This window comes from Leiobunum rupestre, chromosome 1 (genome assembly GCF_980474605.1).
Source record: "Leiobunum rupestre chromosome 1, qqLeiRupe1.1.hap1, whole genome shotgun sequence".
Taxonomy (NCBI): domain Eukaryota; kingdom Metazoa; phylum Arthropoda; class Arachnida; order Opiliones; family Sclerosomatidae; genus Leiobunum; species Leiobunum rupestre.
The window spans coordinates 81,621,578-81,765,756 of NC_143384.1; the positions used below are offsets into that span (position 1 = coordinate 81,621,578).

The following is a 144,179-nucleotide window of genomic DNA, read 5'->3' on the forward strand; positions in this document are numbered from 1 at the left end:
CTTGTTCCATTTTCGGAAAGTGATCTCTGAACCGAATCGTGTGGGTCATTTCCCCCAATCTTTTCTTTTTTAAACTACTCGTTATTTAACTTGATACGCACTGTAATGCCTTCAGGTATGATAATTAAAAGACATTAGGTTAATAATACAAACATCATTTATTATTCCCGAGGATAAAACACTCGCTACATAGGTACCGTCTCGAGCCTCTAGCACCTGTACTGTGTTCACTTATCACATGCTAGATGGCGGTAGTAGACTAGGCGCGGTTTTCAAATATGACACTATTACAATCCTCCCCTTCTTACAAAACTGGAATTTAGACAATTCAGAATTTAATGATTATCACAGATAGACTTTTATCTTAGTGTTTGTTGAGAAGGTTGTATAGGTTTTGGAGTTAAATGGTTTAGTTAGTATTCTGTAAAGTGACTACATAATCTACATTTCCTCAATTAAAAATCGTGGAAGACGACGATTTTCACGAAGCGGGTATCGGCGTTCAACTGCAATGTCCGGCTGGGGTGTGGGAGCTGCGTCGTTTGGCGGATCTCTAGCTACGTCCTCCTCCCCGTGTAACTGAACCGGACGAACAGGAGGATGGATTTGAACAGGATCCTCGTCAGCGAAATTGTCGTGCTGTCGGTTTGGATGGGTAGCGTCGCCCTGAAAGTGTCTGAAAAAACTTTGGTTACGAGTAATAGTTCGTTGCATATTGCTGGCAGTAACCATCGATCCCTTGGCTTTGGTCACAACCAGAACATCTGGTGCGATTGTTGGTGAAAGTTTGTTTTGCTTCTGAGTTTTGACTAGGACACGATCCCCGGTAGTAAAAGGTTTAGCCGGGTGATGTATTTGACGATCGGCATGATGTTTCATACGATCTTTAGCTTGGGTGTCATTTTGACGTAACGAGTAGATGAGTGTGGTGTAGACCGATAATTCAATAGGAATTGATGAATCGAGTCGCGCCAGTTGGTTTGTTCGATGGAAGCTGTTTGCAAAGACTTCTTTAAAGTGCTTTTGAGGCGTTCCACGAGGCCATTAGCCTGAGGCCACAGCGGTGTTACGCGGCGGTGGTGAAATCCAAGTTATTTCGAAAAGTTCGCAAATTCGAAGCCATTAAAAGGTGGTCCATTATCACTTCGAATAGTGGTCGGGATGCCAAATGTGCAAAACAACCGTTTTAGTATGGGTATAACTCTATCACCGGAAGTTGATCGTATGATTTCGACGATAGGAAATCTGGAGAAGTCGTCGACCAGAACAAGCAGATATTCTCCGCTTGGAACGGGACCGACGAAATCGATAGATACACATTGCCATGGTCCGTTGGGCTATGGAGATGGAGTAATTGGGTCTCGTTCATTTGGTTGACTGGTGGCTTGGCAAGCGAGACAGTTGTTCACTTTTGACTCTACTAAACTATCCATTCTCGGAAACCAAACTTTGCTTCGGAAAAGTTGTTTAGTTTTTGTTGCACCTTGGTGTCCTTCGTGGGCCAGATCTACAGTGGTTTGGCGAAGTGATGATGGTAGGACGACTCTTGAACCACGCACGAGTACGCCGTTTACTACTGAAAGTTCCTGTTTGATATTTTCCATAATGTCGACATCTGTGCGACAGAGAGTTTGAGGGGAAAATAAGTCAATGGGTAAACGCCATTCAGTTAATTGCAAAAATCGTATAACTTGCTCTAAGGTGTGATCTTCACTGGTGGTCTTAGCGACTTGGGCGAGAGTCATGGCTATTGGAATGAATCGTTGTAAAACGTGGGGAGCGTAGACGTCTGCAAGATTTGATTCTCGACATGGTACTGAACTAGTTTGTGGTGAACGAGATAGGAAATCGGCTGGGTTATTAATCCCCTTTTCATATCGCGTGACGTAGTCATATCTTTGCATTCTCAAACGCCAGCGTTCGATCCGAGCTGGTGAGTGAGGATTAGTGGTATTAAATACGAACTCTAGAGGTTTGTGGTCGGTGATTATGGTAAATTGCTTTCCATATAAATATATATGGAACTTTTCACAAGACCACACAACTCCTAAAGCCTCCTTTTCGGTTTTTGAGTATTTCATCTAGGTTTGAGTTAGGGCGTGACTTGCGTAGGCGACAGTTCTACGTTGTCCGTGGTGGTCCACTTGTACCAAAATTGCCCCCAACCAAAACGGCTCGGCGTCGGTATATACTTCCGTTGCTTTGTTTGGATCGAAAGAAACTAGGGATCTGTCGGAAGTTAATTCTGCTTTGATTTTCTCAAAAGCGTTAATTTGGTCCTTTCCCAATTCAAAGATGGCGTCTGTTTTGGTAAGCCGGCGAAGTGGTTCGGCGATTGTAGAGTAATGCGGAAGGGAACGAGAGCAGAATTTTACCATACCCAAAAAAACTTCTTATTTCTTTAGCTGATTTGGGGGGTGCGGCGTTCTTCAGTGCCGATACTTTAGCCGGGTCCAAGGTCAATCCTTGATCACTGATGATCATTCCAAAGCAGGATAAGGAACTTTTGTTGAAATCGCATTTATCCTTGTGTAGGGTAAGCCCATTTCGCGATAGAGCTTGAAGAACTTTTTCTAGAGTTGAATCATGATCAGTTTGGTCAACGCCCCCAAGGATGATGTCATCCGTCATATTCAAAGTTTGTGGTATACCACTGATTACTTCGCGGATTCTGCAAGAGTTTTAGCATCCTAGGGCTGCCAATGGTATTAGAAAAGCTCTCAGAAATTATTTTCTGCTAAGATGTAATAGAATTCTGCCAAAAAAAAAGAAATTTTATAAGATATCTTCAATGGGCCTTATTCGTATTGATATCAAACGTCGGGTTTTTTAAAGCTATATGAAGGGACAATGGTGAAGCAGAGTTAACAGACGCTATTTTAGCCGGGTTGCCATGATATTTTCAGTCTAATTTATTTCTTATTTGATGTCAAAATTATTATCGCACCCAGGTTTTCACTTCACATTTTAAGTGATTTTCTAATTAAATTAACTTGATAAATTTTCTTGATGTTAACTATTTATGAATTCTGAGATCACTGCTAATTATAAAATAGGTAAATTATTTTAGCCACGTTTACTATTCCTCCGTTTGAACCCATAGAAATCGGATAACAAACTAGAACGATTTTTAAAATTTTGTCGCGTGGTCCGTGTCCAATTAGAACTTTTAAAGAACCGTGCCTTTGGCCCATGCTTTTCGTTTGGCTGGCAACGAAAGTTACGCCATCAGCGCCACACTAGTGAACTAGTGAACATCGCCTAAGATGGCCGACTTTAGCTCGCCGCTAACGCGGTTTTTTTGAAATCTTTATAGCGACTTATGTTTAATTAAAGTTGAAGAATGGCTCAAAATTGCGTAATTAAATCGTGTAAGTTAGAGTAAATACACAAAAGAAAACATATTTTCACAGGTTAGTGTTAGAAATAGTTTTCTTTTTACCATAATTTCCAATACATACTTTGCACCGAATTGAGGGGCCTATGGTCTCCAAGGAAACTGGGAGGGCGATCAAAAATTCAAACCATTTCGCGCGTAGCTACTAAATAGGTAGCCATTTTATTGGTAATCTTGTCAAAAGCTACAAAACGTATTAGATTTATGCTTTAAAATTTTAAATGGGCCCTAAACAAAGCTTGATAAGATTCTAAGGCCGGGTTATTTAAATAAAATATCAAATTACGACAGAAATATCTACGAAAAGAAGTTGACAAAGCTTATCAAAGTTAGGCCTTTGCGGTCATCCTTTTTACAATTACCTTCGCTATCGAATAAAATAAACAATTTTCACTCTCCCTTGGTAATTGAACTACTCGAACAATTTTTAACCAGGCAGATAACCATTTTTAACGTGAAACTAATTTCTTAATCATTTGAAAATAATTGAAATCCGCAAACAGACGATTGAAACTGTTAACCCTCCCGTTTTACTAAGAAATCTACACCGGCAAAATGGCGGCCTAGAACCGTTCATTCTTGCTCAAATTAAATATATATTCTTGGTTCTTATATCTATACTTGGAACTGCGTCATTGATGACGTAGGGATGCAAACTATGTATCGCTAAGAACGCGCTAGAAAACGCGTTTCTTTCAAATCATGGAAAGCTAGTTTTTTTAATACAAAATTAAATATGGTTCAAAATTGCGTAACTAAACAAAAACATATCTTTTCACAGGTTACTGTTAGAAATAGTTGTTTTACGCGCAATAATAATGAGGGAAACCGGTGCACAGTAATTGTTTATCGCGAATATCTACGTTAGTATTGTATGTACGGCTATAAATCCAATTACGAACATTAGGGCTCGGTTATTTCCTACAAAACATGTTCTATGAATATTTTACATACGAGCAATCGTTGTATCGTATTCGCGGTTTTAACGTTGTACCCGAAATGCTTCTTACAATTTTGCGCTTTGAAAGGAAAACACGACACCGATGAGACTTTTCGACGCGAGTTAATCAAACGTATAAAAATTATATTAATATTTTAAATTAATATAAACCATGTCCCCTCGGAGAGGTATTACAATCACCGTGTCTGTGGGTGTGTGTGGGTGTGTCTGTCTGGGCTGCGAACGCGTTCGCATTTTCGGAGCAAAGTGTAATCGCTGGGTACGCAGTTTCTTAGAATCGGGGAAAAGGTTTTTCCAAAAGCGCCCTCTTTTGGTCATTGTCCTGTAGACCTCCAAGATGGATGACATTTTCTGTGTTGGCCAACCAGACTTTATATTTTCTTGGACACTCTTAGAATGGGATCTGACTTCGTGAATTGTTCCAATTTCTCGACTGTGATTGAGCCTTCGTCCATCCCCCCGCATGATAAATACGACTCCACTGGTACTGGGGTATTTTCAACCTCTGTTGGGAGCGGTAACTTGCTGAGTGCATCGGCATTGGAGTTCGAGCTACCCTTCCGGAATCGTATTTCATAGTTGTATATAGCTAACACGAAAAGACCAGCGCTGAATTCTTGCTGCTGTATTTGGAGGAATTTGCTTGCTACTTGCCAATAATGTTATCAGGGGCTGATGGTCAGTGTGTAAATAGAATTTTTTTCCGTACAGGTAATCTTTAAACTTGATTACTCCGAACACGATGGCAAGCGCTTCTTTCTCAAGTTGAGAATAATTCCTTTCTGCTTACGTGAGGCGTCTTGAGGCAAAGGATATTGCCTTTTCAACTCCATCTTTTACGTGTGAAATCACTGCTCTCACACCAATTGGTGATGCGTCACAAGCAAGATGACCATCTTTGGTTATGTCATAATGAACTAAAACCTTTGATTGAAGAATTGACCCTTTGACTTCACGGAAGGCGTTTTTGTTGTGCTTCCCATTTCCATGGTGTAGATTGATGAAGTACATTGTAGTTCATATTAAGGAGCTAACTTTGTGGCATTATCTGGTAGGAATTTTTGGTAATAATTTAACAAACCAATAAAAGAGCGTAGTTTTCCAACATTTTCCGGATCCGGCGCATCTCTGATCGCAACCATATTGTCTTCTAATCGATGTAAACCTTCAGCATCCAATTTGAAGCCCAGGATTGTAACTTCTTTCTGTAGAAATTTACATTTAACTTTTCCCAATTTAATTCCATTCTTACATAATGTGCTGAGGACAGCGTCTAATGTTTGTAAACTCTCTTCTTCGTCTTTCCCTCCCAGCAAAATGTCGTCCTGGAATGGTGATACTTTTTGTGCCCACTCAACCAGACCTGGGCAAAACTCCGAGTGATATTTCGCGAGTGCTGCCGCCCTCCAATTTTTTTCACTCCACTCATTGAAAATTCACTTCACTCCTAAGAGTGGAGTTTCCGCTTTATCGTCACTCCCCGAATTAGAGTTGGCGTAAGAGAGCGAGAGTGAAATAAATAAAATATTTTCACTCTCACTCTGGAATGAAATAAAATCTTTGCATTCTAACTCTAGAGTGTGAGTGAAAGAAATAAAATATTTTCACTCTTCACTCCAGAGTTAGAATGAAAAACTCTCTTCCTATAGAGTGAACTTCTTCAAGGTCACTCTTTCCACTACAAAATTCAGTGGGAAATTTGAATTTGATATTTTTATTTCAAATTATTTGTAAACATTTATTAGTTTTCTAATGCTCCCAAAGGCTCAGTTGACCCACTGCCGTTTACAATATTAAAACACCGGTTTTTTTTGCCTTAAAATTTTAATATTATATTGTTAATATAGGGAATTGGTTTTATATATTGATTTTTAAATTTCTGTGGCCTTTTAGTCTTTTTGAGACTAATTAACTGAGCTTTATAAATAAATAGAAAAATGTAAAAGTTCTTAAAAATAATTTAACTTGGGTTTATAAATCTTCAGAACACTGTAAAACTTCATAAAATAATAATTGAATAGTATTATATTCAAACATCCCGCCGTCATTTAGGGTGAAGAAATTGACCTTGAAGAATTCCACTCTTTTGCCGCCAGTAAACTCGGCGAGTGGGGAAAAGGCACTCTTGAGAGTGGAGTGCGTTCGGCAAAAGTGAAATCGTGGAAGAATAAAATTAACAATTTTTTCCAATCTCATTCTCTAGTGGAGTAAAGATGTTTAATTTTATTCACTCTCATTCTAGAGTGAGAGTGAAATTTTTTAATATTTTTCACTCTCATTCTATTGTGAGAATGAAGATATTTAATTTTTTTTCACTCTCATTCTATTGTGAGAATGAAGATATTTAAATTTTTTCACTCTCATTCTAGAGTGAGAGTGGATGGTTGAATTTCACTCGCAATTTTGCCCAGGTCTGCACTCAACAACATCTCAATGTGTCTCTGGAAGAGTGCAGATGATGATGAGATTCCAGTTGGCATTCGCAAATATTCAAAGAGTCCCTTGGTAGTGTTGATGACTGTAATGTGCTTCGATTTATCATCCAAAACCAACTGGTTATAGGCTTCTCGCATATCCAGGCAAGTGAATACAGTGCAAACAGACAACTTGGTAAAGATATCTTCAGATCTTGGAAACGGGATTGTCTGTGGTTTTGAAATCCCCACATATTCGAACTTCTCCATTGCTTTTCAGGACCGGTACTATGGGTGAAGCGAACTGAGAGAAAGGCACACTCTTGATTATTCCTTCCTTTACCATGCGCCCCAACTCGGCTTCTACCTTGTCCTTCATATGAAAAGGTAAAGTTCTTGCCTTGCAAAACTTCGGAATGGCATCTCTTTTGACATGAAGGTGAACCTTGACGCCTTCTAGTTTTCCCAGACCTGGTGAAAATAACTTTTCATTCTTTTCCAGAACTTGATTGAGAGTAATAGGTTGCTTTGGGTCTAGGTGATTGAGAAATTTGACAGATGGTAGTATCTTCAATGAGGAGTACAACCACTTCCGACCACAAAGGTTTGGACCACTTTCTTTGACTAAGAGTATTGGTAATTGTGCAGATCTTCCCTTGTACGTTTGAATATATTGACTGGATGTTCCGAATAGGATCGGAGTTTCTTCGCAATAGGTTGAACCTCCGGTTTATCTGGAAGTGACTGAAATTCATCTTCCGTCATCATGGCATGACCTGAACCATTGTCCAACTCGAATTGAATACTTTTGCCTTTGACCTCTAAGTGAACAATCTCCGGTGGAGGTGCTTCTTCACCTGGGTCCTCAAATATTATGTTGTATACTAGTACATAATATTCTTTTAATGCTGAACTTTATTCCCCAAGCTGATTGACTTGATTGACTTTTTCGAATTTGATCTTATCTGCCCTTTTATACTCCTTCTTTGTTGGCCTTGGATTGGGATTCAAGCATGCTTTTGCTATGTGCCCCACTCGTTTTGAAGATGACCAAAGGCTCTATTTTTAATCTGATTTTTTTTAAAATAATTATTGAAGCGTGATAAAACTACACTTTCACATATTTTTCAAGATTTGGCAGTGCCTGTAATTAATTAATTAATTTTTGCTTGATATTAAATATTATTTTTGTAAATATTATTGATTCGATACCTTTTCTATACTAAAAATAAATCAAAGGAATATAATAAAAGATATTGAACATATTATAGTTGTTTCTTTAAATTAAAATGAATTAAAAATATAAATATAAAATGTTGCTCTTAAGTCATGAGATTGAGTAATATCGGAAACTATATAGGTATACACTTGGAATGTCCAAGGAAGATTTTTACGGCCGCGGTGAAGCTCGTAGAGACGGGCGTGTCTTAAAGCGGGAAAACTCACGAGAAAAGCTCTCGCGCGTCGCTACCCTAATTCGATGAATGGATGAAAAATCGTCATTAAGCCTAGTTATGGTTATTATATTATTAGCTTACCTGATTATATCTTTTATAACCATACAAATACCAGAAATTAGGTATCACTACACTACTTTCGTGAATAACATAATAATTACTTCAAAATATTAAGTACGATAACAAATTGACGGATTTTGAAATGACGTTTTAGCGCGCGACACTAAAGGTACGTGTCTTGCGCACACAGCCTTCTTTGCGTCCTTTTTTGACCATAACATGTAGAGGTATTTTCACGCGCAAAATGAATTTTAAAAGCCGTCAATTGAGGTTTTTAAATCCATTGTTTTATAAGCCTTTTTTGCGCGGGAAGATCGCCTATTTGTTACCATGACGACGCATTATTTTCGCGTCAAACCTCGAGCCAATGAATTTGAAATGTCGTGTTACGTCTTACACTTGACGTAGTTAAGGCGGCTCTTTCTCGACACGCTTTCGTATCACCGTCCCAATGGAACCTTAAACATTCCAAGTGTATAGTTTCCTGGTATCATTAATACCAAGAATGTATTGAAGTTACTAAGAATATTTCAGCATAGCATTAACCCCTGGTACCTCACAGCTTTTGTGGAGAAAGTTCGTCTGCATTTAAGGCGCATTGAAGGTCATACCATATAGCAAACGTGAATGGGAAAGCAGACGAATTTAAGCTACAAAGGCTGCGAGGATGGGAATCAGAATCCTGTAGTCCAATATTCTTAGTCACTTCAATACATTCTTGTTAATACAGTATTGGCAAGCGAGATAATCTAATAGTGAAAATTGATAAAAAAGTTAAAATATATATTGAAAATTATGTACTTAGCCACTTTAATTTTAAAAACACTTAAGGATTCTTATTTTGAATTTGTTTCAAAAGTCACGTATCTCAAGTCTTGCTCTCAGGTAGCGATATTGTTTACCTAAGAGTTTATACTATCACATATTTTATACCTAAAGATTATCTGCTTTTTAAAGGGGCTGGAAAGTGGGGTTTTGAAATCGTCTAGTGACGTGGTATCTCCAAAAAAATTTGGACCCTGCTTTATTTTCTTTTTTTCACCGCTTGAGGAATTTGGCTCTGACGGAGATGTTTTGAAAATAGTGATTAGCGACCCGAGAGAGACTAGTGAGAGGTATTCATACGCGAGCTAAGATATTCGGGCCTTTGTGGACGTGGTTTTGGTTCTAGTACTTTAATATTTATTTATTTATAATGAACGAGTTTAATTCAAATAAAAAACGGAAACGTGATGATACGAAAATATCTCTTGTTGGTGAATTAGATAAGTGGGAAAAGGCAAAAGAACTGTGGTTGAGTACCAACGTTTGTCAAAATGCTCCAATGAAACCCAGGCCCTTAGAAATTGGCTTCGATTCATCTAGCGTTTTTTTACCAAATTCGATGAAATTCGCAAATAATAATTTAAAAAATTACGAACACACTACTATCAAAAGACCTTATCGCTCAAATGAAGTTTTCGTTAAACATTTGTTGTTTACTAAACTAAATCTCAATAAGGATTAATGAAATTTGAAAACTTCCTACGAGCTCAGCTAACACTAACCAAGACCACGCTGGATTTAGTCATACAAAAATCCCAACACAGCGGTGCCTGTTTACGTCTTCGTGAACTTGAGAAAAAGTAGTTCTACGCGCCAAATTTCGTTAATGACGTCACGGATGACGTTATTCAAAACCCCACTTACCAGCCCCTTTAATAACACAACAAAACACAGCCATCATCTGTGTGCAACAGTATCAAGAAAAATCAATGTGGACTAACTTCACAACAAAGTACGAGAATAGAGGGTAAGAATACTCTGCCAAAACATATTCTTAATGTACCTAACTTTCCTGAACTCTCTTTTTGGTCTACTACACTGCCGTGATTTGCACAAAGGCATTAACGACCATTTTTGCCATTTTGATGTTTTAGTTTTATCTGGGTAAGTTGGTGGTGCTGATTCTGAATCTGAAATTAGTTTGTTTCTAGCCCTCTTAGGTTTTAAGATATACGCTTGTCACAAAAGCATTATTTCGGTACTTTCACGGAACTACTTCGCAAATAGGCATTAAGCGCCATCCTTTACTTAGCACAAAAGCATTTTATGGGTTTATCCAATCAGCATTAAATGCTTTTGTGCGAATAATTTAAGTAATATGAGATTACCTTTAAATAATTTGCGCAAAAGCATGATTGCCTTTGTGAACATTTAAAACTCAAAAAATACCATGCACATCGGAATTTAACTTAAAAAAGCGGGATAAAGGAACCGCTAGTTTCAATCAGGAACTATAAATTTAAAAAGAGCAGAAAAAATACTACTAGATAGGATATTTTCCAGAAAATTCTGAAGGAAAGTTTTTCATTGATAAAAAAAAGCAACAAAACTGAGTTTTTCTTAAAATGACGTTTTGGTCGTTAATGCCTTTGTGCAAATCACGCCAGTATATCAGTTCAATTACCATCCTATGCGACCCATACTATTCATCTGTACAGGAAAAAAAACATCCTAGTCAGCGGTGCATTCAGTAGGTTTGTTTTTCAGGGGTGTACAAACTACATAAAAAATCACAAGGGTAGTATAAGAAACACATTAAAACAAATTGCAAAATTGGTGGGGAACAATGTACCCCCTATTCCAGCGCCCATGGGTGCATTAACCATAACGCTCAGTAGACTTAAGCCTAACGGTTTGGAAACTTGAGAGTTTGAAATAAGCGGTGTTAATGATCTGGGCAAAATTTCAACACTAAATGTAGACCTCAGAGCCATCAAGAATATACTTGGTTAATACATGTATAATCCTTTAGCAAAGACAGTTTCTCTAAACAAAAACAGAAGCAAACTGAAAACCTACTATAAACTAACAATTTTAAGTATTATAAATAGTTAAGCAGATGCGACCAATGTCAATTTCGCAAACAAACGCCGCGCGTACGAAGCTTATTTTATCTAGTGATCAGGTCTACTTTGTGAATAACGTAGGCACTGATGCAAATAACCATTTACAGGTGTTGTTGATTCATTAGTGGTCTTTTCCACTTCCTTTAACGGTTTTAGCTGTAAGTACAAAGCGAGAGAAGGCTGCAACCAGAGAGTGTAAAGATTATGAGAGGCGTCTCTTCCTATTCCTGTAACGTTAAAATTTCGTACAAGATTTTGAGAGCGCGCGCCCATAGGAGAGGTTACGATACTATCCGACACACGATGTCGCTACTGGATTTTTTTTTAATTTTGTAAACATCCGGAAAGTATTTTTCATGACTGTTAAACATAGTTGAATTATGCTAATTTTAATTTAAAATTAATAAAATTCAATTCCATGAAAAATAAAGAAACGTAAGTACAAAAAAGCGGACTATTTATAATATTTTGATACTAAAAGAATTAATTTGTTTGATTAACCAAGGAAATTCATTGGAAATTTTATGAAATGGCCGAGGCTTAACGAGAACAGAGCGGTATAAAAAATAATACGAGGAAACATTGAAGTTGGTAAAATGAGATTCTGATTAATGTTGTATTTTTAACAGTTTCCTATCTATCTTTTCTGGGTTTTCATGTATTCATGGTTGATATCTTGTTTTTTAAGGGAACTATGTATGCAGAATTCTATGAAAAAAGATATCATGTTTTGGTATGCAGTTGCACATGGAGAATCTTCATTAGCTTTAAAATATTTCTTGTCAATTCTTTGAATGATGAATCTCTCCAAACGTCCTTTAATATTTGTCATGTGCGATAAAAGATTAAAACTGGTGTCAAATACTTCATTTGTCTCCATTACAAATTTGAAGAAACTATCAGTTGGTACGATGAGGCTGCCGAAAGAAGAATTCTTTGCTGTTTTGAAAGCTTTAAAGTAAAAGAGCAGATTTGTTGGGTCAACAATTGGATTGTCTTTTTTGAGTTGACTTATGCAAGAAGAGCATTGAAGGTTTGAGTAGCAGCGGTGAATTAGATATCCTGAAATGTAACTAAGAACATTTTGTTTTAGCAGGTTTGGACTTTCAATAGAATTACAAAATTCTAAGTCTTCATCGGAACATTGCCCCTGGCTTTGCGAGACTACAAGATTTTCAAAATTGGAGAAATCTTCATCCGGTTCTGGAGCTGCAGTTTTAAAAGTGTCAATGTTTAAAATCATCAATGCAATTAGAATCCGGTGGTTTCAAGAGATTATTCACAGAGGTAGCCCGGTATGCAGCTCGAAATTGTTGTGGATTGGGATGATCACGGTTGCCTCCTTTCTGTCTTATAGATCCAAGAAAATTAATTATCTACAAAAGATTGGCTAATCCTGTCCGATAATAAAAACTTAAAACCAAAATTATCCTTTAGATCTTCCCAGAGGAGTAGCAAAGCTTGAATTGAAATTACCATTTTCTGAAATTTCCAATGTTGTAGAGTCTTTAAAACTGAAAATTGTTGGCACAGCGGATGGTGTGAGTCTATTTTTAGTTCTAATATTCATGAAACTGGCATCAATGAAATGATTCGCGCAAATTCTATGGTTAACGTGTAAATATTCCGTAGTTTTATTTGTAAGCCCATCATTATTTACATTTTTCAGCCACAAAATAGAACTAAAATTTATATTAAGTTAATATGCCAATAAGCCTATCTAATGAAAATGCGAATTTACCAGTCTTTTTCCTTTGGAAACTTAAAAAAATATAAACAAGGATTTCTTGTTTTCGATATTTTACAATTTAAAACGGAACAATATACCCCAGACATACTAAATTATTTAAAAACCTTGTAAAACTAGCATTAAAAATCTGGAAAGTTCTTGCGTCTCTTTTAAACCTAACATCGAAACGCACGCGCTTACGGTAGTAGTGGACATTATTGAGGAAAAAAAAGTTAGTACGCTTTTTTGAAAGAGAGACGCCTCTCATAATCTTTACACTCTCTGCTGCAACTATCCAGAATGCGGTTTTCGGATTCATATTTTTCGAAAGGTAAATACAGCATTTCTTTGTTATTTTACGAGATGATATATTATCTTGTAAATAATTGTTGTAACTTATCTTTATTATTAAAAATAGTTTACTGTATTTAGGGCTAGTTAGGAAGGCTTAGGCTTAGCCTTTGCTATCTGATTCTGACACTCTTGTAAGCTACTTATTCGCTAATTTTATCATCCTTTACAATGCAGTCCATAGGTGATTCCTTTTAACTTAAGCTAATGTTATGCAATTATATATTACCTAGCTAGCTCATATCCAAAAGTTAAATTTTTCTTCACTATTTGTTTGGGAATTTTACATTGGTTGCTTAGGCCTAACTATTTATACTTAGTTTTGGTTAATAGTAGGTTTTCAGTTTGCTTCTGTTAAAATTAGATGTACTTTTGTTTAGAGAAACTGTCTTTGCTAAAGGATTATATAAGGTATTAACCAAGTATATTCTTGCTGGCTCTGAGGTCTACATTTAGCGTTGAAATAATACACAATGTATATACTAATTTAAAGTATTAAATACAATTTATTATACGTTTGAATCGCTCGCGTTCTACATGTCGAACAGTCTCATCGGTATCGTGTTTTCTTTTGAAAGCATTGATACTGGTCTTACCGTGTTGTTGATTTAATCCTTACGGCAGTCAATATGAACTTAAATTGAAGTGACCCATTATTCCGACTTTCTCGTCATTTTCTCTCATAAAACCTTCACAATAGCTTCATTTTCAAGCGATTTATTGCAGAAATAACAAGAGTTAGCTGGGTGGTAAATTTCAAACGCGGTTACATATTATTAATCCAAGGTGGCACCGATTATTTTCTGAATTCTGATGCTAAAAAATTTAAATAAAATGTGAAATGGTTGTTTCATGTGAATTTATGACGCAAGTAAGTACAACTAATTATTTTTAAATATTATATTTGAATATTGAAGTGTCAATTCTTTTTAACAGCCTAAAATAATGGGAAACATAAATAGCCAAGGCCTAACAACAATAACAATAGAAATTAATATATTGGAAATGAAATAAGATCAAATAACTTGATGAAAATAAATAAGAAATAAATATATAAGATAAAGCTTCGAAGTAGTTAAAAAAAGACGAATATGAGGTATCTTCATCAATTTCCTGCCCAGTCTTTTCTGTGTCTTTTTGTAATCATGATTGAGATCTTGTTTTTTCAGGGCATTGTGTATGTAAAACTCAACGAAGAAACTTATCATGTTTTGAAATACAGTCGGACATGTTGAATCTATTGAAGCTTGAAACCAAGTCTTGTCAATTCGACGTGTAATAAATTTTTCCATACGCTCTTTGACATTTGTCATGTGAGATAGTAGTTTAAAGCTAGTATCAAATACCTCATTTGTTTCTGTAATAATCTTTAAAAAATTGTCAGTAGGTACTATAAGGCTACCAAAAGAAGTCTTTGTTGTTTTGAAAAACTTGAAGAAGAAGAGCACATTTATAGGATCAATAATTGGATCGCTCTTTTTGAGTTGGCTGAGGCAAGAGGAGCATTGGTGGTTTGAAAAACCGATGGATTAAATATCCTGATATATAGCTAAGGACATTTTGTTTAAGTAGATTTGGACTCTCAATTTAATTGCATATGCTCTGTTCGAATGTGTTTAGAAGATGATGACAATTGCGTGTTTAAATTTAAAGTTCTTTTACCATTGTGATTAACAACTAAAGTAATGTAATTTATTAAAATTATTTATTATTGAGATAGACAGTTTCAAATTTCAATTACCATTTTCTGAATTTTCGCATGAAATACTGTTGGACAAAGTGTAATTATGTTCATCTAGAACATTAAGTGTGTTTTCCTCTGAAATTGGTTGTGATGCGTTTGTGACCAACGCGCTTTCTTCCAACACATGTTCATATGTGGCGTATGGATATGCTATACATTTTAGTATATTAATTGTCATTAAATTTTTTAAACGACATTAAGAGCCCTTAGATGTTTTTCTTTACCTTCACTAACTGTACTGGAAAATGAGTAGTGTTCATAAAATATTGTTGGCACAGCTGATGGTATTAGACTATTTTTAATTTTAATATTCATAAAACTATCGTCAGTGAAATGATTAGAGCAAAACCTATGGCTAAAGTGTAGGTATTCCGTTGTTTTATTTGTCAGTTTCTCGTTTTTTACATTATTCAACTATGATAGGGAACTGAAATTTCAATAAGAAAGTTAAAGTAAAAATAAACCTATGTAAAAAACACGTATTCACCGTTCTTTTTCCCTTGGAAACTTGAAAAATGATAATCGAGAATTCTTATTTTTCGTATTAGAACAATTTACGGCGGAACACGATGGTCCAGGCATATTTAAAACATTTAAAAACTACTTAAAATGTAAATTAAAAACTAATCAATTTTTGCGTCGTCCTAAACTGAATACTAGGTGGTTTTTTTTCGCTTGTCCGGGGACAAAAAGTGTAAGGTTTTTACCCTAAAACGTTTTATTCGCCTGTTCTCGGGGTAAGATTTACCCTGTCCCGAATTTTGTTCGCTTGTTCCGGAGTATTAGGGTTACACTTTTTACTCCTCCTCGAAAGGAGGTGTAGAGGGAGTAATCTAGTTTTGTCGTCTGCTTAAATTTCGTTTCACGAAAATATGATGGGAAACTTTTTATAAAAAACCTTTAACCTTTAACTACTCCCCTTTCTACTCCAACTCGTTTTTTTCGTCAAGACAGAATTGTAGTAAAATGACGTCATATGGCTACACTTTTTAACCTGCTCAAAAAACCCAGAACAGGCGAAAAAAAACCCCCTATTGAATCGCGCGCTAGGATACTCTTGCAGCGCCATCAAACGTTCGGATTCTATGGGCATTTTCGCGGCAAAAAATAAATACGGATTTTTGAACGAGAGACTCCTCTCAGTAGCGAAGCGACTTTACCCTCTCTGATCTTAGGCGATGTTCACTAGTTCATTAGTGTGGTGCCGATGGCGTAACTTTCGTTGCCAGCCAAACGAAAAGCATGGGCCAAAGGCACGGTTCTTTAAAAGTTCTAATCGGACACGGACCACGCGACAAAATTTCAAAAATCGTTCTAGTTTGTTATCCGATTTCTATGGGTTCAAACCCTTGAGTTGGGAATATTAATCTAGAGATCCAATCAAATCTGCTCCCCGCGAAACAAGGTTTTTGAAAAATACGAATGTGCCGTCTGCTCTAAAATGACGAGCAAACGTTATCATATGACCCGTGGCGTCATCCATTATTTTGAAGAAAAAAATCTTTTTGCTTGAAAACGCGTCTTATTTGAACGAACCATTGAGAGATAAACGGCGCCACGGGTAGAATGATAACGTTTTCTCGTCATTTGGGACGCCGATGGGAGCAGACGACAGTATTCTTATTTTTAAAAACTTGTTTCGCGAAATACTGAAATCCGACGTTTTGATTGGACCTCTAGATTAATATTCCCAACTCAATGGTTCAAACCATTGAGTTGGGAATATTAATCTAGAGATACAATCAAATCTGCTCCCCGCGAAACAAGTTTTTGAAAAATACGAATGTGCCGTCTGCTCTAAAATGACGAGAAAACGTTATCATATGACCCGTGGCGCCATCTATTATTTTGAAGAAAAAAAATCTTTTTGCTTGAAAACGCGTCTTATTTGAACGAACCATTGAGAGATAGACGGCGCCACGGGTAGAATGATAACTTTTTCTCGTCATTTGGGCAAAGAGTATAAAAACTATGTAACCTAGAGATATAATGACGGTCGAAAGCAGTAAAGGAAGTTGTAGCAACCGGGGGGGAAGGCACTCAGTGAATTTGCACTTCAAATTTCGGTACCGCAGCGCCACTACGGCAGTTTTTAGTACAATAAATAATAATACCGGAGAAAAATGGCAGTTACGGTGTTGCGGAGGTGCTAAATTTGGCATTTTGGATATTTAATTGTCTAATATCTGTCAATTCAAAAAAGTGACAGTAATTGGTTACTGTGTCGTGATTTTTTTAGTTAGAATTTGTGGATTCGTTGTTTCGGTGTTTATTTTCAAAAAGCGAAGAATAAGGCGTTTGTTCTCTACCGTTGCCAAGTCCTAAAGGTAGCCAAGTCCTTAAGGAATTTTCAAGAATGTTGAACTAAATCAAAATGATTGCCACTTAAAACTGCCGTAGTGGCGCTGCGGTACCGAAATTTGAAGTGCAAATTCACTGAGTGCCTTCCCCCCCGGTTGCTACAACTTCCTTTACTGCTTTCGACCGTCATTATATCTCTAGGTTACGTAGTTTTTATACTCTTTGATTTGGGACGCCGATGGGAGCAGACGACAGTATTCTTATTTTTAAAAAATTGTTTCGCGAAATACTGAAATCCGACGTTTTGATTGGACCTCTAGATTAATATTCCCAACTCAATGGTTCAAACGGAGGAATAGTAAACGTGGCTAAAATAATTTACCTATTTTTATAATTAGCAGTGATCTCAGAATTCATAAATAGTTTACATCAAGAAAATTTATCAAGAAAATTTAATTAGAAAATCACTTAAAATGTGAAGTGAAAACCTGGGTGCGATATATTTTTGACATGAAATAAGAAATAAATTAGACTGAAAATATCATGGCAACCCGGCTAAAATAGCGTCTGCTAACTCTGCTTCACCATTGTCCCTTCATTTAGCTTTAAAAAACCCTACGTTTGATATCAATACGAATAAGGCCCATTGAAGATATCTTATAAAATTTCTCTTTTTTTTGGCAGAATTCTATTACATCTTAGCATAAAATAATTTCTGAAAGCTTTTCAAATACAATTGGCAGCCCTAGAATGCTAAAACTCTTGCAGAACCAGGTAAGTAAATAATAGTTGTAGACTTTAGATTTTGTATATAAAATCCACCACTTTATTTTGGGAATGACACATGGTGTTGGTGATGCTCGCCATGACTAATCACCTAATTAATTTGCTTGGGAAATTTGAGAAATCATTAGATTACCATGGGAAATTGTTACCTTTGTTTAATTAAATCGTTCGACTTGAATTAACAAACGAGACAATTTTAGTAATTTTCACTGCATATCACCAGAAGTTACATAATTACCAAAAGTGTGACAATCCGTGTACTTTTGTATGCTAAAGGTTTAATGAATGCTTGACTTGAGATGGACCACATAAAAGACTATTTATTGTCGACGAAAAATCAAAAATACACTAACTTTGACCAGTGCTACTTAGTTCCTCCATTCCTCACTACGAGGTGTTATTTGTTGGTTTTAACTTCGTTCTCTCCCCAAGGCATACTTTCCCTTCTCCCCTCTAAACTTGTATTTCGCTCATAACATTCATTAAGGAATAGGTCTGATTGACACACTTTTGGTAATTGTCACTTTTGATATCATCAACACCTTTATGGATATTTTTCTCATGCTCAATATTGGCTTCTTTAAAGTGTAGGGAATGGGGGTTCAGATTTCATATTACATGGGGAAAAATGTTAAATGGAGGAGGAAATTTGAGTTTTTGATACTATATTATTTGCACAATTATAACTTTCATTGTTCTAAATTTAGGAAAAAAGGAAAAGAATTTTAACTGTGATGTATTTGGAATGCCATTCAACTCAAAATTCTACTTAGAACACTTTGCAAGCAGAATTCATAAATGCAGTCAATGCAAAGCCTCCTTTAATCGTAAAGGAAACTTACAAAGGCACGAGCTTTGCCATACGGAATTGAAACCATTTACTTGTAATGAGTGCCCTGCCAATTTCAGACAGAAATCGCATTTGGATAAGCATGCAAAAACTCATACAACCAAATGCAGTATGGAAGTTTATACTGATAACATAAGCTCTTCATCATCTTACAAATATAATGAAAATGATGTAACATTTGTCAAGAATGATGTACCATTGTTCAATGATTTCATGCAAGGTCATAATTTAGTAATTAAGCTCCGAGAGAAAAGCAAAAAGAGATCTGCCAAGGAAAAGGAAATGCCTTTAAATAAACCTATGAATAAAACTTTTACATGTGATCAGTGTTTAGCACGTTTTAAACATAAATTCAGTTTGCAAAGGCATAAATTAAGCCACACAAATCAAAGACCATTCAAATGCAATCAGTGTTCTTCCGCTTTCCGACAAAAAACCCATTTGGAGAAGCATAAGCTAACTCACAGTAAAGCCACCTCAAAGTTTCTCAAGGAAAATTCCTTATGTAACAACAGGTATTTAGCACGAATAAAAAGTGAATTGTGTTTTATTAACCAGTATTCTTGTATTTTGAATTTAATACTGATTAAAAATTAGGTTTGGTAGAAACAGTCACTTAAATTGAAACCACAAAGAAGTAATTGCTCGGATCTCATTAGTTCAACACAAGCTGGAAACAGAGGAAGCTACGTACTTCGTTGAAGACACTAAACTTGTACTGTTAACTGTCACCTAAACAATAGAAATTATTTATAATGCAGTAGATGATACTTTGCTTATTGATACTCATACATGTGATGTCATAAGAAATATTGATAATGTTTGAAAAAATATGGCAATAGAAGTTACCTATGTTTAGATAATAGTAACTTGGTTGTGCCAAGACAAATCCAAATATCTAACAAGATGTTTCCAAGTACAAAATATATTCCTCTTCCACAATTAAACCCATTATTCACAAGCCAGGTTTAGAAAAGAGTTCAACAGAAAGGTGGTTTTTTCTTGGCACAGCGGTTTTAATTAACTTACAACAGTGGCATAGACAAAGGGGGTTGGTTTCGTGTGAACTTTCCTTCGGGCATAGCGTTGCCTGTACTACATATTCACAAATTCTGCCCCCTTTTGGAAAATTTGTGGCTACTGACTAACAAATATTTCTGTAATTTTGACATTTTATACCAAAGTGAATCGTCAGTCAAAAATTATGTAATCTAGTCTTGAATAATTTACTCTGGGGTGATGAAAAGTGCCCATGTCATTATGTGATTGGGGATATGAAATAGAATGTTAATGTAAGTCTACAATTTACTATATGTCCATGTGCCAATAAATATCATTGAATTCAAAATTTTGGTTTTCTATGTTAAAAAATTTCTAAATTCCACAATGTTAGTTCAATGTAAAAATAAGTAATTGAGCGGAGCGAACGAGCAAAGCGAGTGAGTGGAGCTCTCACTGTGGTGACTTCAATGGGAAAGTTGGCTGTGTGTGTGTGTGTCGCACTTGGGGAGAAGAGAAAGGGACTCTGAACGAGACGGAGAAGAGAGAGGGAAATTCGCGGTAATGTCCAGAAGAGAGGGAGACCTTCGCCGCGAGAGAGGGGGGGGGACAAGAAAAGAGAGGAGGGGAGCGAAAAATAAAGAGTGGACTTCTGCTTGTTTTTAAGTTGGTTCAAAAAAATACACTTCTTATTGCTTTTATGCTAATTACGTTTTATTATCATTACTAAAGTTATACAACTCTTCGACAACTCCGTAATTCACGATTATCGTAGCGCCCACGCTCCGCTCAAGTCTTTGTCGAGAATGCCGGCTCAGAGTTTTGAGACGTCATAGTTTATTGATTTTCAAATTTCTTAATTAGAGGCAATCCAAACTAAAGATAGGTTGTCTAAGGCAATGGTAAGTGGTAAACGTGGCAAGATTTAGGTGGAGTATTTCCTTTGGGGCTACAAAAATAATTGTTAAAATAATGAAAACTAGGTTAAAATATTATTTTCTTTTATGATACTTATAAGTTAATTTCTTTCTTTGAGATAAATGTTCATGAGGGTAGTCACTGATAAATATTTTGTGTACCTAACTAGTGATTTAATTCTTGTAATTAAGTGCAATTTGTACACCTAATTGCTTAAGTACTTAAGTGACTATCCACTCTCATCATAGACTTGAGTTATGATTTTTTCTGTAAAAATCTTAAGAAAACAATTATTCAAGCTTGAAATTTAAAAAAAACTACGGGTTTCTCAAGTCATCGTCGAGGCCGTGGGTCTGTTCGATCCTTGGTAAAAACTGAAGCCAACTCTTCGGCAGGATGTAGGTTCAAGCTTGCATTGATAAATAATGAAATTCAAAGTCATGTTTGCGAGATGCAAGTCTCATTGGAAACCTCATTTAAGAATTGGGCCAGAAAACAAACAAATTTTTCTTAGTAGACTAGTTTTCATTGAACTATTTAATTTCTCATAATTTTATTACAATATAAAAATAGGACGAAAATTTTTAATACTAATTAACTCGCATCCTTTAATCAAACCCAATTTTTAATATGCCTAATATGTTAATTGGAACAATAGCCCCGCCACTCCCTTTGTACCCCTTTCTCGACCCAAGTTAAAAAACTTAAGGAGATTTCAATGGTGAAAAAATTGTTCCCCGCAAGCATTATTTAAAAAGTTAATTAAAAATTGCCCAAAGACTTTACATTGGTGCCTGATGGTGCCGCACACTTGCTTCGCTCAAGCACTGGGGGCCCCGTTCTTTATAATCATGGGTGCATATATAAACCCCAATTAACTATATCTCCTTAAGTATTAATGCCCAAAAATAATGTTTCGCATTAACAAAAAAACTAGCGAAATTTGTTGATTAGTAAGTAAAACCTCCTGCACAGCTACTTCTCGGCAATAATTATTAAACTGAGACAGATTTTTCTTAAACAGTTTGTTGCAACAATTTGGCGCTGCAGACCGAAGTTGCAAACGTAAAAGTACCCCATTAAAAGAATTTCCCGCAAATCAAGGTGGTGGCTTGAAAAAAATTAATTTTTCCGAATTAAAACTTAGGTTTGACAGCTGATGGACTCCTTTTGTTTCGGCACTTTGTCTTTTATTGCAACGCTAAACGTACTTGTCGGTGGTTCTTGTCGCACTTGGGACACATTACATCTTTCGCAATTAGGTTGACATTTTGCAGCCCCTCGATTAATTTTAACGGATCCTTGGTCAGATCGTTGATTTCACACTGATTAAAGACTATTATTATACGTATATTGCGTTAAATAACGCTTATCACTCTCCTTGTTGTCAGAATTAACAGAATTAGAATCTTTAGAACTTACGGAACTATGCGAAGACCGGTATCGGACGTGGTTAGCGGGAAATGAATACGGTTTGAGAAATGTTTCTTTCCTATCTGTCATTATAATACTTTATCAAACGCTTTGTTTTGGGCTCCCTCATTTTAATCCTTAGACCCCACGTCTACTACAGCAGCATATTTCATGAATAATGGGGTCCATTAACACTCCCAACAAATAAAGTCTGATTTTCAAAATGGCAAAAACCGGCGAGTGAATTCTACACCCTGAACCATTCGGTTCGTACATCTTTAAAATTAATTATTTGCAGCTAATAATTTTTGCACCATTAAGTTCCCCTTAATAAGTACGTTGGTAAGGTGGAACTAAAAAGTGGTGGGGCTATTGTTCAAGATAGCCAAAACAGCAATTTAATACACTCCAAGTGATTTTTTAAATTTTTTATGTTCAGCTTTTATTAACAATAGGTATTTTTAGGCCTAGGAACACACTCATCATAACTCCATTTAGGAAATACTCTCTTGTATAAATTCATAAAAACCGTATCTTGAGATTTTAGCTGAGCTTCAAATTTGCATTTCATATGCCCATGTGTACCTACAAAAATGAAATACTTGTTAAATGATCATTATTCACAACTAGAGCAACAAAAACTTATTGTAATTATAAAAAAATTTGAGCTAAATATAGGGATAGTATGAGGCGAGATTTTAGTTATGAAGAGAAAAAACCCAGGTCAGAGGTTTACTAAAATTTATTTTTTTTTTTAAAAAAATCAAATAATTTAAATCTTTATAACTTAATTATAAATTTTCTATTTTCTTAAATTTTTTTGAAAGAATATGAGATGATAGGAAACTTGACTTTTTGGAAAACCCAGCTCTAGAAAAGGTAAAAAAAACCTGAGGATCCCAGACTTTCTGGGGTGGGATCACCGTAAGATCCATAGTGAAATAAAACGTTTTCAAATGCTGACAATATTTTATGTCCCCTGTTTAAATGATGGCATCATATGTAGAAGGAATTTTGGAGAATAGAATTGAGAAAACTGAAATTTGTTTTGAGTTAAGTGCTAGACCAACTATTATGCGTGTGTTATGGCTGCAAATGAATGGAGGATGCCATTTTGTAATGTATTTTTACTATTCTGTAATATAATACATCATGTTTCAATCAAAATGGCGCCAGTTCAGGTGATAAGCAAAAAAACTGGTGTGTGTACTTCTGAAAAACTTTGTATTCCTAAATAGAAATCACTATAATTAAAGTTTGATTAAAACTATTTTAAATATTTTTTTGAATAATTAAGCTTTAAATGCTCTTGGAAAAAAATAATGGAATAAAAAAATATGTAATAGACTTTGGTTTTAAAACAGGTAACAAAAGTAAATTCTACTAAATTATCAAAATATTTGTGCTTAGTTAAAATCTTGAAGCAATAACAGTGACAGCCACTATTGGTCAACAAAGCAAGAACTCCCAACTATGCATTAATGTAAAAAACCAACATTGGGGAATATCTTTTTTCAACAAATTCTTCCCATCCCAGTTTCTACAGCCATGTAAGATTTTCCTTTTTACAACAAGGCTATCAATATGAGACTTCTTGGCAAAAGTTTTTCTAACCAAAATCTGCAGTGCACTCTTAACAGGTTTTCTGTTTCCCGTAACAAAGTCTTTACAGTTCAGCCAAAAAATCTGCTACTGTGAGATCAACCGCAAAACTTATTATCCCCAACTGCATTTGATTGAGAGATTGGGAGCATTTCCAACATCTACACTAATAAATTTTTCAAACACAGTGCTAGATTTTACTACAATTGTACGGTAATAACTTTTCCTCTCCAAGTTTATTCGCGACCGAAAACTATTGCTACGCCCTTTTAATTAGCTATTGAAACCTACATAGGTAGTGGCTAACGCAGACGCTATTAGTTTGTCCTCATCGTTATTGTTAGATCTAATGTGAATTGGCAAGACTTAGTATCATTTCTTATGACCCAAAGAAACACGCACACATGAACATCTTAAAAACGAAAGTAAAACAACTATTTTTAGCAGACAACGGATGAAGGGGAATTTTTTCACTGGACTAGACATAAGTATATTTCCTATGCAAAGTATAAAACTATTTCTAAGTTATTATTAAATTTGACTTTGTAAATACTTTGCTTTTAATATCATTTTTTGCATTGTTTGCCTATATTTTGATAAGTTTATTTAAGAAAAAACTTTTTTATGACTTTTTAATTTGTCTGTAGCAGACAAGATCATAGGCGCTGTTTCGGATAAGCTATTGCTGTTACACCACCTAGACTCGTTTCGGTTGCGAATAGCTCCTTACCAAGCCAAAATGCTAAATTGACCAAAAATACTACTCATAGAACTAGCTTGGTTCGTATGGTCATGTCTACTGGCCTATTAAAGCAAAGGTCTGAAGTGGGGTCTCAAAATCATTTTCTTGATCTCTTGTATGTCCTACGAAGCAAAGTTTGCAATATGCTCTCCATTAGAGAGTGAGATGGATTCAAAGAACATCAACAACATCAGAAAGACCTCAGCAAATGCCACTTACTAATAACTTTCAATCAATGATGTTTCTATCGTAATTATGCCAACCATAGTCTAAATAGTATAAATGAACAAAAGACAGTTTTTGAATAGTGGTATACATTATTTTTCGCCGTGGTTGTCATGCTTTGAATGTGCAGTTTTTGGTGTTACATGCTTTTATTTTTTTTTTAATTGTTTTGTCAGGTAGTCTTAGTAAGACTTGGGTGATGCATTGTGTATATTCCCTTAATAAAAGCCTAGTTTTCATCAAAAGTTGTTAAACTTTTATAATATTATAACCAGAGTTTAATTTTTGTTTATGACGTCAGTCTGACCGAATATAAAGGTTCGTTCCCCATGTGCGAAAGAGAGACGAGAAAGCACGGAGTCAGGACTTGGATAGGAGTGCGGCGGAAAAAATATTAATTTATAATAATTCAACTTAGAAAACAATGTATAGTCAAAGTCTGTATGCCAAGTTGGAAATTGATGGACTTGATTATATTGTGAGTGTAATTAATTTTTGTTAAGAATTATCCTAAATAAAAGATTTATTTATTGTAACCCGTTCGCCTTAGTCAATTACGATAAGCCTAGACAATTATTCGAGAGCCGTAAAACTATATGTAAACGAGCGCTATCGGTTGTTTCGATTATTTTTCTAGAAAATAGAAAAAGGTAGCCGGTTACAATATAAACAGCGTAGACTTTTACTTATGTCACTCACTTTATAAGTAGGAAATTGTCTGCTGTTATTGTTGTAATTTAGAAACTAAAAGTAAGCCAAATAACTTAGTTTTTGTTAATGACGCGCCAGCCAAAGAGAATTTGAACTCCCCAATTCGTTTAAATGTGAAACAAAAACTAAACTAAATAAAAGCTATTATTTTAGAAAAATATTGTAAAATTTTAATTTTTTAAAAAAGCCAAGAAAATATGGATTTTATCGTAGCTATAACCGGTTTTAGCAAGGTGGTTATAGCTGGTATGGCTGGTTCCATGTCAACCCTGATTATAACTAATATCTTGCCTAGTAAAATTCATAATTAAAATACTTTTTAGCAAGAGGAATAAAATTATGTACCAAGAGGTTCTTGAATATGTCCTCTTCTTCCATACTTCGTAGTTAATTCAACAGGCTTAAACCACGTAATATCATCTAAATAATAATTTTCAAGGAAATGTTAGTATACGATTCAATTTGGTATAAAATGAAGATGCACAAATAAAAGGTTCAATTTGAAAGCAGTGGCGTAGCTGAGAACTCAGAGCCCCCCCCCCCGCAAAAATATCTATGAGGCCCTCCTATTTAATTTTATTATGGTTAGTGGGGCCCCCCCTAAGCTCGAGGCCCCACCGCACTGCTACGCCACTGTTTGAAAGACTTTGTAAATGGAATAATAAGTGCAATTGGAATTTGGTTTCTTTCTATTACAGCAAAAGAGTCAATCAGTTGAATTTTCAATAAAGCAACTACATGTTTTACTTGTCTGTCGAGTATGTTGGAGCAACTCAAGGCTAATTGCAACAATTTAGTAGTTATAGATAGACAAAATTCCATTTGCATTTATAACTTATTTCTGAAGGTGGTTAAATGTTTTTACAGCCTAAAGCTTAAACAAGGGCGAATAAAACTGGATATAACTCTTGTAGTATATGGTGTACAAAGTTTCCTTCATGTGATTTGTTACAAACTGACGTAGTTCTTGTTTTCCCTTATCGCCGCTAATATTTCAGTTTCTCTTAATCTTTATGACTTTGATTAATTACCAACTGTTAAAGACTCCTTAATAACCTAAGTTCAGCTAGTTTCCCTTACAAAAAAATAAGTTGTATTTTAGTTGGTATACAAATTTTAGTTGACGTTAAGTTGGTTTTAAGTAGGCTCAAGTGGTCAGATTATTTCAATAAACTAGTTAAAGGGGTAATAAGTTGTTATTAAGTTGATGGGAAAATACTTTTTTCTTTAAGTTGGTAATTAGTTGGTTTTTAGGGGTCAGAAAATTACATATTATTTGTAAGTTGGTTTTAAGTAGGTTTTAAGTTGGTATTTAGTTGGTTTTAAGTTGGTATTTGTTCCTAGACCACTTAGTTTTTGGTAAGGGTTTTGGCACCATGTTATTCTTCGAGAAGAGGGTAAATTAAACTAAATCTAACAATAACAGCAATGTTTATTAAAAAAAAGTATTATACATTAGTACCATCCAAGGAAAGGATCGAGAACAAGAGGACCTCAACCTGCTGAACAATTGTACCCACCTTATTTTTACACAAACCAAAAATACATAAAATGGAGGATATTACTCTATGTGGGTCCCAAGACCAATGAGAATCGCTTGCCAAAATATTTTCTGGGTTTGAACAAAATAAGTGATAATGTGTGCAGAACATGAAATTAAACAAAGTGAAATCTAAATAAAAAATAAGAAGCTAGAATGGAGTTATTTCATGTGTTGCACCACTTACGATTTAGAGCTCTTTCATAATTCCCTCTCTAACAAACATTCAAATAAGAATGAAATTAAAAACCACAACCAATACAGTTGTGGTTTTAAATTTAATTCTTCTAATATAATACACTAGTAGATTAATAACTTTTAGCTTAAAAACATTCAAATATTTCACAATCCTCCATGATGAAATCTTACCTCTATTGAAGAACATATATCTGACCACTACAGATCTCTTGTTAATTTTATAAGGATGACCACTTAGAACCACTTTCTTCACTACAGTTCTGTCTGGATTAATACTTAATACTGATCCAGTAGCTACAAGTTGTTGCGAACCTGTTTAGAATTTATTTTTAATCTTTTTTAGTATCTTTACTTATCCTACCTATTAATAAACATACCATCAATATTAGCCTTGAACACAACTACTGGAGCAGGTGGGAACATTATTGGAGCAAAGAATGTGGCTACAACAGGTACATCTGTCCGCATAAAACGTTCATACTAGAAAATACGCAGTAAAAGTAACATTTTATACTACTTCAAGATAAAGGTAATATCAGGAAATTATATATGTATACACTTGGAATGTCTAAGGAAGACCTTTACCAAAAAATAAGTTGAATTTTAGTTGGTATACACATTTTAGTTGACGTTAAGTTGATTTTAAGTAGGCTCAAGTGGTCAGAATATTTCAATAAACTAGTTAAAGGGGTAATAAGTTGTTATTAAGTTGATGGGAAGATACTTTTTTCTTTAAGTTGGTAATTAGTTGGTTTTTAGTTGTCAGAAAATTACATATTATTTGTAAATTGGTTTTAAGTAGGTTTTAAGTTAGTATTTAGTTCGTTTTAAGTTGGTGTTTGGAACAAATACCAACTTAAAGTATTTCCTAGACCACTTATTTTTGGGTAAGGGTACGTGGACCTTGATGATTCACATAAGAAACTACAGAATTTTCTTAAAATTAATTTTCATTCCTTCATTTTCTTTTTGCTCCACGTCTTCTAAAATCGATAGATATATTCTAAGTATACATATATAGTTTCCTGGTAATATATAATTAAGCACTAAATAAAATTTTAGAAACATAATAAACTTATATTTATAAAAAAATTAACTGGTTGAGAATAATAGATTTTTTACAGCCTAGTGTTTTTCTAGTTTTAACCAAAGAATTTAGACCCCAAGAATGCAGCTCCATCTAGTATAATTTGCTTGTCTCTAGCCTCCAAAGGCAAACCTAGGTTGACGGGCTTATTTCCGGTTCTATTGATTCTCCTAGCTGGAAGCAATCCCGTCAACTCTAAGCCGAGACATTAACGGTTTTTCTTTCGATTCCTGGGGTCTATATTCTTTGTTTTAACAATGTTTACTGCTCTTTTCCTTTGTTTAAATGCTAATTTTAGTTTATAATTGCCACATTAAATCATAGCAACATAGGTCAGTTCATGACAAATGGTCAAACCTTTGATTTTACTAAGGATGCACCGATATGGGTAAAGCCGATAATATATATATATATTAATTTATTTTATAATTACCTTATGCTTATTCCCATTCGTGTGAGAAGAAAATATTGGATTAACAGCAAATCTTCGAAAACCCACATGGAAAATCAGTTTGTCCTTAGATTTTATAGGCTCTAAACATGTTGGGTGCCTCTTTAATATAACGTTCATCACAGACATTTTTTGCTCATGAGGTAACAGCCCATAAATGACTAAAGGATTAATCCGGTCAGTACTAGTTAGATCATCTGAAAATGGAGACCATACTCTTGGCTATTAATAACAATTTTAGTCTTGGAAAATAAGGCCACACCCAAACCAAAAAATAACTGTTTTGTATTTAGTTTGCATACACATCATTAGTTAATATTAACTTGGTGTTAAGTTGGCTCAAGTTGTCAGCATATTTCAAGTTACTAGTTAAAGGGGTAATAAGTTGTTTTTCAGTTGGTAAGAAAATAATTCTATTTTTAAATTTAAAAATAGTTGGTTTTTAGTAGTCAGAAAATTACACATTTTTAAATTGGTTTTAAGTAGTTAAATGTAAGGGATTGATTTTGGTTAAGTTAGAAATAAGTTGGTTATTAAAGATGATTTAAGTTATTTTTAAGTATGCATTTGTCCCAAATACAAACTTAAAATCAAGTTTAAATAATACGTTGCCGTTAAAACAAAACCACGTATCTTTTCTTTGGCGTTTTTGAGAAAAATGGATTTTTAATTTTGCAGGGACTTCTGAAATCACGTCTTAGGTTTTTACACGCGAGTTAATTTTATAGTTAAATAATTTAGTTTCAATATTGAATTTATGAGGATTTTAATTTAAAAATATTTTGCTAAAGGGGAATTTTTAGAGATACGTGGTCTCGCGTCATGTAGTGAGATAGGAGCTGACAATAAGCAAGATACATGCTTTTGCATGAAATGCGTTGTGGATATCAAAGATACGTTTAAATGTTTTCTCGATTTAAAAAAGAAATTCAATTGCAACCTATTATTTTTAATTTCTTTTTTTAAATCGAGAAAACATTTAAACGTATCTTTGATATCCACAACGCATTTCATGCAAAAGCACGTATCTTGCTTATTGTCAGCTCCTATCTCACTACATGACGCGAGACCACGTATCTCTAAAAATTCCCCTTTAGCAAAATATTTTTAAATTAAAATCCTCATAAATTCAATATTGAAACGAAATTATTTAACTATAAAATTAACTCGCGTGTAAAAACCTAAGACGTGATTTCAGAAGTCCCTGCAAAATTAAAAATCCATTTTTCTCAAAAACGCCAAAGAAAAGATACGTGGTTTTGTTTTAACGGCGACGAATAGTTTTTTTAAGTGGTTTTTAGCCAACTTATTTTTTGGTCAGGGCAACCTAGAGCATGAATATTAATATATATATATACATACTACATATATATATATATTTTATTTATTTACGATAAAGTACATATATTCTGTTTTTCTGAGATTAGCAAAAGCACAAATTCATTTTAACATTAGAATTAGATGGTTACAAATCTTTATAAAGATGAATTAATCTTACCATTTACTTGTTTTGGAACATTCATCAAGTGCAATGTAACATACCAGCCAGGCTGTAATAAAATAATAAAAATGACTAAATAACATAAGTTTCGATAATGCCAGAAGCAAAATCGTTCCAAAATTCAAAATTATACCTCAGAAAATAGAGAACATTCAGTAGGACAGTAACAAATAGGCTGAGTATAAGCCTAATTACCAAAAATAAGTTGGTTTTTAGTGTATATTAAGTTGGTTTACACATTTTAGTTGATATTGAGTTGGTTTCAAGTAGGCTCAAGTTGCCAGCATATTTCAAGAAACTAGTTAAAGGGGTTGGCTGGAAAATAATTATTTTTTTGTAGTCAGAAAATTACATATTTTTAAGTTGGTTTCAAGTTAGCTTTAAGTAGTCTTTATTAAGCAAGTTTCAAGTTGCCTCTAAGTTGCCTCCATTAAGCAAAATCAGAGTTGGTTTTAAGTTGGCTTCCCTTACCAAAAAATAAGTTGGTTTTTAGTTGGTGTTGATATTAAGTTGGTTTTAAGTGGTCAGCATATTTCAGTAAACTAGTTAAGTTGGTGGGAAAATGCCTTTTTCTTTAAGTTGGTATTTAGTTGCTTTTAGTGGTCAGAAAATTACATATTTTTTAAGTTGGTGGGAAAATGCCTTTTTCTTTAAGTTGGCTTTAAGTGGTCTTTATTAAGTAACATTTTAAGTAAGTTTTTAGTTGGTATTTGTCTCAAATACAAACTTAAAACCAAGTTCCTAAACAACTTGTATTTTTGGTAAGGGAATACTTCTCCAAGAATAATAGTCAAAAGCCTTAAATAGCCCATATCAAGAACTTTCATACCTCATTTGCTCTTTTTTAACCCACTAAAAACAAGAATTACTTAAGAAACTAAACAAATTATGGAGAACATTTTAACTTATCTAAGGACATCAGTAAGAAGTTGGCCTGTCATTCTTTTTTTATAGACTTGTCTGTCAGCAACTAAACAAGTTTCAATTTCATTTAGATATTTATTCCTCAATAAAGTTTGTTTAATTTTATCTTTATTAAATATATCGTTATTTAATACGGAAACTCAAAGTAGCTTCAATGCTAAAATAGTGTTCCATAAACTAACAATGTGAGTGATATTAGAAGAAAGCTAAATTAAGGAAAATAATGGTAATGATAAAATAAAACCAAATTAAAAAGTACAAACCAAAACTCCATCTTTTGCTTCGTTCAAAACCCTTTTTCTGGTTCGATTGAAATTATCAAATTGAAATATCCTTGCATAATCCAGTGGCAAATTTTCTTTTGGATCCCATGGCGAAGAATTAAAACTTTTCAAGCCTCTGTATCTAAAGATAAAGATTGAAATGTTTAAAAAAATATTGGTCACAGCCTAGTATCATTTAATAATTATTTGTCTTTAAACAAAATGTTTAAACCAAATGATTAAAACATGTTCTAAACAACCACTTAAAAAAACAAATTTGTTCATAACGTTTTAAACTGTTTTATTCAAGGTAGATTTTATATACTTTTCAAAGGAATTTTATAGATTATGAAATAGTAAAAATAATTTGTCCAGAGATGCAATGAAAAATTAACTTCAAGATAGTCTGTTTTTTTCACTGGAAGTGGGCTGGTTAAATTGCATATGTGCCAAGTAACCAGCCAACTTCCAGCAATAAGACATAGTAAACCGAAAACTATGTAGCCTGCTTTTTATTTTATAAATAAAAACTAGATGAATCGATTTTCTGGATTTAAATCGGATTTTTTTTGATTTTATTGATTTATATACAATTAATAACTCTTTTCCTGGATAATTAATGGATAATTTACTTTTATCAGTTAGCTTATCTTGTCTCCACCTTTTTATTGAGGAAGCTGCCCTTTTAGGTGCCTATAGGCTTAACCAAAATGCCTGGTGGAAGGCTAATAATTGGGAGCATAGCCACACCAAGCTCTTCCGAGATATTTCCAATCAGATGCCGATTTTAACAATGGGTTCTGATCTGATGGTTACTAAACTCCACTTTAGTAAACCTTTTGAGGTCAACTTCCCTAGCCGTGCGGAGTGGAGTCACTCCACCCTCGGTACCAGAGGAGAGATCGTCTGGTTCACTGATGGGTCTAAGACCCACTATGGCACTGGTGCGGGGATGTATTGCCTTACTAATAATTTTGGCTTTTATGAAAGCCTAGGGATACACACTAGTGTATTCCAGGCTGAAATTTTTGCCATTTGCTCCTGTGTTGCTTACTGTTTACATCAGGGGTATCATGGGAAGGTTATCCAGATTTATTCAGATAGCCAGGCTGCTCTTAGAGCTCTCAGCCAGTATAGTATTCTTTCTAAACTGGTTTTTAGCTGCTTAGATCTCCTCTGCACTCTTGGGTTGCACAATAAAGTTCAACTTTGTTGGGCACCTGGGCATAAGGGGCATCTTGGGAACGAAAGGGCCGACGCCTTGGAGAAGGAAGGTGCGAGGGCTGGGTTCATTGGTCCAGAACCTGCTCTCCCCATCTCCCGAGGACTTGTACGCGGCTTGATCTCCAAGTTTATGTCAGATCGTCAACTCAGACAATGGTCTGAAATTGAGGGTCAAAGGCAGGCCAAAGAGTTCACTCTTGGCCCTTCTAGGGAGAGAGCCAGAGAATTACTCTCGCTCCCTAGGTCCAGTATTAGGATTGTGACTGGCCTACTTTCAGGCCACTGCCATCTAAACAGACATTTAACGCTTATTGGGGTCAGTGATGACCCGATTTGCAGAGCTTGTCTAGCTGAGGAGGAAACTGCCTCACATGTACTCTGTAGCTGCGATTACTATGCAGCCCAGAGGTTTGAGCATTTGGGTATGCCTCGGTTGGAGACGTATGACGTCTCTAATATCACGGCCGGGCAGATTTTAAGCTTTATGTCGGCAATAGGACTTATTTAAGTCACCCAGTTTGGGGATGCACAATGGACCTTAGGTCGAAGTGTTTGGCTTGCCACCCCACTCAATAATAATAATAATAGCTTATCTTGAAATAAATGAAATCTTAATTAAATTTAATTACTATTTAATACATTAGTTTGATCAGATTTTCTATTTTAATTTTATGAGAACCTGTTTTAGCCAATATTTTTCTTCCATTGCAATACATTGTGTGATTTAAATCAGCCAACCCTGCCTTTAACATAGGCGGAATAGTTAGATACTTCCTCTAATGGGGTTTATAGCAATCTTCTGGATATAATTATTGGACTTTGATGATTAGAATGATTTTTTATTAGTTATAACAACATAATTTAGGCAAAGCTTTAAACTTTGTCTAATTCATTTCATAGCCTGTTTACTGATAAAACAAAGAACTAATAGACTATTAGTAATGATAAATTTTAAAAATGCTAATTCAAACAATTGATTAGATTGACAGATATGCTGTTGACTGTTTTGTCCTATCATTTGCACATAGCACGATTGAGTCTTCGAGGGGAAAGATAAAGTAACAGACAGCGATTGGGCCATAGAAGAAACTAAAAAATATAATGATTAACTCTCTCCTATAAAGTTACTATTTCTAAATTAGTTTCCTAATGAGTTTAATGGAGAATCGCTTAAAAACTGTTTTAAAGGTAGTTAACCATAACAGGGAAGGTCTAACTTTTCTCGCTTTACAACTGGTCAGATACCATGACAATCTTTCCTTTATATTTGTTATTTTAAGAAAGTCTTATAAAGAAGGCATACTTAGCGAATCTTGCTTTAGCTGGTTTATCTATAGGAGTATCAACCTCATCAGGAAAGAGCTCATTCATTCTTTCTTCTTTATATTTTTCATACCTGAAATAAAGAAAATATATTATACAAAGCATTTTGTAACAGAACAAATTTAATAGATCACATTTGTTTATCTTCATCAACATCAATTTGATCATATTTTCCCGAATCACCTTCACCGTCAGATTCGTCTTGCTATGAGAAGAAAGAACTGAATTATTGAATGAGCAACATTGGGAAAAATTTGCAGTATCGAAAATATGAGGCTCTAAAATCCCATTTTGCCCCCCTTACCAAAAATAATTTGGATTTTAGTTGGTATTTAGTTGGCACACACATTTTAGTTGATATTAAGTTGGTTTAAGTAGGCTCAAGTGGTCAGCATATTTCAGTAAACTAGTTACGTTGGTAATAAGTTGGTTTTAAGTTGGTGGGAAAATGCCTTTTTCTTTAAGTTGGTATTTAGTTGGTTTTTAGTGGTCAGAAAATTACATATTATTTTTTAAGTTGGCTTTAAGTGGTCTTTATTAAGTAACTTATTAAGTAACATTTTAAGTAAGTTTTAAGTTGGCTTTAAGTGGTCTTTATTAAGTAACATTTTAAGTAAGTTTTAAGTTGGCTTTAAGTGGTCTTTATTAGGTAATATTTTAAGTGAGTTTTAAGTTGGCTTTAAGTGGTCTTTATTAAGTAACATTTTAAGTAATTTTTGAAGTTGGTGTTAAGTTGTTTTTAAGTAGGTTTTTAGTTGGCATTTGTCTCAAATACAAACTTAAAACCAACTTAAATAGTCCGTAGACGATATTGCCCATTTCATAATTCCTTTCAATCACAGTTTGCATAACATAACTTTTTTCTTACTAGATAATAAAAGTAGTAAATGAAGGAAAGTTGTTGAGATTTGCGGCAAAGCTGTAACAAACTTTATTTATGGGAAGCTAGTTAAAAGAAGCTAACATTGGGGGGGGGGGGGAATTGCTCTAGGAAATTTCAGATATATTCAAATTGCATTTATTAGTAAAAGAAGCTGCTGGGTGACAAAAGTAAAGCATGAAAAATCTTACTAACACAAATTAAAAGGGCGTAACGTTTTGAATAGACCCCACAAATATAACTCTCTCTAGTCTTACCCTTACCAAAATATAAGTTGGCTAAAAACCACTTACAACAGCTTGTATTTCAACTTGGTTTTCAGTTTGTATTTGGGGCAAATGCCTACTAAAAATAACTTAAATCGTCTTTATTAATCAACTTATTTCCAACTAAACCAGAATCAACATTTACATTTAACAACTTAAAAATTATATGTAACTTCCTGACTAATTAAAACCAACTTAAAAATAATATGAAACTTCCTGACTACTAAAAACCAACTAATTACGAACTTAGAAAAAGAAGTATTTTCCTACCAACTGAATTACAACTTATTAACTCTTCAACTAGTAACTTGAAATATGCTGACAACTTGAGCCTACTTAATACCAAGTTAATATCAACTAATAATGTGTATACAAACTAAATATAAACTTTTTTGGTAAGGGTTAACTTTATAAATGTCCCCTGTTGTGTTGGCTCTCTCTTCCGCTGGGTTTTACCCTAGTACGCTCTCTGGTACAACCGCGGAACTCCCTGGCTCTTTGGTATTGCCCAATGTTTGAAAATGAACTTTCCATTCCATAGTGCGAGAACCGATGAAACCCCGTAGACCCTTTGACCTGGGTCAGTTGATAAAAAGGGGTGACACGTGTTTCTCAGGACAGACCTTTTTAAAACGAGAGACGTCTTTGGACAGTGGGGCCGGTTCCTTTGGGCTAATCCAGCCAACAACAAGTTTTTTGCTTTCCCATTCGCGTTCGCTCGCTACGGAGTCTTCAAGAAGACCAGGACTACGGTAAAATGTTTCGCGTCGTGCCTTGCGGACCCTCCAGTACATCGGACATCACCGACATCCTCAACGGCATCGCCATTCACCAATTTCGTGAGAAATGCATTAACTTATAAACGTTTACCAGAGAGCCAAAACACCCCCCTTTTTAGTTAACTTTAAGAGAGAGTTAAGTCTTAAATTGTTTGACCAGTATGCTTTTCATTGCCATTAAATTCATTTATATATATATAATCAAAGTGCTTTAATTTAATTTATTAGTAATGTGACAATTTAAACCTAAATATAAATTAATCCCCTAGACATCGAACCAAGAATTAAATTAATTTTCCCTTATCATAAAAATTGTCACATTTTGGGGGCCCGATTCCGGTTATGAATTCGGTTTTTACTTGTTTTAACCCCAATTAACTTTAATGCCGTTAATTTTCTTGACACGCGATTTATTTAACTGTTTAGCTTTGTTTACCGTAATTTTTAGAATTTTTTGTTTGCGTTTATTTTTGTTTTTTACTGTAATTTGAATTTTAATGGTTAGGAGGGTTTTAGAATTTTTTGTTTGGTTGATTGGTCACCTCGGTTCCCCTTAATTATTTTCGATTTAGTTTCTTTGTTTTGGGCATGGTCTCCGTGTTTTTGGGTTTTTGTATCTTTTTGGTTGCCATAGTTCATGAGTTATTTTAGGCTTATTCACACACGTGGTTGTTCCCCCCACCTAGGTATTTTTTATAGTTGCCAACCCTTACCAAAAAATAAGTTGGTTTTTAGTTGGTATTTAGTTGGTTTTCGCATTTAAGTTGGTTTTTAGTGGGTATTTAGTAGGTTCTCACATTTAAGTTGGTTTTAAGTAGGTTCAAGTTGCCAGTATATTTTAATAAACTATTTAAAGAGGTAATAAGTTGTTTTTAAGTTGGCTGGAAAATACTCATTTTTTGAAGTTGGTTTTAAGTTGGTTTTTAGTGGTCAGATAATTACTTATAATTTTTAAGTAGGTTATAAGTTGGCTTTAAGTGGTCTTTATTAAGAGGTCTTTTTAAGTAAGTTTTAAGTTGGTTTTAAGTGGTCTTTATTAAGAAAGCTTTTAGTTGGTTTTAAGTTGGTGTAAAGTGGTTTTTAAGTAGGTTTTTAGTTGGTATTTAGTTGGCATTTGTTCCAAATACCAACTTAAAACCAACTTAAAAAGTTACAAGACAACTTATTTTTTGGTAAGGGAAGAGTGTTTCGAAATTTATTCGGTCACTCAGTTTAGTGATAGACAGTCGCCATCTTTAGTTCGCCGGACTCCCTCCCCTTTGTTAGCCAACATGCCTAATTCAAATCTCGCTCCTGCCGACCCTAACGCCGCCATTGTTGCCCTTCAGGCACAGGTGGCTCAGCTTACTGCCCTCCTCGCGAATCAAACTAACGCTGCCGCAGCGCCTATGCCTGCCGCGTGGGCTTCCCCCGTAACTCTACCGAGTTTTTCGGGTAGTTTCTCTGATAGTAACACAAATTGTCACAAGGGGAATTGAAACTACATACCATTTCAGACTCATCAGCACTATTATTTTCACTAGCTTCGCTGACAATGCTACAGGCATCCATTTTAAGCATATTGGCATCAGGTTCTTCATCTGATTCTGAATCACTTTTCAAAGATTCATTTTCATCATCATCAACAATCCAGGCGGCCTGATATTCTGAAGTGCCTTTTGGCACCTTTTTAAGAGTTCGTTTTAGCTGATCAGCTAAAACAAAATGAAACTTGTTATAAAGTAGAAAAATACAAATGGGCACCAAGAGGAAATCCTGTGCACTCTTACAACTGAGAAAAAGTTGTTCTGCGCTTTCCAAATTTCAAACCTCTTAAAGGGAATATAACCTCAGGTATTTGGTGTGGAACACCATTGTTTTCAGCTCTGGCCTTTGGCTTTAGAAATGTTTGGCGCCACTGTACAGGGAAATTTGAAAAATTGAAGGGGTCTTCCTTAAAGATTACTTTGCAGGTTATATTCCCTTTAAATTCTTCAATGGCTGTGTGAGGGAACTTACAATACTTACAAAATAGATTTACAGGAATGTTTTCTAGTAAATGTTTATAAATTCTGGATATCCACTTTCCTGGTTTTGAAATAATCCCACCTCAAAATGCTAAAAAATTTCCTTTTCAGACTCTAAAACTACTTGTAGACAGTGTTTAAAGGGAATATAAACTGCAAAACAATCTTTATGGAAGACCCCTTCAATTTTTCAAATTTCCCTGTACAGTGGCGCCAACCCTTTTTAAAGCCAAAGGCAAGAGCGGCCAGAGCTGCAAACGTTGGTGTTCCACACCAAATACCTGAGGTTATCTTCCCTTTAAAATGACTTATGATTGGAAATGTTATTTCATGTGCTAATGTCACTAAGGGCTATTCAATTAACCCAAAAAAATCCTTTGTTGCTTAAGAGGAGATAACTTTACTGCTAGTATGTATAAATATTATTTGAATCTGATAAATATCCTTCTAATTTATTTAAAAGCCTATCAAAATTGTTTGTACTCAGATGATAATGCTATCAAGCTTAAATTTAAAAACACAGATAGTGGCAGTGCCAAAACGTTTTTGGATCATTCAAAGACAATAGTTTGTCTGCGATAAAATGGAACATTGCATTGACAAGTACTTGGTTTCAACAATAAATGAAACAAGTCAACTAAAGTGGTGCCAAGAACTCTGCCATAAGTAGACACTAAGAAATGGTATCCGTTAATCGAAAGTCTTGTTCAAAATCTAATATTTTTGGAGTTTGGTTTGCTTATAGGTCATTAATTTTGAATTTGGAGGCCTTTTCAGAACTTTTGGTGACCCTTTGATTTAAATTAAGTAGGCCCCCTTCTGTAACTCAAGGAGGCAACAACCTAACAATGCCTATAGCATGCTGGCTCTGCCGTTGCAACATACCCTTACCAAAAATAAGTTGTGTAGGAACTACTTAAAGTTGGTTTTAAGTTTGTATTTGAGACAAATGCCAACTAAATATTAACTAAAAACCTACTAAAAACCAAATAATTACCAACTTAAAGAAAAGTATTTTCCCGCCAACTTAAACAACTTATTACCCCTTTAACTTGTTTATTGAAATATGCTGACAACTTGAGCCTATTTAAAACCAACTTAATATCAACTAATATGTGTATACCAACTAAAATCCAACCTATTTTGTGGTAAGGGGCATAAAAATGTTAAGCTTTGTTTGCACTATAAATTGCCACGTCATTCTTATTTTATCTGCTATTACCTCGCACTCTTAACGGGGAGGGGAGTCTAGGCTTGGGTCTTTGTTTAAAGGAGATGGAGCATAGGCATTAAATGGAGAAAATGGAAAACAGTTTCAGATCAGTCCAGTCCTCATAAAATTATTTAATTACACTATTTGCTATTAAAAAAAATAGATGACGTATTCTTGGAAATGAATTCAGCTCTTATTAATTTAATCAACGAAGAGCTTTAAGATTTTAGATGTTTTTCACAAATTTAGTCACATGATTATTATTTAATGGTTAAGAAAGACCAACTGAAGAACACAGCCCTTACCAAAAAATAAGTTGGATTTTAGTTGGTATTTAGTTAGTATAAACATTTTAGTTGACGTTAAGTTGGTTTTAAGTAGGATCAAGTGGTCAGAATATTTCAATAAACTAGTTAATAAGTTGTTATTAAATTGTTATTAAGTTGATGGGAAAATACTTTTTCTTTAAGTTGGTAATTAGTTGGTTTTTAGTGGTCAGAAAATTACATATTATTTGTAATTTGGTTTTGAGTAGGTTTTAAGTTGGTATTTAGTTGGTTTTAAGTTGGTATTTAGTTGGTTTTAAGTTGGTATTTGTTTTTAGTGGTCAGAAAATTACATATTATTTGTAATTTGGTTTTGAGTAGGTTTTAAGTTGGTATTTAGTTGGTTTTAAGTTGGTATTTGGAACAAATACCAACTTAAAGTATTTCCTAGACCACCTATTTTTTGGTAAGGGAGGCCATTGAACTTCTGTCAACAAAGATCCACAACAATGGAATTGAAAGTGTAGAAGATGATCATTCCCAGTAATATTATGGAGAATTGCTAACAGAAATACCTAATAACTGCCAAAAAAATACCTTCAGCTTGTTCAAGCTCCTCTTGTGTTGGCCATGTCTGTTCGCCTTCCATTGGGTCTGGAATATTCTCAGATTCTAAACTTTGTTGTTCATGAGGGTCACATTTTTCCAGAACTTTTATCTCATCAACATCCACCATATCGACCTAAAAAAATTAATACATAAAAGTGAAAAATTATCCCACTATCATTTTGAATAATAAGAGCCCAAGTACTCAAGCAATGGCGCACCCCAAATTTTTTTCTGGGGGGGGGGGATGATGAGTCCCAAAATATCTTTAGGTAAGAGTTTGTAATGATAAGCAAAAAACTTTTGATTAAGGCTGTTATTCTTAATCTTTGTTAATTTTCATATACATGTGTATACCTTCTTTCTTTACTAATACTTCCATTTATTCTACACTTTATATGACATACGGAATGCTACCAAAATCTATAAGCGTGTGCGTTTTATTTATTCACACTAAGAAACAAACGTAAGTATAAAAAACATAGCAGACGACCCTTGATCTTCGAAGGGCCGGAAATAAACAAAATATAACAGGGCTGTAATATGTGAAGCAATATATCCCCTCGCTTCTCATATTTCAGTAATTTACTTTATACATTATCCAGTTCATTAACATAATTAGTTAACTCTTTTAACCTTTCTTTGGGTAAGGCTTTAGTGAAAATATCTGCACGATTGAATGTCGAGTTTACATATACAATCTTAAAAAGTCCTTCGTTTACTTTTTCTCGTTAATATTGTCAACTTCATGCATTGAATAGCAGCTTGATTGTCTATTTTCATTTGTATCTCTCCAGTTAATGAGGACGGAATCAACGCACTACATTCGTTGAGAATACTCTTAATATAGATTAGCTCCTTCGTGGTTTCGACTGCCACCCCTTAAGAAACCTTTACCAAAAAATAAGTTGGTTTTTAGTTGGTATTCACATTTAAGTTGATATTAAGTTGGTTTTAAGTGGTCAGCATATTTCAGTAAACTAGTTAAGTTGGTGGGAAAATGCTTTTTCTTTAAGTTGACTACTAAAAACCAACTAATTACCAACTTAAAAACTAAGTATTTTCCAGCCAACTTAAAACCACCTTTAAACCAACTTATTACCCCTTCAACTAGTAACTTGAAATATGCTGACAACTTGAGCCTACTTAATACCAAGTTAATATCAACTAATAATGTGTATACAAATTAAATACAAACTGAAATAAAACTTATTTTTGGTTGCTGATTTCTGGTCAAAATCAGTATGTCATCCACATATATCAAGATGATGCAATCCCATCTGTAGCGATACGAACATTGACATGATTTCAAATCTTGAAAGCCAATACTTTTCCGTTCTTCATCAAGTTTTTTAGACCAACAACGCCCAGATTGAGAAAGTCCGTAGAGGCTTTTTGTATTTTCCATACCGTGTTGTCAGTGGTGCCATAACCTTTTGGTCTTTCCATGTAGAGCTCCTGGTCTAAGTCTCCATATAAATAGTCACTCTTAATATCAATGTCGTTGCTTAACCACCTCCGGAGAACCACAAATAAAAACAGAAATAAGCGGACCAATAAGGAATCGACCACGGGTGAATAAATCTCTTCATAGTCTGTCTCGTACTGTGGGGTGTACCCTCGTGCGACCAATCTTGCTCTATTTCCGAGTAATTTTTACTTTATCTGGTCTTTGAACTGTCTTAAATACTTCTCTTTCTTGTAGTGTTTTCACTTCGTCATCCATAGCTCTTTTCCATTCGGAGGCATCTTTAGCCTTATGGCTTCTTCGTATGTTGAAGGATCATAAATATTGGTAAAACACGACTCCATATCTTTCAACACATCCCGATCTTAATTCTTATCCATGATGGTATCATCTAATCGTAGTTGTGGTTGTAAATCCATATCCCTGAATATGAGTTATTCGTTAAGTAATCGATTCAATCTGGATCTATAGTAGATGTCATATCGTCCTACATAGTCTCCGGTTGTTCTCTGGTTAGCCATGCGTCGCCATTCCTTTTCTTATGGCTTGGCTGTTCTCTCAGTTGTGAAGTGATCAATAATTTAATCTTCACTACTTTCTTCTTGACTGGGAATTAAATAGGCGATGCTTGCATTGATATTGCAGGTTATTTTGCTTGTGTTTGCGCCGTGACTCGTTTCCTAGATCTGGTCCATGACCCCTTGTGATTCTTCATCATCATCTGAGAATCGTACATTGTTTTCCCGATGGTTGGTCTCTATAGTCTTGGTTTGTCCAGGTATCTTTCAAAGTTACAAGTTTCGTTGAATGTGACATTATCACTTTCAACTATTTTATCTGTGTTCGGATCCCGAATTCTATACCCACGTGTTGAGGTAGCTTCCCTTACCAAAAAATAAGTGGTCTAGGAAATACTTTTGATTCAAATACCAACTTAAAACCAACTAAATACCAACTTAAAACCTACTTAAAACCGACTTACAAATAATATGTAATTTTCTGACCACTAAAAACCAACTAATAACCAACTTAACGAAAAAAGTATTTTCCCATCAACTTAATAACAACTTATTACCCCTTTAACTAGTTTATTGAAATATTCTGATCACTTGCGCCTACTTAAAACCAACTTAACGTCAACTAAAATGTGTAACATTGGTTTTGTTCTTATAATTGGATTTGGTTTTCTAGTTAACTTTGTCATTTTCGTTTCTTTGCAAATGTCACACTGCAAATTGTGATACTTTAACTCTGGTAAGTCTCGAACACATTTACTCTTTGACATCTGTACGATTGTACGTCCGCTGTGATGACAAAGCCTTTGGTACCAAAGTGATAAATCCAAGTCTGATAACTCTGCAGCATTCGCCTCCATTGCCGATATTTCTCCTGGATATGGCTTGCCTTGCATACGATATAGACCGATTGAACACAAGTATTGTTTCTCCTTTACAGTTGACGACCATGACCCTCATATTGCCACCTTCCCAATGATGTCCGGCTTTGTCTGTTTGGAATCCGCTAATAAGATTTCTACGTCCATTTGGAGACGGGTTTTTCCATGAACTAGATGCTCAATTACTGCTTCTATCATTCTGGTTACTGTAAATGATCCATCATATGATTTCATCTCTATTGGTCATGCTCATTTTATTTTTCTTCCTGGAAGGCCCTGGGTGCGCCATTGTCCTTCAGAATACGTTATTTTAATCAAGTCTACGAATTTCGAATGTGGTTTTCCAAAATAGGGGGTTTCCTATCAGTTCATATTCTTTCAAAAAAACGTCAAGGCACTTAGACCAATCAGTTCTAACTCCATTTCTCCTAAAAATCCTGGAGAAATCAGTTGATAGACATTAGAGTGGAGGTTCTTAGTGTTAACTGACCACTTGAGCCTACTTAAAACCAACTTAATGTCAACTAAAATGTACTAAACACCAATTAAAATCAGTATGCCTATTTAAAGGGAAAATCTACTGAGACTACCCTTCATGGCATAATTAATTGCCTTGAATGTGCAATTGAGTTAGCTGTTTTTCTGGACATCGAGGGGGCTTTTTATAAATTCTTTAAGGCTGTCATTCTTAATTATGCTAACAAGGAGACTACCCGAGGTGCAACTCACCGATTTTGTTCAAACTCGGGGGTTAAGTAGGCCTTAATGAATCATGAAAATTCCCAAAGTGAAAAGTTTCGACGGGCATTAGTTTTGCCATGGCAACCAAAAATGTTTTCGACAACACAATTTGGAAATTTCCTTACCAAAAATAACATGGGATTTTGAGAAATTCTAAAAAATCTTGAAAAAATTAAACATTTTGAAAATGCCAAAAAATTGATCAAAATTGACGAAAAAAATTAAAATTGGTCAAGTTTTGATCAATTTTGATCAAAATGGGTAAAAGTGGAAAGATGTCATGTAAAACTAATGGAAATCACTTGTATGGATGAAAAACTCAAATTTGATGGCAAATCAATTGGTCTATTTATCAAATTACTAGAACAAGATAAATTTGACAAAATTTGATTCTAATGTTAAATATTGCTTAATTTTGATCAAATTTAATAAAAATTAATAAAATATGAAATATTTATCAAAATAATTAATAAATTTAATGAAATAGATAAATTTTAACAATGTCTGATCAAACAAGATAAATTTGACCAAATTTGACCAACATCATATATATTAATTAATTTTCATAAAATTTAATAAAAATTTTAAAAAATTTGAAATAATTAACAAAATTAAGGTATAGGTTTGATGAAATCGATATATTTGAATATTTTTTTAACAATATTGGTCAATTTGATCAACATAGGTAAAGATTTTATTTATTGATATAAGGTAATTTTATTTCGATCGAAGCCGATTCGGTTTTCCCTTGACTGAACATCGGTTACAATGTCATGGAAATCTAATGAAAATCGCTTTTACGGATAAAAACTCAAATTTTATAGCAATCATTTGGTGTAATTATAAAAGTAATAGATCAACATAAATTTGACCAAATTTGATCAACATTTGAAATATTGCTTAATTTTGATCAAATTCAATTAAAATTAATAAAATAAAACATTTTAAAAAATAAGGCATACATTTGATGAAATTGATATATTTCAACAATTTCCGGTGAAACAAGATCAAATTGACCTAAGTTATAAATATTAATTAAGAACAAATTTTATAATTAAAAATTTACGAAATAATTAACAAAATAAGGCATAGGTTTGATGAAATCGATATACTTGAACAACGTCTGAACAATATTGGTCAATTTGATCAAAATGGGTAAAAATAAAAATAATAAAAATTACTTTTTGGGTTTAAAGAATAAATCAAAATTGATAGTACTGGTATATTTTTGAAATTGACACAACAAGATGAATTTCACCAAATTATTCAAAATTAGAAATATATCGTGGTGTCTACTTTACCAAATTGGGTGAAGTGTAGTACAGCGGCCTCATCGAATTTGATATTAATTTTGGTTGCGCCTGATAGACCTTGTCACGTAGATGTCGAGGGTATTTTTTATTTTGGCCGCAAATGATTATTTAATTGTTTAGCTTAATTTTTTAATTTTAAAAATTTCTCATTTTCATTGAATTTAATATTAATTTTGGTTGCGCCTGATAGACCTTGTCACGTAGATGCCGAGGGTATTTTTAATTTTGGCCGCAAATGAGTATTTAATTGTTTAATTTAATTTTTTTAATTTAAAAAATTTCTCATTTTCATTGAATTTTATATTAATTTTGGTTGCGCGTGATAGACCTTGTCACGTAGATGTCGAGGGTAATTTTTATTTTGGCCTCAAATGATTATTTAATTTTTTAATGTAATTTTAAATTTCTAATTTTTGGGCATTTGCACGTGTTTTGTTGTACTTATTTCCGTCGTGTGTTCGCCGTTAACACAGTTTCGGTGTCCTAATGAATTCCACGTGATATTCCCTTTTTGTATAAAATCAGTTACAGTTTTTGTTCATTTTCTCGGTGTTTTGTATTTTTGGGCCACAAAGTGATATTCCCGTACTTTATCAAATCTTTTACAGTTTTTGTTCATTTTCTCGGTGTTTACTATTATTGGGCCACTTTGTTTCTGGTTGAGATTAAAAGTATATATTTGATGCGTAAGGCTTGGTACTGTCCTCTAGGTCGCGTTATAGATGGCCCATCGCTTTTTTTAGTATGGGGTTGGGGAGGCGCTGCGCGCCCCCAGCGCTTGAGCGAAGCGAGTGCGCGGCGCCGTCAGGCCCCAATACGGGGAGTTTAGTAATGTCTTTTACGTGTTTTGGAAGTATTTATCTTCGTCGGGTTGTCGCCTACACCACGGCTTGTTACTGTTTGTTTAGGTTTCCACTCTACTAACTTTTTAACATTAAGTTAATTAATTTAATTATCATTTTCGACCCAAAAACAAAAGTTTGGTAATCAACGCGTCAAGTGCTACATTCTCCGCCACTCAAAAATACCAAAACACGGTAATTTCCTACAATTAGTACATTTTTAACATTAAGTTAATTACTTTAATTATCATTTGCGGCCCAAAAAAATTGTTTCGTAATCTACGCGTCAAGTGCTACATTCTCCGCCACCCATAAATACAAAACCACGGTAATTCCCTAAAATTAGTACATTTTTAACATTAAGTTAATTAATTTAATTATCATTTGCGGCCCAAAAAAAATTAGTTTCGTAATCTACGCGTCAAGTGCTACATTCTCCGCCACCCAAAAATACAAAAACACGGTAATTCCCTACAATTAGTACATTTTTAACATTAAGTTAATTAATTTAATTATCATTTGCGGCCCAAAAAAATTGTTTCGTAATCTACGCGTCAAGTGCTACATTCTCCGCCACCCAAAAATACAAAAACACGGTAATTTCCTACAATTAGTACATTTTTAACATTAAGTTAATTAATTTAATTATCATTTGCGGCCCCAAAAAAAATTAGTTTCGTAATCCACGCATCAAGTGCTACATTCTCCACCAAAAAATAACACGAAATTACATGAGGCCGCTGTAGTGCAATTTTGCCACCAAATTAAATTAAAATTTTTTCGACATCGCTTGCTATATTTTACCAAATGTTTAGATTTTATGAGATTTTATGAGACGCTGATGTAAATTTTGTACAAATAAAAATATTTTAAACCTATATATATATATATATATATGCAAATGTAATTAAGTTTTTATTTATTACTAACTTATACTATACTAACAATTGCATATAGTAACAACTGTACCACATCATCTAAGCCATTATAAAAATCTTTACCCATTAAAAACAAATTCCTTTTTTGAAATCCATTTTTACCAATATTTGTTCAAATATATCGATTTCATCAAACCTATGCCTTATTTTGTTAATTATTTCGTAAATTTCTAATTTTTATAAAATTTGATCTAAATTAATATTTATAACTTAGGTCAACTTGATCTTGTTTCATCGGAAATTGGTGAAATATATCAATTTCATCAAATGTATGCCTTATTTTTTAAAATATGTTTTATTTTATTAATTTTAATTGAATTTGATCAAAATTAAGCAATATTTCAAATGTTGATCAAATTTATGTTTATTTATTACTTTTATAATTACACCAAATGATTGCTATAAAATTTGAGTTTTTATCCGTAAAAGCGATTTTCACTAATTTCCATGACATCTTTGTTTTTTTTACCTATGTTGATCAAATTGACCAATATTGTTAAAAAAATATTCAAATATATCGATTTCATCAAACCTATACCTTAATTTTGTTAATTATTTCCAAATTTTTTAAAATTTTATTAAATTTTATGAAAATTAATTAATATTTATGATATTGGTCAAATTTATCTTGTTTGATCAGACATTGTTAAAATTTATCTATTTCATTAAATTTATTAATTATTTTGATAAATATTTCATATTTTATTAAATTTGATCAAAATTAAGCAATATTTCACATTAGAATCAAATTTGGTCAAATTTATCTTGTTCTAGTAATTTGATAAATAGACCAATTGATTTGCCATCAAATTTGAGTTTTTCATCCATACAAGTGATTTCCATTAGTTTTACATGACATCTTTCCACTTTTACCCATTTTGATCAAAATTGATCAAAACTTGACCAATTTTAATTTTTTTCGTCAATTTTGATCAATTTTTTGGCATTTTCAAAATGTTTAATTTTTTCAAGATTTTTTAGAATTTCTCAAAATCCCATGTTATTTTTGGTAAGGAAATTTCCAAATTGTGTTGTCGAAAACATTTTTGGTTGCCATGGCAAAACTAATGCCCGTCGAAACTTTTCCCTTTGGGAATTTTCATGATTCATTAAGGCCTACTTAACCCCCGAGTTTGAACAAAATCGGTGAGTTGCACCTTGGGTAGTCTCCTTGTAAGTGTTCGGGATCAATGATACATTGTGTCTATGAATTGATTCTATGTTGACTGATCAGGTCGCAGCAGCCTCCTTGCTTGGTGAATCACTGAGGATCACCACTAGTCCGGGTTGTCCCCAACGGGATTTTCTTTCACCCCTGCTGTGGTGCCTGGTTGTGGACGAACTCTTGGTGAGGATAATTAGGGATGACTGTCGCAGCTTTGGTTACCCCGACAATGTTATTAAGAAGCTTATCTTGATTTATCAACGGATGTAAAATAATTATAAGCCGTAGAAATATAAATTAACATTACCAGAGAGGAGAGAGCCCCCATGTTGTGGTTTGCTAAAGAATATCAGGCCTGTCTAAAAAAAATGACCCACCACTGCCAAAACTAAAGTAAGGTAACAGTGCTGCCAGGAAGAGTCCGGCCAGCTACTTTAGTCTAACCACCAGCTAAAAGTGGAAAATCAAGAAGCCCTCTCCCCAGCTCTGACTTGAGCTTAAATAAACTAGCCCCCCTGACCTTTGGGGTTTCTCTCCTCTCTGGCACCATCTCGATGGAGTGGCGATAACTAAAGCAAATAACAAGGGTAAGTAGGCGAAGGAGTGTACAGGCGTGTCCTAGTGGCAGAAGCTACTAGGCCGAGTTTAAGTTGGATTTACATTTGTGACACTTGAACATCCGCTGCATGAGGAAAGCTTTCATTTCTGTGGAATGCTGGTGTAGGGAGGTTGGCCTCACAGTCAATCCTGATAAGATGAGCATAGTTCCCTTCACTCGAAGGAAGGTACAGCACTTGTTCAATGATATTTTAATCTTTTTGACCATTTTGGTCAAGTCAACTGAGGTAAAATACCTCAGTGTCCCTCTCGAAAGTAAGCTAACATGAAAGCCTTATCTTGATCAAAGTATCAGGAAGGCTAAAATGTTATTCTGGATAGTAAGGGGTACCATAAGCAAGTCTTGGGGTCTTAGCCCAAAGGTTGTTTATTAGATCGATACCATGATAATCAGGCCAATGCTGACGTACGCAGCAGTCATTTCGTGGCCGAGGGTAGTTCTGGAAACATAGCTGCAAAATTACACTTTGAAGCTGTTTAGTGTTTACTTTCCATGTCGCTTAGATTGGACTGGAAACATAGTTTTGGGAGCCAAGGGCGAAATTGTTTGGTTCACGGATGGTTCCAAGACTCACTCAGAGGTGGGAGTTTACTGTCAGACTAAGAAGTTTGGCTTTTTAGAGAGCTTCGGCGTTTTTGCAGAGATTTCTACAATTTGCTAATGTCTTAGGAAGAAGTATCGGGGCAAGACTGTTCACATTTTCTCGGACAGCCAGGCTGCCCTTAGGTCTCCTAATCAGTTTAGTATCACTTCTAAGCTCATTCTTAGCTGTTTGGATCTCCTTTCAAAACTGGGCACCCATAATAGGTTTCAACTCTATTGGGTGCCTGCTATTCCAATACCCAATGGCCTGGTTTGCATGGCACTATGGCGGTGAGACAGGTCAAGCTTTGGCTTGAGACGGATGGTCAGAGGCCGGCTAAGAAGTTAATCCCTGGGTCTTAAAAATTAAAGATCAACTGAGTGGCTCTCGCTCTCTAAGAGTAGTATCAGGGTGATTATGGGCCTACTTTTAGGTCACTTCCAGCTAAATAGACATCTGCATCTGACTGGCATCAGTGAGAGTCCTATGTGCAGGGCATGAGAGGTAACTTCCTCTCATGTCCTTTGTGTCTGTAATTTTTATGCGGCTCAAGAGTTTGAGAATCTTGGTATGCACAGGCAGGAAACGAGCGAGCTTTCCAATATCTCGGCGAAGCAAATCTTGCGCTTTGATTCAGAGACTGATATTTGACCCAACCCCAACTAATAATAATAATAATATGTTGGCCTTCTTTTTACACACTAGCGGGCTCAAAAGAACATTGTGTGGACTACCAAGACAGTGGTGTCAGTGAACACACAACAAAAAACTTAAAAAATTGCCAAACTTTTAAATTAAATTAAAAATAAAATTAGGCCTTACAACATATACTCATGCTATCTATGTGAAAAGGCGCAAAAAAACCCAATAGGGCTGCAGTACTTTATTTCACACGGGGTGACTAATTGCAACTGTTCGTCTGCGCATCCCGGCGGCATATTCAATAAAACGTTTTAAAGTTAAAAATATTTATATTACCTAATTTCCTTAAAATATAATTTATTTACCTTTTAAAAAAGTAATTTTTATTTAACCCAGACCCGACTCGGGGTTTTTATTTATTATCTCCCAGACCTGTATCCCAGCCCCAACTAAATCTCACCCGTACGATCCCTAGAAGTGATTTGATAGAGATTTAAAACAAAAAAAAAACAAAAAAAAACAACAACTAAAGATAACAACCAAACAGCTACTATCTATAATGACAAATATAAAAGTAACTATCTATAATGACAAATATAAAAGTAACTATCTATAATGAAAAATATAAAAGTAATGTTTTACATTCTCAGATTTCTTGAGCCTTAGAGGATTAGGGTCAGTTGGAGCATCAATCTGAGATATTTGGTACGTTCCATAGCCAGGAATGTGAACTAGATTATTTACACTCAATGGCTCTCCTCTTATGAAACCAGACACTTTTAATGTACCAGTTTCTGATAACTAGAAATAAAATAAAATAAGACCTGTTTTAATTAATCAAATTAATTTTGGTTAAATTTTTCTAATAAAAAAGGGTCAGTTGCAACTCCTTTCAATTAAAATGATGAGATTACTCAATTGAATATTAAGTTGTATAAATTAAAAAAAAAGCTCTTAATAAAAATGACATGTGCCTTAATTTCAAAATTAGTAGAAAATCTAATTTTTTTGATTCCAAGAACTTTTGGAAAATGAAAACCGTTCCTTTAAAGTCTCAATGTAATTTAGCAATTCAGTAATAATAATGTTTACCTCATTGTTGGAAAAGAATGTGTAGTCTTCAACTAGCATGTGGCTTCGTCTATCTCGATATGTTATGGGTCTTTTCTTCTGAGAAATTATCTGATTTACTAATAACAAAGTATCTTGTTGTTTTTCCAAACAGTTCAGTTTCGCATCAGGGAACCTGTGAAAGTAATACCAAAAGTTAACCACAGACTATCTACATTCATAAATGGAGTTTTCTAATATTTGATGCATTCATAAATAAGGCCAATTTTAATTGTAAGCTAAGGAAATAAAGCCATTTTCAAGTTCTATTAGCTAATGATAGAGGGGGTTCACTTGGTGAGCAAGCAAGGTTACTATTTAGCTGTTAGTCTTATATGACTAACAATAAAACTTTGGTTACTTATTCTCTGTCTAAAATACAGGGTGTCCACTAAAAATGAACCAGGACATTTTCACAGTAGGTATTCCCCCTACACGCTCTATGCGAACTGAAAATTTTAAATTCATACCGAAAACAATTTTTCAGATATTCGTCTTAGTAAATTTTTTAGTGGACACCCTGTATATATGGATGTCCATTGGAGTAGTTCTATACTACTTTAATACTAAAAAAAACATTAAATTTTGGTGTAGTTTTGAGGTATAACAAAAAAGCCTCAGGCAAACAAAAAATGGAATAAAATAAAATGCATCCTTATGCATCAATTTATTTCAGTTTCAAAAGTTAATCATTTATAATAAATTAATATTTTAAATTACTGTGAAATACGGTATTCTATATACTATTTTGTTATTTAACAACAACAAAATTGCAATACTTCAGCTCGCTATGCCTTATAGTTGCATTTTAACTAGTCAACATAAACTTATCAATAACAAGCAAATACTCACTTTAATTGGAGAGATTTTTGATAATGTTTCTTGATTTCATGTTTCTTTTGTGAGGCTACACTATCCAGCCCCTAAAATAAACATATAAATAATTTTAGTAAAATACGTCATCTACATTTGAAAAAAAACTTGTACTAAAAAAATCAGATCATCACATGAAACATTGAAAGTGAATGCTTCCACAATTTGGTGGAAAACTCACACCTTATAGATTCAGCCTCAGATTTCATTTTCATAGGATAAAAGGCCGATTGTTTCTCATGAGATATATTTTAAACATAAATTTACATCTTTCAATCATTGAATTATCTTAATTTAACTTATCAAATTATTTTGAATCTAAACGCAGTATTTAAAATCAAATATTAAATACTCTTTTAGAAAATTATTTAAAACCAAATACTAAATTTTCAGCATTTCAAAAACCAAATACTTCTATTAAATGGAACACTACCGGTCGGGCACATTTTTTGGAAGGGGAGTAAATTTCTTAAGAGAAGAGGGCAATGCAATAACAAATTTACTATATTTAGTATCAGTTATGGAAAAGATGTCAAAATCTAACTAATTTGTGCAGAGGAGAAAGAGGAAATGAATGGAATAAAAATTCTGGATGCTTTGATGTGCAGCATTTTCCACCCATCCTGAGGGGCTAGCCACTTCCTTAAATTCTGTACACTGATTACAGCGAGTAAAGCCTTTGGTAGTGCTCAATCTGTAATCGATTACGTCATCACTTTAGTACAGTCAAAGCTACGGGCTCGTACACCGATTACGTATAGTGGTCAGCTCCTCGAGCCAACCTGTGCATTGTATTTAATTTACAAGAAAATTATCAAAAGAATTGCATTTGAGCACTCGTTAAAATAAGGAAAATAGATAGCTGATTCAGCCTAGCCTATGCATTCTGCGGAGCTACATAAAATCATATGATAAAATTGAATGAAACTTTGGAGCGCTTTTGACGTACTTTTTGGGTCCCTGAATTAGGGCTGGCCAAATAGCACTTTATTGGGTATTTGTCAAATATCAAATTTTATGTGATGGAGATTCTATCAACCAAGAAAACATGTTTTCAACTTTATATATAGACCAGTTGCACAATGGACCTAGGTTCGAGGAAATGAATGGAATAAAAATTCTGGATGCTTTGATGTGCAGCATTTTCCACCCATCCTGAGGGGCTAGCCACTTCCTTAAATTCTGTACACTGATTACAGCGAGTAAAGCCTTTGGTAGTGCTCAATCTGTAATCGATTACGTCATCACTTTAGTACAGTCAAAGCTACGGGCTCGTACACCGATTACGTATAGTGGTCAGCTCCTCGAGCCAACCTGTGCATTGTATTTAATTTACAAGAAAATTATCAAAAGAATTGCATTTGAGCACTCGTTAAAATAAGGAAAATAGATAGCTGATTCAGCCTAGCCTATGCATTCTGCGGAGCTACATAAAATCATATGATAAAATTGAATGAAACTTTGGAGCGCTTTTGACGTACTTTTTGGGTCCCTGAATTAGGGCTGGCCAAATAGCACTTTATTGGGTATTTGTCAAATATCAAATTTTATGTGATGGAGATTCTATCAACCAAGAAAACATGTTTTCAACTTTATATATAGACCAGTTGCACAATGGACCTAGGTTCGAAGTGCGCAGCTTGCCACCCCTTTCAATGATAATAATATATAGACCTAAACCAAGAATTTTTACTCAGGGAGGATGAATATGTCGAGACTATCGACGGACATGTTGAGGCCCTAGCCCCGTCACGCTAAGGGGGGGGGGAGGAAAAAAGTCTTATTTTTTGCGTCCTCGCAGCAGCGTTAATCGCGTCGAAAAACGTAATTTTTAAGAACCAATGAGATTGCAATATTATTTGATTTTATTAAAGCGGAGGAGCCTACCGGGGCCCCCAACGGGTGGAATTGAAGAAACGCTAAAAATAATCGACATATTCATTCTCCCTGAGTATAAATAAATACATTCTTGCCTAAACTGAGGCTAAAAATTAATAAATATATCAGATAATCCAAAAACATATTTGAAAACTTTAGTTTGACGAATAAAAAAAGTTATTCATTATTCACTCCTCACCTTATATCACAAATTAATTTCTATGACTTATGACTAGTTTTTAGATAAATAAAAAACTAACTATGAAAATTTATGGCACAAAATGGCTCTCTTAAAGTTAGCTTTATTCTTAGTTAGAAACGTCTTGGAAATATCAGGCCAACTTCTAATTGCTGACTTAATGACACCCCACGAGATAATGGTACACGAAACAATTAAGTACCCTCTCCCATTTAAGTTTTCCCCATATATCGTTTTGGTTCATAAAGATTATTTTTTATTGCACAGCTCCCATTCAGAATAGGGAGTTTACAGTATGACGTGCCACTACGTCACCCGTGCTTTTTCCTATTGATAAAAAATTTCCCCCCACAATGGCGGCCATGCTCAAAGCTACGGAGTGATATTTCCCTATAATCGGAAGCTTTGAAAGTAAACACGTTTTCGGTTCGTGAATAAGTCCATTTCGAGCAGTGGTCATAATCAAGATATAAAGGTTGGCGACTTATAAATCAAGTAAACTAACGCTTTACCTAACATTTCCTTGTATTTAATACATAAATCATTATAGACAAAGCAATCAAACTAAATAACAGTACCTGAAGAACATTAATAAAAGATGGCATTCCATGCGATAACAGTACGGACTGTGTTAATTCTTTTACTGAATCTGTGCTTTTTATGCTACCTTCATCTTCAAATTCATGTTGCATATCCAAAACTGAATTAAGAAGAATGATAGTGTCTGCAACCTGATTTAATAAAAAAAAATTGAGTAATTAATGTAAATTTTTCCGTACGCAAAATTGAAAATATAAATAATTTAAATCAATTTCACCTTTGCTGCATCCATTACAGACGTAAGATCACCAGCTGGAGGAATAAAAAATGTCAACCTCTGTTTATATCGTGGAAAGCTAGAGTAAAAGATATAAAAAGCAAAATTTGAAATTTGTATACATTCAACGATATTTTAAGCAAAAGTAAAGTGCCATAATTGATGAATTAGTATAAGATCTCCAGTGGCAGATTTTTGGAGCGTCAAAAAGAGAGGAATTATGTTAAACACATAACAATAAAAACGCCCAAGGTGCTGTTAAATTGTCAAGGTTTATTAATTTAATAAAATAAGCTATTATTTACAGTATATACATGTTACTATAATTAGTTAATAAATCACTGGGGAGCATATTCCTATATATCTACCAGCTACCCTCAGTACCAAGAGACTAATCTGATGAGTTACAAAAGAGCTGTTTTCCATTTGCCACCAGATGGCACTGCCTATCACCTTTAGCATTCTGATTCATGCACCCTAGTTGTCCTAACATGCTCCCCCTTGCTATGATAATCAGAATGTATTATTGAAATGAACATTGTTACATTAATTTTATATTAGTTTCATTTTCCTACAAAGATTATTAAATTGTTTACTGGGTAACAACTTCGTAAATATATCAGCTATGTTGTTCTTAGTGTTCACATACTGCAAGTCAAAAAGTCCTTTTGCATAGCTCTCTCTAACATAATGGAACCTTAACTGGATGTGTTTCGATCTTCCATTTTCAATGTTATTCTTTACGAATGTTATCGCTGACTGGTTGTCACAATGGATTACTGTTGGAACTACCGTAACCAACTCAAGAAATAGCTTCAACTCTGCAACTATTCTTAACGCTTATCGGGGTCAGTGATGACCCGATTTGCAGATCTTGTCTAGCTGAGGAGGAAACTGCCTCACATGTACTCTGTAGCTGCGATTACTATGCAGCCCAGAGGTTTGAGCATTTGGGTATGCATCGGTTGGAGACGTATGACGTCTCTAATATCACGGCCGGGCAGATTTTAAGCTTTATGTCGGCAATAGGACTTATTTAAGTCAACCAGTTTGGGGATGCACAATGGACCTTAGGTCGAAGTGTTTGGCTTGCCACCCCACTCAATAATAATAATAATAATAATAATTCTTGACATCCATACTGTCTCCTTGGCAGCCTCCGATAACGCGATATATTCTGACTCCATCGATGACAATGCGATGCAGTCTTGCTTTACTGACCTCCAAACAATTGGGTTATCACCTATTCTAATAATGTATCCACTAACTGACGTTCTTTCGTCCAAATCTGAGCCCCATGATGCATCAGCGTAGACATCAATCCCAATCACGTTGGGTTTGTGATATAGTAATCCGAAATGTTCTGTGTCATATACATACTGGAGTACTCTTGTCAAATACTCTTCATGTTTTGCCCCTGGGTTGGCACAAAACCTTGATAATCTTGCTATAATATATGAAATGTCCGGACGTGATCTGTGGGCTAAATAAGACAGCATCCCAATTATTTTCCGATAGTCACTTGTCTTTGGGTCTTGTTCAGTTGTACAATCTTTCACGGTTAATATGGTACCGACGGGCAATGGTACATCCTTCTTTCTATGATGCGTTGCACCGTTACCCAATGTTCCTTTCAGCATAGTCTTCATCCTTTGTATGTAGGTTCTCTGGTGTATCAACAGGCTACCCTCGGTAAACTCAAATTCCACTCCAAGGAAATTTTTAACGCCTCTGTTTGAGGCCATATAATGCTTTCTTTAGGTGTAGGACATGTTTTTCTTTTCCTTTTTTGATAAACCCTTTTGGCTGTTCCATGTATATTTCTTCCTACAATGTCCCATAAAGATAAGCATTTTTAACATCCATCTGCTTATGGCACCAACCCATACAGACAACACATATCAATAGTAACATCCGGACCAATGAAAATGTAATCATTGGGGCATATGTATCATCATAATCTATCTTATACTTCTGTTTAAAACCTTGCGCTACCAGTCTGGCCTTATATCGGACAATTTCCCCGGATGCCTTCTTCTTGAGTGCGTAAACCCATTTGGAGTCAATTATCTTCCGTCCTTCAGGTCTTGGAACCACGTCCCAAACCCCTCTTTCATTTATTGTCTCGATCTCCGTATTCATCGCGCTTTGCCATTTATCAGCTTCTGTACTCTCTATAGCTTCTTGATATGTCTCTGGAACCTCTATACAGTTTAGTTCTATGTTCTGTCCTCTAAGACTTTGTACAGCTGCAGCTTGTTCAGTTTGCTTTCGTGCTTCTAGGACTCTATTTACCTCCACAAGGGACCTATATTGCACGTTATCCTCATCATAATAATAGTGATCTACCCTATTTCCGGTTCGTCTCGCTCTTTCCTCGTGTCGCCACCCGGGGGGTAATTCTATCTCCTTCCGGATTGTTGCATCTTTCGCGGGAGTCTTTGATTGTTGATCGACAATGGGTTCATTCTGCATTTCTTCTACAGTTTCTTCCGTGACTACCTTTTCCACATTCTCCTCTTTTCCATTGTCCTCTGCTTCCTCATAAATCTCTACATTTTCAGTCCTGTCTTCCCACGAAGGCCACCATTCATTATATACTCTGCATGTCTCCTCCTCTTCAAACCCATTTACATTCTTTGGGCCAATCTTGGTTTCGTCAAATCTAACATGCTTCGATTCTATTATCTTATGTTCGTGTGGTAACCATATACGGTACCCTTTTGTCCTAAACGCATAACCAACCATTATACCTGGTTTGGCCCTTCATGATAATTTGTTGCGGTACTGACTGGGAATATGGACGAATGAGAGACTACCATACTGCCTGAGATGACGAACAGAGGGTTTATAGCCAGTCCATCTTTCTTCTGGTACTTGATCCTTGACTTTTATATGTGGTAGTCTGTTACACAGATAGGTATATGCATATAATGCCTCAGCCCAGAATGCTTGAGGTAATGTTGAATCTTCCAATAGGGTTCGTACTCCATTCATTACTGTTCTATTGTACCGTTCAGCTACTCCATTCATAGCTGGTGTATACACGTTGGTTCTCTCAATGTGTACCCCATCTTTTATACAACATTCCTCAAACTTACTCGCGCAGTATTCGAGACCATTGTCAGTTCGTAGCTTCATTAGCTTCATTCCTGTTTGTCGTTCAGCTCATGCCTTATATGTCAAATATTTATCATACGCTTCACCTTTCGATACCATCGTATAGACCGTAGCTTTGCGGGAGAAATCATCTATAAACGTGATATAGTATCTGGCACCTCCCAATGAGGTGACTGGAGATGGTCCCCAGACGTCGGTATGGACTAACTGAAGTAGCTGTTTTGTTCTGATCTCATCAATGCCTTTGCATGGTGCTCTTGTCGATTTAGCCAATTGACAAGGTGTGCATAACTCGCCTCCAGAAATAGTAATGGCTGGTATTCCCTTTACCAAGTTATTCTTTGTCACGTCCATTAACCTCCGCTGACTAGGATGTCCAAGCCTTTTGTGCCAAAGTGACTCTGATGATAAACTGCTTCGCTCCTCAAAAGTTGGTATTTCCACTAAATCCACTCTGACATACCCATCTATAATATACAGGTTGCTCTTTGTCAGATGCGCTACCATAACTTCACTTCCTTTCCTATTTGATATTCGTACAGTTCCCTTCTGAATTATGGTTTTATATCCCAGCTGATCAATACGCCGGGCAGCAAACAAGTTTCTCCTATAATTGGGTACATAAATAACTTCTCGTAAGAACACCAATTCCTCTCTGCCATTATTCCTAGAGACCAAAGCAACATCTCCTACACCTACTGCTTGCGCAACCCCTTGAGCAATATCTATAGGTACGCTTATTTCTCGATAGTTGTACAACCATTCCTTATGAAAAGTGAAATGGTGAGTTGCCCCACTATCAAATGTCCAAGATAACTCTTCTGCAGATGCTGTCAATGAGAATGCTGAAGAAAACATTGAATGGAAAACTCTCCCCTTCTGGACACCAGAGTAGTTCTGTTGTTGTTGTCTATTATTTCTTCCTTTATTCATTTTCTTCTTGAATCTACAATCTCGGGAGAAATGCCCATCTTTTCCACAGGTATAACAAGCATTATTCGAGGGTTGGTTATCGCTTGATTTATACACTGGCTTACAATATGTTTTCTTCAAGTCCTCCCTTGTCTGCTTCTCATGTCTGGAAGAATAAGCTTTTACAACCATATGTTTATCTCCCTTTCCTTCATCTATTTCTCCTCTTCTTATACGTTCGTACTCAGCAACCAATAAGCGCTTAACATTGGAAGGAATAAATTCGGTGTCTGATAGCGCATAAGCCCGACTAACCACGTTATCATACTCAGGAGGTAATTTATAAATCATTTGATATGCGATTTCATCATCGCCCAGTGTCTTTCCCGCTTGTGATAACTGGCCAGCCGTATTATTCACCCTCGCAATGTAACAAGCCATCGCCTCTGGTGGTGTGTATCTTAAATTGATAAATTCAGCTCTCAGGGAAGCAATTCTAACCCTTGACTTAGGTTGATAAAGATCTCTTAATGTCTCCCAAATATCTCCTGCACTTGTACAATTCTCAATAACTCTTTGATGTGGCTCATCTACTGATAATGCTATCCTGGCAAAGGCCCTTTCTTCCCTATCATTATGCTTATCCATGTCAGCCTTAGTTGCCGTTTTGGGATCTGGCGATTTTTCATTTCCATTTACTAGACCAAATAACCCTGCAGTAGATAAAGCCATTCTCATATTAAATTTCCAGGTATTATAGTTATCTTCATTTAATCTCTCAAAATCCATAGCCTTCCTTAATTCTGAGCTACCCTCCATCTTGGTTTATTCAAAACTCGGCCTATTAGGCTTAGGTCTACAACTTGCCGTTCTGAAGCCTTGGCGTAAATCGGCAATGTGCCGTGGTGTGCTTTAAACTGTTACGTCACCTTGGGAACCACGCTTTCTGCTACCAATTGTTAAACACATAACAATAAAAACGCCCAAGGTGCTGTTAAATTGTCAAGGTTTATTAATTTAATAAAATAAGCAGTATATACATGTTACTATAATTAGTTAATAAATCACTGGGGAGCATATTCCTATATATCTACCAGCTACCCTCAGTACCAAGAGACTAATCTGATGAGTTACAAAAAGAGCTGTTTTCCATTTGCCACCAGATGGCACTGCCTATCACCTTTAGCATTCTGATTCATGCACCCTAGATGTCCTAACAAATTAGCTATCCCCGAAAAAAATAAGCCGTGGTCGGGATTGGGGGAAAATGTTGGAGGTTTTCGGGTTTGGGGTCGGGGTTAAGCTATTCCCGAAAACAAATAGTTTGGATCTGGCTTATTTATAACTAAAAGAACCATATAATTATGTGGAAGGTTTAAAAAAAAAAAGACCAAATAAATAAACTCCTTTCCAATTCCAAAGTTCAAACTTCAAACATACATTCCCAAAAATTAACACCAACACCAAAACATAACACCCAGATTTTTTTTCTTCGGGTACCGGTCAGGTCGGAAAATTTCGAGTTTTCGGGGTTGGGGTTGGGGTCCCTGTATGAACACTAACGATGTAAGAGGAATTGGTTTCATATAACGTAACTGCATTTTCATAGAACACTAAAAATGAACTTAAGATAATTAAATACGGTTAATAACTTGAAATTAATAGAACAAAGCTTGGAAAATAATATATCATTTTGGGCTAGTGAACTACTAATTTTTTGTGAATATCACAACAACTCCAGCATCTTTAACAATAATTTTATTGGTCTATGTTTTATAAAAAATGTCTGAGCCCGAAAGAACTTTGCCATATTTTTCCTGTGAAAATTGGTAGTTTACGTAGGCAAAACTAAAAATACCTTATTTCAAAAACATTAAGTAGTCGTAGGGCTTTCATTTGAATATATTTACTTAACTTCAGTTAATTTTTCACTAAAAGGGGCGTAATGTTATGGAAAACCGGAAACACTGTAGCTAAATTACTATTCCCTTAAAATTTCAAATCCCATCACTAGAAGTCTCAATAAGGATAATAATTTTTAATAAGCTAGCATAATACCCACACTCTAGGCCCAAGTCAGCTGTTGAGCCAACGGCTCCTACACTCACTATTAGCAGTGACCTATATACATTTTTATGGAAAGGACAAAACGAAGAACTTGGGGGAAAACCACTTTTAACCGGTGAGGAGAGAACTTGAACTCTATTCAGAAGGAACTTTTCCGAGTTTTTACCTAGTGCCACAAACTGGGATCAAACCTGGCTCCTCTTGCTATTAGGTGGAAGTGCTAACCACTCTATCACCCAACATTGCTTGTAATTTGCTGAATGATACTATTAAGAGAATATGGTAAACTAGGGGTTGGACTGTAAAACTACTCTTTGGTCAGAAATGTTCAGTAACATCTAAAGTACCTATCCAAAAAAATATTTTGCCAGATTTTGCTCAAAAAAGCAGAACAAAAATCATTTAGTATAATCATATGCAACATAATCACTCATAAGCAGTGGCGGCGATATAGAGTACGCAGGGTACGCAACTGCCTGGGGGCGCAAGAGGTTTGGGGGCGCATTTTTTCGAGGACTATAAAGTGAGTAAGTTTTATAGTTGGCACCAAAAGTAGGTAAAGACCGGTTTAAATTTGATGTAGTTCAGTCTTTAAACACGAGTAGTTTATTTAAATGCGTTACGAGTTTTACGCTACTTCATTTTAACTTACTCTTCGAAGCATTTGTTCATAACGCAGGGTACACGCCGGAGACTTCTTAGATTATCTAGTCACATTACGAGATTTACTCTACTTTACTTTAAGTTTTACTGCTTAGAATTAGCTCATAAAGCAGGATACACGATGGACATGTTTTTACTCTATGTTACATTTCTATTTTGGAGAGCTTAATAAGGAGACGGGTTGTTGAAATTTATAAGTAACATATAATCTAGGAGGATGGAAATACTGGAGGTGAAATATGGGATTCATAGGCCTGGCTATGTGGGGAATTCGGACATAAGATACTAGAGACACCTAGCGGACACCGTAGTCAAAATTTCGTCCGCGTGCCGGTTTTAAAATCGTGTTAAAGATTTATTTATTTTTTCTTCAAATTAAATAAACATCTCCGAAATTAGTTGCTTAGAATCCAGGTAGAATATTCGTGTTTCAACTTGTACAAAATATCCTTGTGAATAGAATGAAAAAAGTAGGCAAAATTTATAGAGACAAAAATTCCGCCTATTTTTACGATGGCGCTACACTCGTACGTCTGAAATTGTATAGCTCTCGCGTTGCGGAAGCTAAAACACAGAGTCCATGATGGGGGATTACAAATTTCTGTTCCAGGTACGCAGTATTATATTCCTAGATATAATGTGATATATCATATTCGATGTAGTTTTGTCTAAGTACCGTTACGTAAATATCTATATATATATATCTCTATATCTATCTATATCTATATATATAAATATACAGGATGTCCACTAAAAATGAACAAGGGCGAATATCTCAAAATCTGTTTTAGGTAAGATTTTGAAATTTTCAAACCGTATACAAGATGTAGGGGGAAACCTATTACAAAAATGTCGATGACCTTGAACCATATCTTCAAGGTCATCCAAGAACTAACGCGAGAGCAGTAAGTGTTAGAAAGTTGGTTCCAATTAGAAAAGTGTTCCACGTGACTTTTTAAGTATAAATAGGTGTGACTTGATCGGATTTGACCAATAGGAAGCCGAGAAATGCTAGATGAAAAACAAGAAGGTCGTTAAGTTAATAACGTGTCGAAAGCGAGGTTCGGGAGCTGATAACTCTAAAGATACTGGTGTTAGCGTACTGGTGTTAGCGTACTGAAATTTGCTACACAGCCTCATCAGGATTGAGGGTCTTTAGTTGAAAAATTTCAATGACCTTGAGCCATGTCTCCAAGGTCATCCAAAAACTAACGCGAGAACCCTAAGTGTTAGAAAGTTAGTTCCAATTAGAAAAGGGTTCCACGTCACATAGTAGGTCTAATTAGCTTTGACTCGATCGAATTTGAATAATAGGAAGTCGAGGAACTGTTTTTCAAAATCATAAAGGTCGTTAAAATGAAAATTGAAAGAAAACACACATAACTCGAAACCAATTCGTGTAACATCGAAATTTGCTAGACAAACTCATTATGGTGCGAGTATTTCAAGTTTGTAAAATTGGATTACCTTGAAGACGTGGTTTAAGCTGATTCAGTTTCAAGTTATTTCTCAAGGTCATTTTTGAATGTCTTTGAAGCCATGATTCAAAACTACTTTGATTAGCAAATTTCCTATTGAAACCTAGTTTCTAAGCCCAATGGATCGCGAGATAATGTTTCCATACCTTAAACCACGTTTTCAAGGTCATCCAATTTTAATCATTTTCCAAAAATACCAGTAAATTTCTTTGTTTAAATTTTTTTCGAAATAAATCAATTTATACATGGATAATGATTAACTGTCTCCGACCTCTACAACTTTCTAACACTTACGGTTCTCCTGTTAATTTTTGGATGACCTTGAAGACATGGCTCAAGGTCATTGAAATTTTTAAACTCAAGACCCTCAATCCTGATGAGGATGTGTGGCAAATGTCAGTACTCTAACACGAGTATCTTTAGAGTTATCAGCTCCCGAACCTCGCTTTCAACACGTTATCAACTTAACGAACTTCTTGTTTTTCATCTAGCATTTATCGGCTTCCTATTGACCTTGAAGACATGATTCAAGGTCATCGAAAATTTCAAAATCGTACCTAAAACAGATTTTGAGATATTCGCCCTGGTTCATTTTTTAGTGGACACCCTGTATATAGATATATAAATATATAGAAAGGGGCGCAAGATCTTACGCGGCGTGGGGGCGCTACTAACCCAAGCTCCGCCACTGCTCATAAGTATGCCATAAAAACATTTTCTATAATGAAACCTTGTTCTTGGGATATGACGTAAATTACGTCACTTACAACTCCGTGACGAAATACACGTCATCAAGTTTACTGATGGGAAACGGAAATTAGTGAAAATTCCTTGCGCGTTTCTGGCTTTGCCCTTGTCAAGTTTAGCTCTCCGATCACATGATTTCATTTCCATGGTAACCTTTTCAATAGCACAAGGATTATAAGAGTTTTTGCATTTTTGGGTCCGCCTAATGTATGTTCCGTGTGAAACAAAGTCTCATTGAAAGTTTTTCAATGGAAATGTTATACAGAGGCATACTTATGAGTAATTATGTTACATATGGTATAATTGGCGGAAGAAATATTTGAAAATAATATTGTAAATACTATAAATATTGTTATAACTAAAAGGTATTTAAGCCTAAGTTAAAAACTCCAATGATAAAAGGCATAGGATATAAAAGGTACCACAAGATTGATGTCAAAAAATTAAAGGTGGTGTCAAGGGCCCATGGGAGTCAAAAAGCAGTTAGAAATATCGAAAAGCGACATCATTTAGAAGATATTTCATATCGGATTGATAAAATTACACAGTAACTTACCTAATATGATATTGACCCAAATTATTTGGTCCCGAAATTATATTTTGCTCATCACAGTTCATAACCATTTCCATAAAATAGTGAGGATCACTGAATTGGCTAAGACATATACATGCCTGAAATGAAAAATAAAGTGTATTTAGTTTCTAAAATACATTCATTATTACGATATACTTAAATCAGAAAGACAGTGTATAATACCTAGTCAGTGCATAAACCCTCATAAATGTTTTCTTCACATTAACAAACTAAACATTCCTGAAACTACCTACTCACATTAGTCCATTTTCAAAAAGTAGCAACAAGAATGAATTTAGGCAGCTCCCTGTTCACCTCGATATTCCAGGAAGAAAATCTACACCCCCTAAGGTCTTTCCATATGTAATCTTTACCCTTTTCTCCCAGGAGACTCTCTAACACAATTCTCATTATTTTTATAATCTTAAAGGTTTTCCACAATGAATTTGAAATGATTTTAACTAATAAATATTAAATTACCATTTTTAAACAAGCTATTATACTAACCAAATAAACACTGATACTGAGATAAATTAAATTTACATACTACAAGATGTGGTGGTTTCCCAAGAACACCAAGAGATCTCTTCATAGAAAGAACTTCATTTCTTTTTAGAGTTCTTTTTTGTAAAAGCTGGTTTCTTCTTTCAGATTTCTGCAAGTCAGTCTTGGATCTTCTTGTTAATGACTTTACATTTTGACGGCCTAATAATTTAAGATATACATAAAATAAATTTATAAAAAATATTTTCTTCATTTAGAACCATCAGAAGTATATTATTTACTACTAATCTTATTTGCTTGAAACATGTACCTTCACAGACTTATGCTGATTTTTCAAAATATGTTTAGGGATAAAAATAGTGTGGGACAAACTACATTTTGTATATTTAAATTGCTAGGTGGAACAGATGGATATTTCTCTTCTAAGAAATATATTATAAACTTTCGGTTCTATAAATGTATCCTGATAGATGAAAGTAAAAGGTTAGTTTCAGTATAGTCAATTTCAAGGGATACACTTTCATGAGTATGTATTTGAAAATTAATTAGGATATAAATTTAATTTAGAAAATTATAATTGGATATTGTACCTTTTCATTTAGACTCATTGAGTAGCATAATTCTCTGATAATTGTCAACAGAAACTATTGGAACCCTAATAAGACCTAGGCTCTAAACTGTATTGTATTTAAAATATCAATATCATAAAAATTTCCTCTATAGCACTCAGAATATATTTTGATATTGCTAGATTAGCAATCGACAAACCTTTATTTACGTTTTCCAGACTTCGATTACTTCTGTGTCTCCCATGTTTATGAGTTTTATTTTGTTGTTTTAATGGCCCAGCTCTATGGCTACCAGAACTCCTAGGTTGCATTATTAAAAGTATTTAAATGTAAATTACATTAATATTATTATAAAACAAATAACGCCACGCGCAAAGGGCCCCACGTGTGAAAAATACTTCGAGCAGACGAAAACCCAGACGCTCTGATGCTTTAGTCATCAGGCAAGTTGGCATCGTTGCCAGAGAAAGTTTTCTACTTTTCTGGTATTAAGAACAAACGTAATATTTTTTGTTTTGTTTTAAAACGAAGGATTATAACAAACGGTAATATCAGGAAACTATAGGGTATACACTTGGAATGTCTAAGGTTCCATTGAGAAGGTGATACGAAAGCGCGTCGAGAAAAAGGCGGGGCTCAACTACGTCAAGTGTAAGACGTAACCATAGAGATAGAAAAGAAATAGAGGCACTATTGTGTCTGGCGAAGTTGACCGCGAGTGCCGACCCCTTTTCGCCAATGTAGGAAGCCATGAGATGGGCAGATTACATGGCGCCATCGGCGCGCGGTGAAATGAATTACGTTATTCTTTTTTTTAAATCAACTGTCATTTGATGTAAACAAAGGAAGAATAGATGGCGTTGCAAATTCTGCCCATCTCCGCTTTCATACATGCGTGGGGGGGGGATGAATTTTCACGATCAAAAACAGGCCGGGGTGCCTTAACGCGGTAATCTTCCCTCTATTTCTTTTCTATCTTTATGGACGTAACACGACATTTCAATTTCATTGGCTCGAGGTTTGACGCGAAAAGAATGCGTCGTAATGGTAACTAATAGGGATCGAGCGATTGACGTGCAGCGCCTCTCGTGGCGAGCTCGCGCGTAACTTGGTTAAAAGTTTTTCCCCGCCCCCATTGAAATTAATGTAAATTTGGCGATAATTAAACGTTAATTAACCTACCAAATGATATCAGAAATATTCCACTGACAATTTTTCCCGTTAATATGAACCTAAATGTAATATAAAATCGTCTTGTAAAATCGTTTATCGCTTTATAACATTCAAAAATAATATTATTTTTCCCGCGTCATGTAGATAATCGAACATCTGCTCGTCTAGGTAAAGTTTGCGTGGTCAACCCGCGTATTAGAAAGCAAATGAAAGGCAGTTAATCTTGCCCAGTACTAAGCCTCGGTTTAATCTGCCGCGTATTTTCAAACGGAAAAATCCAAACGCTCCTTGTAATAAGAAACAAATAACGAATTACGTTCTAAGTCCATTAAACGCCCAAAATCCCGCGTTTTTCGTTAATTGTTTCGTTTTACAATTAGCGTTCGCCATCATTTAAAGATAGTACTCGGGTTTTTGAGTTTCAACTTGGATTAATAATAGGACTATTATTACCTCTCCGAGGGGACTTTGTACCCTAGGAGGGGCTATACAACCACCGTGTCTGTCTGTGGGTCTGTCTGTCAGGCCTGCGAACGCGTTCGCATTTTCGGGGCAAAGGGTAATCGCTGCGTACGCAGTTTCTTAGAATTAGGGAAAAGGTTTTTCCAAAAGGGCCCGTTTTTTGTGGTCATTGGGTGTATTATAAATATTTTTCAAGTTGCGTTAGTACCGGGCGGCATTCGAACCCGAGCCCCCCTGCACCTCAGGTGAGCATTCTACCACAGAACCACGGATACTTTGTACACCTCACTGAAAATTAGAAACTCTTCCGAGGAGAGGTATATTTTGGCTTGCCAAATTGTTAATCCAAGGTTTCAAAATACACGGTAGATTAAACCATAGCCGCCTAGATTAATCTAGGCGGCTATGCTCCAACCAACACAATAAACATAAGCTTAGTTTCTAGGAATTCTACAAAAGGGGGCATAAAGTGAGAAACTGGATTTCTTTAATACGACTTAAACCGTTGCAACGCTTAAGTCGCCTCGCCAAACCTAAGTCAAAGAATTCAGCTAAATGATCCCAATCATCGTCTGGAGCATTTAAAACAAAGAATCTGGTAGAACTTCTTAGTCTGGAGTTCAGACTCCCAAGTTCGACCAGAATCACAATATCGATGACTCATTGTAAATTTAAAAATTATTGCTACTATTCTCTCGTAACGAACCGTTTAAAGATGAGGGGTTGAAAGTGATGAACTTTCAAGTTTTAGAAAGACATTGCCTTCCCTTCCGGTCCTCATTTCTTTGAAAAATATACCAGCGAGATTTCTATGACTCCAGCAGAATAAAAGGTTTAGTTTAGTCTATCGTTATAAATCAATTTTCTCTGTTTCAAATTGCATTATATTATTCCGTTCAATAATAGTGTAATAGTTCTTTTTATAAACTAACGTGGCCTTCTTGTTGAAATGTTGCTCTTACGTCACAGTCTCTTACTTTGACAAGCCTACTAGCGCGCGCTACAGTCGCGAGGAATATAGCTTTTTCTAGAGCGCGTGCAAATCGCTCGTGCGAAGAATACACAAATAAAGCTTGGTCTTGTGACGTAAGAGCAACATTTTAACAAGTTGGGCAAGACCACTTTTTATTTTATAAAATCAACTATTAAAAGATAAAATTTCAATTTTAGGTTTTATATACAAAAACTACCCAGGCCAGAAACAAAATTATGCAAAAGAATTTACCTTACCTTACAAACTTGAAATTTAAAACTACTAACAACAAAGACAACTTAGTTATTAGTTTTTACCGCGTTAGTCGAATAACGATCTGCTCAGTGCTTCCACTCTGGGAAATTTGAAATTCCCTTTTTCTATATTAGGTAACCAATAAAATTCTTTTTTTTTCCTTTTTGATGTTAGAAATTCCCTCAAAATTTCCCTGTTGATTTCTAACATAATTTGAGATATATATAATATTTTCACCTAATAATTACGTCAAGGAATATTTTCTAATAATTTATTTTATTATTAAAGACCACGTGGCTTGAAAAGGGGCTACAGCTTGCCAAAATAATTTTAAATTCATTTAAAAAAAGGGAAAAAAATTTAGTTGTGAAGTATCGTATCTCTTTGAGTTATTTTTAATGTTATACAAAACCATTACTTTTAAAACTATAAATGTTAAAGATAACACTTTGTAAGTTTATACACGAATTCCGAAAAACGAAGATGAAACCGAAAAGAACACGATATAGAATTACCAGAGAGTGTAAAGATTATGAGAGGCGTCTCTTCCTATTCCCGTAACGTTAAAATTTCGTACAAGATTTTGAGAGCGCGCGCCCATAGGAGAGGTTACGATACTATCCGACACACGATGTCGCTACTGGATTTTTTTTTAATTTTGTAAACATCCGGAAAGTATTTTTCATGACTGTTAAACATAGTTGAATTATGCTAATTTTAATTTAAAATTAATAAAATTCAATTCCATGAAAAATAAAGAAACGTAAGTACAAGAAAGCGGACTATTTATAATATTTTGATACTAAAAGAATTAATTTGTTTGATTAACCAAGGAAATTCATTGGAAATTTTATGAAATGGCCGAGGCTTAACGAGAACAGAGCGGTATAAAAAATAATACGAGGAAACATTGAAGTTGGTAAAATGAGATTCTGATTAATGTTGTATTTTTAACAGTTTCCTATCTATCTTTTCTGGGTTTTCATGTATTCATGGTTGATATCTTGTTTTTTAAGGGAACTATGTATGCAGAATTCTATGAAAAAAGATATCATGTTTTGGTATGCAGTTGCACATGGAGAATCTTCATTAGCTTTAAAATATTTCTTGTCAATTCTTTGAATGATGAATCTCTCCAAACGTCCTTTAATATTTGTCATGTGCGATAAAAGATTAAAACTGGTGTCAAATACTTCATTTGTCTCCATTACAAATTTGAAGAAACTATCAGTTGGTACGATGAGGCTGCCGAAAGAAGAATTCTTTGCTGTTTTGAAAGCTTTAAAGTAAAAGAGCAGATTTGTTGGGTCAACAATTGGATTGTCTTTTTTGAGTTGACTTATGCAAGAAGAGCATTGAAGGTTTGAGTAGCAGCGGTGAATTAGATATCCTGAAATGTAACTAAGAACATTTTGTTTTAGCAGGTTTGGACTTTCAATAGAATTACAAAATTCTAAGTCTTCATCGGAACATTGCCCCTGGCTTTGCGAGACTACAAGATTTTCAAAATTGGAGAAATCTTCATCCGGTTCTGGAGCTGCAGTTTTAAAAGTGTCAATGTTTAAAATCATCAATGCAATTAGAATCCGGTGGTTTCAAGAGATTATTCACAGAGGTAGCCCGGTATGCAGCTCGAAATTGTTGTGGATTGGGATGATCACGGTTGCCTCCTTTCTGTCTTATAGATCCAAGAAAATTAATTATCTACAAAAGATTGGCTAATCCTGTCCGATAATAAAAACTTAAAACCAAAATTATCCTTTAGATCTTCCCAGAGGAGTAGCAAAGCTTGAATTGAAATTACCATTTTCTGAAATTTCCAATGTTGTAGAGTCTTTAAAACTGAAAATTGTTGGCACAGCGGATGGTGTGAGTCTATTTTTAGTTCTAATATTCATGAAACTGGCATCAATTAAATGATTCGCGCAAATTCTATGGTTAACGTGTAAATATTCCGTAGTTTTATTTGTAAGCCCATCATTATTTACATTTTTCAGCCACAAAATAGAACTAAAATTTATATTAAGTTAATATGCCAATAAGCCTATCTAATGAAAATGCGAATTTACCAGTCTTTTTCCTTTGGAAACTTAAAAAAATATAAACAAGGATTTCTTGTTTTCGATATTTTACAATTTAAAACGGAACAATATACCCCAGACATACTAAATTATTTAAAAACCTTGTAAAACTAGCATTAAAAATCTGGAAAGTTCTTGCGTCTCTTTTAAACCTAACATCGAAACGCACGCGCTGTGAGAACGGCGCCACTGGTGGCGCCATCGCTCTTACGGTAGTAGTGGACATTATTGAGGAAAAAAAAGTTAGTACGCTTTTTTGAAAGAGAGACGCCTCTCATAATCTTTACACTCTCTGGTATAATAAGGTTAGCTCTTTCGACGGGGTCTGTAGAGAAGCGCTTCAGCGGGTACGTTGGGGGGCTTGGCAACTACCGGCCCACCTTCAGTGACGTCGCTGGTTGACAGGAAACCAGAAACAAGCCGCGGGGAGGGTAGTAGAGCGCGAAGAGAGGAGAGACTAGAGAAATCAGTCGAATTCCTATTAAAAGAAATTATGCGGTATAGAAAATAAATACGTGCGGTCGTTTTCCCTTCAATTTTACACTTGTTTTTGGCACTATAAATTTCTGTAAGTATTATATTCTCTAAATTATTAAAACTTCCAGTATTAGCTGACATTAAACCCAGAACTTTTATAAGCATAGGGCCTAGGCCTAATATTATTATAAATTAATAGTGAAATTGTAAATGTGATAGTTTTATGGTAAAGTTGGAAAGGAAATTAAGATTTAAATTTTTATCAATAACCTAACTAATGAACGTATGCCATTATTTTCAAAATATCCAAGAGAGATGGTTTTTTTTATTTAAAAATGAGAACTAGAATTAAATATTTAAATTCAAATAGTATTACTGAGGCCCAAGACAGGAAAAAAGATAAAACTAAAAAAATAGTAGTTAAGTTTAAAAAATAAGCTGCCTTTTTGTTCAGTTGACAGATTTAAAAAACGGTTATTTCTACCAAGTTTATGTGTATTTTGTAAATGTTCGACCGTTGGTGGCTTCTCATGTTAGATTTAAACGGAACAATATAATCCTTTTTTAATGAATTTCAAAATGTGTCTTTTCAATATTAAAATTTTCCTATTTTTTATTTTAATGAAAGTTTTATTAAAAAATATAGTTCTTTCTTCTGACCACGTCCGACCACATTAATTGAAAAACCCAAAAATAATTCCAACGTATTTATATTCTTTCACAGAAAAACTACATAGTACTTATAAGACACCCTACTCTCCGTGTCTACGAGAAAACCGTCAACCAGCTACGTCACTCGCGCGGTAGAAAGAGAGCTAACGAGTTTTCTCAAAAGGAACGCCGGGCAAAAACGCGAATGCGCTCCCCTTGAATGTGACGGAGATGAGATTCAGGTGTAGGTTAATTAATCACAACGTGTCTAGTAACTATAGGAACTGTGCAGCTGATTCCCTTACTAGTCAAAAAAACATTCAAGCTGGAGAAAACACTCATAATAGTGGTAACTTACATTGTTTTCCAGAAAAATGGGAAATTCCCTTTTTTCCCTTTTTCCAAATAAAAATCCCTTTTTTAATTTTTAAAGTTGAAAATTCCCTACAAAGGGAGAAATTCCCTACAAGTGGAAGCACTGGATCTGCTATAAAACACATGTCTCGATACTTTTCAAAAGTGAGTAAAGTAGGACTCCCTACTCTGTTACTTTAACTATGCACGTTGTTAGGATATTTATGCGATGGTTTCACGGTTATTGTTGCTATATTTATAAAATTTTGGGCTCGTCATCGGTATTATCGGCTAAGAAAACTTAAAGGAATATTTGTAGCAATCTTATAATTAAATTGAGCTAACATAAGAAAACACTAGTTGAGCCTTCGCGCGGTTGCACTGTACTCAGCCCCATAGGCAATTTGGTTAGTGAGATTCAAAGCTGATTTTCGAATGTTACCGGTACATGATGAGATGAAGAGATTATTCTCAACAAATTGACTTAATCTTATTAATTAACTACTGATATAACCTAAAAATAAATATTATAACTACTCAATGGGGGGGGGGCCTCTGCCCCCCCCCCCCTTGGATCAGCGCCTGTAACACATACGATAGGTTTCATTTCGACCTTGATTCCTTAAAAAGTCAAATTAAAATTGCGAGAAATCTAATTATCCCCAAAAAAATTTACAGCGTAAGCTACTGCTTCCACTATTTAATGCCCATGGAAGATGGCTTCCCTGACCTTGTTAAGTACAAGGTTGTTCAATGCATTCCTGTCGCAAACACCATCTCAGAAAGAAGTTTCAGTTCCCTGAAAAGAATAGAAACACGTCTTTGAACAACTATTGGAGAATTTAGACTTTCAAATCTGTCTACGTTGTCCATTAATCGGGATTTGTCGAATTGTTTAAAAGAAAACCCTAATTTAGTGGTTGACGAATTTGGTAAAAGCTCTAATCGAAGAGTATCATTCTTTAATTAAATTGCGAGGGCAGAAAATTTTATCTTTCCTAAGAAAACGTTTAAATTAACATATTAGTGTCATAATTTAAAAATTTTAACTATAGTCAAGAAAATTCTTTAAAATCGGACATTTCAAAATTAAAATATATAGATAGGGGGGTCTTTAAATCAGACCGGGCCTGTGTGTTAAAAATTCCTGGCGGGGTACTGGCCAGGCGCGAGAGTTTTACTCGTGAGTTTTCCCGCTTTAAGACACGACCGTTTCTACGAGCTTCATCACGGCCATAAAAATCTTCCTTAGACATTCCAAGTGTATACCTATATAGTTAAATGAAGAATATACTCCAAGAATGGGCGAGCTCTGGCAAATTAATCCCTGTGCTTTTCCAGCCATGTTTCAGAAGCTCAGTCGGGAATTTATCAAAATTGAAATGTCGCTGTAGGACCTTTTAAAAGGCGTTTCTGCTGCGCCACACTGGTGAACTAACACTCTATTTCGCCTAAGATTAAATGGCCAACTTTAGCTCGACGCTAACGCGGTTTTTTTCAAAGAAATCTCATAGGTAACGGTAACGAGAATGCTGCCGCCTACGGCCGAGCTTGTCGCCAGTTCCTTTTGAACCTTCAGCCAATGAGAGGCCGTAGAGTGGTTCCGCCAAGGAGGATAATAATAATGAAGAATGGTTAATTAAATATTTTAGGAGTAATTACTCAAACAAAACATATCTTTTCACAGGTTACTGTTAGAAATAGTTGTTTCACCCGCAATGGTTATGAGGAAAACCGGTGCACAGTAATTGTTTATCGCATATATCTACGTTAGTATTGTATGTACGGCTATAAACCCAATTACGAACATTAGGGCCCAGCTATTTCCTACAAAAAATGTTCTATGAACATTTTACATATGAGCAATCGTTGTCGTATTCGCGGTTTCAACGTTGTACCCGAAACGCGTCTTACAATTTGGCGCCGCTCTTCATGTAACCGCGTTTAAAATTTACCACCCAGCTAACTCTTGGTTTTTATGCAATAAATCGCTTTAAAATGAAGGTATTGTGAAGGTTGTGTGAGATAAAATGATGGGAAAGTTGGAATAATGGGTCACTTCAATTTAAGTTCATATTGACTGCCGTAAGGATCAAATTCACAAGATCAGTATCAATGCTTTGAAAAGAAAACACGACACCGATGAGACTGTTCGACAAGGCTTAGAAGGGTCAGAGATATCTCAATAGAAAAGATATATCATGCCCCCCTGGTAGTCCGTTATCAATTTTGGAGATCGTTCGTGGGACCATTTTAATAATTTTGGGCGATTTTCGGGTTGGAATCTACATACCTTTCTTACATTGATTTCCCCGAAAATTATATTTCTAGTTACTACTGGCCATTTCTATATTAATGGTTGAATTAAGAAATTTTAATTATAAATGATATTTGTGGCCAAGACGTGCTTAAATAAAATATCTTCAAGGATATTGCCAAGTGTTACGATAATAGTCTTATAATATTTATAATAAATTACTCTGCTAAATATGAAGCTCTTTATTTAGATCTTTGTGTTATATATTCTGACCCCATTGGTCCATGGATACACGTGATTATATACATGTAGATATATCACGTGACACCAAGAAGTAATATTTCTGAGATTCAGGACCTGCCAGTTATTGTTTATATAGTGCTTGTTGTAATAATCGAAGCTATTCACTTGTAAACAGAACCATGGATGTATTCATTTCAACCATGAATACCGAACTATATCATTACCATCTAGAGCTATGTTCTTTAGTTCTTTAGTTCTTTTATTGCTCAACAAGAGGTCTAAGACCCATCACGTTAAGACAGTGGACAATACAAATTATACATATACAGAGAAAAAATATATACAGTTTGTATGTACAGGAAAACAGTACAATGTGAGGGAGAAACAAGGGAAATAAAACAAAATAAAGGAGTTATATTACATTATTACATGTAAACGAGTTAAATATGAAGTTCTAGGAACTCAGTTAGCTCCTTGCGGAACTGTTTGGGAATGGACGGTCCGAGAGGGAATCCCATTTAAAGTTTTTCAAGACTCGCGTCATGCTTGTACTCCAAGAGAAACCGATGTTGGCAACAAAACGGAGGGCTTTACGTTGGATGGTTTCAATGGTATGCATACCGCTGGCGGTGTTGGGGGACCAGACTGGGGAACAATACTCCAGAATGGGGAGGACATATGTTTTTATAGCGAGGGTTTTTGTCTGGAAGGAGCAATGTGAGACGTGTCGGCGCACAAAACCTAGGGCACGGGCGGCTTTGGAAGTGACGGTCAAGATATGGGGATTCCAATCAAGGGTACAGGATAGCGTTACCCCGAGGTATTTTTGGGAGGTGACGGACTTAAGTTCGACATCCCCCAAAGTGTAGTGGGGAGAGTGAGCTGGTTGCCCCGAGCGGTGAAGGGAGAGGACTGAGCATTTGGAGGCATTAAGAGGTAGCCTGTTCGAGTCACTCCAAGACAGAATACGATTGAGATCCTCTTGTAGGGTAATAACATCGGAGGGGGCGAAAATGGTTCTTGAGAGCGCAACATCGTCGGCGAAGATATACAGTCGGGAGATAACATGGTCCCCTATGTCGTTTATGAAAATGACGAATAAAAGGGGGCCAAGAACTGAGCCCTGTGGAACACCAGAGGCCGCAGGAAGCCAGTCGGACGCAGCCCCTGGAATAACAACACGGAAACGCCGGTTTTGAAGGTAGGCAGCCAGCCAAAGCAAGGTCTGGCCCCTAATGCCATAGGAGTGGAGCTTGGCTTTTAAGAGTTCGTGAGACACAGAGTCAAATGCTTTACGGAAATCGAGGAAGATAATGTCAACACGTCCAGTGCGTTCCAGCCCGTCGAACCAATCTTCAACGCAGCAAAGTAGTTGGGTTTCCGTACTAAAGCCGCTGCGAAAACCATGTTGGTAAGGCTGCAGAACATCATGGGCTTGAAGGTGGGAGGTTATGTCCGAAGCCACGATATGTTCATCAGCCTTGAGCACCAGGGAAAGTAGTGCAATCGGGCGGTATTCAGACGGATTTGATTTGTCACCGCCCTTTGGAACGGGAGTCACATTAGCTGTACTCCAATCAGCCGGAATACTCCCAGAATCGTACGAGAGTTGGAAAAGCCGCGTTAGGGGAGCAGCCAGGGCCACGGCACAGTTCTTCAAGACAGCAGCTGGAATTCCGTCAGGGCCCGCAGCCTTAAAAGACCTGCCTCTCTGCAGCAGACGTTGTACGCCTAGCTCCGTGAAGATGATCGGAGGCATTACAGGACATCGCGGCGGCAGAAGGGAGACAGTTTCAAATGTGTGAACAGGAAAAGTGCGTTGAAATGTTTCGGCCAGTAGTTTGGCTTTAGACTCTGCGCAGGTGATAGCACCCTCCGGGCCATTAAGATCAGGGATACCAGAGTGCTTGGCTTTTTGGGAAACAAGCTGGTAAAACTGTCGCCTGTTGTTAGTGAGATCTGATGCCACTCGGTCCATGTGATGGGTACGTGCAGCACGAAGAGCGAATTTGACAATGGAGCGGTGATGGGAGAATTTCTGCTGGTTACAAGCGGAAGGGTATTTTCGAGCCCTATTATAGCGACGCTTCGTGATGCGAATGAGTCGGCGGAGAGACTGACCTACCCAAGGCAGGTTATGCCGTGAGGATAGTTTCTTCAAAGGGACGTGAGAGAGTACAGCAGAGTGAAGGGCCGCCTTGATAATGGCCCAAGCGTCATGAACCGAGGTGGCTTGAGTTACAGTCACTTGTGATAAGGTCGCCGAGATGGCAGGGTAGTCGGCCTTGTTGAAGTTGGGAACGCTACGTGGTGGCTTGCGGGGAGGTGGGCTCACTTTCCTGACATTAAACAAAAGGAAGTCGTGATCCGCGATACCGGGGAGATGGTCGACCCGGTCTATGAGATCGGGATCCGATACCAGTACCAGGTCTAAAAGGTTACCTCCAGAATCATTGTCTCTGGTGGGCTCCATAACACTCTGTGAGAGATTAGCTGCGAGGGTGGTGTGAATGAAGCTAGTAGCTTCAGAGGAAGAGCTCCAGAGGGTACTCCAGTTGATTGATGGGAAGTTAAAATCGCCGATAACAAGGAGGTCTGAGGAGATGGTAGCCAAGCGAGTTATCAGGTCGTTCAGGCGCTTTGTGTATGTAGGTTTAGCAGATGGTGGGCGATAAACGCAGCAAATGCAGAGACACGACGGGCCAATGTTAATTCTCGCGGCCACAGCTTCCACTGTAGTCTTGAGATCAAGGGGATAGGATTTGTAGGCTGTGTCGATGGCTAAGCAGACACCTCCACCATGTCTGTTCCTGTCCTTCCGGTAAACCGTAAAGGAAGGACCAAACATTTCAAGGGATGAGACGGAGTCATCCGCCTTGGTCTCAGTAGCTGCAACGACGAAGGGTTGGTGGGCGTCAATATATGCTCTTAGACCGTAGAATTTGTTACATATGGAATTCAAGTTAGTGTTGGAGCCTTTCTGCGTTTTACGTAATCACTTAAATGTCATAATAACTAACCCCCTCCCATCCTAGCGATTGAGGTTAGACTACCTAATGTATGGTTGAAATGAATACATTCATGACAGAACGTCGTGTTTTTGCTTAGCCATAATATGCCAAAAAAAGCTACCTGGTTAAAACTAAACACTTGTTGGGAAATGTGTCCATTATTTCAAAAAGCACTATATAAACAGTTACTTTTCTGAACTGCACATCTTTTCAACCTTTTCACGTAATTTGGCAGCATTTTAGTCCATAGGTGGCTTTTATTAACTATACAAACAGCAAGGGCGTATTTAAGGGGGGGTTTGGGGGTTCAAACATTCATGACAGAACGTCGTGTTTTTGCTTAGCCATAATATGCCAAAAAAAGCTACCTGGTTAAAACTAAACACTTGTTGGGAAATGTGTCCATTATTTCAAAAAGCACTATATAAACAGTTACTTTTCTGAACTGCACATCTTTTCAACCTTTTCAACCCCCCCCCCCCCGAAATGCTGATGTCCGGGGGTGGGGTGCCTAATAAATATCAGTGAAACTTCCGTCAGCACCCCCCCCCTTGAAATTTTCCCTCAAAACCCCCCCTGAAGTAAAATCCTGGATACGCCCTTGACAAACAGTAACTTACAGGTCCCGGCTCTCGGACATAATACATCTTTGCGATCTCCTTGATTATTTTATTTCACGCGCTTATTCACGGGACCCGACGACCCACGGGTCATATGTAGCACTATTGTGATGTTTGAATTTCGTACCATTACAAGATTCACGATTCAGAATACCAGTGCCATCTGCCTCTAAATATTTGATCTTCGACCTTTTAAACCTCTACGAACTGTGTCCATTAATTGTCTTCTACAGGGCGTTTGATTCTTTCGGGGTGCTTTTAGGGCAATCACACGATTGTTATAAGGGTGCTGGCTATCCTAGTACGTTATGATGTCTTGGGTATTGTTATTCAAGGTAGGGTGTCGGCTAGGCTATGTTCGGTACTTTCGGAGTTTATTATTAATGGTGCTAATTTTCTTATACATGTAGGCTTCGTGCGTAGTTAAAACTTTGGCCAGAAGTATTACCGCCTACCGACTGAGTTTTAAATCTTATGTGTGAAAGCTGTCTGCTCATTCAAAATTATCTCGATATAAAAGCTGAAAGTTTAAGTTAAAGAACATTCATATTAAAAAGTCGTCTGCTATTTCTTCACACATTTAGTGGACACAAAAGTGACAAAAGTTAAATAATTATCAAAAGTGTGACAATCCCTGTACTTTCGTATGCTAAAGGTTTAATCAAAAGTGACAATCCGCCGACCCTAGGGTAGAGCAAGCGGAGCGGTCGCTCTAGGCGCCAGGTGGAAAGGGGCGCCAAAATTCCTTTTGAGAGGCGCGGGGCGGCGTGGCAGACGCCACAATCTTGCTCTACCCTGACCAAGGGCTAGGGCCGGAGCTGAGTGACATAATTACCAAAAGTGTGTCAATCGGACCTATTTCTTAATAAATGTTACGAGCGAAATACAAGTTAGGAGGGGAGAAGGGAAAGTATTTGGTGGACAGGTATTAAAGTAAATGGCGCCAACTTTTCTAAGCTCGAAGCCTATACCGGGTGTTTGTTATTATAATTCCTTTGAGGTTGAAAAAATTTGCTGATGTTCATGTTGTCTCGTTTGACTGGTTTAAGGTCTTTGATTCGGTTTGCCACAGGAGAATGGTTTTTAAACTTGAGAGGGCTAATTTTGTGCTGTATCCTGACTTTTTGAACAATCGTTTCCAGCGTGTCATCTATCGTGGAGAATTATGCTCTTATCTGCCCGTACGTTCTGATGTTCGCCAATTAAGGCTCGATTTTGGGACCGCTGCTTTTCAACCTTTTCGTGTCTGACCTACCAACAGAGTTAACATCTAACTGTTCATTATACCATTATGCGGATGATAGTTACATTTCTATCGCAATTCGCTCTGTTGGTGATCGGTTGTCTCTACAAGATAACATTTATCGAGTTTTGCGATGGGGATTTACCAATCGAATTTCTCTTAACATCAAAAAATGTAATTTCATGGTACTAACGTGTTGTATGTGCATTAGTATAGATGGCGTCCTAAGCTTATCACCTGAAAAGGGGGGGGGGGGTCGAAAGACGACTAGATAGGCACTCTTGATTCAGTCCTGTGAGGCAGACCTTCGTAATTTTTCATCGTAAAACTCTTAAGTATGAATAAAATAGTAGATTAACTAACCAAGCGTTATTAAAATACATGAGATAAATGGCGACGGGGATGGAATACCTCAGAAACTTTTAAAAATAAATAGAACTGGATGTGAAGAAAACAAAAGGGGTCCGGCATCTTAAAAAAAAACCAGGAGCAGCAAGACGCTGGAACGCCGCGCCGTTAGGAATTTACAAATCCATTTCCATCTTGCGCACTATTATAGTAAGTGACAATGACGCTTTTAAATATCATTAAAACCGTTTCAACCTGTAAAAAATTTACGATATTTCCATCCACGAGGGCGAAATTGCGAGATTGCCACATCACCTTGAAAACAATAGACGATATTTCCATTCACGAGGGCGCTATTGCTACACATGAGCCACATTCCACACATAAGGCCGAAGATCATCGCCACAACGGGAACTTATTTCGGCATAATACCGTTGTTTGGATTCATGGACTAAATATGCTCCAAGGCTGGAGGCTTATTTTCTAGCAATAAAGCAGGTATTCTACGGACTGCTCTTTCTGCCAGAACACATGATTTACTGGTCGAATTGTTTCATCCCGATGATATCTTCACAAAATCTTACAATGAAGTTAAGGCCCAAATAGCCCAACATTATGATCCAAAACCTTCCCGTATTATAGAGAGATACCATTTCAACAGCCGTGTACGTAGACAAGGTGAATCAGTGCAGGACTATATCACTGAACTTCGAAAGTTAACAAAATACTGCGAGTTCAAGGGTGAAATGTTGGATTGACTGGTATGCGGAATAGTGATGGTACGGGGACCCCGACCCCGACCCGGTAAGTCGGGGATCCCCGGGTTTTCAACCTCGACCAGACTCGGATCGGATTGTTAAATTTTTGGGTCGCGAGAAGGACGGGGCACACCAGCAGCCTATTATCTCAGCGACTGCTCTCGTTCGAAGGTACAAAGGTCGCTTCACACTCGCCAGGCTCGCCTCTCGTTCGCCGTGCTTTTGATTTAGTTTTTGGTCTTAGCAAGTTAGCATAAGTCTATAATATCGTTCAATAACTTTGTCACTTTGGGAAATATTGTACTGAGAGCTAGTAACGAAGTGACGTCATCACAAGAAGAAAATCTCCCCCTAGCGAGGCGCTGTCAAAGGCTACGTGTGACGAGGGAGCAAGCGGACGAAAAACGGTGACGAAGGCCGTAATGCAGTCTGTCTTGTGAGTAGCTCTCAGTAATTTTTTTCAATGTGAAGAAAAGGAAGTGTCACACTTAGGAAACAATATTATACACTTATGATTTTACTTTTGCTTTTAAATTGTTGGCCGTTGAAGCGACTACTCTCGTCACTTTTGTAATTAGAAAACGCTTAAAAATAAAAATTCCAAAAAACCCCGACCCGACGCGGTTTTTCCTTCCCCGACCACGACCCCGACCCCGACCCCGACTCCGACTCCGACTCAAATGTCACCCCGTACGCAAGGTTCCTAGAAAAATCTCTTATGTAGGTTGGCGTAGACAGCGTCTTTTCATACAAAAACAAGTTGGCAAGCCAAAATATACCTCTCCTCGGAAGAATGGTCCCTAGTGGTAATAATATCTCGACACGACCCCCAAAGATGTCTCCGCAATTTAGAGTTATTTACGAAAAACGTATTCTCGGTTCAATCCCTGCCCGGTATAAAGTTTTAATTTTAATTTTAATTATTGAGACGAAACAACCGAGTTTAATTTATTCAGAATATTATAAATTAAGTAGTTACAACAGCGAGTTAGACTTACTAAAACAATGCACAATTGAATTTAACTCTTTTTACAGTACATGTTTATCAGTTGAATATAATACGAAGCAAATTTTAATGAAAGAAATATCTACAGATGGTATTTGTATTTTTCTCGCTTACAAAATACTTGCCGCATCTTTAACGCTCATTTTATTTCAACACTCGAGAAATACAAGATGATACAACGTTGGCTGGTAGTCGATATCTATCCATTCTGCTCGTAAGGCCGACGAGATCTTCAAGCCATGGAGATCGTCCAGTCTAAGATACCTATCGAGCACACACAAACAACTTTTCTGGTCGTTACCACGCTCAACGACGCCAAAGCTCAGTTCCTCCATCATCGCCGCAGCGTGACTCTTCACCGCAATCAAGCAGCACATTAATTCAAATACTTGAAAATCAAGCCAACTTCAATAAAAACATCTTACCATTAATAATTCGCTTCGCCGCTAAAATAAAATTATATCACAAATTTTAAGTCGATTAGATAACCGGAAAAATAACGAAGTAGCCAAATAGAATGTTTCTGCAAAAATCAGTTATTTCGCGGAAAAATTAAATACGTTTAAAAAATAATAAATAATAAATTCGCTTTACAATTTAATAGAATAGCTGAAAAAAAACAATCATATCAAAAAATGGAAAATAAAACAAATCGTTATCTGGATCATTAAACAAAGGTCAACAGAGGTAAAAATAAGTCCTTTCCCAGGCCTAACATTTTATTAGATCCACATCCAAATATAAAAAGCAAATTTAGATTTGAACTTTTACCGGCCTTTTTACCTCTCCGAGGGGACAAAGTCCCCTAGGAGGGGTTATACAACCACCGTGTCTGTCTGTGGGTCTGTGGGTCTGTCAGGCCTGCGAACGCGTTCGCATTTTCGGTGCAAAGTGTAATCACTGCGTACGCAGTTTCTCAAAGGGTTGGCAAAACCACCTTGTGACGGTGAGCGTTAACGGATGCATTTGCGGTTTGGTTTGGATGGTGTTTTTTCGCTCACCGTCGTGACGGTTTGGTGTATTACGTTTTTGTAATGTTTATGCGTAGGTTGTGAGTGTTGAATTTGTTGTGTTTGTGTTCTGATGGTTGTGCATGTTGAGTCTGTTGTGTTTATATGGGCATTTTCTCTCCAACTTCTTCTTAATGACTTTGGGACGGACCGAGTGCTGAGTGTGATGCTACCTCTCAACGTCCAATGGCAGGGTTTCCACCAGTTGTACACGGTATTCGTCTTAGTATCAATTTGCGATCGCATCGGGCGGGATTTGAACCCGAGACCTCCTGATTGACAGGCGGACGTTCTACCACAGAACCACCGACACTTGTTACGCCTTATTGAAAATTAGACATTCAGCTTTATCGGAAGCGTATTTAATAGAGTACGAAATTTTGGTTTAATTGAAATAGAATTGAAATTGAAATTATTGCATCGAAGAAATTCTAATTTAGCGTTTCTCTATTGATTAAAAACAACTGCGCCACCCAGGTTTCGAACCCAGACCATTCGGCTTGGCAATCGAGCGCTCTACCACAGAACCACCGATAGCTGCTTAGATTCACTGAAATTAAGACAGGCATCGTAAGCATAATAGGTAATAAAGTCTTTTTTTATTAATGAATTTATGAAGGCCTAATCTGGTTTTTTTTAAAGGTTAAATCTTGTTTTAGCGCAATCAGCCGAGATTAGAGGGTTAAAGGGTAGACCCTGTGGGTGGTCCACTTTGTTAGTTTTTACCTCTCCGAGGGGACAAAGTCCCCTAGGAGGGGTTATACAACGACCGTGTCTGTCTGTGGGTCTGTGGGTGGGTCTGTGGGTGTGTCTGTCTGTCAGGACTGCGAACGCGTTCGCATTTTCGGTGCAAAGTGTAATCACTGCGTACGCAGTTTCTCAAAGGGTTGGCAAAACCACCGTGCGACGGTGAGCGTTAACGGATGCATTTGCGGTTTGGTTTGGATGGTGTTTTTTCACTCACCGTCGTGACGGTTTGGTGTATTACGTTTTTGTAATGTTTATGCGTAGGTTGTGAGTGTTGAATTTGTTGTGTTTGTGTTCTGATGGATGTGCATGTTGAGTCTGTTGTGTTTATATGGGCGTTTTCTCTCCAACTTCTTCTTAATGACTTTGGGACGGACCGAGTGCTGAGTGTAATGCTACCTCTCAACGTCCAATGGCAGGGTTTCCACCAGTTGTACACGGTATTCGTCTTAGTATCAATTTGCGATCGCATCGGGCGGGATTTGAACCCGAGACCTCCTGATTGACAGGCGGACGTTCTACCACAGAACCACCGACACTTGTTACGCCTTATTGAAAATTAGACCTTCAGCTTTATCGGAAGCGTATTTAATAGAGTACGAAATTTTGGTTTAATTGAAATAGAATTGAAATTGAAATTATTGCATCGAAGAAATTCTAATTTAGCGTTTCTCTATTGATTAAAAACAAATGCGCCACCCAGGTTTCGAACCCAGACCATTCGGCTTGGCAGTCGAGCGCTCTACCACAGAACCACCGATAGCTGCTTAGATTCACTGAAATTAAGACAGGCATCGTAAGCATAATAGGTAATAAAGTCTTTTTTTATTAATGAATTTATGAAGGCCTAATCTGGTATTTTTTAAAGGTTAAATCTTGTTTTAGCGCAGTCAGCCGAGATTAGAGGGTTAAAGGGTAGACCCTGTGGGTAGTCCACTTTCTTAACGACCTATATATAGTTCTGTTAATTCAAAGGAGATAATTTAACGTTAATTGCTTTAAAAGCTGGCGGTTAGTCAAGTGGCTCTCTGTGCTTTGTTGATGGTAAGGTTTTTGCTTCTTGTAAATACATTTGGTGTGGATATTTGGATATCTACGATTTCTTGGGTGTGCGAGTCATTATATGATATTGGAAATTGGACGGCATTGGTCTTTTTCATGTGGTATGCGTCACAACGTCAACAGGAAGTGAACGAGTTGTCCACTACCAGATATCTACGGTATCTTCATCAAGGGCGAGTGTTGAAATAAAATGAGCGTTAAAGATGCGGCAAGTATTTCGTAAGCGAGTAATTCCAAAAAGCCTCTGTAGATATTTCTTTCATTAAAATTTGCGTCGTATTATATTTAACTGATAAACTTGTTCTGTAAAAGGGTTTAATTCAATTGTGCATTGTTATAGTACGTCTAACGTACTGTTGTAACTACTTAACTTATGATATTCTGAATAAATTAAAATTGGTCGTTTCGTCTCAATTATTTTAATTATAATTAAAATTTTATACCGGGCGGGATAGAAATGGGTTAATATTTTTAACAAATAACTCTAAATTGCGGAGATATATCTTTAAGGGTTATCACGAGAAATTAATACCACTAGGGACAATTCTACCGAGGAGAGGTATATTTTGGCTTGCCAACTTGTTTTTGTTATTTATTTACGGGTATTCTTAACGACCTATATATAGTTGTGTTAATTCAAAGGAGATAATTTAACGTTAATTGCTTTAAGAGCTGGCGGTTAGTCAAGTGGCTCTCTGTGCTTTGTTGATGGTAAGGTTTTTGCTTCTTGTAAATATATTTGGTGTGGATATTTGGATATCTACGATTTCTAACGCAGTCAATGATTTCTTGGGTGTGCGAGTCATTATATGATATTGGAAATTGGACGGCATTGGTCTTTTTCATGCGGTATGTGTCACAACGTCAACTGGAAGTTGAAATAAAATGAGCGTTAAAGATGCGGCAAGTATTTCGTAAGCGAGAAAAATACAAATACCATCTGTAGATGTTTCTTTCATTAAAATTTGCTTAGTATTATATTCAACTGATAAACATGTACTGTAAAAAGGGTTAAATTCAATAGGTGATTATGAAAAATATCGGTGGTCACGTGATTTGGTTAAGTACTACCAAGTTGAAATTATCAAAATTGGCCCTTTTTATAAATTCGTCTGGCTAGTTGGGCAAGGGTTAGCGAGATTTCTATAACTTCATTGTTCAATCGAAAGCATTTTTCGTTTTTCGTTTGAGATAAGTTTGCAAAGTCGTTAAATTAAGGTAATTGATATTAAAATGGTTTTAAGCTTTAGCTTGCGCAAATATACTATTTAAAAAATTTAGATACAACGATATTTCAAGTGCACAAGGAATTTCTTTTAAATAAAATTCCTTGTGCACTTGAAATATCGTTGTATATAAATTTTTTAAATAGTATTAAGGTAATCGATTTATTAAATGAAATATTTTTTAATTCTATCCACTACAACATTAGGTGAATATTTACTAGGGCTAAGCATCCTATTATACAAGATGTTCATAATTAGAAACAGAAATAATGGCAACATGTATGAAAATATAACATTGTGTCTTCTATTAAAATTAGGCTGTTTCTTTATAAATACTTGGTCTAGAACTATACGAAATAAAAAAAATATATAATAAATTTGTTAACTTTATGTATTTTTAATAATTTTAGAAAAATACAAACTTTTCAAACAATCAATCCATGGTTGGTGCTTTTTACTAAACGCGGACGACCGCGGGCCTCGGTAGGTGCAGACGAATTTAAGCAGCCGACGATTTGTCAAAAAAATAACCAACTCCCGTGAGCCTCTGCGTGCAATTCTTTTTCATAATCACCTATTGTGCATTGTTTTAGTGAATCTAACTCGCTGTTGTAACTACTTAATTTATAATATTCTGAATAAATTAAACTCGATTGTTTCGTCTCAATTATTTAAATTAAAATTAAAATTTTATACCGGGCAGGGTTTGAACCGAGAATACGTTTTTCGTAAATAACTCTGAATTGCGGAGATATCTTTGGGGGTCGTATCGATAAATTAATACCACTAGGGACCATACTTCCGAGGAGAGGTATATTTTGGCTTGCCAACTTGTTTTAATCGCTATTTTTCCTTCAAAAGTTTGCCTATGACATGTTGTATTTTCATTATAGTAACTTGAGAGTCAATCAGCCGTATTCTGCATGACCCCCTAGGCAAGAGAGGAACCGCCCTCTTGCTTAAGAAGCTCCGGTTGGCTGAAATACACAGGAAACAGTTCACCCTCCCCCCCATTCAAGCCTTCTTGCTTTGGCCCTTTTATTGGCTTATCACACGTCATTACTATGACGCAAAGATTATATAGATAGTTCAGTTCAGCTTACGGTAGTTCACTCATAGACTATTTAATATGGCCTGGACTAAGCAATAACTTAATAGTCTGGTTATTTTTAGTTCCCAGCTTAGTGGCCTGCCATCTATTTGTGACCCTCATAATTTATCTACATTCAGTTCGCCATCTATTTGTAACCCTTAGAAATAAATATCATTTTATTCGCCATCTATTTGTGACCCTCACAAATTATCTACATTTAGTTACGCTTGGATTACTCTTGTTTGGTATATAGTACGGCGGCGAAAACTCACTTAGATAAACTAGACAGAGTGCAAAATGCAGCGCTTAGGGCGATTCTTGGAGTTCCCAAATCTACTCGCATTGCTTTGATGGAGGCAGAAGCAGCCATCATGCCACTTTCTCACAGACGAGAATTGTTGGGAGTTCAATATCTAGCAATAGCGGCGGCATCAGATACTCCAGAATATTACAGGAGGCACGTTCAGTCGAGTATTGCCGAATTGCGACCCTACGAAAATAAATGGCAATCACATAAAACTCCTCCCATGCTTAAGTATTGGAAGAAGCTGGAGTCACTTAACCTTGCTTGGTACCACGATCAGGAACAAAGGAACGAGACCATTCCTCCCCCACCCCCTTGGGGGGCTGTTAATGCGGTGGTGAATTGTGACTGGCTACGGCTTTCTAAGGGTAATACGTCTGATGTAGAACTATATCAGCTATTTTTCTCAGAACTGGACCGCATGCACCATAATCAGACCATTATTTATACTGATGGATCTGTAAGGGATGATATTGGCTGTGCAGGTGCCAGTTTTTGCATTCCGGACATGAGGGTAGACAACCAAACTTTGGTGGACCCGGGCCATTCCATTAGTACCGTGGAACTGTTTGCGATCAACCAAGCATTGCGGTATGCTCAGAGGAATTCCATTGGAGATATAATCATATGTTCCGATTCTAAATCAGCTCTCATCATGCTCTCTGGTTTTAATTCAGATCCCCAAGTTTTAACTTTTCGGGCCTTGAGTGCTACATACAAGGGCAAAATCTCATTGTTATGGTGTCCTTCACATATAGGAGTGCCGGGTAATGTTGCTGCGGACCGCTGTGCCGACATTTCTAACATCTCTTGTCCCCCTCTAATTTCAGTGTTTCTCCCAAATTCTAAATCTTGTCTGAAATTGCGTTGTACTAAATTGTTTAATGACATATGGACTTCTGAATGGAAAAAATTTGTGCAAAGTCGTGCTCAGGGTTTTTATAAATCTGATCCCACCAGTGACGTCATTTCTGCTTTGAGACTTCCACGTTGGAAGGACTCCCTCATTGCCAGGTTCATATGCGATCGTTTACCTACAAATTAAAGACTATATAATATAAATTTGCGATCTTCCAACATATGCTCAAGCTGTTCTTATGATAAGGTGCAGTCTGTGGATCATCTTCTTTTCACTTGTGAGAGTGGTCAAAAAATTCGACCTAGGCTCCTGGGTTCTCTAGTCACCGGCAAATATGATACAAATAGAAATGGTGTAAAAAAATCAGTTCAGCATGGAGACCTGGCGATTATTAACGATCTTTGTGACATTTTTAAAGTGGCGAAAATCAATTAATGTTAAGTTCCTACCTTTGTTTTGCCTAGTTTTTTAATTGGCTGTCATTAGATTTCGTCTGTTGTCAGTTTTTTCTATTTTCGTTTTTGTTTTTTAATTTTTCCTCTTCTTTGTTCTGGTGCTAAGTCCTTTTATGTAATTTTGGAGTGTGTGGTGCGAAGACCCCGCTGTCATAGGCACCAAATAAATATCTTTTTTATTTTGAAAAAAAAAAATCATTTTATTCGCCATCTATTTGTTATTGTTAAAAATAATTAAAAAGTTAAATAATTATAAATAACAATTTTTTGTTAGAATTAATTATAACATAAATTAAAAATTTAAGTCTTTTTTATTACATACAAATTATTTAAACAAATATTGTTCGTAAAACATAACCTCTTAAGGTTTAAGAATTACTTAACTCCTTTTAATAATGTAGAATTAACATGCAATAATGGTGCTATTTTCGATTTGCTATTTATTTAATCCAATTAAATCGTGGTAATACAATAATTAACAAACAAAAAAACATTACAATACACATAATCAATTTGTAGTATGTTGTAACAATTAATGGCATAATTTTGTCTATATGTTAAAATAAAAACATTCTCTTTTGTTGGTTTTGATTATTTGTATAACAAGCTAAAAATTAAGGTAATGGGACCTAAGAAGGTTAAGGCAGAGCCTTTTCATGTGAAAAGATGGAGGAACGCAACTTTTCAGAATTTCAACAACATGTAGGATTATAGGTGTATTACATATCTTAATTAAGAAACCTCTGGTTAATAAAAGCATGCTGGGAGGAATTTAGAAACTTCTCTCGTTACCTCTGTAAAAATTATGTTATATATTTTATCAAGGTGCTCTGAACACCCAGCACAAATTATGGATCGAAATAACCGATGCATTGGCTCTCAAGTTAGGAATCCCTCTGACATCCGCAAGAAGTTTAATACTTTAAAATCTAGTGTCCGCATCAATCAATGCAAAAATCAAACAAACTGGCGGAGGATCGGCATTTGATTTGCCAGAACTTACCCCATTGGAAGAGAGGTAAAACTAATTGCAGAGGTGTCATTTGCCGGAATACCAGCAGCTTCTGGAAGTACAGAGTAAACATTCATATTTGTAACGTACTTTCTAAAAAAAACCGCGTATTACATTCCAAATATTAAAGCCACTATATATCAATTTAAATACAATGGTAAAAGCTGAATAAAATGGTTAACTGAATAATTGAAAATGAGGAAAAGATAAAAAACCATTGCACGACATACAAATTAAATACAGCCCAAACATTAACATGCAAAAATAAGCAAAGTCAAAATATTTAAATACAGGCACAACATGCGAATATGTGTAACAGTGTAAAGCACTAATAATTACAAATTTAAATGTTTTTTAAGGAACGCTCCAGAGACCTTCTAGTTTGTGGATGAAATAGCCCTGTAATTGATAAATAATTACCAATAAATTGAATTATTCGTATAAACCTTAGCTATTATACATTTTTAGAGATGGCCAATCAACTAAAGAAAATGGCGGCGATAGCAATCCTTTTCAGATGCTATTTAATGCTGTGGCACGACATCACAAGTAGAATTTCCAATTGCTATCAATTTGGACTTGTTGTTCATAGTAATAAGAATGTTGTTATGGGTTTCGATGATGGTCAAAGCGTTCAAAGCTCTACACATAGCTTCCAAGAGCACGACGAAGCCAGTACCACCCCAATTGTAGCTGTTCAGAGTGCTCGGCCAGAAGTGGTATCAAAAAACATCTACAGGTAAAATTTATAACATGAGTATGAATAATATTTGCAAAAAAAAGGGCAATACCCGGTGGGGAGATGGTTTTATAATATCCACTACGAGACTGATTTGAGAATGCGTTCCTCAAATCAGTTTCTGGCTGCTTGGCCGTCATCAGTCGTAGGCAGGGAAACTTCTACTTGAAGCTCAACCCTATTCTTCTTATAGTTCCGTCTTCAAGGAAACGTTCTCTCCCGTTTAAGGAGAGAATTGGTGATGCCCTGGACGGTTTCGCATCTGAGGAAAAAAACTTGCGGTTGAAATTGCAGAGTTGAAGGAAACTCAGCAAGAAATAAGGGACACTTTGATTTGAGTAGCTGATACCTCGGAAAGGAATGCTTCAGCTCTTGAAGTAGTGGCCGACGGTTGCAAAAGCTTCCCGCTGATGCCCAAGGCTGGTGGCTTGTGAAGAGCGAAAGACGGAAGCAATAAGCCAGCTATTGCTAGCTGTCACTGCTGGTAAATTGCAGCCACCTGTTATGGTAGATTAGTCGTTAAATTAATTTCTACGGTTATGATGCCCGAGGATTTAGACCCGAACCCAATTTCAGTAAAAAAACGCACCTCCAGGGCTGTGTGGAAATGAAATAACTCACATGCGTTTTTATTCATAAAAATTTTAAATAAAATTGGACGATACCTTTAGTGTGCGATACAGAGGTCTACAAGCTGTTGTATCTTCTATAAATTTCATTTTATTCTAAGCCTAACGCTGTAACGCAGCTAGAGCGGTGACAGCAGCAACAGCTCCGGGAAGCGCCATAGTGAAAAATGATAACAAACTGGCGGAAGAAGCGCCGGAAGTCAAAATGTTACGTAACACTCATGACGTAACCACAGCCAATAGAAAAGCAAAGGCAAGAGAATTCCCGCCAAACATTTCAGCCAACCGGAGCTTCTTAAGCAAGAGGGCGGTTCCTCTCTTGCCTAGGGGGTCATGCAGAATGGTTCAACGGTAGGATGTCCGTTTCCTACCCGAAGTAGTGGTGGGAACCCGTAGTCCGAATACTGGATACCCCCAAATAAACCCACCCGTTCGCGGGTGGGTGTGAGTGGGTAGGAAAAATTTAGGGTAGGTATTACGGGTTTTTTTAGACCAATTTGTAGGGTGGGTGGGTATCGCGGGTACCCGTCAAAATCCGATATTTGATCTATAATTTTTTTCCTAAATTAAAACGTATTGAATTTTTGCAGTCATGTTTTAATATTTTTATGATTGCTTTTTTAATGTTGAGTCACGTACGAGAGAGAAACTTAATATTATTTCCAGCAGTTGATCGCTGTGCGAGGACACTTGATTCTATATGTACGGTACAAGACTGATTATATAATATATTTATTATCGCTTGTTATTATTTATGGCTACAGATAGTGCTTTGGACGTTTTCAATTGGGACAAGAAGGAACTTAGGGAATTAATCAGGCTTAACTCCGTAACTAATCGCGTTTCGTTTCATTCTAACGTAAGTGGAAAATCTCTAGTTTGGCGAAGCTTCCTAATTATTTCCGTCGATGGAAAAGAAACAAGCTACGTTTGAATATTTTATCGTGGGAGAAAAAGAATGGTACGCATTCCTTGTTGAACCATTTAGAATCATGCGGAAAAAATCGCGCTACAGTTATAGCCGAGTCCAATTCAACCAGTGCAATCGGAATTGATATACCGCAGAAATCCGTATCGGAAAGTGCCGTTGATGAGTTGAATAAGACCATTCTGATCGGGTTGGCGGATGACTTATGACCATTATACAGTGTTCATGCAAAAGGATTTCGACGTATTGCGCAGGCTTTTACGAATTTTGGGGCTCACCATGGAACCATAGACATAAGACGTTTTGCAACATCGTAAGACTTTAAAGGATAAACATCTTTGTGATGTGGTTAAGGGTATTAAGAGTCAACTCGTGGAATCGTTAGAGGGGCTGCTATCTTACCCGAGATTTGCGTTTACAACGGACATGTGGACTGAAAAATATAAACAACGCCATTTTTTATCATTAAATATTCACTTTATTGGTAACGATTTTTCGGTTAATAACAATCTTCTAGCAGTGGAAGAGTTTCCTGATGAGAAAAAAACAATGGTAAATATTAGAGCGCAATGTACGAAGATTTTGCAAAGTTATTTTCCGTCGGATGACGTGTCTGAAGTAATGAGTCAATCCGTAGCAGTCACCGACGGAGGTTCAAATATGATCAGTGTTTTCCCACGACGTTTACCCTGTCAATGCCACAAAATTAATTTGGTCCTGGAACATTCATTTAAGGATAAGTTACTCGCTGAAAAGTTTCCAACTATTAAAAGTACTATCGACAGTCTAAAGTCACTAGTTACCTATTTTAAAAAAACTGGTTTAAATTCCAAGCTTCCTTATACCTTGAAACAAGACGTCACTACCCGCTGGAACAGCGAGTTAAATTCGCAACCGGTAAAGGAAACTATTGAAAATGAACCAACTCCAAAGAGTTACCGATATCAATGATAATCTGGTTGATGAATTAATTAAACTGTTCGGAGAAATTGAGCGCCGAGAAAAGTCCGCCAATTAATATTGAAGCGATTTGGTACGAGGTGTTACGAGAAGAATTGGTTCCCAAAGACACAGATTCAACCTTGATGACAAATTTTAAGAGAGAAGTTCAGGTTTGGTTCGAAAAGTACCGCGAATTAGATGACATCTACTATGCTGCGTGTATGTTGCACCATGGGCCAAATAATGATAAATCCAGGACATGACTCTATGCGAAAAACCCGTCCAATAGCGCTAACACCCGACCACTATTGCCCCCTATTGGGAAAAATGCGCGATCGCGGACCTACGTCATTTTGGGGGCAAATTTTTTAGGGGCAGTTTTCAAAAATAATACACGCGGTCATCGTAGTAAATATCCTGGAATATTTATTCACAGTTATCATATCTAGTGTGGTTATTAATGTAAGTACTTTTTTCTTACGTACTAGGTTCATAATTAGTATAATATATATAATTATATAATATTAAACATATACTTTCCTAGAATCGTTAACATTAATCTAAAAATGAGGGGCCAATATGGCAGGATTTTCGAATTACAACCGCCACTTATTTCCGAATTTCGACTTAGTCAACACAAGATGGCGTTCGGGAAACCGGAAATTTCTGCTTGAGTTTGCTCCCAATTTTTTTTATTTGCACCTTTTCCCCGCCTACTAAAATGGCCGCCCGTTACTTTTGGTGGACGACCGATTTAGTACGTATGAAGGTACCAGAGGCATGTCCTGGATTTATCATTATTTGGCCCATGGTTGCACCCAAGGTCATCTTTCAAAAATATATTTTGACGTTATGATGTTTAAAGTTAAAATCCAATGTCTTAGGTCCTAATAATACATTTGTTGGTAAGAAAATTATTTCTTTGTTAGATATAAAAAACTACAATTTACCAGCGACGACAGACGGGAGCGAGCCAAAAAGTATCTAAGTCATTTAATGGAAACAACTACTAAAGACGTTGGTGAGGTAATGCTTTCGAAAGAAGACCCCAAAAATTGTCACGATCTGTACTGGAAAAATTCGAAGATCCCGAAGAAGAAGTTGACAAGCTTACTTTGTCCATTGGACATTCATTACCACGATCCGGTTTGAGAATAACAATGATTTACCGTGTATATGCGGTAAATCTAAAATTTCATTTTTTTGTAGATGGTACAGACTTTGATCTCCTGGAAATTTGGAAGAAATCGAAACAATTCCCGAAACTAAGAAAGGTGGCTTCGTGGGTTTTAGCCATTCCAGCTCCTGAGGCCACTGATGAGAGAACGTTTTCGTGTACTGGAAACACTTTGAACCCTAGACGAACCGAGCTCAACGGCTCGACATTGTCCGATTTAACATTTGTACATAAAAACATCGCTAATTACCCAAAGGTTTAAAAATAAATTCATTTAATAAAATTGTTTACATTTCTTATTTCGTTTGTTTCCAATATACAACGATCATAAGTAACATAATAAATAAGTATGGCAGTATGGGACTTCCTATTCTCCAAACGCTATTGTGTTTTGATAATCTGTATCGCCAACGACTATATATTGATATGTGGCTAACTCTGCGCTGGTTCAATCGATACCTGTTTTAGAATTTGAGACATAGACATCTTTAGTCTTGTATATAATTCCACAAAGAGAAAAACGGTGGCGACTTTCTGGTTCCGAATCCTCCAATTATCTCCGACGGACTTTCACTTATTGATAAAGTTCTTTGTCATACTTATGACTATTTTGTTACTTATGCAACGACCTATTATTAAATAACTTTTGTTCATAGTCACCAATTTGTACAAATTACTTTAATTCCGTGGGGGTGTAGAACTACTCTATACAATAACATGGAAAAAATTACTCGTGGGTACCCAAGGGTAACCCGCTGCTGGGTGTTGTTTTAGCGGGTATACCCAGTCGGGTTTGGGTTGGCTATTTTTATTGACGGGTCGGGTGGGTATTTTTAACGGGTTTTTTGATATTGCGGGTGGGTAATGGTACCTTTTTGGTATGCGAGTTCCCACCTCTAACCCGAAGGACCCGGGTTCGATTCCTTGACGCGTTCATAATTTAGATTAAAATTAAGATAAAATAATTAAGTAATTGTAAGTTTAATATATTTTAACAATGTATAAAATGTTGTAAAATAAATTGACGCTAATAACTTTATAACAGCATAAAAACATTCGCCAAAACTGTTTTTGAAAAACACCGAAGCTCAACAAGCGTCGGTGGCTGAGGTGTTAGAGTATATCTCTTCGCGCAGCAGACCCGGGTTCGATCCCGGCCGGCGACAATAAATCGCAAATTGATAATAGGACGTATACCGTGAACATTTGGTGGAAACCCTGCCTTATGGACGTTGAGACGTTTATCGTAACCCTCAGCATTCGGTCCGTTCGAAAAGTCAAAACGTAGACGTTGGAAAGTAGAATACATACGAAACACAACACGTCACAAATGCACAATATACATCAACATCACTACACGACATTTCACAAATGCACTATATACATGAACATTACAATCGCAACACAAACATCACAAAAGCTCTATATACATGAACATTATAATCGCAACACAAACATCACAAAAACACAACACGTCACAAATGCACAATATACATTAACATTACAATAGCAACATAACGAAAATGACTACTAAGACGAACAAAAAACCCAAAACGCAACTAACATCCGTTAACCCTCACCGTCACGGCAGTTTTGCCACACTTTAGAATCAAAGAAACTGCGTACGCAGTGATTACGCTTTGCACCAAAATTGCGAACGCGTACACATTACACACACACAGACAGACACAGACACGATGATTGTATAACCCCTCCTAGGGGACATAGTCCCCTCGGAGAGGTAAAAAACCAAACACTCCCGTTAAAAAAAACCGGGGAAAGATATCCGGTTTCCCCCCTAAAAACACGTCACTGGATGTCAGGCAAGAAGTCGTCGCTCTCCCTTTTGTCGTGAGAATCGAGTATAAAAATTTATATCACTGCGCAAACGCGAGTGACGTCGCTGGAGTTTTATTTTGTTTCACTTGTTTATTCAGTATGAAATGAAGGCACACCGCGCTTAAAGGGAGTTTAACCCCTGTTGTTTGGTAGGGTGCGCTTAGGCTATACCGATTCGCTTCCAAGGAAGTAATAGGAAGGCTTGTAGAAGCTAGGCGGTATAGTCTAAGCGCACCCTACCAAACAAATAAGAGGGGTTATAATCCCTTTAATATCTATTATCAGGTGGGATACTCTTGTGTTGGGTTTTAGGAAACCTCTAGCTCAAGTCACCTGACAGTAAGATTTACTACCGCATACGCTAACCGTGTCGTTTTTTATTGTTAAGACCGAGGAAAGTTGAGAAACGAAAAAAAACCACTCCTTTTTAGGCTTTTCTTCTTACTGGTCGCGATAAAAAAACAACGGCAAATGTAAATTGTGGCCGTTATGAAATAAAAAAACAACAAACAAACGAAACATTGTTCAAGAAATAATTGATGTTTTTGTAAGTATTAATTTTCCTAATTGATAACTTTCTCTATTAGTGGATCCGTGGTAGATCTATTTGAATTCATTTTAATCGTGATCAGGCCTGCCTCCTTAAAAAAAACCTACTCCCTCAAATGAAATTTCGATTTGTCCCAGCTGCCCCCTCGAAAATATCCTCTGCCCCTCCTCTATTTTAGCTTGTCACTTAATACGTCGAAATATTAATGAAAATTTTAATGAATACAGAATAAAGATGATTTTTGTGTATAATTTAAGAAACTGATCAAAATTTCAATTACAAGGTACTTTCAGTGGCGTAACGACCAAATTTTGCCCCCCCCGCAGTAGGATATTGAGTGAGGTTGAGCACAAGTTCTTCGAAAATATGGGGGTACGTGCCAGATTTCTACATATTTACCAACCATTGAAGATTATATAATTTTTAAATTTATTTAAAACGAAAGGGCCCCCTATTTAGTTATCATTTCACGCCCCCCCCCCCCCCCACCCTCGCGGGGTCTTAGATACGCTACTGGATACTTTTCCAAATTTAAATTTAAATAATTCAATAAATCGGATAGTTTTAATTAAAATTGCATTAATGGTTGTCATTCAACGGCATAATTTAAAATATATGTTTTTTCAATTATATAATTAATTTATCATATAAATTCTTTTTTTTGTTTGAAACCTTTCAAGTGACATTCCTTTTTGAACAGTTAACTTTTTTTTAAATTTGCAATATTGTAAACAAATCAGAATGCGGCAGAAAGAAAAAAGAAACGACAGAGAAATGGAAGTAAACTATAAGCCCCCTCTAATTCGATCTCCCGAAAACACGAACTCCAGCTGCGCAGGAGGAGAAAGAGAAAAGAAACGTTTTCAAGAGAAGAGCAACATTTTTTCCCGAATGCGCCCCCGTTGCCCCGTACAAAGAATTTCTTTGCCCCGTACGATCACTAATGCGGAACCAATCACGCAGGCATGCAGCCTGTTTGCGGAAGAAGAAACTAAGAAAAGAAACCCACTTTTTAGAGTGCCACGAAAACACTAATCGCTCTGGAAAATGCCACTCGCAACACCTAAATTCTACAGAAACAGAATGGTAAGGGAGACAGCTCACAAAGCGGATCAACGGGCGTTAACAATATCACTCAATACCACAAATTCAACCGTAACCGGAAGCCTACTAACTGAAAGGAAAATGAGCAAGCTACCATAAACGCGAGCACCATTGAACCAAAACCAAGAGGCAAAATTGTCAATGGACGTTTCAGGGTGGATCCAAACACCTGCATCCGCTGCGCTGGAGTAGGACACAAGGAGCCGATTGTCTTTACAGTTCGCAAGATGTAAAAAGGTGGGCCATGTAGCAAGAGGTTGTCTTCATAAAGAAAATGACAAACGAATAATCACCTCGAAGGCACATCACATTTCTTCGGAGGAACACTTTGAATATGAATGCCCTGTGTATCATCTGAATGACACATCGTACTCAGTCAATCGAGTCAACCAGCAAGATACTGTTCCATCACCAGAGCAAATAACTTGCAAGGTTAACAATATTCCAATGGTATTTGAGGTAGATACCGGTTCGGGACACACACTATTGTCCGCTCAAGCCTATCAATCGCTGTCGAACCATTCTATCTTAGAACCATCCAATATAAACCTGCGCTCATATTCCTGCGACAAAGTCAGTGTACTAGGCAAATTAATCGTACAAGTGGACAATAACGGGAAGACAGCGAAATTACCTATTTTGGTGGTAAATGGAAATAGGTCAAATCTTTGTGGACGCACCTGGATCTACTCAACCCTGGACATTCTACCTACACTCAACCATTTGGAAGCGATACAACCATACTCCAATGGAGCTGATGATCAGGGTGACCTAAGCCTGGATTTATTATCTCCGGGAGTTGGCAGGTTAAAGGGCATTCAAGTGCAGCTTCATATGAAACCAAATGCCATACCAGTCTTTTGCAAGGCCAGATCCATTCCATATTCTCCCACGGAAGAAGTCGAAATGAATGGACATCGCCCATTGTTGCCGTTCTGAAGCCGGAGGGAAGCATTCGTATTTGCGGGAATTTCAAGTGCTCTGTAAATCCACAACTAAATGTTGATAAATATCCGCTTCCAAAATCGGAGAATATTTTCGCCCAAATAGCCGGATGCACAGTTTTTTCCAAGCTTGACTTAAGGGAAGCATATAATCAAATCGAATTGGATACAGATTCACGACAATATGTAGTCATAATCACACCAATTGGCCTTTTGCAATTTACAAGATTGACTCGGAGAATAGCATTATCATCCGCTATTTTCCTACGAATAATGGAACAAATATTAGGAAGAATAAAACAGGCACTGCCCTTTCGATACGATATTCAAATTGGAGGAGCAACTACAAAGGACCTGGTCACCACATTGCACGAAACACTGACTACTCTGCGTGGACACAACCTCAAGCTGAAAAGAGAAAAATGCAAATTTCTAGAAACAAAGGTGGATTTCCTGGGTCACTCTCTAGACACCGCTGAATTGCATCCTCAGGAGTCGAAGATGGAGGCAATAATGAACCTATAATGTTACGATCATTTCTAGGACTTTTGAACTATTATGGTAGATTTACATCAAGAAATGTTATTTCATGGTACTAACGAGAAGGCTGAATTTGGGTGTTGTAACTTACAATATCAACAATATTCCCTTGAATCGTGTTAGGTCTATGAAGATTCTTGGAGTTCTTCTCACATCACTTACACTGGTAATCGTGCCAGACGCTTACCGGTCATACTAAAGCGTCCCTGACTCTCTATCGCTCAATGCGCTTACCTGTCCTTGAGTATGCGTCTCTGGTTCGGAATCCGTATCTAAGGAAAGACGTTGGCTCTTTGGAGACAGATCAGCGTAACTTCACCAGATTTTATACAAAGTCAACGAGAATGAATTCGCCTGGACACATTCCCTACGATAAACGCTTGCTTGTCGTTCATCTTCTTCGCTTGTCAGTGCGAGGTGTGTGGTGTAGTTACTCTCCAATCGCTTGTTCGATCGCAGATTTTCGACGTTAATGATTATATGGGCCAAATTCCGAGACATTCTTGTCTTACTTTCAAATATGCCCGATGCTTGGCTTTCGAACATTCGTTTTTCCTCCGGTGCGCTAAAACCTGGAACTTGTTAGTTAGGGACATTAGGGAGAATTGCGCTGTATACTCTATTCCGTAATTTCGCTCCTCCGTGTCAAAATTTTTCTTCGATGATTGGCTTGGTCATAATTCTTAATCCATTATTAAATTGTATTTTTTCTTATTTAATATATATTTTTTTAATTCTCAAGATTGTATCTAGTTAAGCTATATATTTTTTTAATTATTTGTATGCATATTTTACGTTTTCTGTTTGTGTTGTCCAGTGACCACTAATTATAGGCTTTGCCTCTGTGGTCGCCTGCTGGTCGAAATAAATATTATTATTATTATTATCAGGGTAATGGAAATATTGCTCGTAATGAACAGGATGATTGATAAAGCATTGTAATTAATTTATTTTGTGGAAAAGTTACTCTTTGGTTGTTAAGAGTTAGTGACCTGGTTATGATAAAGGACCGAGTGATTGAGATATTGTACAGGGCGGTTGATAATATGCTGAAATTTACACTTAGTTGGTTATAGTGCGTTTATTAATTTAATATACAGGATGATTTAAATATTGTTCATCCTGATTAATAAAACCTAGTTTTGGATTTATCTGTAAAGGGAATATAACCTCATTTAATTGGTGTGTAACACCAACGTTTTCAGCTCTGGCCGCTCTTGCCTTTGGCTTTAGAAATGTTTGGCGCCATTGTACAGGGTAATTTGAAAAATTGAAGGGGTCTTCCGTAAAGATTGCTTTGCTGGTTATATTCCCTTTAAGTTAAAATTACTCTTTGGTTGTTAATGCTTAGCGCGTTAGTTATGTTAAACGACAAGGTGATTGAGATATTGTTTTTAATATACAGGATGGTAGAGAAAACACTCATTTCGATTCTTATTCGGTGATTACAGTGTACTTTTATTAAGTTAATGTACTACAAGATGATTTGTTAAAATTTAAATTTAATATTAAAAGAATATTTACTACATAGGGAAAATTGTGTGTATATAGAATAAATGGATATTTACATAATGCTACAGTGATTACGTTTTCCTTTGTGGTTTGACCTAGATGAAATCGCCTCTGAGATAAGTTAGCCGTTGTTTTAGGGGCGCAAATTGAAACAAGAGCACTAGTGCAGCTACAACGTCTCAAAACGTACCGACTTTACACCCAATTTCAAAAAGGAAAACCAATAGTTTCTGTCCAGTCGTTAATCTTTGACCAGCTAGGCTACATGAAAGCTTGCTTACAGATACAGAATGAATAAGTAAATACTTTTAACGGAGAAGCGGATGTTATTTATGAATGAAAATGGTCGATATAATTTTTTTGAATTTCCAGTTCAAAATTATTTTTATTAAAATAATAATTATTTTACAGACTCTTTATAATTTGTAGTCCTTTTGATCTAACTCTAATATAAGATTTCTTCAGAGCGAACACTTTATCCATCGCCAAATATAAGATTCGACAGGAAATCTACACTCTGAATATAAGAAAAATTAGTCGATTTTAATTAAATTATCACCAACAGTCGTCCAATTTCTGGACGGTGGCTATTTTAATTTTCTTTCTGAGAGCTATAAACTATTTGAGATCATAATCTACCACATGGGTGCTTATGTTTCTTATAATTTTCAAAGTCGAAATCACAATTTACTAAAATTGCTCATTTTGGGCACCTCATTTTAAGGAATTTATTGAATTATCATCAATGTATTCATTTCCATCTGGGGCTAAGATGGGCGGTGTCGTTCTGCGTTTTACGTAACCACTTGAGCCAATCAGGAGACAGGTGTTTGTCATTGGCTCGATCCACAAAACGTTTTCGGGATTGCGCTATTTAACTGGAGAATAAAATTACTTCTTAGAAAAATAACTGTACTTTTACAAAATTACTTCATAATCATAAATAAAGGAATTTTAAATAATATTCTTACCGATTTTTGTTCAATCAAAATGACTAAATTTCGCGTAAGCTTTGGCACTGAAAGCCAGTCAAGTTTCAAAACGTTTCCCTTCAATACAATTTTTGAGCGGCGGCGCGTGACCAATCATAATAATTAAGCCCCTCCTATCCTAGCGACTGAGGCTAGACTACCTAATGCAGTTCGATATTCATGGATGAAAATACTTGAAATTAATACATTCATGGAATTACTCAAAATTAGGTATTTAGATAACTTTTGTAAAAATTTAGTTGTCAAAATCACTTATCTAAATACGGCAGAATTAACTGTACACTAAAATAGATCCTCCTAATCTACCACACTAAAGTTTTATAATAAGCAAGTTTCAATAATTTCTGACACATGCTCAGTTGGATGAAAAAGCAGACGAGATTGGTACTTTTACGTCATACCTTAGCGTAACCTCGGTGACCGATGACTTTAGCTTAGGTTGCCCTTTGTTGTAACAAATACCATCCTAATAGTTAATTTTTAAGCCGGTAGATGGCGCTGTGGTTATTGAAACTTGCTAGTTAAAAATCACTACAAAATATTTTAGGGCGATTACGACCTTCAAAATATTTAGAATTGGAAATTACGGAACCCTTAATCTACAGTGTTAAGAAAATTAGGTCCGACGAGAAAGGGAGAAAACCTTTGGACCATTCTCTCACGCTCCTGATGGCTCAAGGGAGAACGAAAAACAAATTAACCAAATGAAAATGCGATCGTAAAAAACAGACCGATAATTCATTGTGAAAATGAGAGAGGTTCACCGTCCAGTACGACAATCAGCCGACCCATTTAGCATTGAGCGCCATTAACCCCCAGAATGGTTTTCTTCTCAATTAGCGAGATGAAGATTATAGTACTTGTGTTTTTGATAAGACGTGCGACCCTCCAAAAGAGGTTTCCATAAACGTGTTTGCGGAGGAAAAGATCAGCGAGAGAGAGAGAGAGAGAGCGGTATTTTCTCAAGTGTTACGCGACTGGCTTTCGCCTATTCAAAGAAAACCCGTCATTCGAGTTCAGTTCTGGGTTTAATGCGGACGTTAGGAAGCTCTTGCGATAACTAATTAGTACGCGATGAATTCTTCAGCTGGAAATGCAACGATTTTTAAAAATCAAGTAAATTTTGACAATGAATATTTAATATTGCCGATGGAAGAGTGGCTATTCATAAAAGAACGCTCTTACGAGAATATAAGAATTTTGCGAATTTCTCTTTCTACGTGGATTTACGTTGTTCTTGTGTCGATCGGACTTTTGTGTAACGTTCTTAATATCGCCGTGTTTACGCGTCCTTCAATGAAGTCCTCCCTTAACTTCTTACTTTGCTCCATCGAAGCCGTAAATGTAGTTATTTTCCTAACTTACTTAACCGATATCATTCCCGTTTACTTTCCGCAATGTCATTTAACTTACGTCTGGGCCTTAGCAGATTGGATTACAATTTGCGTGTTGGTCGGTGCGTTGTGCATGAGCAATTGGTTGACGGTTACTGTCAGTATATGGAGATTAATCGCCGTAACGTGGCCTCTACAATCAGTCAAGTTGTGTTGTCAAAGAAGAGCCGTGCACGCTGTTATCACCATCTTGTGCTGGTCGTTAATTTTTTTCGTGGCGTTTTTCTTCATAAATCGTGTAGTCGAATACAAATTGATGATTTTAGAAAACGCATTACCACCTATTAAAGCGCACTTATTCCTAAACGAGCCTGATTCGAAAATTATGGATTTTGACGTAACTGCTAAGATCGCGTTCACGATCATATTGCTCGTGACGTCATTGCCATGTTTTATAACCGTCATTACGACCAGCCTTCTATTAATAAGTTTATGGAGAGCTAAATTTGGAAGGAAAGCTTTGACGTCGAGCCTTAATGGGAACAGCCAAGGTGATCGGCGCAACGAAGAGAGAATCACCGCGACACTCGTCGCGATTCTTTGCTTGATGCTGCTGGCGTACATTCCCGATTCCGTCGTTAATGTGGTGAAACTATTCAACCCGAAAAGTGAAATCGGAAGCAGTTTTTTAAACGATTTAGCGCAATCTAGAATTGGCATTCTCGTTTCCAATTCTATAACTTTTTTCGTGTACTTAGTCGCCAGCCACAAATTTAGAACTACTTTCTGCTGTCTGTTTATTAATTATCGTAAATCTAAATTTCAAACGTCGTCGAACACCATCTGTAGAAATTATAAATCAGAACTATCTGTGGACAACGCTACCGGAGTTTAGAAGATTTGATGTGAAAATTCGACCTCATTATGAATGTTTACCAATAATGTAGTTCCGTTATTATATGTCCGCGTGTAACTTTGTCATCGCACTCTGCTGGCTTAGAGCAATACATTTAAGTTTGACCAGAGTTTTAGATTGTTATTAGGAAAGTAGAACATTTTACACAATATTGTGATCTAGCGAAGGCAATTCTCCTAGGGCTGTGCGGGTAGTGCTTTTTCGGGTTCGGGTCGGGTGCGGGTAAATCAGAAATATTTCTTTAGGGTATCGGGTCGGGTAGCCAATTTTTATCGGGTATTCGGGTATTTAAGCCTAAGCAAAATAACTATTCGGATACTAAAAATAACGGGTAATTATCGGGTAGTTACATTATTTAAGGGAATTAAATAATTAAACTTTTATTTATCCAAAATTCAAAAACAATCCTTTTATTTTAGTATTTTAGTACAGTTTCATTAGAGACATATGTTGAAATATCACATTTTAGCTGTAAAATATGATAAAATTTGGCGGGAAAATTTGAATACCCGAATATTTGGCGGGAAAAAATTTAATACCCGATCACTTTCGGATAATTAAAAATTTAAATTTCGGGTATCGGGGCGGATACCCGCACAGCCCTAAATTATCCCCGTAGATAATTAATTTCTAAAACCACCAATGGATTTCAAACATTTGACCTGTCGACATTTCAAGATATTTCCGGTTAATTTTAACTACAAAGCTATTTAATTAAATGGGATAATTTACGAGTCCGCTCATAAAACCACAGATAATATAAACCTCGTACTATAGATTCGAAAACAGAGAGCCTTCCGATAGACAGTTTTGTAAGGAAGCGATTACCCACTTCCGACACGTGACCTCCGAAAAATCTGCCTCCATCGGTGGCTGTAGGGCGTTATCTATAATTGGTTACCATGGTAACTGTGGAAATAATTGTTTCGGAGTTCCGACAGGAAGTGGATAAACGCTGTTGACGTGGCGCGAGGCCGTGATTTCCAATATAGGATACGAGATATATACGTTAAAATTAAAAGGTGGGTAAAAATGCCAACCCACCCAGTAAAATTTTAATTTCTATGAAATACCAATTAAGAAACTGCTATTTCGTTACGCGTCCACTGAAACGCAGACTATTTTAAACCGTCCGCCTGTAAAACCTTCGGGAAATCCGGAACCGCACGGAAATTCGTTATCGCGCTAATTAAAATGTTATGTAGAAGTTTTATAATTACCAGAATGCGCGTTTTGAAACTTTTGTTGATGATATGATAACATAAATCTATAAGATGTGTTCATTACCCAAACATATTATAGATTTACAAAAGTTTTAGTGATATCTATTGGAAAAGCGATTTAATCGGAAACCGAAAATAGGTCACTAGCAAGACGCCGTCAAAGCAGTGGTGGCGGAAGGTGGGATACAAAAAAATATGTTATTCTATAATTGGAATATATTTAAAAAAATATTTGATTTACTAAATTTTAGCAATGCAATTTTGGTGGGGTACAAATGCTTGCATTATACCCCATTCAGAAATTGGAAGGGGGGGGGTTCAATGTACCCCAGTACCCTCTATTCAACCGCCACTGGTTAAACGGTCCGTTGGGTTACGTAATGAACAATAACTTTGATGTATTTTAGCTTGCAATAAAATTAGCTCAATTTTAAACTGCCTAGCAGATCTTGAAGGCAAAGTCTCCAATTGCTCGCTCTCTATACATGTAAGCTGTGTTGAACATTAAAACTGTATACCAACATATTGGATCAAAACCCTCGAATTAACCCATGTTTTAGTATCTTTTGTTCAGTAATTTTTTCGAATAAGCTCCCGAAAATATGTCCGATTGTACATGTAGAATCTTTGGCAATTTTTTTTATACTTCTACCAAAATATGTCGAGTAGGTGTGGAAAGAGAAATTTTTAAGCTCCAACGAAAGCAAATACTGGGGGGAGGGGTCAGCATAATGGGATAATTAAGTTGAGGTATGGGTTCATGGCTGAATGCCTTCACACCAGACGCGCCTTTATTAACAACAGCAAAAAAAAACAAAAACTGTAGAGCAAAACCAAACATTATAACCAAAAAGAAGAAAGTAGTTCGAGATATTGCCCGGTGAGTTATCGCGAGTACATCCAGCGGGCATGGACCACACTGATGACCCCTACCAAAGTCGTTGGGGGAGCACGCATCTTCCGATAAAAAAGGTGGCGCATCGCCAGATTTGAAAGCACTCGAAAAGGATATGTACGGCTTCATCCACTGCGCCGCACCTATGGCACGAGTTCGTAGCACTTAAACGGAAACGATGTAACACCGATTTTGTGGGCCGCCGTCCACAACCAAAACGCGCGAGCAGCGTGTCCTTCCTTCGCGTAAGCTTAACTCGCATGATGGCCCTAGAGCCAGGGACGGGCTTAGCCTCTCGGATAGTCCCAGGTGCCGTGAGCGATTGCCAGTCTGTGTTCCACGCCGACCTAATCGCTTGCGTGCAGGTACTCTTGATCTCCGCGTGAGTGGACTGGAAGAAGAAAACCACCTTTTGTGGGCGTGGTAGCCTGGTAACTCCTGCCAAGTTGTCCGCTGTTTCATTTGCCGTTACGCTGACACGAGCTGGACACCATTAGATAGTTATGGGGCCGTGGTAATCATCGCGGCAGAGATCATTTATGAGGGTGACGACTGGATCCTGGAATCGTGAAAACAAATACGTGAGATCGCTCTTCGAGTCCGAGCAGATGACCAGAGCTCCTCGTTGATTTTTTGACGCGTAAGAGAGCGTCCGATGGAAAACATCGGGGCTATTCCCCCTCCCGAAACGAGTCTAGGTGGCGCTACGCTCTTCCGAGGTAGCCCGTATGATCTAGAGTCTGCTATTGTCAAATTATAGAAAAATGTCCAAATCTGGTAGTCGTATGTGCTCCTTGTTACCATGGAGGAAACGCAAAATTGTGTAAAATTATAATAAAGAGCAAATATTAACCTTCTATATAGTTTAGATTACATCTATAATAATCCCTGTAATTAAACTTGTAATCGTGTACCATAGAAAGTCCTTACGCTACTTGCTGACAAGGACTAATAGCGTCTGCTAATACGTTACCAATCTAGTTTTCGGCGGCAACCAAATGAGGGCGTAGCGATAGCTTTCGGTTCCGAATTGGTAGATCTTAAAATTCATTTTCCGCCTGAAAATACGCCGCCATGTTAAAGCGGGCAAATAAGCCTGCAATAGCTCACAATGTAAAGGTACTGTCACGCGCAAAAACGTTCTTTTGAAATCGGTCAAATTAACGAAATTATTCAGTCGATAGAACACGTGAGTGACGCTTAATTCACGTGGAGCAAATGAGTCGTGAAAGCATGGATGTATTCATTTAAAACAAGTCGGCCAAGGCCGTAATATTAGTTCCCCATGGATGAATTAATTAATTATTCTCTAAGCCTTGGCGCGTGTCAAAAGGTTAAGCATTACGTCAGACGTTAGCTTCTTTATCTGTATTGTAAGTTTGAGCTCCGTATCTCAAATCCACTAGGAACTACGAAGAAAATTCGCATACGCTCACTAACCCTTGGCGCGCGTTAAAAGAGTTAAACATAGGGTCAGACTTCAGCTTCTTAAATGTATAAAAAGTTTGAGCCCCGTATCTCAAATCCAGTCAAGACTGCGTAAAAATGCTAAGCCTTCGTTAATTTAAAATTAGGTCTGGTAAAATATCCGCAATACCTATCCTAATACCTACATCAAGTTTCAAATCGCACGCGAATAGCGTTAAAATTAGTCCAAAACAAGCTAAGCCTTGGTTAAATTACAATTAAGTCTGGTAAAATATCAGCAATGACCATCCTAATAACTACATCCAGTTTCAAAGTTATACCTCAAATCGCACGCGAATAGCGTTAAAATTAGACCAAAACAAGCTAAGCCTTGGTTAAATTAAAATTAAGTCTGGTAAAATATCAGCAATGACCATCCTAATAACTACATCCAGTTTCAAAGTTATACCTCAAATTGCACGCGAATAGAGTTAAAATTAGACCAAAACAAGCTAAGCCTTGGTTAAATTAAAATTAAGTCTGGTAAAATATCCGCAATACGAACCCTGATAACTATATCAAGTTTCAAAGTTATACCTCAAATCGCACGCGAATAGCGTTAAAATTAGACCAAAATAAGTTAAGCCTTGGTTAAATTAAAATTAAGTCTGGTAAAATATCAGCAATGACCATCCTAATACCTACATCAAGTTTCAAAGTTATACCTCAAATTGCACGCGAATAGAGTTAAAATTAGACCAAAACAAGCTAAGCCTTGGTTAAATTACAATTAAGTCTGGTAAAATATCAGCAATGACCATCCTAATAACTACATCCAGTTTCAAAGTTATACCTCAAATCGCACGCGAATAGCGTTAAAATTAGGCCAAAACAAGCTAAGCCTTGGTTAAATTAAAATTAAGTCTGGTAAAATATCAGCAATGACCATCCTAATAACTACATCCAGTTTCAAAGTTATACCTCAAATTGCACGCGAATAGCGTTAAAATTAGTCCAAAACAAGCTAAGCCTTGGTTAAATTACAATTAAGTCTGGTAAAATATCAGCAATGACCATCCTAATAACTACATCCAGTTTCAAAGTTATACCTCAAATCGCACGCGAATAGCGTTAAAATTAGGCCAAAACAAGCTAAGCCTTGGTTAAATTAAAATTAAGTCTGGTAAAATATCAGCAATGACCATCCTAATAACTACATCCAGTTTCAAAGTTATACCTCAAATTGCACGCGAATAGAGTTAAAATTAGACCAAAACAAGCTAAGCCTTGGTTAAATTAAAATTAAGTCTGGTAAAATATCCGCAATACGAACCCTGATAACTATATCAAGTTTCAAAGTTATACCTCAAATCGCACGCGAATAGCGTTAAAATTAGACCAAAATAAGTTAAGCCTTGGTTAAATTAAAATTAAGTCTGGTAAAATATCAGCAATGATCATCCTAATAACTAAATCAAGTTTCAAAGATATTCCTCAAACCGCACGCGAATAGCGTTAAAATTAGGCCAAAGCATGCTAAGCCTTGGTTAAATTAAAATTAAGTCTGGTAAAATATCAGCAATGACCATCCTAATAACTACATCCAGTTTCAAAGATATTCCTCAAACCGCACGCGAATAGCAATAAAATTAAGCCAAAGCATGCTAAGCCTTGGTTAAATTAAAATTAATTCTGGTAAAATATCGAGAATACCAACCCTGATAACTATATAAAGTTTCAAAGTTATACCTCAAACCGCACGTAAATAGCGTTAAAATTAGGCCAAAGCATGCTAAGCCTTGGTTAAATTAAAATTAATTCTGGTAAAATATCCGCAATACCCATCCTAATAACTTCATCAAGTTTCAAATTTATACCTAAAATCGCACGCGAATAGCGTTGGCAATACACGGCTTCGATAAGTGAGTGTCACACTTATTTGTTACTTCTGGCCCTCCACGGCTTTGATAAGCAAGTGTCACACTTATTTGTTATTTCTGGCCATACGCGGCTTCGATACGTAAATTACGCACTCTAAGTGTCACACTTATTTATTTCTTCTGGCCATACGCGGCTTCGAGACGTAAATCACGCACTCTGCGTAAGGCAAAAACGAACGTCAGCGGGAATGTGGTTTATGCGGCGCCCAAGGGCCCCTAATTTTCCTAGGGCACCGAAACCTGGCAAACCGTTAGAGCTAAAATAAATACGTAATTTAAAAAAGAAATAAAATTTTTAAGTCACTCAGTTGGGTAATAATCAGCGTGCGTAAATCAACGCTCACAATCGGAAAAGGGGGGCTTTTGCGCCCCCTGTTTCCACGACAGAGCTGAAACGTGCGCACATTGTAGAGGTATAGCGGTTACATAGATTAAAACTTAAACGAAATTTAAAAGTCAATCGTAACCAAAATTGCAAGGCTGCGTATTTTTTTTAGAAGTGCCTAAGGGGGGTCGGATAGAAGGGGCTGGCAAAGCGCCGCTAACTAAATTTAACCCGTGAAACTTGGTTGTGCAGATAGTGGCAACCATATTAAGCATTCTTAGAAGAAACGGTGGGGTTATGTCACCCCGTTCAAAAGATATGGAAGAGGTTGCAAATGTGGAAGACGACGACGACGACGACTACACTTCACAACATTCTAACGAAAACAATAGTCCCACTCTATATATACATATAGATGTGGAACTAAAAAACGGATATCGAACTACATTAGGAATTCTGTCCTCAGTTGCTAGGATATGGGAGGGGCTTCTTTCTTATGACGTTCGTTATCAAAAATTCTGATGGGCAACGTTTTGAAATTTGGGAAATTTTCATTGCCAAGGCTTAATTCCAAATTTAAGTTTCTAAATATGAATATACATAATTTCGTTTGAACGAAAATAGGTAAGAATATTAACAGCATTTTTCTAAGAATTACCAAAAATTTCTTGGACAGTTAAAATGCGAAATACGAAAACGTTTTTCGATCGAGTCAACGACTAACAAAATCATTGAAAAGTAGCAATTCTTTTAATCGTATGAGGGCCCTTGATTGCTATCGCAAAACGTTTATTTAATTATTTAAACGAAAATTAATTTAGGTGAAATTATATCTTTTATTGATAATATATTGGTTTTATTACGCAGGGATTAATACAATTAAAAGTTTATTTTGAATCAAGGAATACTTCTGCGTATGGTTCCATACCAGAGTGACTGAGAAAAATCATATCACAGAAGAATTCCTTGATTTAAATGAAACTTCCATATATTTTATTATTGTGAATATGTAGCAAACCAATTTCTTCGTGGAGTGACGTGTCCTTAGCTCATTTAATACATAATTGGCTCAAAATGAACAAGATACTTAAAGGTTTAGTAATTAACATTAACACAGAGACATGCCATTCCAAGGAAGTCGTCCCGGAATAATAATCGCTTCTAGAAAGATCTAATTTGATCGCTAGAAACTGGTGCCACCTACAGTTAATTGCACAAAACTATGTACAAAACACCACACAATATCAACCGCAACGCTTACGTACGAAACATGTAGGTCTTCGTCATTTACGCAAGGAAGGACTTGGGACTACAGCTTATATAGCTACCGACACTCCATCTCAGGCTCCGTCTTGGATTTAGGTCCAAAGCGCCATCTCTTGAACGGGGTACGGAACATTATTCATATTATTTTTTAAACATACGTTATGTTTTATAATATTAATTACATTTAACTAATTATTTTAATGTTTAATATATAATGTAATAATAATAATAATTACAATCATAATATTTATATAATAAAAGTTATCATTTGTGATTTAACATTATCGTTATAGTATATATAGAAGTATTAGGAATTTAGAACATTATGTTATTAGCGAAAGTGGCCATTATTAACACTTTCGATCTGAGTATTACAAAAATAAATAGGGTTCTTGGCCTTCGAATAGAGGCCAAGAAACCTCCACGGCGAGAAACAAAAATGGATATTTCTTGTGACCTGATGAAAATCTGGACGTCATGAAAGGCATTTAATATCTTTTTTCTACAAGTATTTTGTAGCTTTTAGGAATACTAATGATGACCGTATTCATGGGCTCCAGATCGGCGGATCCCGGAGCACCATCCAGCCTTACGCGAACCTTTTGCAAGAGATTGCTCATAACGAGGAAAACGTCGCTTCTGGCCATTTTCTCACCAGGACAAATGCGTCTTCCTTCTCCGAATGCTAAAAACCCCGTTCGACGGTTATTGAAAGTTCCGTCTGGATTTAGGAAGCGTTCGGGTTGGAATCGTTGAGGCTCCGGCCAGATTTTCGGGTCCATGTGAACGGCTTCGGCGTGGAAGATCACCGTGTTTCCTCTCTTGATTCTGAACCCTCCCAGCACAGTGTCCACATTCGTGGCGTGCGGGACTCCAAGAGGGGTTGCCGCCCGAAACCTCAGAGCTTCGGAAATGAAGGCCAATGTGTAGGGACAGTTCGTTTTGTCCGAAGGGGATGGCACGCGGTCTCCTATAGAAGAAAAAAAGGTTACCCCAATAATTATCATTACGTTCGATAAATCAATGCCGTATTAAGGACTAGGCCTACTTGGCACAGGCCTATGGGCCTCCACCAACAGGAGACCCCCCCTGATGGAATCAATGGATTGTTCATGGGGTGGCGGAGTGATTAGCGCTTTCGCCTCGCGGCAAGAGGAGCCGGGTTTGATCCCAGCTTGTGGCACTGGGTGAAACCTCACAGCTACTCCTTCTGCGTTGAGTTTGCAAGTTCTCTTCCCACTGGTTAAAGGGGTTTTCCACCGAATTCTTCGGTTTCCCCTTTCCATAAAAATATTGTAGAGGTTATCGGTAATAGTGAGTGTAGGGAGCTGTTGGCTCGCGTAGCATGTAGAGCTTGCAACCACCCTCCTACGCATTGTAAGCCGACTACCTGAATCAATGGCATTAAAAGTCGCTAGATGACTTGGGCCTAAAGTGGTGCCTTGGGTATTAGCCTCGCTGATAATTATTAATTATTATTACTGATCCGGTAAGAGATAAAAATATCAGGCTTGTTGCTTAATTATTTGAAAAATCATTATTCTCGTGACATAAGCTCAGCTTCGGGACACGCGAGTTTTGCGTTTTTATGCTTTCCTTACATAGGCCCCCACCAAAATCTGCCTAGGGCGCCACCTTCAGTAAATCCGGTATTGAGTTATTCGAATTAATTACTGATCACTATGTGTGGAGTGACGTAGAATTATTATGTCGAAAAATAACAATAATAATATTAATAATCAGCTATTATAATATTAAAGGCACCACACTAAGAAAACAAACAAGGTCCGAAATGGCACACATCCAATTTTGAACAATTTTCTAAATGTTCATTATTGTACCTAAGATACATATTGAATTATCTCCAATTTTAACTCTTAAAGTGTCCTTCAGTCCGAGTCTCTCTTTAGTGGCAGCATAGTTTCTTAACTATTGGAATAGACATTTAGCACATTTTTTTGGCTTTTTTCTATAAATGATCATTTGCAACCGCATATGCCTTGAGCATAAATGCAAATTTATAGTTCCCTCTAATTAGTGCGGTCAGATTGGGGGAAATTTCCCATATTTTGGGCAGTGGCATAGCCAGAAATTCGTCAAGGGGGGTTGAAGTATGTGAATGTTAAGAGGGGGGATCGGAAAGGGGTGGAAATTTAGTACAGTCAAGGTAGGCCCATGGGGGTCTAGACACGAAACCTCCCCTTGTCTACGCCTCTGGGAATTTTTGGGGTTCACTTTGGCTCTGTGGGGAAAAGTTTTTTTTCAAACGTTGATTTAAGTTTTAAAACAAAATCCACTATTGCACAGTTTGAAATATTTAATTTGTGCGCTACGCACGTTTCGTATCGAGTGCTAACGAAGACTCGTGCGAAACATTTTTGGTTGCCATGACAAATCGAATGGGTAGTGCAACGTCTCCTTTTGGGAAATTTCATATCTTATATAGGTCTACATTACGCCCGACTTTGAACAAACTCGGCCATAAACACCTCCGATACTCTCCTTGTAAGTAAAGTAGGTTTAAGAGCCATTAGTATAGATAAAATTAAAGATAAAATTTGGATATAGAAGCGCTCGCCAAAAATTAAAATTAAAAATAAACTACTGTCAAAGAAAAGTTACTCGTGCCTTTGAAAGGAATAAAAACAGTAGTGTCGTTCAGCGAACACTCGCATTAAATATTGAAAAATTAATAAATAAATTATTTCTCAAACAAATTACAGAATTTTCTGATATTATATAATTTGGAGGCCCATATATTAAATTTTGGAGGTCCCTTAAGACGACTTTTGGAGGCCCCTACCAAAATTTCAAGTAGGCCCAGGCCTACCCCGGCCTGTTCTGGCGCCGCTACTGCAGTTGTACTGACACGGCAAAAAAAAACCAAAAAAAGCAGTTGACGCTGATGCTGTTTTTTAAACATGGCCAGTACCTGTGCTACTTTCACATATGCGCAGAGTGAGTTACGCAGTGGCTTAGTCTGTTACCTGAGACAACTAAAGCGGTCGACATTTAAAATTATACATAGTTTGCATCCCTACGTCACCAATGACGCAGTATCAAGTATAGATATATGCACCAAGAATAAATATGTTATTTGAGCAAGAATGAACCGTACAATGACGCCATTTTGCTGGTGTATATTTATCAGTAAAACGCGAGGGTTAACAGTTCCAATCGTCTGTTTACGGATTTTAATTTTTTTTAAATTATTAAGAATATAGATTCATGTTAAAATTGGTTAACTGCTTTGTTACAAATTGTTCGAGTAGTTCAATTAGAAAGGGAGAGCGACAATTTTTATTTTATTCGATCACCACCAAGGCCTAATTTGATAAACTTTGCCAATTTCTTTTCGTAGATATTACAGTCGTCATTTGCTAATTGGGTTAAATAACCCGGGTTTCTAATCTTACCTGGTTTTGTTAGGGCCCATAGCCATTTTAATTTAAAAACAATTTAAGCATAAATATAATTTTCGTATATTTTGTCGCTTCGTTGCGATGACCAACAAAATGGCTACCTATTTAGTAGCTACGCGCGAAATGGTTTGACTTTTTAATCGTTCCCCCAACCTGGTTTCCATGGAGACCATATGCCCCTCCCTTAGGTGCAAACTATGTATTAAATATCAGAGTAACTACACTATCTGATCGATAGATGGCCTCAATCCTCTTCCGAATTTTAAAGGCGCAGTTTCCAAAGTAGAGCGCCCGCAGATAAAAAAGTATTTCGCCACTTACGAACTTTGCATTCAAGCTCACGCAGAAAAATCATGATCATGTTAATTTACATCCAATCGTTAGTCTTTCATTGTAAAATCTTTTAAAACAGGGTTATATGGAAGCGGATTCTATCACGAATGACGAAGGTTGAGGTAATAATATTTTTTTATGAAAATACTAATTTTTTTTTACAAGCCCTTTGTATTAGCACCCCACACAAGGAGAAAGCAAAACTCGTGGATTTTCTTGTGTACAATTTTCATTGGTTAGACGCTTTAGCGCCTACTGCCGTCGGAAGAGGAAAATTCGGAAATTGTCTCCCCCCCCCGCCCGTAAAACGTACAGCGAAAAGGCTCGTCCAATGAAATTTGTACACAACATTTCCTTACCGTGTTTAAAGGCTAGCTGCGTTATCCTTGTGTTGGTTGCTCCTATAGTACTAGCTGACTATATTTACGACGGAGCCGAGGCCGAAAAATCCCCGCCTTTGGTAGTGGTCGAAGGTGACTTAGAGTACAATGAACTATGTCGAACCAAAGATAATACTGTCGTGGATATGTTTTAGTGCGAACCGGTCACCGAGGGAGAAAATTACTAGCAGCTGGACATAGGGTATATAAGGAGACGCGAGCTTTGATTCGAGCGTCTTTGCCCCTTCGGAGAAGGAACTAGAAGAAGCTGGTCTTTCTCTGATCTGGGAACAGGGTCGCGAGCTGTGAACGCTTGCCCTTGCTTCTCCTGGGTGAGGCCGAGATTGTCCAGGATCGCAGCAGCGAATGCTTGCTCTTGTACATTCTTATCCTTTCCATTCACCAGCTAACCTTCCATGGTCCAATCGCGTGTGTATTTTGTAATTACTGGTATATAATAAATAAAATACCAGATATAGTCAGGTGCGGTTCTAGAAAAATTATTCTTAGGTGGGCCCATACTTCAGGAAATAATATGTGTGGGGGAGGAAATCGAATGGAAGTTTAAAAATCATAATTTTTTGGGTGGGCATGGGTCGACTGGGCCCTCCCTAGAACCGCGCCTGGATATAGTCATACAACGTGTAGTCAATTCCTACTCGTTACAATATAAACCTCGTACCCTAGATTCGAATTCTGAGAGCACGTGTCCTCCGAAAAGTCGTCCTCCATAGGGCGCTGTCATTGTCCTATCACGGCCAACTTTGATGACGCGCTGTTGCCGTGGTCTTTTCTAGAGTTGGTTACCATAGTAACAATGGAGCTAATGTTTTCGGAGTTCCGGCAGTAAGTGGGTAAATGCTATTGTCTACGGGCTGGCATTGTTTTCGAATCTAGGGTACGAGGTTTTTTTTAAATCTTTCCCGCCACTCACCGATATTTTCGTCAATTTCCGCGATAATTTTCTGCTGAGTGTGTGGGAAGTTTGCCAGAAACAATAATATCCACCGTAGCGTGATTTCCGTTGTTTCTGTAGCACCTAAACATGGAAATGGGCATTTTTTATAACATGTAAAACATTTCTGGGCACTATTTGGGTTTCGTATTACCTACAAATAAGATGCCGATGATTTTCATCATATTTTCGTCATCCAGATAATGTTTCTCGTCTCCTTCCGCCTCTAAGCCCGATGTTTTCACGGCGTCGGCGAAATTACGAATCACACCTTCACAATTTTCAAAATTATTTGACACTATTTATATAGACTTTGTTTGGCGCCAAAACATGAGCTCCACCGTGTCCCCTCACTGCAGGGATGCCATATTAGGCTGTAAAGCAGCCAATTGAGCTTATTTTCAAGAAAATTGGCTGGAAATAAAAGGGTTGACTGTACGCGGGAAATTAAGCTTTTCATGGTTCTGTTTTGGCTTTTTGTACTGAGAATACCACTAAGAGCCAAAAAAAATTAAAATTTTAAATAAATAAATAAAATTATCCGGTCGTCTTCGTCAAGCAAAGCTCCTACCACTTTCGAGTCTGGCGTCTAAGGAGTCTGCCCTTTTCGCGCCCAAAAGAGCTTTATTTATCAGCAGGAATCCATACCTCTACTTGGAATGCTTATCGCGGCAGATTTTCGTCTTGATGTGGCTGACGGTTTTTTAGACGTCACTATGTTAACTTGACAATCAACAACGTGAGAGGGGAGCGCGCGCAGAGGGGATTTTTTTTTCTCGTAGGCGGGGCCAAAGCCTTCAGAGTGATCTTCCCATACGCCTGGACCAAGAATGTAAAGGGACTCACTGTTTGGGCGTTAAAAAGCACGCGTTAATACTGGGAATAGGAAAATCACGGTTAATTTTAGATCAATGTGGACAAGCTTGGCGTCGCTGAAGTCGATTTCATAGAGAAGCTCGAGCGTACACATTCAATGTTGACAAAATGGCGCCGTTGTTGTCCGTTTAATGATTAGGCTTAGTAAGTTTTTGTCCTTTTATTTTTGAAAGTTTAAGTAAAGGTAAAAATTACGAGTAGGCCGCGTATGTCTGAGGTTTTTTACTCAAATTTATTGGAATCCATATAATTTCTAAACTTAAAAAATTTAATGAACTAAGCCTAAAATAACTTTATCGCACGTATTGTGTCTCCTAAGCCCCAACTCGCAGTTATTGTTGAACAGAATTCTTGAGGCGCTTCAAAGCGGCTGATGTACCTCAGTAAGCCTTCCGATTTAGGCCACGCCTACGGTGTCAAAATATTGGGAGAGTGAGTCCCCTTAAATTATTGGTCCATGCCATACGCGATACGGCAAGATAGGCATTCCAACTTCAAATAAACCACGACAAAGGTATGAAAGACCGTTATTTAATGGGAATTAACGCGGTACTTCGGCACATATGCCTTCTAGGCGAGATGAAAACTAACAATTAAAGATTTTAAGAAAATGAGAAATTTTAAACACAAGCTTGTGAAATGGAGAAGGGGGGGGGGGATTTATAAACGGAAACTAAAAACCGTATAAAACTATATATTGTAGCGAACAGTAAATTTTAAAATTTTTAAATTTTACAAGGATTGAAAATGTTTTACATAGCGAGCGGGGCTGACGATGGGGAAATTCCTAGCTAGCGAAACGATAATTTATCGTTTAGAGTAGATCGAAGGGAAAATCCTTTCCGAACATGAAGATGAGTCAAGTTAGTTCTTTAGTTAGTTTTCTTCTCGCCTCGAAGGCATATGTGCCGAAGTACCGCGTGAATTCCCATTAAATAACGGCAGAAGAAAATAGGGGGAAGTACGCTTCTAGTCAGCTTTGGAAAGGCGTCACTTTTCACGAATTTTCGCGCCAAAACGGTTTGGCGGGAAATCGCGGATGAATACATCGTTTAAAAAATCAATTTTTCTTAAATAGAACAATTGTAACATAATGTCCTTCTCATTCTCTGCTAATTGAGCTAAGGCGTATTTGCTTTCGTCGTTTATAGCCGAGTTGAATCAAAACAAAAGTGGAACTACTTTTTCAGTTTGGTTTATTATGCGTAAAAAGGCATTTTCGTGGGTCACACGACGACTTCTATGGCTCAAAGCTACAGATACGTACTTCCCCTATTTTCTTCTGATAACGGTCTTTCATACCTTTGTCGTGGTTTTTTTGCAATATCTTGACCGTTGGTGGTTTTTCCAATGTTCGATTCCAACTTCAAGTAGAGGTATGGAATCCCGTTTTCAGTTCTTGGTCATGTGATCCATACGCACAATAAAAGCAATTTCATTTTAGAAATTAATAATGTTAAATTATTTTATATTATAAAATGCTTTTCTAATTTTTTAAAAACTTTAAATAGAAAATTATTTGAATAAAATTTTATAACGATTTCTTAAAATTTCAGTTAAAAAAATTATTTAATTTATTTATTCTTTTCATAAGTTAACACCGTTTATACCGCGATGTGGCGCTAAAAAGCGTATTTCGAGAGAGCTACGACGAGAAATGGAGGGGGTGGTAGTGACTAGGCCATTACTTTTTTATAGCGGGATAGTGACTCAACCATCTCTTCTATAGCCTTGACGGAAAAAACCTTGAAAATAATTTTTTTGGTCATAGGAGGGACTAGCGTTGGGTCTACGCCAGATTACAACGCGTAGGAGAGTGGTGGCAAGCTCTTCGCGTTAGTCACCTTCGCTAGCTGTTGAGTAAGAAAATATGAAATTAAATCCTACTTTTCTTACTGTGCCATTCATTCTGCCTATTTATAAATGACTATGATAGCAGTGTTTGTACAAAATGGCGGAACCCACATTTTGGCGCGCAAAACAAAGTCAATATCTTGAAATTGTATTGAACTAATTACCAGATTCCAGAAGTATCTATTATATCTCTTAGAGCAGTAACCATTTAGGCCCTTAAAAACAAATATGTACCTTCCCAGATTTGACGCAGATTCCATTGGTCGATAATTTACCACCAAACCTTTGATGTATGCATATTCGCAATTAGTGAAGTTAAGCAGGATACTTTAGAAGTTTGAACGACAACGTCGGGAGTATCTATACTTTCGTGAAATTAAATTATTTGAAATCAGTTAAGCACGAGCTTTCAGATTGACTGCTAAAGAACACATTCACAGTAACGATAGAACACATATTTTAGAAATATTTGCTAAATCCGGTTACATGACCCAAAAACGTGTTTAATCAATTCCAAAATGCGCCTTATGTATGACTGTGAGCATTGTCTAAACACCAACATTGGTTTTCGTGTACCCTGCTTTACTTTAAATATGTCTCCGATTTCGCCTATAATATAGGAGGCTTAGGAGCATTATAATTTAAACCAGTATTTACGATTGCTAAAAACCACGTTGCTTGAAAAAGAACATTGAAATATTAAGTATTTTTACCTCTCCGAGGGGACAAAGTCCCCTAGGAGGGGTTATACAACGACCGTGTCTGTCTGTGGGTGGGTCTGTGGGTGGGTGGGTCTGTGGGTGGGTCTGTGGGTGGGTCTGTGGGTGGGTCTGTGGGTGGGTCTGTGGGTGTGTCTGTCTGTCAGGACTGCGAACGCGTTCGCATTTTCGATGCAAAGTGTAATCACTGCGTACGCAGTTTCTCAAAGGGTTGGCAAAACCACCGTGCGACGGTGAGCGTTAACGGATGCATTTGCGGTTTGGTTTGGATGGTGTTTTTTCGCTCACCGTCGTGACGGTTTGGTGTATTACGTTTTTGTAATGTTTATGCGTAGGTTGTGAGTGTTGAATTTGTTGTGTTTGTGTTCTGATGGATGTGCATGTTGAGTCTGTTGTGTTTATATGGGCGTTTTCTCTCCAACTTCTTCTTAATGACTTTGGGACGGACCGAGTGCTGAGTGTAATGCTACCTCTCAACGTTCAATGGCAGGGTTTCCACCAGTTGTACACGGTATTCGTCTTAGTATCAATTTGCGATCGCTTGTTCGTGTTTGTAATCTTTTGGGCACTTTGACGTGATTCGCGAATATTTCGGCTGTGATAATTTAAAATTAGGTTAATTTTAATTCTAAGTTTTAAATACGTCAATTCATTCTTTCGAAACCGATATAAAAAGCAGCAGATAATCTTATATTATAATAAAAAATAAAAAATTCTAATTGACGAAATGCTATTTTGTCAAAGGCTTAAGTAACTCGTGGAGACGTGGACTATACTATGATGAAAACGTTATCATATGAACCGTGGCGCCATCCATTATTTTTGAAAAAAAAAATATTTTTGCTGGAAAACGCGTCTTATTTGAACGAACCACTGAGCGATAGACGGCGCCACGGGTAGAATGATAAAGTTTTCTCGTCAGACGGCAGTATTCTTATTTTTTAAAAACCTGTTTCGCGAAATACTGAAATCTGACGTTTTGATTGGACCTCTAGATTAATATTCCCAACTCAATGAAAAGTATCACTATATAATTACATGAGATTCTAAATTGTAATCAAAAGTAAATTGAATATTGATGAAATGGATGTTTCTACAAAAGGTATGAAGCTATGGTCCTTTAAATAAAATTAACATTGACAATTTATGTATTTATAGATTTTTATCCTTCGCTAATTTGTGTCAGACCTTGCAATATAATACTACATTTCTTTTATAGAAAGAGGAATATCACTTCATACCAACTTAACCAAATTGGCTATAAACAAAAGGAAATATCGCTCAAATTATAATAACATAATTAAACCTACATGAAATGATCACCGGTTTTTACACACAATCCTAAGGATTTGTGTGTATTAGTCTCACGTACAGTGTAGCCGTTGCCGATGCCGCTGATGCCGCCGATGACGCCGTGTCACGCATACCTCTTCAACGGTTAGGGCTAGAAGAGTCAATGATATCTCGTTCGAATGTACAAACATCGCCATTGATAGCCTTTCATAAAGTTTTCAAATCGGAGCCCGAGAAGTTGGGCATTTGCCCAATTTACTATTTTCGGTGATTTCCTTTATGTGGTAGATATTTTCTTTAAAATTAAGTCCGATAACGTTAAAAAAAATATTATTGGATAGGTTAGGATTCACTTGAAATACAACTTCGGTTATATCAGTAAATATTAAATTTAAGTATAGTTTTCGGGGTTATTTACCGGACCCCAATGTTCGTGGTTTTATATTTCCGCCTGAAAGTTGACATAACGTTCCTTAATTTAAGTCCGATTTTCATGAAAGTTATATTTTTGAATAGCTGTGGTTTACACTTAACCTAGAATTGCAAATACGTTCCTTAAATTTAATTCTAAGTAAGGTTTTTTGGGCAGCGTATACGGACCCCCGCAATTTCCAACATTGTAAATCCGCGTGTTTATAGAGGTCTACGCAAAGAATTTAAATTCTTTGGTCTACGCGCCCGTTTCCCTCTGGCGTTTTTCAAGGCCGTTCAGAGTGGGCCGCACTTTCAACGTATGAGCAGAAGTAACAATTAAGTATGACACTGATCGGCCTAGTCTTCGGCGTATGACCAGAAGTAACAAATAAGTGTGATCAAAAGTAACTAATAAATGTGATCAGAAGTAACTAATAAGTTACTAGAAAAAATAAGTGTGATCAGAAGTAACTAATAAGTACTAGAAGAAATAAGTGTGACACTCAACGGCTGACTAGTAGTAACAAATAAGTGTGATCAGAAGTAAAAAATAAAAGTGACACTGATCGAAGAAATTTTCGATGCTTTCCAAGTATGACTAGAAGTAACAAATAAGTGTAAATATGTTTATATGTGTGACCGTGGATATATTTTGGTTGCGATACCGGCGTTGCAGGTTGCTGTGAATAGCTCAAACAAACTTAACACATTAGAAGGATTGTGTGTATTCCGACCGTCGTACGTCTTGTTACACACAATCCTAAGGATTTGTGTGTATTAGTCTCACGTACAGTGTAGCCGTTGCCGCCGATGCCGATGGCGCCGTGTCACGCATACCTCTTCAACGGTTAAGGCTAGAAGAGTCAATGATATCTCGTTCGAATGTAAATGCATTGCCATTGATAGACATTCATAAATTTTTGAAATCGAAGCCCAAGAAGTTGGCCATTTGCCCAATTTACCGTTTTCGGTAGTTTGGCTTTGTGTGGTTGATATTTTGTTAAAAATTAAGTCCGGTAACATTAAAAAAAATATTATTGGATAGGTTAGGATTAAGTTGAACTACAACTTCGGTTAAATCAGTAAATATTAAATTTAAGTATAGTTTTCGGGGTTATTTACCGGAACCCAATTTTCGTGGTTTTATATTTTCGCTTAAAAATCTACATATTTAAGTCCGATTTTCATGAGAGTTATATTTTTGAATAGCTGTGGTTTACATTTAACCTAGAGTTGCAAATACGTTCCTTAAATTTAATTCTAAGTAAGGTTTTTTGGGCAGCGTTTACGGACCCCCGCAATTTCCAACATTGTAAATCCGCGTGTTTATCGAGGTCTACGCGCCCGTTTCTCTCTGGCGTTTTTCGAGGCCGTTCAGAGTGGGCCGCGCTTTCAACGTATGAGCAGAAGTAACAATTAAGTATGACACTGATCAGCCTAGTATTCGGCGTATGACCAGAAGTAACCAATAAGTGTGATCAGAAGTAACGAATTAGTGTGATCAGAAGTAACTAATTATTTACTAGAAGAAATAAGTGTGACACTCAACGGCTGACTAGTAGTAACAAATAAGTGTGATCAGAAGTAAAAAATAAAAGTGACACTGATCGAAGGAATCTTCGATGCTTTCAAAGTATGACTAGAAGTAACAAATAAGTGAAAGTATGTATATATGTGTGACCGTGGATATATTTCGGTTGCGATACCGGCGTTGCAGGTGGCTGTGAATAGCACAAACAAACTTAACACATTAGAAGGATTGTGTGTATTCTGACCGTCGTACGTCTTGTTTCTATTTATCTTTCAAGTGGATTATTTAATTAAAACAAATTATTTAGACTAATATTATACTTATTTTAATTTTATAGAAACAAGACCCGAGTTGGAATGGCTTTTAGTAATTTTCAATTTGTATATCCCGTTCTAAAACGTGATCACCACAAATGAGATCATGATTTGAAGGTGTCCAGTTTTCGAGATTTACATGCTCAACTATCCATTGAGAAAGTATTGTAGGTTTAGATAAGGGAAACCTAAAGTTATATAAAGATTTTAAATAAGAATGAATATTTATGTAAATAATACTATAATTTAATCCTACTTATGGAATGAAACATTTTCCGGTTTGGTTTTACTTGTTGAAAAGTTCTTGCCATGCGTAAAAGCAGAAATTTTAACCATTTTTATCAAATAAAAACAGATTTTCAGTAGAAAACACTTTTACTACTACTTTCTTAATAAAGAAAATCACAAAAACTTAGGTAACATGTCTTATATTTAAATACGGTTCTAAGCCATAAACTTACTACCCGTTTTTCCACTTCACCGCTTAAGTTTTTGCGTCTCATTTTAAACCAGATAAAATATTTGTAACCCTTCAGGATTATTTTCCCCGCTTACTTACTTTTTTTATATTTTTGTGTTTTATTTACTTTTGTTATTACGTTTTCCCCGCACTCTTGACCCTCTAAATTTACAGTTCTTGTTAAGTATTCTTAAAGTCCCCTACATCAAATATCTTAGAATTCCGAGCTCTATTTAATGAAACTAATCCCAGTGTTAAATATAAATTTAATTTAATGATAAACTAAAAACTTAAATAACTTTTGAACCATACATACAAATTAATTATTGTTTATAAGCCTTATAGAACTCGATCAAACCCCACGATAAAATATAAAATTAAGATAATCAATTAAATCGTTCTCTTAAAATAAATTATAAACTAAATCCCTGCCTTCAGCAATACTAAAATTAATCCCTCGCTAATTAAAGTGTTTTTCTCTCGGTCACAAGACCATGGTGCAATACATTCAGCGAACTTTCCCAGCCCAGATTTTCCCTAAAACTTTCCGAACTAAACCAGTAAAGCGATCCCATGAAATCATTTCAAGTCCACAAGCTTCATATTAACTACCAGGTAGCGATAACCCAAGAATATGCGCTCGTTTTCCAAGGCCGTCGCCACAGGGTCGAGAGGGCGCCCGGACGTTTCCGCTTGGAGACAGAAAATCGGGAACCTCGAGACTCTCTGGCATTCCCCCCCCCCCCCCCGCAATCCCAAGCGACCTTTCGTAAATCGGACAACGTCACCACCGCATGACTAGACACGAGTCTTAAATACACCAATGACCTAAGTAAAATGGGAGGTCACCAGTTGCTTTTTGTTTCAACCCCGCCCCCCAATAATCGGAACAAAACCAAGAGACAGAGCAAAGAATTTATTCTTTGGACAGAGCCCCAAAAAGACAGAACTCTGCTTTTGGCAGACCTGGACAGAACAGTACAGAACGGTACAGAACTGGACAGAACTCTGCTTCTCGGGCAAGAGAAACCATGTCGAAATAAATATAAAATAATGTGCGATGAAGTCGCGCTTAAATATTAATTAACCCTCAATGCAAACCACATGATCGGAACAACCCTCAATGATTGCCTAGATGACCCACAGCCAGGACATTCCGATCGGAAGAACATAAGCCAAGCAGTAATAAGTCTGAGAAGCGTAATGCCCTCAACACCCTCGAATCACCTGTTGATCACCCAATATCTAGCCATTCCGAGAGAAGACAGCCAGATGACCGAGACCGATTCCCTAGCCTAGCCGGACATTTCAGACTGAAACCCGAAGTACCTACGCCCCCGTCAGCTTGTGAAGTAAAAGAATATAGGAAGAAACCCGCAATCCGGCCGCCAAACCGTAGACGAGTAAATAAAGATAATTAAAGAAAAGTGTGAATAAAGAAACGCGTAAACAAGCAATCCCCAAAGACGTCCCGTTCTGTGAAGTGCGTGTGTCGGGCATCTTACGTAAACGGAGAGACGACAACGTAGCGGAGGATACCAAAACCGAGTGATGAGTAGAATTTCCATCATAACCCCCCCCCCCATTGTAGAGTACCCAGGGTCGAAATACGAAGTAGCCAGTGAAAAGTAGAGAAAAAAATCTTGAAAAGAAAGCTTAATCCCTCGCTATTCTCCGAGAAAAGGATTTAAGACAGATCCCCTCGAGGTTGAGAGTTCATTCTGTCTCTTGTATTTATACAGTCCAGATTACTTTTTCCGTTCGCGTTGTGCCCTCGCTGTTGCCATTTTTACCTCTCCGAGGGGACAAAGTCCCCTAGGAGGGGTTATACAACGACCGTGTCTGTCTGTGGGTGGGTCTGTGGGTGGGTCTGTGGGTGGGTCTGTGGGTGGGTCTGTGGGTGTGTCTGTCTGTCAGGACTGCGAACGCGTTCGCATTTTCGGTGCAAAGTGTAATCACTGCGTACGCAGTTTCTCAAAGGGTTGGCAAAACCACCGTGTGACGGTGAGCGTTAACGGATGCATTTGCGGTTTGGTTTGGATGGTGTTTTTTCGCTCACCGTCGTGACGGTTTGGTGTATTACGTTTTTGTAATGTTTATGCGTAGGTTGTGAGTGTTGAATTTGTTGTATTTGTGTTCTGATGGATGTGCATGTTGAGTCTGTTGTGTTTATATGGGCGTTTTCTCTCCAACTTCTTCTTAATGACTTTGGGACGGACCGAGTGCTGAGTGTAATGCTACCTCTCAACGTTCAATGGCAGGGTTTCCACCAGTTGTACACGGTATTCGTCTTAGTATCAATTTGCGATCGCATCGGGCGGGATTTGAACCCGAGACCTCCTGATTGACAGGCGGACGTTCTACCACAGAACCACCGACACTTGTTACGCCTTATTGAAAATTAGACCTTCAGCTTTATCGGAAGCGTATTTAATAGAGTACGAAATTTTGGTTTAATTGAAATAGAATTGAAATTGAAATTATTGCATCGAAGAAATTCTACTTTAGCGTTTCTCTATTGATTAAAAATAAATGCGCCACCCAGGTTTCGAACCCAGACCATTCGGCTTGGCAGTCGAGCGCTCTACCACAGAACCACCGATAGCTCCTTAGATTCACTGAAATTAAGACAGGCATCGTAAGCATAATAGGTAATAAAGTCTTTTTTTATTAATGAATTTATGAAGGCCTAATCTGGTATTTTTTAAAGGTTAAATCTTGTTTTAGCGCAGTCAGCCGAGATTAGAGGGTTAAAGGGTAGACCCTGTGGGTGGTCCACTTTTTTAACGACCTATATATAGTTCTGTTAATTCAAAGGAGATAATTTAACGTTAATTGCTTTAAGAGCTGGCGGTTCGTCAAGTGGCTCTCTGTGCCTTGTTGATGGTAAGGTTTTTGCTTCTTGTAAATACATTTGGTGTGGATATTTGGATATCTACGATTTCTAACGCAGTCAATGATTTCTTGGGTGTGCGAGTCATTATATGATATTGGAAATTGGACGGCATTGGTCTTTTTCATGTGGTATGCGTCACAACGTCAACAGGAAGTGAACGAGTCGTCCACTACCAGATATCTACGGTATCTTCATCAAGGGCGAGTGTTGAAATAAAATGAGCGTTAAAGATGCGGCAAGTATTTCGTAAGAGAGTAATTCCAAAAAGCCTCTGTAGATATTTCTTTCATTAAAATTTGCTTCGTATTATATTTAACTGATAAACTTGTTCTGTAAAAGGGTTTAATTCAATTGTGCATTGTTATAGTACGTCTAACTTACTGTTGTAACTACTTAACTTATGATATTCTGAATAAATTAAAATTGGTCGTTTCGTCTCAATTATTTTAATTATAATTAAAATTTTATACCGGGCATGCCGCTCGGTATAAAATTTTAATGGGTTAATATTTTTAACAAATAACTCTAAATTGCGGAGATATATCTTTAAGGGTTATCTCGATAAATTAATACCACTAGGGACAATTCTTCCGAGGAGAGGTATATTTTGGCTTGCCAACTTGTTTTGAGTTAATTATTGTCATTGTTTAATTGTAGAATCTTAAATTGTAGTGTTTATTATTATTTAGTGTAAGTGTATATTAATTTCTGTCCCCTCCGTCCTTCGAGCCCAAGATGCCTGAGACTAGGGATATAGGAACCGATCCCATAGAAAATAGTAAGAGTTAGTTTCATTAACAAATTTAAGGTCAAAGAGTGTATTTTTAGTGTTTAAATTCCCCTCGTATATTGGAAAAAGCTAAAAGAACCATAGTAGAAATGGCCTAACCATCACTAGAAGCAAACTAAAATTATCCCCTCAGTTCCCCCCCGCAATTTTGTTAATTTGTTTTGTGTTATTTATAAATTTGAGTGTTAAATAAAGATTTTGTGATTGATTAATGACAAAGGGTTTCCATTCTGAATTCGAATCTCCCCCTCTTTTTTATATTTTTTCTTTCCCCTGTATGTAACCCCCTCTCTCAGATTTAATTCACTCCACGATAAGGCCACGACTCGCATTTTGTCGCCATCTTCCCCCGCCTTGGTGAAGAGCAAGGGCTAGGAATATTTCTGTGAACAATCAATACTCACGATTCAGTAAATTTCCTTAAAAACCTTACATATTCTTAAGCGTTAGATGGCGCTTTAACGGAGTACCACAGGAATACGGAACATCTGCCAGTTGTCTGCTAGTTATCGCTCCCGTATATTTTGGGCAAATAAAAATCCGCGTAAGGCGTCTATTTCTTTATTACGTTTATGGTTCCGACTCCGAAGTATAAACGCGAAAATAAAACCGAGGAGAATGATAAGGTGACTCTTGACGTTGTCGCTCAAACTTCAAGAGCGCTCTACTTAATCTCTCTAATATCAACGTTAAACTTGTACAGCTTGTATTACCGCGCTTAAAGCGAGTATGCACTGTAATACTTATCAACGGTTTTTGCATTCCTATACCACCAAGCACACGTGCGCGCGGAGACTACGAACGTAACTGCTAGCTATTTCGCGGAGAGCCACGTTTTTAAAACCAGTTCTCGCATGTACCTCGTGCAATGCCCTAAATTTGTAACAGTCCGCGAAGGGGATCGGCACCACCGAAAAGGGTTACAGATTACATGGCGCGAACTTTAAAGGGGAATTGTCAGGCTCCACCCTAAAATTGGTTAAAAACCATTTAAATTGAGGACGTCCGACCAAAAATTTCATGCTAATATCAAAGAGTATAAAAACTACGTAACCTAGAGATATAATGATGGTCGAAAGCAGTAAAGGAAGTTGTAGCAACCGGGGGGGGGGGGGGGCGAAGGCACTCAGTGAATTTCAGTACCGCAGCGCCACTACGGCAGTATTTAGTACAATAAATAATAAAACCGGAGAAAAATGGCAGTTACGGTGTTGCGGAGGTGCTAAATTTGGCATTTTGGATATTTAATTGTCTAATATCTGTCAATTCAAAAAAGTGACAGTAATTGGTTACTGTTTCGTGATTTTTTTAGTTAGAATTTGTGGATTCGTTGTTTCGGTGTTTATTTTCAAAAAGTGAAGAATAAGGCGTTTGTTCTCTAACGTTGCCAAGTCCTAAAGGTAACTAATTCCTTAAGGAATTTTCAAGAATGTTGAACTAAATCAAAATGATTGCCACTTAAAACTGCCGTAGTGGCGCTGCGGTACCGAAATTTGAAGTGCAAATTCACTGAGTGACTTCCCCCCCGGTTGCTACAACTTCCTTTACTGCTTTCGACCGTCATTATATCTCTAGGTTACGTCTTTGCTAATATTACCAGTATTTTATTTATTATTAGCAACCACAATTTCGTGTTTTATCCCCCCCGACTCGAGAATCTTAGAACCGCTTGGTTGAACCTACCTGCAGCGCCATCTCGTGAACGAAATATTATTTTCCCCGGTTTTATCGTTTTTCGGTCGGAACTGTCGTCTGCTACAACATTCTCTTTGGCTTTTTAACCACTTGACGATAGCCGGAGTAATGCACCTCATTTTTATTGGCTGACGAAACGTCGCAAAATAGTAGAAAAATGGAAAGTAGCTGGCTGGAGTAATGCACCTTATTTTGATTGGCTACTCAATGGGGTTTTTTTGAAAGCTGGGTCGCACAATTAGTCGATTTCGACATCGATGCTTTCCGTTAGCCGGGTCGCATTATTAGTGGCATTACATTCTGAGCTCGTGTAATTCGGTAGGAATGATGACGGAACCTTCATAAATGTTAGACTGTACTGAACCGGGGATTTGGGTGGGTTCCGCGTTTTGAGCACTTAAAGCATGTTATGCCCGTGCCATTTTTTGAGCATTTTCTTGATTTTAGGCCAAAAATGACGACTATCGGGAGATATAAAAGGTTTCTTAGGTTTTTGCCCTATAAATTAGCATTTTATTATAGTACCGTATGGTTTCTTGGCTTGATTTGTTACATAACCAACCTTCATCAGAAATTTCAAATTGAAGTTGCCAATACTGAAGTAAATAGATAAATTATTTGTCCCGAGTGCGAATTTGTAACGTCAAAAAGAAGACTATTAAGGGAACATCTGACATTTGTTCACAATGTTGAAATACACCAAGAAGATTGTATATTTTTCAAAATTTTGCTTTTATAGTACGTTTTCCATAGGACGATTCGTTAAATTTAATGCATTTTTAGATAACGTAGAACACCCGACGAGTCAACGGTCATTTCGTGTTTGGACGATACTAAGTGCGTTTGGCTTGGTACTGTCCTCTAGGTCGCGTTATAGACGGCCCAGCTTGATTAGCAAGTATGGGGTTGGGGTGGCGCCGCACGCCCCCAGCGCTCGAGCGAAGCGAGTGCGCGGCACCGTTAGGTGCCAATAAGGGGAACGCTTGCAGTTGATTAAAATTTCAATTTAATATTGTGAATAAATTTAATTTTACATTATTTCTTTAAATTAAAAATGACATTGTTTTAAGTTTATTTGCCCGACTCAAAACCCCATTTTTTCCAATGGTCCCGTTAGCTTCGACTTTTTCGCTCGATTTTGGAGGCAAATGGCCGCCGTCGTTCCGCCAAATGCGTTTACCCTGGAAACATTTGACTCCGAAATCCACAATTTCTTCCGTGTATTAAAATTGTGTATTTAATAATCCCCCCTCCCTAAAAATCCCCTAATTCCCCGGGCCCCGTTATTATTTCTTAGAATTGCTCCGAAAATATGCTATTTATTCCACTGACGAATATTCGTCAGTTTATTTCATTATCGTCTAACAACGTTTTTTTTTGTCGTATTGCCCACTGCAGTAAGCATTTTGGAAATTTCGTAATATAGGTGCTTATTTATGATTTTCTACTATTTTGCGGCCAATAAAAATGAGGTGCATTTTTCACCGAGTTATATCAAGAATCCATTAGGTACCATAAGAATATGGGAGCATAGCTTTAGCCTCTGGTATCGTCCTCGCAAACTTTGTAACGAAAGTTCGTCTGCAATTTTCACACCACGTACACAGCGCACTCAGGCGTTAGAGTCTGGTGTTTTAATTTTTTTTTAATTTCGTTAAAATGGCGGAAAAAGCAAATATCTGCCCAAATGGGTTTAAATCGGATTTATTCTCTTCCTTGGCGGATATTAGTGTAAATAATTTTATGAACGACAATGGGTTGAAAGATCTTAATACTAGTTTGTTATTAAATAATAATTCCGAAGGTAGTTTTTCTCTAATAAATAGTATTTGCTTCAATAATGGCTTTTGATTTCGTTTCTTTTTAACATTTCTACGCGTAGTTCTTTTTTTAGTCAGCTCCGTTTTCGACTGTAGTTTACATCTGCCCCAATACTAGTTTTGGCTGCCGTAGGGTACGCGACGATTGTATTAATAGTTGTAGACTAAACTAAGATTTTAGTTTCTTATTATCTTATAAAATGTTTTCCATTTGTCATTTTGGTTTTTTCTCCAGAATTTATTTTCTATTCTACCATTAGGTTAGGTTTAGGTTAGGTTAGGTTAGCAATTTCTGGTTCTTTTGTAGCTGATTCGTAATTAATTACCTTGTTTTCCATAGAAACCAGCCATCTTTGTCTCTTTGTAGCTTCTCCGAATGCACATTCCCTGTTTTTCCTTGAAATAAAAAATTTATGTTTCTTTTGTAGTTATTCCGTATTTAATTACCCTGTTTTCTATTGTAACAAGCCATTTCTCGCTCTTTTGTAGCTGCTCCGTATTTAAATATCCTGTTTTCCATTTAAACAAACCTTAGTTTAGTCTGCAACTATTAATACAATCGTCGCGTACCCTACGTGACCCAAAACTAGTATTGGGGCAGTTGTAAACTACTTCCCCATTTTCAATTACTCAAAAAATAATATGTCAAGGTCGTGTATTAGCTCGGGTTTATCATAGATGGCAGGAGTGAGTTACTCGAAATATCGAAGCAGACGAACTTTCGCTACAAAGTTTGCGAGGACGGGTAGTGAATCGCGGTCCTCCCCTATTCTTATGGTACCTAAATGGATTTTTGGTTATATTCGTAGATTGTAGTTTATCGTGTTTTTAAAATGCCTTACACGCCGCCCTTTCTCAATTTTTTGCCGCTTCATTCTTATGGCACTGCACGTAGATTCCACCGCGATTTCTGAAATTTTTGGAGCCGTTAGATGTAGGTTGCGGAAAAAGTGGACTAACTTTTTAAATACTTTTCCTACAACTATAAAATTTTAGGGACATAATCTTTAAAGGCCTAGGTTTTTTTCTCCCTTTAAATTAACTTAGTGGAGTACAAATACCCTGGTGGTAGGCCAACCGCTGAACATGTTGGCCTAATTTAAAGGGGGACAAGCAGAAGAAAACCTAGGCCTTTAATATATTTTCTATCATTCTGAAAAAAAATCTCGTAAATTTTGGTTTTGGTTATAAAAATCAATTGATTGACGAAAATCCAGCAGTTCATGAGCTTCTCGCATTTGCCACTACGTGGCTCTATGTAAACTGAAAAGGCTAATTGATAGACGGATACTGTTACGTAAATGTCACACCTGGCTGATAGGTTTTCTTGTTTTCTTCAAATTTGGCCATGAGGAAATGTCGAAATTCCCTCGAATATTTTCTGACCGCCAAATCCCTGCGGTAATAGAGCAGCAGAAGCCAAGTGGAGAGGTCTCCCGGTGTGTTCCCGAATAATTGCTGCATCATCATGTAAATATTCTTCAACTTTTGGTAGTCCTCTTTGGTTAAACATTTATCCCTGAATGTGTGTTATCAAAACGTATTGTCTTTATCTTTTACTTTTGGTAAATCACCTCTTTTAAAAGCATTATAAAGATAAAAGAATTTCACGTTTTTGAATCTAGAAGCGCTCTCAGGGCTGGATTAACCATTAGGCACACGCCTAAAGCATCAAGGGAAGGGGGCACAGGCCCGTAGCCAGAAAAAATTCGTTAAGGGGGCAGTAGCTTTTGGTGAGGTGGCACACTTTTTTCGTTACCTAATTTCGAAAATTAACATAAGTGGCGCCGTGAAATGTTTTTGGTGTTCAACAAAAAGAAAAACCTTGCTTTCTGAAGCAGACCATTCTACAACTTGTATTTTATTAAGATATAGTTTCCTATAAATAATGATCTACACCTTCGACAAAGACAAGTGGTCCAAAAGGAAAATTTCATCAAATAGAAGTTTAAAAAACTAATAAAGATGAAGGGGCAGATAGTATTGAGGGGGAATGGATTCAATTGAGGGGGCATTGCCCCCGAATGCCCCCTCGTGGCTACGGGTTTGAGGGTGCACCACACAAATGTTCCAGTGCCGGATTTACTATGGACTATATGGTGCAAACCTGCGAATTCTACAACCAGTAACGCCCCGCAGGCCCTGTAGCACGAGCCAGCCCCAAGTTTTGCGGGCCTTCGCCAATGACCTTAGTTACCCCACTGTGTGCTGCTAAATCAGGTTGAGATAGATATGAAGGAACAAAATGTGTGAGTGCTTAGGGCCTCTAAAGCAGCGGTTCCCAAAAGATGTTCCGCGGAACCCTGGGGTTCCGAGAATTAGCAGCGCGGCCATCTTTGTTTGTGTCAAGAGTCTTTTAATATAAGTGAAAAAATGAGTTGGGGTTCCGACAGAATTAGGTGGATAATTTAGGGTTCCATAGCAAAAATAATTTGGAACAGTTGTTCTCAAGGTCTTAATCTGGCCCTGAGCGCTTTTAATAGACATTTAGGGTGAAAAGTCTATAGCAGTTTCTATTCCTACCACTTTATGAAAAATTCCGACGCGTTGACCTTTCCGCTGGCATTCAGGGGCGTGCCAACGTTTTTCCGAGAGCGGGGGCAAAAATAATGTTATAATCACATACCTTGTTAAATATGCTGCGTCCGAAAATATGACGCGAGATAGAAAACCTAACACAAGAGTGTCGCATGTTTAGTCGACCTTTCAGGTTGGACAGGTGAATTACTAGACGCCTGCACCCCGTGGTTGGCACGCCCCTGCTGGAATTCCTCCTTAATGTTTAGTGATAACCCTAGCAGGGAATATCAAACTTATGTCGTTACTTGCTGGAGGCGCGACATTCTAGAACCTAGTAGAAAATCCTGCTGCTGGCGTATATCTGTATACAACTCGCAACAAGATAGAAAAGTTGAATTTTCTACTACATTCTAAAGTATTTCACCACGAGTGAGAATCGCCTGCTAGGGTTATATTTCCTTTAAACCAATCACGGAGTAAACTTGAGGAACCTCCTTTCTTAGTAGGTTAGAGTATAGATTTGGCTGCGTGTGAAATGGGGATTTTTAATTAATATCTCCAAGAGATATAGAAGGAAAAAAACTGCCTAGACGCTGGTGCCGTGTGCCATGATAATTTCCAACTTCTCCGTTGTGTTCTTTATTTCCTTTGCGCATGATTACATTTAACGGGCGTAGCACTTTAAAAATGCGTTATTATTGAGTTCGCCGGAATTCCTACTAGGATAGCTAGTGTCGTGAAAACGTTCTTAATTTGAACAATATGATTGGCTTGCTGGTATAGGGGGTAAGAGGGAGGTTGGCGAAGTTCGAAGTTTTCAAGAAATCTGGGAGGGATTCGAGGCAGACTCTTTTTCTTCTGTCTCTTGCTATCTCCTCCTAATTACTACTAGCAAATTTCAATAAAAACCTTATTTACTCCTTTTAAAATAATTCCGACTTACCCGAATGCTGTTTCGGCGATGATGTTACTAACCAATAGTTGTATTTCCGTACTCGGGTCTATCGGTTTCCCTTCAAATTTAGACACATTTTCAATGAACTTCATAGTATCGTTGTGCACTATGTTTCGTAGTATTTCTCCATCTATAAATTTCCTAGACAAAACAAAAGAAAGACTTAGGTGTTAGATTTTAACGAAACGCTTTCATAATACATAATAATCAGCTTAGCTAATACCCAAAGAACCACACAGGCCTAAGTAAACTAGTGACTTGTGAAGCCTAGTTTCATTAAAGTGGTTTTTTGGCCAACAGGATTGTGTGACTCATTGCGTTTTCCATTGGGCTACTCTGATCGGTCTCGGATCACCGCGAAAAAGAAACGTATCCCATGGGGGGGGGGGGACATTGAGCCTGTTTCTCCACCTTGGTTTGTTCCGAGCTGATTCGTCTCGAGAGATTTTGCACCGTTCTGTTAAAAATTTATATTTTATTGGGTGCAGCTCAATCTTGCACCCCTAACACCTCGGTAATATAACTGTGATGTCACCGTCGAATCTGGATCAATCTTTGAGCTATTAGAATGATGTCCTGGCAGCAGTTTAAGGAGTTTCCCCCTCCTTTAAATGGGGACAAAGACGTTTCTGGTGGAACACTTTAAAGGATGCCTACGACTCCACGAGCAAGCTAGTTGAGTCCTCACGATACTAATTTTTTAATTAAAGTATATACATTTTCAGTTGATGACATTTAATAAATTGGAACACCGAACGCTTCTCTCACTCCTGAGCTTCTACAAACGTAAGTAATGTTTAACGATATACCTGACTGCGGAACTAGCAACTTTTCTGGTGACTTCCCATTTTTTGTCATTAACTTCGTTGAAAATTCCCATGAATTCTTTCTGACAATGACCAACTAAACGTTTAGAGAACAAAAAGAGGCAATAAATGAAAGGAAATTTCGAGTCACCAAACAACTTAAGAGGAATAAATGTGGGGTGGTGGAGCGGTTAGCGCTTTCCCCTCGTAGTACGAGGAGCTGGATTCGAGCCCAACTTGTGGCACTGGGTAAAAACTCTGAACTACTCCTTCTGCGTTAAGTTTGCAAGTTCTCTCCCCACTGGTTAAAGGGGTTTTCCCATGACTTCTTCGGTTTCACCTTCTCATAAAAACTTGTAGATTTAACGGTAATATGCTCTAGGGAGCTGTTGGCTTGTGTGACATGTGCTAGCCACGACACTCCTACGCATTGTAACCCGGCCACCGTAATTAATGGCTTTAAAAGTCGCTTGAGGACTTAGGCCTAAGGCGGTGCCTTGGGTATTAGTTTAGCTAATTATTATTAACCATTTTTTTAATAGACATACAGGAGTAGCAATCCCGTTGGGAGTTTGGCACTATGAGTGGCTACCCGGAGTTCTGGGCCCAGTCCTCCAAGTTGGGGTCAATTTCGCTTAAGTCGCGTTCACACTTTGCCTTGTTAACGATTCAAATTGATTCACAACGTTTCGAAGGAGTTGTGTGAACTAGGCTAAATTATTTTAAAGCAATTCAAACCGTTTTCTACCTATTTGTTCTTAGTTCTCTATCCGCTTTACAGATCTTGCCAGTCGAAAATTAACCGATTAAACAAGCAACTACGTATAGAGCTAAACTGCTTTTTCCTACTATCATAAGCACCACGCGTAAAATAGAATGGACATGCTTTCACAAAAACCTCAGGATCTTTCAGTAACTTGTAAAAATAAGCCACATGGGCACCTATTTTTGAATCCAAACAACCCCAACCCTTAGATAAGCTATACCCCATTGACTCCTCATTGATTTCGGAGATTAGTCCGCCCTACATTTAGGTATCTATTTCTAACATTAAAAGTAGCATAAGACCCAAAAGTGTGTCAGCTGTACCTTCGCGCCTATTAAAATTTCTAGTGAGACCTAGTCACACTATAGACTACATAACCTACTAGTTGGAATAATTCTAGCAACATTATATTTATTCTATAGTCTGGCGCGATTTTCTATCTTCGATTTACTCACCCGTAGACATACATACTCGGCGGCGCTGGAGTACCTCGATTTTGATGACGCATTTTCCGACCCCCCCCCCTTCGTTTCCCCTTTTTACTTTGAAACAAACTCTCATTAACTACTATACCGTTCTGACACACTTTTGGGTCTTATGCTACTTTTGCTAACATGAAGAAAAGATTTTCTAGACATTTATGCGTTTGTGAGTACCATTAAGCTTGTTTTTAGTTCCAGTATGTTTCCTTGCACATTAGAGCTATCTCTGTCACATTACTGTATTTTCTAATCTAAGTGAGATTATTTCTAACTTCAGCGTATTCACGTTTAACATATTTAACACCAAATCATACAGAACAGAATACGTGGACTAGAAAGGTTAAAATTCCTATGCACATTTGAAAATTCAAATCCGTCTACACGACTGATTAAAAAACCAATTAAATAAGTTAAAGGTGCGTGTGAATATGTCTGTGAGTGGTGATGGTTGAAGTTGAAGGGCTCACAAGATCTGAATCCAGGTCTAGAAATGACGTCGTTTCTTTTCTCAATGAGGGCTTCCTTGGCTATCTGCCAATCGGACACGATGATAAACGGTTTTCCGGCCGCAAAAACAGTAAATATTCCTCCGTATTGCTTCTTCAGATCAATTAGTACATCGATAGCCCTTTTTTCGGATCGAAATGCTGAAATAGAGATAATTAATTGAAATAGTAATTTGCTTCTCGTGGGTCTGATAAGCTATAGTTACACAGTATGTTTCCGACAATCGGAAGGGGAATAGGTCCGGGTGGAAGGCACCTGACTGTCATCCATAGTTTCACCAAGTAAATAGTCACCAGGCCGATCACAAGAGCTGCTAAACCAGATGTTTCTTTTGAGAAGCCAGTGTCCATCCTTCAAAGTAAGAAAAGGTTATTCACGCGAAATTTTACCGGCTGCCCTGCAGTTTCTGTTACAATCGTAGGTCCGAAAATTAAAATATTTATTGTTCAAGGAAATGTGAACTAACCCGAAAAATCGTCTGCTAACAGGCGCTACAACTTGTTTTGGACGTTACTAGCGCCAATCATATTATATTATAGAAAGAGCTATTAGCGTATCGAGATCACAGGGTATGCGACCTTTTCATTTCAACAAGGACTTAAGCTGAGTTTAGCATACCTTAATTTCTTGATAAGACTAATTATAATAATGCATTCAAATGAAATGACGCACGGTTGTCACCAGAAGATAAAAAAATTTAATTTTTAAATGAAAATGAATCTGATCCTACCAATTTCATTTATTTAAAACGTCCACGCATTTACTCCGTTATTATTTAGTATATTTGATTTTTTCCATGCATCGAAAAATAATTATAATATTTTCTAGTGTTAAGTTAAAGAAATTAGTTCCCATTTTATTCTTAACAACCCTGAAATTCAAGGTCAGCCTACAAATTATTCTTAGATATAAACGTAAAAAACATACAGAAACATTTAAATAAAACTTTCAACGATTACAGCGTTATATGTTTTGGCATATTGGTGTACTACGCTTTACTAGTTTAGGGTATTGTTTACGTCAGATACAACATTCTATTAATTTGCTCTTACCTTTCGTGACACTCTTTAAGGAAGAAACAAGAAATCAGTTGTTTGTGATCGTTTTCTAAAAGGTTTTTATCGGCCACTTGAGAGATATTTCAATGATATCTCTCTAATATTATTACAAAAGCTGTCGGTTGTTGGATAACATCTTTATCTTTCTTTCGGACCGTTTTTAACACGCAGCAGAAACATCCCAGACAAGGAATTTACTAAGTTGAAAACGAAATGGTTACTTACGTATAAGGTAATAAGATGATGCCTCTAAATTAGAGTGCGAAACTAGTCATCACTTTAATTTTTTTATTTATTTTAATTACAATATTTATTACGTAAGTAAAGTGGTTTTAATTTATCTTTTAATCTTATTAAGGAATTTACTGTTTAATTTTTTAATAACGTTTATGACAGTCCTATTCTTGCGGTTAAAATACAGTTTCACCTCATATTTTATACCAGCACAGCTGCATCGCCAGGGTTTAATTTAACGATGCTGAAACTAAGGAAAAATAAATACTACCAAATTAAAAACGATTTTATTTAGACTACCACTACATAAATTTTATACAAGAGAAAAACAAAAAGTATAGTTTCACTTAACAGAAAGTGGCTGACATCTGGTGATCGTGCCCTTTACAAAAATACAATAGTTGATACCTCGCGGTAACTTTGAATGAACTTTGTTGTTCTACATTATCTACCAAAGTTCTGCTTACGTTACCTACTATGATCGCCCGATTAAAGTTTAAGTCCTTAGGATTTGACCTTTCCCAGTGGCGCCGTCAGTGGCGGATTAACTACCACTCGGGCCCCTAGGCTTAGCTTTGTTTAGGGGCCCCTTGACCTTGGGAAACTTGCCGCGGCGGTTTTGATATTATTCGTTTAAGCATTTATGGTTGTATACAGTCTGTTTCAAAAGTCTTCGACAAAGGGAGTTTTTTCATTTATCTTAAATTTTCTCGAAACGTGTAAACGATAGAAAAATGAAACCACGAGCAATTTTTAATACTTTTTTATTTCCTTTCACGTGGAGTTGTCGTATTTTGCAAAGCGATAATAGTTACGGCGGAAACGCCAGATGTCGTTTTTGACCACTTTTCAAATAATGGGGTAACGCCCCTGAAACCGGCATTATCAGATTCAGGGTGGTCGATTCATATTTAGAAATTGTCACTGTCATTGCTCTACCACCAAAGATAATTTAAACTCGTACCCTAGATTCGAAATCATTCTCTCGCGCGTTGCCGATAGCGTTTACCCACTTCCCGCCGGAACTCGGAAAAAATTCGCTAGATGGTTTGCGCCTTACCGCAACCACGGCCAACTTCGATCACGCGCTGCCGTGCTATATATTGTATAGGAAAAGAGACGAGAATGGAAGCAATGAAATTAGAAAATAGATGAAGAAAACTGTAATCACTGGTGTAGAAAAAGGTTTCCGCCTTTTATCCCCTCAACCGATTCTGCCAAATTCGTTTTTACAACAAGTAACATAATCTCTATTAGTATGACACTTGCCATTGTTTCAATGTTATAACTTTTAGTCACTGTGTCTATCAAAATATTGTAAAAAAAGCCATTCACTCGAGGAAAGGATGCTAAACCAGTAATTACAATTTTCTACACGTATTTTCTACTTTCATTGCTTCCATTGTCGCCTCTTTTCCGCCGTAACTATTATCGCTTTGCAAAATACTACAACTCCACGTGAAAGGAAATAAAAAAGTATTAAAAATTGCATCGGGTTTCATTTGTACGATACTAAACTTTCTTATGAAATATATATATAACTAAAAAAATCTGATGATACAAAATGAAGAACTGACCATTGACAAAGCACACCTTAAAGGGGCTCCAAAGTTCGGTGGCAAAAAAAAAAAAATTGAGCATGCTTTTCATTCCCTCAATCCCTCACTCGGCCTTGGCAGAGGCGGGCAGAGTCAACCGTAAATTTCGCACTTTACTGACTTCACACACATTTTGCCACCGAACTTTGGAGCCCTTTTAACTGAGTTCGTTTGAGCAAAGAGTATAAAAACTACGTAACCTAGAGATATAATGACGGTCGAAAGCAGTAAAGGAAGTTGTAGCAACCGGGGGGGGGGGGGGGGGAAGGCACTCAGTGAATTTGCACTTCAAATTTCGGTACCGCAGCGCCACTACGGCAGTATTTAGTACAATAAATAATAAAACCGGAGAAAAATGGCAGTTACGGTGTTGCGGAGGTGCTAAATTTGGCATTTTGGATATTTAATTGTCTAATATCTGTCAATTCAAAAAAGTGACAGTAATTGGTTACTGTGTCGTGATTTTTTTAGTTAGAATTTGTGGATTCGTTGTTTCGGTGTTTATTTTCAAAAAGCGAAGAATAAGGCGTTTGTTCTCTACCGTTGCCAAGTCCTAAAGGTAGCCAAGTCCTTAAGGAATTTTCAAGAATGTTGAACTAAATCAAAATGATTGCCACTTAAAACTGCCGTAGTGGCGCTGCGGTACCGAAATTTGAAGTGCAAATTCACTGAGTGCCTTCCCCCCCGGTTGCTACAACTTCCTTTACTGCTTTCGACCGTCATTATATCTCTAGGTTACGTAGTTTTTATACTCTTTGATTTGGGACGCCGATGGGAGCAGACGACAGTATTCTTATTTTTAAAAAATTGTTTCGCGAAATACTGAAATCCGACGTTTTGATTGGACCTCTAGATTAATATTCCCAACTCAATGGTTCAAACGGAGGAATAGTAAACGTGGCTAAAATAATTTACCTATTTTTATAATTAGCAGTGATCTCAGAATTCATAAATAGTTTACATCAAGAAAATTTATCAAGAAAATTTAATTAGAAAATCACTTAAAATGTGAAGTGAAAACCTGGGTGCGATATATTTTTGACATGAAATAAGAAATAAATTAGACTGAAAATATCATGGCAACCCGGCTAAAATAGCGTCTGCTAACTCTGCTTCACCATTGTCCCTTCATTTAGCTTTAAAAAACCCTACGTTTGATATCAATACGAATAAGGCCCATTGAAGATATCTTATAAAATTTCTCTTTTTTTTGGCAGAATTCTATTACATCTTAGCATAAAATAATTTCTGAAAGCTTTTCTAATACAATTGGCAGCCCTAGAATGCTAAAACTCTTGCAGAACCAGGTAAGTAAATAATAGTTGTAGACTTTAGATTTTGTATATAAAATCCACCACACAAAAAAGTGACAGTAATTGGTTACTGTTTCTTGATTTTTTTAGTTAGAATTTGTGGATTCGTTGTTTCGGTGTTTATTTTCAAAAAGTGAAGAATAAGGCGTTTGTTCTCTAACGTTGCCAAGTCCTAAAGGTAACCAATTCCTTAAGGAATTTTCAAGAATGTTGAACTAAATCAAAATGATTGCCACTTAAAACTGCCGTAGTGGCGCTGCGGTACCGAAATTTGAAGTGCAAATTCACTGAGTGACTTCCCCCCCGGTTGCTACAACTTCCTTTACTGCTTTCGACCGTCATTATATCTCTAGGTTACGTAGTTTTTATACTCTTTGGTCTGAGAAGCAGCGAAATTATTTTTCTTGCTATTTGGGTCGCACAGATAACTCGAGTCAGAAATTAGAATTTCTAATCCAGCCTTGATTAGCACTTGCCTTAAGTTTTATGAACAGCGCACAGTTTATCACAGTCAATCAGTCATTCAATTAATCAAGTATTATAATATATCAAAATTGGTTAAGAAAATAACCGCCTGATTGGTGATGGACTCGGACTCCGATCCGTACTGTACAGTCGAGGTCCGTTATTATTTCGTGGCTACTCGCAAAGTATTATTTTATTTAAGTTTACCCAATTTTGAGGACAACAGGATACACGCATAAAATAAATGCTTGGATTATACTATATAGATAACATCAATAAGCAGAGTAGTATTATAAAAAAAAATAACGTTTTCATGTATCCGGCTTTACTACAAAACGAAGATAATACAGACGATCTTAGCGGCGGTTGTTGAAATGTAATCCGACAATCAGTAGGAAACGCGAAAACAAAAATTTGTGTTTGGACAATTTTACAACAATTTTTTTCCAACTAAAAGCTTAAATATTTTTATATTTTGCGTTAACTGTGGATTATTTATTCTCGAGGGCCCTTTCTAGAAAAATCCTACCGGGCCCGTAGACTTAAGACTACTCAGCCTATTGGATAATCCGCCACTGGGCGCCGTAAATAAAACTGCCAACATAGTTTATGTTGGACAGTATTCAAAATCAAACACGTCTTTTAAATCCTGTACAAAATGTTTTTGTTCGCCAGTTACGCCGTTAGTTTCGATAAATTTTAGGCAGCTTTGGTGGTCCTTATATCCCATACCAGTGCTCGTAATGTGTTTTAACAATCGCTCTGCTGAGTAAGCGGTTTTGCTTACTGCTTCACCTCATTAGCAACTCGGAAGTTTTTCGTCAGCTAGGGCATTCATAGAGCCATCTCCGATAAACTACGGTAATACGGTTTTCCTCTAAGCTACACCATTTCGTTTCTTTATTTCTTAGAAAAACCGTTACTTCTCTGTACATATTCCCACTTGGAGTGATTGTCTGCATCGGCCCACAAATCTACGTGGATTAGCTCTAGCATGTTTTCGGATTGAGAGCATAAAACAGGGAATGGCAAACACGCCATCTTTCCCTTTAAACATGTTTCAGAGGACCTCGCAATGCAATAAGTAAATTAAGTGCATAAGGTTCGCGATGTTCCGTGCTTAGATGCCAGAGATGAATATAAGCAGAGATACTGACAATATAGAGATATGAAACTCCCTATACATCGCTGCGACCCCTTTTTTTTAAATTATGTTTTTCCAATATACTACGAATGGAAAGTTGTACAAAAAAATTGATTATTTCTTTCAAGTAATCAACACATGGAACATGCTGATGCATCTCATCTTTTGAAATAAACCAAGATTTATCGATTGTTCTTGAAATAATTCTGGTAATCCTCTCTTTGACTTTATTCATTTGTATTACCATTGGGAAAAGTTTATCAAACTTGTCCTTGATCTCAGATACGTAGCTCTGGAATCTTTCAGTTGGTATTGTCAAGCCACTGAATGTTGATGTATCACGAGACTAATATATTTGACTGGTTGAGTGTTTGTTTTTCATCTACAAGTTTGGTTTTGCATGATTCACAATTATGGTTTTTATTACAACGAGATAAGACGTATCCTTAAATGTAAGATAGTGTGTTTTGTTTTCCAGGCCCTTGGCTTTCAAGTGAACTTTTACAAATTTGAAAGTCTTCCTCCGAACATGCCCTGGGATAATAATTATTTGCTGATGGAAGAATTTCATCATTATCATCTGGAATTATTATATGGGTCTTATTAAAGTCAATGTTAAGAAGGAATTTGTCTCGATATTAGGTTTAGTAGCCTGCTGAATTTCAATTGTAGGAATTTCCACTGATAAAGAAAATCATGTTAAAATTTAATAGAGTTGTTTTGAATGAAACTGTTTACAATCCTGTTCTGTAGATATAGTTTCGCTGGAACTTGCTGCAACTGAAACACAGGTCCATTTTGTAGGTCTATTGTTGCGCTCTTCAGGGGCGTAGGAACGTTCTAGAAGTTGGAGGGGGCAAAGTGAAACCAAAAGGAGTCTGGAGAATGGTTTTGAATTTCTAATGTGGTGTAGCTTTTCCGAATGCATTTGTACATTTTTCTACTATATACATTGGTGGAAAAAGACTGAAATTTAAACACAGTTGAGGTTCTATAAACTGTATATGCTTTTAAAATGATAATTTGAGCCTTTTGAAGATTTCAACTGACAAAAATGTTGGAGGGGGCAATAACATTAGTTGCCCCTCCCAGTAAAATTCTAGGGAGGGGCATTGCCCCCATTGCCCCCCCCCCCTGGTTCCTACTCTCTTCCACCATTTCTACAGACCGTTTACTAGATTCTATTTGAAAATTGATTTTTAACTTATGACCCCGTTACCAATGTATAAATTTCATCGTACCAGTTGTTTTATGATAGTCCTTGATATCATTTTCTACTAAGTTCTCCGGAACCTTTACGATTGAGCAACTAGCTAAATTAACATTCCCTTGGGAAATAGGTTTCATTTAAATTAACTTATGAATAAACAATACTTAAAACTCAATTTGTACTTGTTGGCTTAAATTCATTTGAAAATATTGTAGGAATAGCGTTTGATGTCAGTCTGTTTATGGTTTTACTATTCATAAAACAAGAATCCTCAAAATGTAGGGCGCATATTTTATTATGATATAAATGTATCGCATCTTTCAAATAAAGATAGCTTCTTCCGACATTATCAACCATTTCTCAGAGCTAAGATTATTGAAAAACCACATAGGCCTAACAAAAGCTATTAATTAATTTTTCCCACCGTTTCTTTCTCTTTTGGAAACTTAAACAAGGATATCCTTTGCTTTTCTTTGGAACTGTTAAAAAATTTTACAGAACAATTACTTCCAGGCATATTTCTTTATTGATACAAACCCTCAAGATGATAATTTCTAAGACAAAACGCGTATATAAATTTTTGCGTCTGAAATCCGCTGTTTGGGATTTCGAAAAATACGCTTTCTCCCGGCCGTTAGGCGTCGCTCCGCTCAGGATTTTTTTAAAATTCTGGGGGTCGCTTTTCAGGCGGAGTTTCATATCTCTATATTGTCAGTATCTCTGATATAAGTTTCCGATTCTATGGGTTGATCCAATTTCTACAAATCGCCATCATAAGCTGCTGTCGCAATAAGGGTTTCATCCAATTCAGTGAATTTGCAGTTACCTCCATCAAACTTTATTTTCAGCCCATTCTTTAAACATGCACATACATGTAGTTTCTTAGTGCCTTTAAGACGCATATAGTTTCAATGTGCATCTTTAAGACATCAAGAAACGAAGTGCAACTTTAAGACACTAAGAAATTAAGTTCATCTTTAAGACCCTAAGAAGATAAATGTATCTTTAAAACACTTAAAGACGATGAGCATGATGCTAAAAAGTTCAAAAACTATCCCAGTTGTTATCTAAACTCTACAGATTATGATAGAAAGTATCTAATTTAAAATATACATTGGAACCTTTTCCAACGGATAATATGGACAGCGTTTTACAGCATAAGTGATCAAAATTGGCGTATTGTGTCCTAAA

The 144,179-nt window shown here is 36.8% G+C and overlaps 4 protein-coding genes and 3 long non-coding RNA genes across 9 annotated transcripts; 4 read left to right on the forward strand and 3 right to left on the reverse strand.

Annotated features, from left to right (window-relative positions):
- The first annotated feature begins 11,542 nt into the window (after positions 1–11,542).
- On the forward strand, positions 11,543–12,923 carry LOC149967498 (uncharacterized). Its single transcript, XR_016480461.1, has 4 exons — positions 11,543–11,615; positions 11,686–11,771; positions 11,869–12,213; positions 12,277–12,923. It is a non-coding gene; the product is annotated as an uncharacterized LOC149967498 (long non-coding RNA).
- A 5,001-nt stretch (positions 12,924–17,924) lies between these two features.
- LOC149967499 (uncharacterized) lies at positions 17,925–20,262 on the forward strand. Its single transcript, XM_090172675.1, has 3 exons — positions 17,925–18,079; positions 18,799–19,456; positions 19,539–20,262. Exons 2-3 carry the CDS (start codon positions 18,837–18,839, stop codon positions 19,564–19,566), a joined length of 648 nt encoding a protein of 215 aa, XP_090028801.1. The 5' UTR covers positions 17,925–18,079; positions 18,799–18,836; the 3' UTR covers positions 19,567–20,262.
- A 2,434-nt stretch (positions 20,263–22,696) lies between these two features.
- On the reverse strand, positions 22,697–65,690 carry Tsr1 (Tsr1 ribosome assembly factor). The gene is made up of 19 exons (XM_090154605.1): positions 65,496–65,690; positions 64,771–64,928; positions 64,206–64,321; positions 54,663–54,741; positions 54,424–54,576; positions 51,748–51,818; positions 50,878–51,031; positions 50,428–50,586; positions 40,070–40,214; positions 37,476–37,681; positions 34,197–34,267; positions 34,043–34,135; positions 31,516–31,657; positions 30,326–30,377; positions 28,810–29,024; positions 27,667–27,769; positions 27,461–27,601; positions 25,897–25,971; positions 22,697–22,856 (listed from the first exon to the last, which is right to left on the reverse strand). The coding sequence occupies exons 1-19, from the start codon at positions 65,605–65,607 to the stop codon at positions 22,717–22,719; spliced, it is 2,385 nt and encodes a 794-aa protein (XP_090010731.1). The 5' UTR covers positions 65,608–65,690; the 3' UTR covers positions 22,697–22,716.
- Positions 65,691–68,849: 3,159 nt separating this feature from the next.
- On the forward strand, positions 68,850–70,080 carry LOC149967501 (uncharacterized). Its single transcript, XR_016480464.1, has 4 exons — positions 68,850–68,922; positions 68,993–69,078; positions 69,176–69,520; positions 69,584–70,080. It is a non-coding gene; the product is annotated as an uncharacterized LOC149967501 (long non-coding RNA).
- A 16,733-nt stretch (positions 70,081–86,813) lies between these two features.
- Positions 86,814–88,067, reverse strand: LOC149967502 (uncharacterized). 3 transcript variants are annotated; one of them, XR_016480477.1, is made up of 4 exons: positions 87,959–88,067; positions 87,089–87,890; positions 86,910–87,012; positions 86,814–86,836 (listed from the first exon to the last, which is right to left on the reverse strand). It is a non-coding gene; the product is annotated as an uncharacterized LOC149967502 (long non-coding RNA). The 3 variants fall into 3 exon arrangements; XR_016480474.1 differs by lacking the exon at positions 86,814–86,836 and having other exon boundaries at positions 86,843–87,012; XR_016480476.1 differs by lacking the exon at positions 86,814–86,836 and having other exon boundaries at positions 86,843–87,012; positions 87,078–87,890.
- Positions 88,068–102,021: 13,954 nt separating this feature from the next.
- Positions 102,022–103,101, forward strand: LOC149967503 (uncharacterized). The gene has a single exon (XM_090167621.1). It carries the CDS (start codon positions 102,022–102,024, stop codon positions 103,099–103,101), a length of 1,080 nt encoding a protein of 359 aa, XP_090023747.1.
- A 7,552-nt stretch (positions 103,102–110,653) lies between these two features.
- Positions 110,654–137,060, reverse strand: LOC149967504 (cytochrome P450 2F3-like). Its single transcript, XM_090172703.1, has 9 exons — positions 137,019–137,060; positions 136,172–136,317; positions 135,927–136,106; positions 134,215–134,308; positions 133,394–133,546; positions 131,241–131,449; positions 115,423–115,539; positions 115,248–115,352; positions 110,654–111,148 (listed from the first exon to the last, which is right to left on the reverse strand). Exons 2-9 carry the CDS (start codon positions 136,314–136,316, stop codon positions 110,667–110,669), a joined length of 1,485 nt encoding a protein of 494 aa, XP_090028829.1. The 5' UTR covers position 136,317; positions 137,019–137,060; the 3' UTR covers positions 110,654–110,666.
- Positions 137,061–144,179: the final 7,119 nt, after the last annotated feature.

What these genes read in the sequence shown, in the direction of transcription:
- Tsr1 (XM_090154605.1), bottom strand. Translation starts at nt 65,607, where the DNA reads ATGCAACCTAGGAGTTCTGGTAGCCATAGAGCTGGGCCATTAAAACAA. An exon ending in CATTCTTTTCCAACAATGAG is followed by an intron (nt 50,587 to 50,877) that starts GTAAACATTATT and finishes TTTTATTTCTAG; the next exon opens with TTATCAGAAACTGGTACATT. An exon ending in TGTTCCAAAACAAGTAAATG is followed by an intron (nt 29,025 to 30,325) that starts GTAAGATTAATT and finishes CTCCATTTTCAG; the next exon opens with ATGATCTAACTAGTACTGAC.
- LOC149967504 (XM_090172703.1), bottom strand. Translation starts at nt 136,316, where the DNA reads ATGGACACTGGCTTCTCAAAAGAAACATCTGGTTTAGCAGCTCTTGTG. An exon ending in TAGACCTGGATTCAGATCTT is followed by an intron (nt 134,309 to 135,926) that starts GTGAGCCCTTCA and finishes CTAAACGTTTAG; the next exon opens with TTGGTCATTGTCAGAAAGAA. An exon ending in ATCGCCGAAACAGCATTCGG is followed by an intron (nt 131,450 to 133,393) that starts GTAAGTCGGAAT and finishes ACACACATTCAG; the next exon opens with GGATAAATGTTTAACCAAAG.
- LOC149967503 (XM_090167621.1), top strand. Translation starts at nt 102,022, where the DNA reads ATGGAAGAGTGGCTATTCATAAAAGAACGCTCTTACGAGAATATAAGA.
- LOC149967499 (XM_090172675.1), top strand. Translation starts at nt 18,837, where the DNA reads ATGCCATTCAACTCAAAATTCTACTTAGAACACTTTGCAAGCAGAATT. An exon ending in AATTCCTTATGTAACAACAG is followed by an intron (nt 19,457 to 19,538) that starts GTATTTAGCACG and finishes ATTAAAAATTAG; the next exon opens with GTTTGGTAGAAACAGTCACT.